General features: G+C 36.0%; 4 protein-coding genes across 8 annotated transcripts; 3 read left to right on the forward strand and 1 right to left on the reverse strand.

Moving 5' to 3' along the window:
* Positions 1–17772: 17772 nt before the first annotated feature.
* LOC127855453 (uncharacterized) lies at positions 17773–23350 on the reverse strand. The gene is made up of 4 exons (XM_052391037.1): positions 23174–23350; positions 22145–22275; positions 21145–21280; positions 17773–18050 (listed from the first exon to the last, which is right to left on the reverse strand). Exons 1-4 carry the CDS (start codon positions 23343–23345, stop codon positions 18046–18048), a joined length of 444 nt encoding a protein of 147 aa, XP_052246997.1. The 5' UTR covers positions 23346–23350; the 3' UTR covers positions 17773–18045.
* On the forward strand, positions 21992–58371 carry LOC127855442 (ankyrin repeat and zinc finger domain-containing protein 1-like). 3 transcript variants are annotated; one of them, XM_052391019.1, is made up of 16 exons: positions 21992–22277; positions 36520–36709; positions 37552–37658; positions 38001–38097; positions 39800–39966; positions 40525–40620; positions 43437–43552; positions 44412–44559; positions 44959–45181; positions 47620–47922; positions 49148–49246; positions 50225–51014; positions 53462–53573; positions 54425–54604; positions 56769–56839; positions 57551–58371. In XM_052391019.1, the coding sequence occupies exons 1-16, from the start codon at positions 22230–22232 to the stop codon at positions 57669–57671; spliced, it is 2868 nt and encodes a 955-aa protein (XP_052246979.1). In that variant the 5' UTR covers positions 21992–22229; the 3' UTR covers positions 57672–58371. The 3 variants fall into 3 exon arrangements, with proteins under 3 accessions (XP_052246979.1, XP_052246980.1, XP_052246981.1); XM_052391020.1 differs by lacking the exon at positions 21992–22277 and adding an exon at positions 32318–32423; XM_052391021.1 differs by lacking the exon at positions 21992–22277 and adding an exon at positions 34368–34388.
* Positions 58372–60593: 2222 nt separating this feature from the next.
* LOC127855449 (phospholipid scramblase 2-like) lies at positions 60594–80128 on the forward strand. 3 transcript variants are annotated; one of them, XM_052391031.1, is made up of 11 exons: positions 60594–60925; positions 62549–62610; positions 66084–66161; positions 67192–67323; positions 67934–68011; positions 69265–69341; positions 75008–75138; positions 76561–76669; positions 77672–77774; positions 78199–78257; positions 79274–80128. In XM_052391031.1, the coding sequence occupies exons 2-11, from the start codon at positions 62601–62603 to the stop codon at positions 79292–79294; spliced, it is 798 nt and encodes a 265-aa protein (XP_052246991.1). In that variant the 5' UTR covers positions 60594–60925; positions 62549–62600; the 3' UTR covers positions 79295–80128. The 3 variants fall into 3 exon arrangements, with proteins under 3 accessions (XP_052246991.1, XP_052246992.1, XP_052246990.1); XM_052391032.1 differs by having other exon boundaries at positions 60904–60972; XM_052391030.1 differs by lacking the exon at positions 60594–60925 and adding an exon at positions 61972–62122.
* A 26186-nt stretch (positions 80129–106314) lies between these two features.
* On the forward strand, positions 106315–121090 carry LOC127855448 (phospholipid scramblase 2-like). Its single transcript, XM_052391029.1, has 11 exons — positions 106315–106489; positions 108903–108974; positions 111167–111220; positions 111460–111594; positions 112919–112996; positions 114285–114361; positions 115900–116030; positions 117085–117193; positions 118201–118303; positions 118588–118646; positions 119174–121090. The coding sequence occupies exons 2-11, from the start codon at positions 108965–108967 to the stop codon at positions 119219–119221; spliced, it is 804 nt and encodes a 267-aa protein (XP_052246989.1). The 5' UTR covers positions 106315–106489; positions 108903–108964; the 3' UTR covers positions 119222–121090.
* Positions 121091–121896: the final 806 nt, after the last annotated feature.

Here is a 121896-nt window from a genome sequence, read left to right on the forward strand (position 1 = left end):
GCGCTTCATTGCAGCTGGGAGTAATATATAGTGGAAGCTTCGTTGAAGGAATCGGTCCCCTGTTCGTCGCGTTGAAAATATCCGTAGCGACTTGATTTTTTTTAGTTTTCTAATCAAAAGGCAGACAGCATGAGGAAAATTATTAACTAGAGCTTTGTCACAGACGTGACGAATACCCCCACATGTCGCATTGACACATAATATTTGCATGTCGTCTTCACAAAAAACAGCGGACACCATGCTCAATTTTCAAAACGCACTTAGTGACCCCTTGACCTAGTTTTTTACCCAGAAAGGCCCATTTTCTAACTTGGCCTTAAGATCATCTCCATAAAACGTCTGACCAAGTTTGGTGAAGATCGGATGTTCTGACCAAGTTTGGTGAAGATCGGATGTAAACTACTTGAATTAGAGAGCGGACGCCATGCTGAATGTTTAAAAACGCACTAAGTGACCCCGTGGCCTAGTTTTAGGCCCGGAATGGACCATGTTCAAACTTGTCCTAGAGATCATTTAGATAAAACTTGTGACCAAGTTTGGTGAGGATTGGATGAAAACTACTTGAATTAGAGAGCGGACAACATGGTGAGGTTTAAAACGAACTAAGATACCCTGTGACCAAGTTTTTGACCCGGCATGACCCATATTCAAACTTGACCTAGACATCATCTAGATACAACTTCTGACCAAGTTTGGTGAAGATTGTATGAAAACTACTTGAATTAGAGAGCGGACAACATTGTGATGTTTAAAACGCACTAAGTGACCCCGTGACCTTGTTTTTAACCCGGCATGACCCATTTTCAAACTTGCCCTAGACATTATCAAGATTCAACTTCTGACCAATTTTGGTGAAGATTGGATAAAAACTACTTGAATTAGAGCGCGGACAACATGGCGAGGTTTAAAAGACACTTAGTGACCACGTGACCTAGTTTTTGACCCGGCATGGCCTATGTTCGAACTTGACCTACACATCATCTAGTTACAACTTCTGACCAAGTGTGGTGAAGATCGGTTTTAATTTACCTGAAATAGAGAGCGGACACCATGCTCAATGTGTAAAACGTACTAAGTGAACCTGTGACCTAGTTTTTGATCTGGCATGGCCCATGTTCGAACTGGGCCTTCAGATCATTAAGATAAAACTTCTGATAAAGTTTGGTGAAGATCGGATGAAAACTACTTGAATAAGAGAGAGGACACTCTGCTGAATGTTTAAAAACGCACTGAGTGACCCCGTGACCTAGTTTTTGATCCGGCAAGGCCCATGTTCGAACTTGGCCTTAAGATCATTTAGATACAACTTCTGACCAAGTTTGGTGAAGATCGGATTAAAACTACTTGAATTAGAGAGCGGACAACATGCTGAATGTTTAAAACGCACTAAGTGACCCCGTGACCTAGTTTTTGACCCGGCAAGGCCCATGTTCGAACTTGGCCTTGAAATCATCTAGATACAACTTCTGACCAAGATTGGTGAAGATCGGATGAAAACTACTTAAATTAGAGAGCGGACAACACGCTGAATGTTTAAAACGCACTAAGTGACCCCGTGACCTAGTTTTTGACCCGGCAAAGCCCATGTTCGAACTTGGCCTTAAGATCATCTAGATACAACTTCTGACCAAGTTTGGTGAAGATCGGATTAAAACTACTTGAATTAGAGAGCGGAAAACATGTTGAGTGTTTAAAACGCACTAAGTGACCCCGTGACCTAGTTTTTGACCCGGCAAGGCCCATATTCGAACTTGGCCTAGACATCATGTAGAAACAACTTCTGACAGAGTTTGGTGAAGATCGGATGAACACTACTTGAATTAGAGAGCGGTTACTTAATACGGACCGACAGACAGACCGACAGACCGACCGACCGACCGACAGACAGATAAGTTCACTCCTATATACCCCCCTAAACTTCGTTTGTGGGGGTATAATTATATTGTACCTAATGAAATAGTTATCCTGCCTCGGGCTTCGAAAGGCACATCGTGTTCTTGAGGTCGTGCACACAGCGCTCGGTGGCGGCCTCAGGAAGTCGGCCTCCCACTACAAAATCAAATAAGTACACTAGCATACATAAAGTATACAATTCAATCGCACCAAGCGCTTTCGAACATAATTATTATTCAATATATGTCTTACAAACTGTATAGTTAAAATGGACTAACAGTAGTTAGATTTCAGTACAACTTATGCTATTTTATGATTCAATTAATTATTTTTAGTGGACAGGTGCTTTAAGGATCCAAACAAATGTCAGTGCCTTTTAATTACTTCAAATCAAAGTTTGAAACTAACTTAAATTATCAGTACCGATACCAAAGGGCACCACAGTGCATTACAATGGTGCATTTTTAACTCGTAAACAATGCTGTTTGCATATCCATCATCTTAATTTGTTCCGACTTTAATAAAAAAAAATTGCAGGCAGCCATACATTGTATATAATAACAAGGGACAAACTTGTCACAAAACCAGGTTTTCATTGTGAAAAAAAAATCTGATAAAGGGAGAAAACTCAAACTGAACTTTTGAAATGAACAAACAAAATTAACCCCCTTTGTAAGTTTGTTTTTAAAAAAAATATATTTTTAGTCGTGGCGACTTTGACATAGTGAATGACATAGTTATGGCCAGAAAAAGCTCATTTATGGCCATTTTTGACCTTTGAACTCAAAGTGTGACCTTGACCTTGGAGATATCGACGTTATTATTTCGCGCGACACACCGTCCAATGATGGTGAACAAAAACGCCAAATGATTTTAAAATCTGACAATGAACGACATAGTTATGGCCCGGACAAGCTTGTTCCGCCCGCCCGCCAGCCCGCCCGCCAGCCAGCCAGCCAGCCAGCCCGCCAGCCCGCCCGCATTCGCCAATCTAATAACCAGTTTTTTCCTTCGGAAAACCTGGTTAAAAAACTGAATCATGCTTCCAATCAATCGGACGGCCTGTCAACTATATGTGTGTAGCCAGGCTAAAACATGTAACACCAATGATCACTGAAGGCATTAATATTCATTAAAAAGGCAACTAGTTTGTAGATTTGTAATTTATGACTTTATTACATAGATCCATACTGACCGGGCAGATATAAGCTGGTTAACATGCCGATAAGTTATTTGGAAATAGTTCCTACCTTCTACTGACTGAACGGTGAAATTATATGTACCGATTTTAAAGCAGGTTGGAAATTAAAGAGTCAATTATTACAAGACTTTCACTAAAAAATATTTCATCCATATATCATTTTATAAGATTATTTATTCCTCTCCTTCAACCACGTGTGAGACACAAAGGCATGGATATTATAATTGAAAAACAACTTTTGACATATTGATACACGTTAAAAACACTGCCCTATCGAATTACAAGAACATTTTAGTAATTCGAGCCCCCTGAAATCACGTTGTTCAGTGTGTGGTTAAATGTGTGTCTGTTGGTATGACACATGTGCTGTGTAAACATATTTTGCAACTTTGAAACAACAAGGCACAATATAATTCATATATAGATATTATTGTTGCTGATACACATGAAGCGAAACTTCAGCGGAAGCATTGGAGGAGCTACGCTAATCACGTTTCTGTCTTGAATCTAACATACCCGGTAAGTCGCCTGGTAATGTGCACTTATTTTGAACGGGTACGACCCCACTATGATTTGATCTGTACTCTGAAGAGGGTTTCTAGATATTGATCAGCGCGGACATTAGTCTGTTTTAATACTGTAGCGCGAGCCGCCGACTACCTGAGACCGCCCCCGATCGCTATGTGCGCGGCCTCACAATGCCGATGTTCCTTCCGAAACCCTTGGAAGGCCAATTACAAAATAACAATGTAATTATAATTTTCCTTAGGCTACCTGCCTTCTGATTATGAACTTAAAATAATCGAGTCGCTTCAAATATATACAATGCGACCAAAGAGGGGACCGATGCCTTCAACGAATCCTCCGGCTTCCGTGAAGCTACTGGTTACCGCCTCCGTGAGGCTACTGGCTTCCGCGAAGACACTGGCTCACGTCACACCAAGGCCTTAGGTGAAGCTTCCGTCACTGCCTTGTACGACGCCCGTAGTATCCAACACTCTGAAAACCTTCTTCAAGAAACAGGAACTCTGCAGCCCGGGCAGCACCGTTAAAAGCTTGCAGCCAACGTTAACACCCAACTACTCCGGAATACTGTTCTTTTAGAGTAACGTCCCTTTTCTTCAGATGTTGATCCGCTCGCATACACCGGGGGACTGACTAACTTGTCCATTTGCGTGTCTTTATATACTGGCGAACAGAGCGCCACCTAGCCGACGGAAAGGCACGCTACCGACGTTTCCGAATTCCCTCCGCACTCTACGGAGATTATCGTTCAGCATTTCTCCTTCACTTACACAGAAACTAGCCGTAGAAGCATTCCTTAAATATCAAATACTCTTTAAATGCTTATTACATGTACATTATTTTTAGCCATACAATTAACTTACTTTATGAAGAACAAGTTACAATTTCATATTGTTCACCTGGCAAATTTAAAACTAAGGGAGGTAATCATACTGTAGCAGTGAAAATACGCAAAGCATCTATTTCGACTACGAATCATTTCGTTATATTACCCACGCTCCGATTTGACATGAGTCCCCTCATGATTCCAATATATTAAACTAGTACAATCAAACATTACAAGTAATCCAAAAACTGCACACAAGCAAACTACAACAAAAGCTAACATACACGATGCAATAGCGAATCTCTTCCTGAGATAATAAATGTATCAAGATCAGTGCCAAAAAAACAACTCACTACTTAACATGGTTCGTACTGTACCGAAAACACAAAGACCCCATTATCATACCCAATGATAATATCACCGAGGCTTGCCGTGCCTCCGCATATCTCTCCAAGACATGCTGACCATTCACCCGCAACTGAGTAACTAGAGGTCTCTCTTGCAAAGACTATATAACCTTCGTCAGTTATCACAATCTTCCTTTTCTGAAAATCGGCTTCAGTTGCAGCCTGCACCTTAACTATGAGGTCCTTTTTCCCGGACACTACCTCTTCAAGTGAAACTTTGAGCCGCAGGTGTAACACCGTCGCTCCATGACGCTTGGCCTTGAACCATATCTAGGTTGTGAGGTTTCCGCGGAGCCCATGAACTGACTTAGCCGTTTGTTGAGCATGTCAACCATCTTTTGAAGCTCATTCAGTTGCTTCATTGGCTTATTGTCATCGGTACCTACCGCAGACACGTGTCTGTCAGGCTTAGTTCTTTCTGCACGATAAAAAGCTTCGAGCTCCACAGCGTGCCTGATGGCATCATTGAGGCTTACTGGTCGGGCCTGTTTGATGCGTAGTCTCATGTCCGCACTTTGAAGAGCATCAAGAAACTGATCTTTGGCCAATGTTTCTTTCAGGTCTGCCGGTGCAGAGGAGTATGCCAGGTTGTTTAATCTTCGAATGTCTTGCCCCAGCTCTCCCAACGTCTCCGATGCTTTTTGTCTGCGATCACGTAACTGCACTCTGTACAGTTCCGTCTGGTTAGGAGGTTCAAAACGTTCTTCCAAGGCTTGCAACAGTGAGTCAAAATCTCTGGAATTGTGTGCAAGGTTTCCCAATACCCCTTGCGCTTGGCCACGCAACGACACTGCCAAATGCAATCCCTTGTCGCTGTATTCCCATTGATTAATCACAGCGCACGTCTCAAAGTGCGCTCTATAATCTCGCCACGATGATTGACCATCATACGTAGCTGCCTTCACAAAACTCAAAGGTTTCAATGGAGTCTTCTTCAAAGTGACGTTTCCTTCAAAATCATTTGGATTTGCTTGAGGCACAGGCGTCTCTCTTTCAGGAACAAGAGTATACAAACCATTCCGGATTTTGCCACGCTCTAATGTATCAAGTTCCTTCTCCAAAGTCAACGTTTTACACTTTGCGACGAGGGCTTCATTTTCCCGCTTCAACCGCTCCATTGCTTCAAATTCTTCAAGGAGAATTACTTCCCTACCGTCAGCCATTTTGAGGCATGGGCTGACAGATTAGAACTGTTGATAGGTTTTTGTAACCTATCCCACCGCTGCCACCAAATATGTAGCGCGAGCCGCCGACTACCTGAGACCGCCACCGAGCGCTATGTGCGCGGCCTCACAATGCCGATGTTCCTTCCGAAACCCTCGGAAGGCCAATTACAAAATAACAATGTCATTATAATTTTCCTTAGGCTACCTGCCTTCTGATTATGAATTTAAAATAATCGAGTCGCTTCAAATATATACAATGCGACCAAAGAGGGGACCGATGCCTTCAACGAATCCTCCGGCTTCCGTGAAGCTACTGGTTACCGCCTCCGTGAGGCTACTGGCTTCCGCGAAGACACTGGCTCACGTCACCCCAAGGCCTTAGGTGAAGCTTCCGTCACTGCCTTGTACGACGTCCGTAGTATCCAACACTCTGAAAACCCTCTCCAAGAAACAGGAACTCTGCAGCCCGGGCAGCACCGTTTAAAGCTTGCAGCCAACGTAAATACCCAACTGCTCCAGAATACTGTTCTTTTAGAGTAACGTCCCTTTTCTTCAGATGTTGATCCGCTCGCATACACCGGAGGACTAACTTACTTGTCTATTTGCAAGCCTTTATATACTGGCGAACAGAGCGCCACCTAGCCAACGGAAAGGAACACTACCGACGTTTCCGAATTCCCTCCGCACTCTACGGAGATTATCGTTCAGCATTTCTCCTTCACTTACACAGAAACTAGCCGTAGAAGCATTCCTTAAATATCAAATACTCTTTAAATGCTTAATACATTATTTTTAGCCATACAATTAACTTACTTTATGAAGAACAAGTTACAATTTCATATTGTTTACTTGGCAAATTTAAAACTAAGGGAGGTAATTATACTGTAGCAGTGAAAATACGCAAAGCATCTATTTCGACTACGAATCCTTTCGTTATAATACAGTTTGTTTTAGATGTGTTTGATCTGGAAGAAGCATTTGTTTTGTCATTTGAAGAACAAGTAACAAGTTATTTGGAGTGTGTGGCATACGTGCATTGTGTAATAAATAATACATTGGATTAATTAGGAATTTCCGCTTCCGGTGCAAAAATTTGCATTTTTTGATTTGGTTAAAAAAATGTGAATTCAACACTAAACCAACTAAAAACCTCAATGAATTTATAAAGCAGACCATTCAGATGGGCAAAGGTATATCTGACACAGGTAACCACTCCGCTTCTAACAACAACGATTGCTCTAAAACACGGAAAAAAAAGGCCAAATTCAAGGAAGAGAAAAGTTATCTCCCCTGAGCAAGAAAAATTTGTTAAAGCAGAGAAAAAAAGTAAACAGACTTCCGAGTCAGACATTGACAGCTCGTGTAGTGATTGGGCTGATTTAGATATACCCACGACAAATTACTTCCCCCCCCCCCATAGTCGAGCCTCTAGTCGAGCCACTGATGTCCAATCCATCAAATTCAAACGCAAACATTACGGTGATCAGAGCCCCTACAGACAACATGAGTTCACCTGAATTAAGCCATAACTACACAGTAGGGTCCTTCTCTCAGACCCCAGTCAGCTTTACCATACCGCCTTCTCTACAGTCAACCCCTTTTCAAGGACACGGCCAACCACCCTCATTCATTACAGACTTTGATATACAGAGAATAGTGCAAACTCTTCGTGTGTCTTTGCGAAATGAGATACAGCCCATGGTCTCTGCTACAGTAGCAAAACCGGTAGCTCCACTGCAGAATGAACTTGCAGAGATGAAGAACACCATCTCAAAACTAAGTTCTAAATTGGCTGATCTTGAAGCAGAAGTGGACAATAATAATCAGTATAGTAGACGGCACTGTGTTTTAATCAGCAACATTGATGAGAAACAGGACGAGTCAACTGATGAGATCATCCTAAAGATTGTGAAAGACAATGGCTGCTCCATCAACAGCAACGACATTGATAGGTCTCACAGGAATGGACCAAAGAGCAACCCTCACGGAAAACCTAGAAACATAATTTGCAAGTTTACCAACTACAAAGCAAAATATAATTTCATGAAATCTAGAAGGGAGCTAAGACTTAACAAAAGCAAAATGTTCATACATGAGCAGCAAAAACCAATCCGGAGACAAATAGCGTACCAATGCCGACAATTGAAAAAGGACCTCCGGTCTCCAGTGTCTGACGCATGGTCATTCGATGGGACTCTATACATCAGAGTATCCAACCAAAAAGAAAGCATAAGGATTAACTGCCTCCAGGACCTATGCAAGTTTGGATACAAACCCAAGTAGATAACATTGACTACATGTTACCAAGTCACACAGAGTGGGTTCATGTTCTATTCAGAATTCGATTATTTCAAGTTGCTGTCTACCAAATCTGTGTCTTCAACTCACTATGTCCATTAGATTTAATAAATCTTAGATATATCACACTTTAACTGAATTCAAACCTGTTGTCACATGTTACATAAAAGAGCTTCTCATATAATTGTAATATCAGTTCATAAATAAAAATTATCCATAAAATAACATCAATGTGTCACATCAAATAATTAAAAATATATATCACTATGGCCATAGACTAGTACAAACTTGTTTACACACTGTTAATACTTATAAGTTCTGTTTTCTCATTAATTTGTGTGACCAATTACTAACATTTTTTCATTTTTTCTCAAATATACCATGAATATACTGTGTAAATGCAATATATGACTTGCAAATTATGTATATGTTATGAACAAATCCATTATAACTGTGTTTTTCCATGTTAAGTAAACTTATACTACCATATCCTCACTAACTATTTACCTGCAATAATGCAAATATTTGCCTATTTACGTGCAATAATGTAAGCACCACAACTTCAATGTATGTAATGAATTCCATGCAAATCATGTAAATACTATGATAACTGTCAAAATTGTGTGTTATTGTAATTGTTTATAACTTAAACTGTATTTAAACTTGCTGTAACATGTTACATTAAGAGTTTCTTATATAATTATAATAAATTTCTGTTTATCATTAAAAAATTATCCATAGATTAACATCGATGTGCCAAAACAAGTAATTAAAAATACACAATACTAAAGCCATACTACAAACTTATTTACACACTGTAAATAATTTATAATTTGCTTTTTTTCTAATTGATTTGAGTGACCAATTACTAAACGTTGTCTCTTTGTATCCTTTTTTCTCAAATATATTATGAATATACTGTGTTAATGCAATACATGACATGCAAATTATGTATATGTTATGAACAATTCCATAATAACTGTGTGTTTTTTCATTAAAATGTCAATATGTGAAACCATGTCAAAGTAATGGAAATTGACAAAATATTCTATTTTATTTTATCCTTTTATACCACCATTAATATATTTCCACCTTGCATGTATATACCTACAAAATGTAAATATGTATTACATGAGGTTCAATTTACAGTAACAATATGAAAGTTATGAAATATCTCAATAATAACACTAACATGTAAATGTATTATACTACAACCATGTTTACTACTTGCCTAGTTAATGTTAATGTCGTTAAACATCCCATTTTCTTAATTAAACTTGTAAAAAATAGTTTAGATCTATATTAACAATTACTCTTCCCTAAAGGGTTATCTACATGTGCATGATTCATATGTTACCGGTATTCCAAAAAAAACTATATTTTTGCAAAATTACTTATGCAACTTCTAAAACCAATAAAAATGATACTATCTTCTCATGTAAAGCAATTATTGTATAATGAGTTATCTATTGTCAACCATTAAACAATACTGCTCTGCATTACACCACATTTAATAACCCTGCTGATTAGCATTATGCATACTGTATTCAAACTTTTTCTAAATCTGCTTAGATAATGAATTGCATCACTGCTAGGTTCATGCACAATAACATCCACTTAATTGTTTCCACAGACACACACAATAAATCAACCTTAAACAAACCATGAAACCATTACACATGGCAGGTCACTTGTTTTTACTTCAGTGTTGACACAGGATAAGTGACAATAGATTGCTAAAATCATTCTATTAATGTGGATATGCACATCTTCTAAAAAATGCAATCACAAACGTTGAATTCATTCCAATAAACGTGTTTACAAATTAGCATCAATACAATAAATAAATAAATTGCTACTTTATAAACATTTCAAATAATCTTGGACATTTTCGCTTTCCAATTCTAAGATTGTTTGATATTACTGTTCTTCTATCTTAAAAAAGCATTGACCCACATCCATTCTCTTGTAACATTACAAGATTATGACAAAAGTGAGTCAGCTAGTTATTTCATATCACACAATGAATAAATCACATTACAAAACTGAAAATAGGTTCTGATACTAAAAGATACATTAAATATGTACATAAATTAAAAATAAATTATTCATCAAATCTATTGAGTTACCATCCCCAAATATAAATCTTGCTTCTATATGCGTCAGGTTATTAGATAATAAATGGTAATGGTGTACTACATAACAGATCATTAAATAAATAATCCTTTGCGATGGTGTATATAAATGGTGCATACCAAAGTTGTGTTCAATAAATGATGGCAATCACAGGTGGAAGTAACGTACCCTAGATAGTATTTTTTAGGAGCCCAATATCTTCAAATTAATTTATAAAATCATGTTTAAAGAGAATTTTTTTTACAAAGAGCCATGAAAAAAAATCCCCACCCTCTTATATTGGAATCATAACAAGGTCATTAACTTAAATTTATCATAGACCTGTCTTCAAAAATGTCAAAAATAGCTTTAATCCAAAGCATCCCTTGATCCTCCTATGGGCAATTGGACAACCTTTCAAAAAAAGTTTACTTAAAAAAAACTGTCCAACCGTTAACTCACAGTCGGTCGATAACCAAGCAATATTTCGAGCCCGATTGTGAACCCGAATAAATCTTCGACAGACTTTCAAACAATATTTTTTAGTTTGTTCCCCTTAATCGATAACTCGCGTCCTATTTCTTTAAAGCAACGAGGCATGTCACATAATGCATGCATATGCAACCACTTACCCCTAAAAAATAATTCCAAAAGTTTATATTTTCCTTGCAACAACTGTTTAACTCTAAATTTGATTTACTTGAAAACGAAAGTAGCCATTTCTCTTGAACCCGGCTTGGCAGTGAATTACACTGACAGAGCCTGGCACAAAAATATCCAATCAACAACAACAACGACGCTTTGACAAATGTAAATAAATGATAAATACTAATCATTCTGATTGTATTGGAATGAGTTTTTAGGGGTAAGTGGTTGCATATGCATGCATTATGTGACCGTCCTCGTTATTGTAAAGGAATAGGACGCGAGCTATCGATTAAGGGGACAAAAATAAACAATATTGTTTGAAAGTTTGTGGAAGATTTATTCGGGTTGACAAACGGGCTCGAAATATTTGTTGGTTATCGGCCGACTGTGAGTAAACGGCTGGAAAGATTTTTTTGAAGTAAACTTTTTTGAAAGGTTGTCCAATTGCCCATACGAGGATCAAGGGATGCTTTGGATTAAAGCTATTTGTGACATTTTTGCGGCCCGCGAAGACAGGTCTATGATAATGTCAATTTAATGACCTTGTTAAGATTCCAATATAAGAGGGTGGGGATTTTTTTCACGACTCTTTGTTAATTTTTTTCTCATTAAACATTATTTTATATATTAATTTGAATATATTGGGCTCCTAAAAAAAATACTTTCCAGGGTACGTTACTTCCACCTGTGATGGCAATCAGGTGTTTATAACAATGATAATTATGTACATAGTATATTTATTAAATGATACATTTTCATGGTGTTTAATATGTTATGCATGTGTGTTTTGATTGTGTACTTCATAGCACCTATATTTAAAGGTATACAGTATACAGTGGTACATGTTTTAGATACTTTTAGTACATATTATTGGAATATGTGTTACTCAGTATATGGTAATGCTGTACAAGTCACTTGATAATTTGTTATGCATGTGTGTATTGATTGTGTATTTTCTTGCACTTATAGTTGAACACAATATAGGTGTTAACTTTGTTAACAAATATTAAAGGTGTATGTATGATAAATGGATATGTTTTATAAGTCATGTTCTATGGTTGATCTATCTTCTTTTGTACATCAACTTAATTATTATTTCTTGTAAAATCTCCAACACTTATATACCTGAACTGCAGTTGCTGGATGATTTACTGTTTTGTTGTAAAGCAACTTAATTTTATACAGCTTGTGTACTCAGTAGCACTGAATTTTGAAGCTCAGCTGCTAGATAGTTTAATATCTTGCGTGTAAACCTTTTTGTTTAGACTTATTGTGTTGTCATATTGACTGACTGTTAAAAAGTCCATAATTTTGTATGCTAAGTCAATTGTTCAAGCATTTATTTTACATACCAGATAGCAAACACGTACTTTTCTACTATGATTTGTAAGATCTTACCAGATTGAATTCTTGTACATATCTGTTTAAATGCTGCTTTCAACAGTGGTGTGCAATAAAGCCCACATCAGCTGGTAATACATCCACGAATTAATTAATCCACAAGCACGAAAAATGAATATCAACACTTTGGTGATTACACACATCCATTTTTATTTTATTTTGTAAGAGCAAATATCTCGATACACACATTTCATTAAAAATTATCCAATAAGATGAACTTTTCAAAATCCATTTCACCCTAAATTTCACCCTAAATTATTTAAAAAAAAACAATTAACACGATCACTCAGTCCTAACTTGTGCCTACCTGTAATCTACAATCCTTTGACACACTCATAGTGCACATGTATTCTTTCAGCTTGCGGAAATCATACTCAGTCTACAAACACAGAATGGCCCGTTAACAAGCCGCATTTGCATATACTACAAGCTTTGTAAAAAGCTTGCCATTTTTTTCGGTTTGACTAAGTACTAAGCCCATGTTGCGTACATTAGTGTACTACTATGTTACCACGCGATCATCGAATATAAGCTTCACTTTTTGTATCATTCAAGACAGCCCAAAATATAAATTTATCAAATGAGGTTTTAACATCTCTCTAAAACATCAACATGACCAAACTTGTTGTTTATTTTTGTTATTTTTCTCTTCTCTATATTCCTCCACTCAATCTTCCACTTCTTGCGGGCCGGGCGCGCGATAGCTTTTCCTCATCCAATTGTTTCTTACACTCGGGAATTACATGATGTACACCGACAAAGGAGTGTACAGGATGAGGATAGGTTTGTTCCACTCTCTTTCTATGAAAATTAAAGGGCTTAAATAAATGAATATGTTCGAGTTAGTTTGCTGGCTGGCAATTCTTCTTCTTAGAGGAGGCGATGTCCATCGAAATCCTGGACCCGACAGCTCCCTTGATATGTCCTCCTCATCTTTGGTTACATCTTTCTCATCTTCAATAAATGATGCATTTGCACATAATCTAAAAATTGTTCATTACAACGTTCAGAGTTTCCTCACCAAGAAAGATATTCTGTATGCTGATCTTAACAATTTTGATATTATAGTATTTACTGAAACTTGGCTTAGCTCAACAGTTGACACCGACGACTTACTTTTCACTTCTTATCATAAGCCGTTCAGACGGGATAGAGGAAACGATCCCCTTGGAGATATTCTAGTATATATAAAATCGGACCTCTTTGCCATTGAGCGACCTGACCTACAAATTGACGATCTAGAATGTCTATGGGTTGAATTACGTTTCAAGGGAAGGCGTCTTTTATCTGGTTCTTTCTACAGACCACCAAACTCTTGTCCTCATCTACTAGAATGCATACACGATCTCAATCTCACTAGCCGTTGACACCGGTATTGAGAACATTGTTAGTACAGGTGATTTTAATCTCGACATAAATAAACCTCAGTGCAGGATCAAAATGGACTCCCTTCTTTTACAGTAAAATCTCACACAGATTATTAAAGAACCTACTAACTTTACTGAATCCTCGAATTCCATTCTTGACCTTTTTATGATAACTTCGTAAGTGACAGTGCTAAAACGTGGTGTTGGAGAACCTTTTCTTTACCAGCAACTTCGATTTCATTGTCCATTCTACTGCGTCATAAACTTCAATAGAACAGCTGGGGCTAATTTTAAACGTAAAATTTGGCGAAATAAAGATGGTGACTACACAAATCTAAGACAACTTGTGCAGAACTTTGATTGGAACAGTTGCTGCGATAATGATATTGACTTATATACCTCAAATTTCACACGTCAACTTATCAGTTTCTGCGAAACTACAATCCCAAACAAAATAGTTACAATAAGAACAGCTGATCCTCCATGGCTACATAATAATATTCGCAAGGAAATCCGACGCCGCAAACGAGCATACAAAAAAGCCAAGGCTACAAATTTAGACCGACACTGGCACATCTTTCGCCAACCACGTAATATTGTTAATAATCTTGTCAAATCAGCGAAAAAAGTTCACTTTGATAATCTAGCTATACTTATACGTGAATATCAACACTCATCATCCGACTTCTGGAAAATAAAAAAAAATCACAAATAAAAACACCTCACATAACGAGTTGCCTCCCTTAATCCATAATGGTACCATATATGAGTCACCCCTTGATAAAGCGAATATTCGTAATTCCTTCTTCCAATCTCAATCTACTTTAACTACACCCAGTTCGCATTTGGACAACCTACATTCCCAAGAGCCAGATTGCCCAGTCCTCGAAGATCTCATCATTTCGCGTCAAGATGTCTTGGATTCCATAAAAGTTATGAAAACGGGAAAGGCATCAGGTCCAAATAAATAGTCAAGTCCAAAAGCAAATTGCATCTGAGATTGCAGGTCCACTTCAAAATCTTTTCAATTTTTATATCAGTAATGGTAGGGTCCCACGTAGCTGGAAAAAAGCAATTGTTTCTGCACTTCACAAAAAGTATGATCCTCAGGATGTTGGAAATTATAGACCGATCTCCCTTTTTTGTGTTTTAAGTTAAAGGCCCGAGAGAATTCTCCACAAATATATTTTTAACCATTTAAGGTCTATTGAATTTATAACCCCACTTCAACCAGGCTTCATTCCAAAGGATTCCACTGTTAAGCAATTAGTCTCTGTATATCACACCTTTTGTAAAGCCCTTGACAAAGGTAAAGAGGTTTGAGCCGTTTTTTGCGACATTTCTATGGACTTTGACAGAGAATGGCATGAAGGACTTATTCGCAAGCTCCGACTAAGTGTTATATCGGGCAATCGTCTATCTTGGTTAAAGGACTACCTACATGAGAGGACCCAGTGTGTTGTAATCTCTGGCTGCCAATCTTACCCATTACCCATTAATGCTGGTGTCCCTCAAGGGTCTATATTAGGGCCCCTCCTCTTTCTTATATATTAATGACATTGTACGAGATATTCACTGTCCAATTCGCCTATTTGCAGACGAAACAACTCTATATATCATCGTCGACAACCCTGTTGATTTGATGCGGCTAATCATCTTAACTCTGATCTTGCAAAAATGCATTCCTGGTCTGATAAGTGGTTGGTTACCTTCAATCCATCCAAAACCGAATCCTTAGTTATATCTAGAAAAATCAACCGCTCAATCCATCCCCCTCTTTTTCTCAACGATTGCCAAATCACTGAGGTTTCGTCTCACAAGCATCTAGGCTTAACTTTTTCTGATACATGTTCCTGGCATGACCATATTGAGTCAATCAAGAAGAAAGCATGGCTTAGAATCAATCTAATGCGAACGTTTAAGTTTACGCTCGATAGAAAGTCCTTTCTATCGATATAAACAACATTTATTAGACCAATTCTTGAATACGCTGATATAGTCTGGGATAACATTAATACACAAGAAGAAATAGAACTTGAAAAGATTCAACAGCAAGCAGCAAGAATAATCAGCGGGTGAACACGTTTGGCATCTTTGCAAAACCTATACACTGAAACTGCTCTTGAACCATTAAAAAATAGAAGAACAAAACATAAACTTACCCTCTTCTATAAAATGTATAATGCACTATCACCCCCATATTTGTGCACACTGATCCACTCTAGCGTGGGTGAAAGATCGGCTTATCCTCTTCGTAACTCTAACAATATTCGCGGCGTTCAATGCAAATAACAACTTTTTACACGATTTTTCCTACCATCAACTATCAACTTATGGAACAATCTACAGGAGTCGGTTAGAACGGCTCCTTCTCTATCTGCTTTTAAAGCAAATCTTAGTAAAGAAAAAAAAATATTCCCGAGCATTACTACGATGAGGAGCGGACGTCTAATGTTCTACACGCGCGCTTACGAATGCATTATAGCAGTCTAAATGAACATTTGTACGCGAAAAGCATTGTACAAAGTCAATATTGTAAATGTGGTGCGATTGAAGATACACATCACTTTTTCTTTATTTGCCCCATTTATACAGAATAAAAAAAAAATTATCCTTTTTGACAATCTGTCCAGTTTCCAACCCATAACTTTGCAACTACTTCTTTTCGGTGTTAAAGACGGAATATACGAAGTAAACTTTTTAATATTCAAACATGTTCAGTCTTTCATACGAGATAGTCATAGATTCTAACCCAACCCTATCTCAGGAACAAACCATATTCTGCTAACGATGCCCCGTTCCGCAACTGCTTCTTTTCTTACGCAACTTCTCTTATTCTGAAACTCTTCTCTTCCACTTCATTCCCTCTCCTTATCAACTTATTAGCATTTATGCTATCTTTATAACTCTGTAATACTATTTGTATTATAAGTTATAATATGTCTCCACTTCTAAAACGGTATACAATTACCTATCACTGTAATATATTGTTCGTTATTTTGACATGTCTTTAAATAGTTGTTATACGATTGGTTGTTTACACCATTACAGCAGCGCTTCTAACTGAAAGAAAAGAGACATTGTTATATTTTCAGCCTTCAGAGGCTGGTGGCGGTATTGTGTTTTCATTATTTTTTACTGTTTGGGCAATCGGTCACTTGCCTTAAATAAAGGACCAACTAATTGTTTTTAATGAAAATTCAATACTGCTCCAGCAGCTGGAGTTTAACTTCTTTATATAGTATAAGCCTCAGGCTTCCTTCTCAATTCTGTCCATTTGTATTTTACAGCCTTTATGTTAAGCAATACTGCAATTCTACCTGCATAGTATGTTGTTCGAAAATAATATGTATGTTTGTATTGTATTGCTTATATGTACTTGCAATGAACTAAATAAATAGTGTTTAAACCTAATAATACATTTCGAAATTTGTTTGCATTGGGACGTAAATAACGAATGATTGCGAATGTAACTAAGTTGGAGCGGTCTGATTTGTTTCATCCTTAAATCCTAGTCAAATAGTCCTGAGTATTACTCTGGAATATTCAGGTCACGATTTGCGTCGTCTGTCAAGCATTCCCGCTAGCTAGGTGGTGAAACTTGCAAGTAACATTTATAGGACTGATGGTTGGGATACTTAAGATAAATATTCGGCTGTGTCTGACCAACTTCTGGACGATGTTGGAATGGTGTCAACAATGTTCTTGTGGTTATTTTTGTATCTGAAGTGTTAATTACCATGCGATTCAATGTTGCTGTAGTTATTGTTTTTGCTTTTGTGTACAAACAAAAAACAAAACATTATTACAAGTGTGTGATAAATAATGACGCCCTGATTTGCAGACGAACATTGTTATTCAGAGAATACGTTAACAAAGAGAATTTGTCTTTAATATCATTATCATACTTCACCGCATATGTATTTTAAAAGTGCCATTAAAGTCAGGCCAATGATTTTGAGATAAAAAAAATCATGTAAAAACATCCTTTACATCTTTGTTGAAACTTCTAAGCAAAACCGAATTTAATCACTTTTCTCTGTAATCAGGCAGTTAGTAAAGTGAAAGTCAATAATGTTGTATAGAAAGAACGGGAAAAAACGTTTTTCAAAAAGCGAAGAGTGTCCTTCGGGCTGTTTGTATCAGCTCATACAGCCTTGATTCCGAACCACGATTTGCTTCCTCCATGAGTCGACATTTATTCTGCAAATGAAACAATACTCAAACTGTAATATGTAGTTCTTTACATCGTTTACATCTATAAATCTTGTTTTGTTGTTAAACATTCATACAGTTACCAACACGAATTAGAATTTTGCATCGCATCAAAATTGCTTTGCTTGCAATGTGTGTCTTCTGCCGATAAAATGTGTACATGGAAATGCAAGTGCGTCAATTTGTTTAAGACACATCTCAAGGATTAGATGTATCAAAAATAAAGGATGTCAAATAAAATTCTAATATTAAGAATATCAAAAATGTATTTTGTTTTGTAATGTCGGCATTCAAATTGTATTTTTTATTAATGGTAAATAACCTGATTACACCAAGTGAAATATACTCATGTGTAAAGAAGGCTGATAATTTTTGTTGATCACTGTAATGCCTTAGTCAATTTACAACTATACGGTTAATGAGTGGAGAATGTAAGTAAACGAAAATCTAATCATTTTAATCTGACTAACTGCCAATTTATTTTTTTAAATAATTATTATGCATTAATAGTATAATTATTTTTAACCACATGCTTATCCATCGTGTTAAATTCGATCTGTTAAACAAAGTAAACCAAAAATTAAAACTCAATACAATAATATGTTACAGCGGAAAGATGCAGAAAAAAAGGTTCTATTTTATCACAAAATCAGTGACCGACATTTTTGTAATCATGAGACGTCATTTTATTATGTAAAAGTACACGAAGTATTATGAAACTCAATCATTGTATAAGTCCTGGACAAGTGGCACAATACCATTAAAATAACTTTTTGTTGATTTCAGTGTAAGATCGTAGCCTATTCTCATTTTGTGTGTGGTCATCATCACTCTTGTTTTATACGACCAACCATGGAATGATAATATTTCTACGATCTTACACTGAAATCTACAAAAGATCCTCTATATCATTTTATAAGGGGTCATATAAAACATATTTTTATGACATGCAAAAAGCTATGACTATTCGATCTTTTTCAAAAGTCGACGATTGTTATGTTGTATTTTTAATTCATCCTTTTTGTAAATAACAAAAAAAGTACCAATTTGATTTAGCGTCATATGATTTCGTGTTCTTTGTGTCATATGATTAACAATTGTCACTGAATGCTGCAACGGGAAAAAAATAAAGCTTCTTATGTTTTGTGCATGGCGGTTAGTTACATATTTTATTAAACTTAAGTGTTTGTCAAGTATTGTTTAACACGAAGGCGTTTTTTTTCAGTGACGATTTTGTTATTTACATACTATTACAAAAAATCAGTCGTTCAATCGCACCAATAGTGAAATGATAACTTTATTATTTCACTTAAGCTAGAATGAAATGATAAGGTTGCCATTCACTTATATTCTCATCTAATCAACTTCATATAATGCAATAAACAAGTGGGTGAAGATGGCCATTGATCGTTCACCTGTGTGAAGGGGCGTGGCCAGTTTATATCCATCAGGTATGTTCTAAACAACATTTGCATGTGTCCACTATCTGATGTCAAACACCAAATATAAAAGCTTTGTTCACTGTGTTTTCAAAGAAGATGATCTTAAGTTATATAGCTACATAAGTCTATACAAATCAGTTGACGCTTGGGCGTGGTCGGTTTAGACCCCTTTTGCATGATTTGAACACACTCTGTGGAGGACCAATATACTGTGTAAAATACTAAATATTTTACCTCTGGCACCTGCAGTTTTATAGGAGAAAATGTGTTAAAGAAATTTACAATTTACGAGTCTTTATAAATCATTTGGCCAATATTGACAACAGCGGCATGGTATGAACAAACTCTGCATAGTACTTCTATCTGATTTAACCCCTATATTAAAGCTCTGGGACTTATTGTTGCAGAGAAGACGGTTTTTGTTAAATATTTCACTATATAAATCAATATAAATCACTTGACTCTTGGAGAGTAGCTAGTTTTGATGCCAGGTTGCATGATTTGATCAAACTTTGTACAGGACATCTATCTTATATTGCATACCAAATATCAAAGCGTTGGGACTTAAATTTTCAGATCAGAAGATATTTAAGTTCTTACAGTATAAATCCATATCAATCGTGTGATCCTTATGGTGAGGCAAGATTTGGCCATAAATGCATGATTGAACAAACGTATTAGAGAACCACAGGTAACAATACTACTAACAAGAAAATTAGTTGAATTGATATCCCCCGCAAAACTAGAGCTTTGTCACAGACGTGACGTATACCCCCACATGCTGCATTGACACATAATATATACAAAGGGCCATAACTCCGTTATTAACAGATTGTGTATAATGCCATTTGGCGTACATCATCCTCTTATCCATGTATATACTCATACCAAGTTTCAATGAAATCCGCCAAAGCACTTCTAAGATATGGCTCCGGACACAAAAGTGCCGGACGAACGGAAGGATGGACGGACGGAAGGACGGAGGGACAACGCCAAAACAATATCCCTCTGCCTTTGGCGGGGGATAACAAATTAGCAAAAAAAATGCGGTTTCAAAAACTTATCCTGTGCGTTGCACAGGTGAGCATAAAAGGATAACATATAACAATCGTTACTTATATTTTTAACTTACTAACTAAATCAAGCTTATTTTAAAATACGCTGTAAGTTTTAGTCAATTTTGCCATATTTTTAATAAAGATGACAAGAAAGTTGTGTATATCTACTGAAACTGTGCAATAGTTCAAATGCATGTATGTGTTTGTATCTCACATTTTTGTTTTAGCATTGTAGTAGTTCGCACCAAAATAACCTATACAAGTCTTCTACTTGAGATGATATATAACAACATTGTGTCCGAGTTTATGAATATACAGAGATATAAAACAAGACATTTATAATCTGGACATGAGACTGGTATTACCATTGCGCAAAGGTTTATCCGAGTTGCTTTACACTCAAAATAAAGTGTTTGCATAAATTTTAACCTAGATTTGGTTTTACAGTTGTACAGTTGTAATGCTATCTTGCTGCTGAACACACTGCGTCGTAGCTTCAAGTTGCAAATTTATTTATTTAAAGCTCAGTTCATGTATAACATGACAATATGAGCTGAGGGTGTATATCCAAAAAAATGTTACCAATGATGCTGTAAACGCTCATCCTAAAAGGTCCTCCGCATGTCTTGCTCAAATCCCCGGGACACACAGAATTACATTCAGAATCCGGCTTTTTATCAGCGTTCAGACTGTCTCCACAACAACACTCGTTCCCGACCTTAACGAAGTAAAATCAGTCTAAATAACATACATATAAATCCAAATCAAAATTTATTTTGTTTTATTGACCCATAACATCAACCTCGCCTCATTCGTAATGAACTTTTTTTCGTATTTATTATACTTATTCTATTCTTTGTGTGGCATTTGTCGTTATTTAATGTTTCATGCATAAAACACATACTAGTTTTAATCTTAAAGTTTATTTGGCCTAAAATGATAAAATGCATGCAAATATAAATATGACTTGAAAAGAATGAAAGCATTGTACAATCTAATAAGCACCAACATATGACATGTAGATACGCGGCAGTGCAAACACCAATGTCATGTATTGTATAATTATAACACATGTTAAAATGTAAACAAATTTTAAATTTAAGATACTGCGATTACAATATAAATCAAGTAACTATATAAGTAAGCATAGTAATATAAATATATATGTGTGTGTGTGTGTGTGAAGTAGTCCCGGTAAGAGAAATGCTCTGTTTTTTTAATTGTATTAAACACGTTGTTCGAAATTATTAATCTCCAGCAATATACACATTATTCACTATTATACGAGTCAAAATAGTTGAATATGTCAACTTAGTATCTAAGTCAAACGGGCGTACTGGAAGATGATAAGAGCTACGCATATCAAACTAAAAAAACTGTCGTGAGAAAGTCTGTCATTTAAGCATTTGGATACAGTTCTACGTGAAAAACAGTGCAACGTTTTGCTTAATGATTCATAATGATATAAATCATAGCCTATTTCAAATAACTAAATTATGTATTAGGGGAACAGTGCTTGTTGTTACTCCGATTGTAGATAACAAAAGTTTTATCACTCTGTCGACACCTCTTGTTTACTGACCTGCGTGCCGCTATAAGGGTAACCTTGGCAGCGACCGGCGCACTCCAACGGCGAGTTTGAATTCGATGGGGGGAGCAGGATAGTCATGAAACGGTACGGACTATCTTCAAAGCATCCGATGTACCGGAAAGCTGTAAGTAAGAGCATTTTGAAGTTGTAAAACAATAACACTTCCCGTTTTGCATGACATTTATTTTGAATACCCTGTTGGTTATTCCCGTGTACCTCTTAGCCGTTTGGACGTCTTTTTATCATTGGTGCAAAAGTATTTTTTTAAATAGTATAATACATATGTGAATATAGTTCATACATGTTATTTGAATTGAATCGAAGTAACATTTGAATTAAGCGTTTTATAATTTGTATACACAATACTGTATATATGATTTATTTCATTACTATTGTATCTTTAAGAATATATAAGAATATGAAACAAAAAACGTTTTAATAATACAACTGTAAATGTCTCGAACGTTTTCGAGTCTCATTTCATGTTCGTGGCTAAAACCAACACTGTTGACACCAAAAATTGTGTGTACATTGCTTGTTTGGAAAAGGTTACTCTACAAATACCTGCCAACACTTAAACCCATTGACAAAAAAACCCATCTAAACCCCAGAGACCGCCTTAAATATTGAGATGCTTAATATTAAAACTGCATTGCTGGACAGAATTTTAACGTATAAATCATATCTGGGTATTAACACTCAAACTGACCGTTGTAGCAGTAAAAAAATGACACGGTTCTATTTTGTTCAGTGAATTTCATGTTACAAGCCCCTGTGACCTTGAATGTTGACCTGTTGACCTCAAGCATTGGTCCCCTTTCATGCCAACTTACCATCATACAAACTTGCATGATATTAATATGTAAAATCTCTCTCCGGATATCCTGCACTGTATTGACCATATAAAAAAAACGTATGTGTATATCACACAACTTTTTTCAAAACTATTCGTCTGTACGAAGAGTCTTCACTTATCAACCGCTTACTTGATATTCATTGAAAATAACACAAATCACTTACGGGTCTGGCAAAAGCGTCCGTCCCAGCCGGATGTACAGATGCAGAAAAATCGTGCACTGTCGTTTGGGAATTGAGGCAGATTGCATGTGCCTCCGTTCTGGCACGGATTGGGATCACAACTGGCAGCCACAATGGCCACGATGCAGGATGAAATGATAACGTAGACAAACATCTGGGAACTGAAACCAAACGTTCAATTAACATCAATTCAAAATTAAAATTACTGGTGCATTTGTTATTTATTATTTTAACTGTAAAGTATATGATGATACATTTCCTTCGAAAAATGTCTGACATTAACTCGAATATGAATTTGATTGTTAAGGAAAGTTTCATTCCGCTAATCATTTTGTTTTACCAACTGACGAACAGAACACCTCACAATGAACAACGTAGTTTTCAGGTGCAATTATACCTAGAATGTAACTCAACGTCCTGAAATTCGGTGTTCACAAATGATCCAGGATACGTAGAAGTAAGGTCGTAAACAAACTACACCTTACATAAAACATAATGTGTTACGACAACATGTTTATCCTGTTTCATCTGATAAACTCGGAAATATTATCAACCATGTTATTATGTTGCAAAACAAGTATCAAACACATAACTGCATCGCGTTGAGTCTTCTAAGTAAAGCCAAGACCTTCTAGTTTACCAAACGTCCACTGAAAAATAAAACGCTTTTTACAAATCGTAACAACATGTTAAAATTCACGCGAGCTCATTAAATCGTAGTAAATCATCCTTCTCTCTGTCTCATCTGTACCAACTGCGTTCACGTCGCTCGATTATAACGTGACGTTAGCGGAGACTTCGCTATTCGATACAGTTTAAAAGAGCGACATAGCGTGCCTCTGAAAAACAAACACGCTTGTGCAGTATGAGTGCATTAGGCAAAACAAACATATTTATCTTTCAATAAATACAATACACTGAAAAAACGAAAAGTATTTATGTACAGAAGTACACATTTTTAGAGTTGTGAATCCGATAAATTCCATGCACATACAAATATGCATAGGGATTTAGTAATTGCAGATTAATTGATCTTATCAGCTAGTTATCAGCGGCTTATTCACCAGTGGAATAAACTGTGCAAAGCAGATACAAATCACGATTGTTAAAATAATGGCTTGTATGTACAACTGGCGACCTGAGACGTTAATTGCTACCGTTGACCACAGTTTAATGATTAAAGGGGCCTTTTCACGTTTTGGTTAATTGACAAAATTAGGAAAAAAAATTCAGATTCGCAAATGTTCGTTGTAGATATGATATTTGTGAAGAAAAAAAAATACTGAACATTTACAATTCTCTAAAATTTCCATTATATGCATCATTTGAAAACCTGAAAATAATATGGCGTTGCAACGCGAAACGATTGAATAATTTGGAACGTTCTGTTGTTGTCGTTACATTTTGTAATACCACGAGGATTGCTTATATTAAGTATAAAATACATCACCCATTGTATAAGCATAGATGGCCGAGTGGTCTGATCGATAGACTTTTACTCCAGATGTTCGAGCCCAGTTGATTGTTAATTTTATTCTTTCTTTAATTTTATAACTGTTTTAACTGGAGCTCTTTAGATCTAATGTTTGCATTTATCAATATAAATCAATTAATGACAAACTTCAATACATGCCAAAATATGTGAAAAGGCCCCTTTAAAGCGAGATGTTACGATTTTTATATGTGTTAAATTGTAATATATTGATACAAATATATTACAATTACACAAAATAGGCAAGACAAATTATACATTGAGGACGAATTTCATAAAATGCAGCAAAGACAAATTAGCAAACCGAGCCAATTGTGACGAAGATATTTCGTACATATTTTCCTACATTAACTAAAGCATTCGTCTTTTTTATAAGGATCGGAGTTAGTGTTAGTGTGTCGTATGAATAGATATCGTTGCACGAATTTAAAATAATCCGTTAAACTAAATTTAGATTCATATCATTGGCGTCGCACTGAAGTGCGGCGACTAGTATGTAATACGTTTTTTTATTGTGTACACACCGGTCTTAGTGACCAGTGTACTTACGCGAAAGGAATTGTGGGTAGCTTCTTGTACGAGTAAAAAGTGAAAGCGAAAGTAGGTCAGGTAATCGTGCTTCTGATAATAGCTATCAGTCTTAAAAAAGATTCAAAATCACATTTAAACATGATTAAATAACATTTCTTTAAACAACATTCCGTTTTAAACACACAATCTAAAACGATTTTTCTTTATTATTAACATTTTCATTCCTACGCAGAACTACTTTGGCGGAAGCATAATTCCCCAAACCAGGGGAATGTGATGCGTCTAAGCATAGAGGTGACAATAACGTAGTGAAGTCACCATCTATGTAAAGAATTTTTTTTTCGCTTATGGGAGAAGTTATTTTACGGATCAATGTATATATTTTTGTTGTCAGAATATCTTGCATAGTGGTGTTTTTGTGTAAATTAGTGTAAATAAGTACTGCATTTGTGCCTATTATATTTACTACATTTATTTCCAATAATGCAAAGCTAATTCTTTTAGTTAATAACTGATCACAGGGAATGGGCAGTAATAAAATATAACAGGGACTGGGCAAATACGCGAACCGATGAAACTTTCTGGTTTTGTATAAAAATAAAACTTCTTTGTTCCACTCTCCTAGCAACCACCTAGTAAATAATAAAGGCGCTATAGAGCGCGAAGCGCGACACGTATTATTAATTGTAATAATGAGTCTTGGTAAAGGAAGCAGCCGTTTATCAATGAGGAGCACCATCACAGTACCCCAGTCTCATTACTATCAAGTCCTCCTACAGGGTGTTTTTGAAGAACCACATATAGCAGGCCTGACCCGTATCTTGCTAGTATTATGGATCGTTTGGTATGGACCTTTAACCCCGCTTACTATCCAGCGTTTAAACTTCCGGGTTTACATTTAAACCGACTATTAATAGCTTATTAATATCTTAGTAAGGTGATTTTTCAAGCGGTTCCGTAGTGTAGTGGTAACACGCTCGCTTCACATGTGTGAGGCCCAAGGTTCGAGCCCCAGTAGAATCAAATTATATTTATTTGTGTTCTATGTTAACTTTTTGTTTTGATGTAGACATTTTAGTTTAAATAAAAATGCGGTTTTATTGTAACCATTTTTTGTTTTTATTATGCCCATGAAATATATGTGTGAGAGGGGGGGGGGGGAACTCAACCCCTATCGTAAATGAGCAACGTAAGAATAAGTTCAGAATCATCTCCCCTTGAAGTTGAGAAAAATATGAAATTACGCTTACAAGATGAAGCAGATTTTTTAAAACCTACACAGTTCTGTTCCATTAATGAAAACTGCACATGGATGCCAGTAAAAAAGGAAACCAATGTAAATAAAATGAACTATGAAATATTTGGGGGTTACAACACAAAATCATAGATAATGGTTATTTGGGGGTTATAACACAACATCATAGATAATGGTTATTTGGGGGTTATCACACAAAATCATAGATAATGGTTATATATACCAGTATCTTTGTCTATTTTGTTTAAAATAAACGGCTAAAATATTAATATTTACTGTAGAAAAAAATCGTTCCATGTAACTTCATTGAGTGCCTTTTACACTGAAATTCCCGACGCCCTTTGATGCTTTGCATCAATACTTATCTTGTATACTCATGATATACATGCTGGCGAATTCAACTGTACGGACATTTTCGATTTCAGAATTAAATATCTGGCTTATTTCGCATTTTTCGACACATGTTCTTCTTAACTTTTATTTTAATTTATATTGAAATAAATTTATAATATTAATAACTAAGTTTTTTTTACACATTTTATATAAATTCATAAATATTTGACAAAATCGTATAATCTCGCTTTAAAACACCTCGTATATGACATCAATGGGACACTACATACCAAACAAGAATGCCTTGTATATTACGGTTTTAGACATAAAAAATAAAGTTTTCCCCTTATAAGTCCATATTAAACGGGTAACCCCACGGCGAGCGAGTTTTAACCTCACGTGCATTATTTGAACAAATAGTATAGTACCTCTAGAGAATGTCACGTGCCAAATATGAAAGCCTTGTTCTCTGCTAGATCAAGCTAGTAGATTTTTCAAGGGTTTTCCTAATGTGATGTAAACTGATGACCAATGGGTCGTGGTCAGGTTTGACCCCAGGGTCATGCTTTGAACAAATGTTGTAGAGGTACTCTAGATGATGCTGGGTCCCAACTATGACAGCCTTGTGTTTTGCGGTTTTAAACAACAACATGTTACATGTAGTTTTGACTTAACAAATTAAAGTTAAACTGGTAACCATCGCGACGTGGCCATTTTTTAAAGCCAAAGAAATCATTCATGAAAAGGTCAGCATATTTTATAAAACATTGTGAGCCTTATTTATAAAAATTTTAAAGTACAAATATCACCGTTAACATTATTGATTGCATGCAGTTTTTATTTACCGAATAATTATAAAAAGTTCCTTCTTTTTTTAAATCTATAATTTAAATTAAGTTTTGTTTTTGTTTTTTGTACTTTATTCAGTTGTCTTCGAATTCAAAATGCGGTCGATATCAAACAAGAAACACGTGTATATCCAGGCGGTGAATACGACGTGTCTTTTAAAATAAGCACTTCCTTCATTAAATCAATTGTTAATTTTCGTACATTTCCTATTAAAATGATTAGTAATGTTCTCTGACTGAGATCTCAGCATTTTTTTTTACTTACAAAGTTACATAAAAATCCTTTTGCTAAATACGTATGACAGACCGGTTTTTCTTTAAAAGCTCGTTTCAGTGAACAATTTAATAAAATATAAAATATATAAAATACTCAATGTAAAACGTTATATTTAATTTCAACCTATTGAACAACTTACGTGTTGCAATGCAACTTCCAATCAGTATTAAGTTAAGCTAGATCCAACTCCGAATTGGAATGGATCAAATGTTTATAGAAACCTTATCTTCTTGGTTTAACTGATAATAGTTTTAATCTATAAAAAGACCTCTAAAGATGATTCCATAAATGCCTTTCCTTTTTATAAACGACACGGAAACAACGTAAACACGGTAAAAGGAAGAATGGCTATATAAATTAACAAGAGTACTTTCATGAGATCACTATAACATATAATTACAAAACGGAGTTAGTGCAAACTGTTTAGTACTTTATGATCCATCTATATATTTTATCTAATTGGTCGTCAATGTAAAAACTATATTTTTGAAGTTATCTAGGTATAATGTGCAATTATTATTATTCAGGCCTTTACAAAATAGTATATTTAGCCATCCATTGAAAGTCGTTAAAAAATGTTTAACATACATTTCTAAAGTTATTGATTTACTTGATCTTCCAATAATATTTAATTGCAAGAATTTCTGAAAATGAACACCTTCTTTTTTGCGTAAAATAATAATACCACTCCATTGGGGTAAACATTCAACCATTTTGGAGTATTGTTTTCAATTTAAATTCAGAAACAACAGGTGACAGGCATTAGAAAATTCTACTTCAACACGAGATTGTGTCAATTACAAAATGCTGTGCAACCTTGGTGGTCTTGTAATAACATGTGGTCTTAATATTATTTCCAAAAAAGAAGTAAAACTTTGTTTGCAAAGGCCGTAAATTTCGACTGATGTATAATAAAATAATCGTGATTTGTGTTATATTTCAATGTTAGCATGCATGAATACTGTTTGTTATACGAGGAAATGATATTCGAACATCCAAAATATTGAAGGTCAAGAATTTAAACACCAAATTTGAGGACGGTTTTGCTTCAATAACTTTTTAATTGCGATGTCTTCGGTGTTGAAACAAAAACAAACAGAGGGAAGCACAAACACCGTAGTGCCGATAGGCGATAGGGCGTATTCATTAAAAAGAAAAATGAGTATAAAATGGCTTACTGGCTTAAAATATCCGCTATTCCTTCTCGAAAAAATGAAAACGACGCAATCTAAGTGTGTGCTTGTGTTTTTAACGATAATATTTACAGCATGAATCTTAATTCAATCCGTATTCTATATGTTCCTGGCTTTATGACCTTCTATCTACATTTGTTTTGGTTCTTACGGCATTATTTTATAAAACAAAGTATACGTTAACCCAATTATATCCGAACATATTAATGAGTGAAGCAAATTAAATATAAAATGAAATAAAACTATACTCCCTTTACTAGATCACTTGAATTCATTTTAAAAAATCCCCAAAAAGTTGTTTAAGAGAAAATTCGGTGTCGTGTACCACAAAACAATTATATATTTTTTTATTCTTGTCTGTTTCTTCTTTTTCTCCTTTTTCTGATACAGCAGTCCTTTAAAATAGAAGATTTTGTGCCGGCGCCTATTGCTTAAGGGGTGGAAACTGTGCACAAGTTGCTTTGTTGGTTGTTAGTTTAAAATTATTTCAATTGTAAGTGTTTACATGTGGATAATGGGGACAATGACGGCCACATGAGTAAGGGTTTTGACAGCTCCTTTTTGGCTGCCTTGTGTCTGAGGGGAGATGGGCAATTATTGTATTACTAATCTTGGTTAGAATGAAAATTCATAAGAGCCTTACAAAGTTTGTATGTGTCTAACGTAATGGTTACTGCTGAGTCTGGATAACAAGAAGATTAGCTGGAGGACTAATGGCAACTATGCGGTGGATAATTTTGTATAACATGATTAGACAAAATTTTGTTTTTCGTGTTTCAAGAGCGGGCCAATTTTTGGGTGTCATATTATTTACTGAGCTTGTGTTGTGGTATCTGTTTGCTACGAATCTGGCCGCACGTCTTTGGACTTCTTCCAGTTGATTTATTTAAGCTTTTGTATGTTTGTCCCATTTTAGGCCTAACTATTGCTTTGTAAGCATGATCTTTAACTTTTGATAAGCTAATTTTAGGTTGCGATGAAGAAATCCTGGTGCCTGGTTTTCACTATTATTATTAGTGATTGAGTCAATATGTTTATCCCATTTGAGGTTTCTTTGGAGTGTGAGACCTAGATATTTGGCATGATTTACTGTTTCAACGATGTCATAATATAAGAATACGAGAAGATTATATGGTTTCTTTTTGAGTGATGCTTTTCAGAATGGAATTTTATCAACCAGTCCTGCTCACATCGACCACCAGCTTCAATATCTAGCTGGAGGTTCTGGGCGTCGAAGAGGTTGGTGATATGTTTGAAGATGATGCTATCATCTGCAAAAAGTCTAAGAGTGCTGGAGCAAAGTCATGTATATATATCAGAAATAAGATGAGCCCCAAGACAGTGCCTTTGGGAATCCGGAGATTACAGGAAACCTCTCTGGCATGATTCCCTCCAGGACAACAGTCTGAGTTCAATTTGTTAGGAATCCATATATCCGGATGAATTCATATGAATTAATTCCATAGTATTTTATTTTGTATAAGAGGTGCGGGTACTTTATCGAATGCTTTATCAAAATCCACAATAATGATGTCAGTTTGTATACCTTGATTATTTGATTCGGAGGAATGAAATCATGCAGTTCTGTTTCACAAAAACGGGAAGGTCTTAACCCGTGTCAAATAAAGAATTGTTTTTATCCACGTGGTCCATGATAGAGGTAGCGATTACAAGTTCAAGTATTTTACAGCAAATGCATATAAGTGGTATTGGTCTGTAATTTATAGCATTATGTTTGTCTCCTTTTTTTAAACTGGGCATACATGTGCGTGCTTCCAATCAGATGAGATTTTCCAAGGGACTGTTAAAAGATTATAGTCAGGGTTGGGGATATTTCTGTACTGAATTCATTTAGTGCTCTGCGTGGTATTTTATGGATCCACACCTGAGGCTTTATGGATTTTAAGGTTTTGTAGTTGTTGAATTATTCCGTTTTCTGTGATTTTGATGTCTGACATGGATGAATGAGGGCTGGAACCTTTGTCAGGAATAGCTTCAGAGCTGATTTGTGTGAAGGCATCTTGTAATTGTCTGTTGAGGATAATAGCTGTTGTATGGAACCGATATAAGGACTCCATTTTCTCTAAGAGGATGCTCTGGTTTTTAGTTTTGATATATGAGAATACGGTGTTTGGAATTTTAGAGTGTGATTGGTTATTTTGTTCTGAGATATGAATGTCAAAGATAAGGTTTTCAATGTTTGTCCAATATGCCTGGCGCTGATCTGTTTGAATTTGGCCTTTTAGTTTCTTTAGGTTATTGCTTTTACGGTTTTGTTGTTAAGATTTAAGATATTTGCATTTATATGTGTTCATTTTTGTTTTTAGTTATTTAGATACCCAAGGAAGTTAATTGTTGTTTTTATATAGTTTAGTTGGAATGTTTTTTGAGATAGTATTTTGAAGGTCTTCTTTAAATGAATTCCAAATAGTGACTATGTCTTTGTCAGCAAATGTTTGATTAGATAATTTTATTTGTGTTTGTTGCAGGTCCGTTTTAATTATAAGACAATCTGCTTTTGTGTATTTTTTTATTTCTCTTGATGTAGGTTTGCATCTTCTAAGAGAGGTGGAAAGTTCTGGACAGAGAATATCATGGTCAGCTTCACCGATAGGCGGTATTGTTTCGAAGTTGTCGATGATAGCAGGATAGGTGTAAGAAAAAAATCAAGAATTTATCACAAGGTGTTGGTTTGTTTTCAATTTGAGGGAGGGAATGGTAAGCTACTAAATTAAGAAGATGTACAAATATTTGTTTTTATATATAAGTCTCCACTTAGTATAATAATGGATTTTGAGTTTGCATTTATTCTGCTTAAGGATATTTTAGTTTTTCAAGTGATGTATCGTCGTTTAGTTGTGGTCTGTTAAATGAGCCAAATAGGATTTTCCTTCAGTTTTGGATTGTGATTTCAGCCAAGACTAGCTCGCAATCTGTCGGCAGTGCCAGTCTTAATGCATGTAGAAATCAAATACTAGTAACTATCTTCTGTAATCGGGTCTACGAAAATATAGGAACATTAATTTATTTTTATGTATAAACATTAATGGGAAATTATTTATAAAATTAAAATACACAACACTATCACACAGTCTTAAAAAAACTTGCATTGCTGATACGTCGATAGAAACCTTTATCGTGAAATGCCAAAGTAAAATACACGCCGATGGCGAAAATTTTATTCGATATATTTAAATGTCAGCGCCCACGTTATACAGATATTGCACAATATGTCACCCATAATGTTGTATTTATTGTAAAACCAACTGCTACTTGACAATAGTCTAACTGATACAGCAAAAGGTATGTTAAGACTTTATTTATATGAAGATGTTCATACGTTTTATAGATTGTATCGCATGCTACACCTTGTTATAAATTAAAGTTGTTTTATGTTGATGGTTGTCAACCATCACTCATATTTTTATCTTCAACTTCAAGAATGGAGATGTTTAGTAAAGCTTTTTAGCGTTTTCTTTTCCTAATTCGTTTGACTTACCAATCGTGTTACGTTGTTTTGGTGAAATGATGTTAAATGTTAGCTTGTGCTGAGGCCGCAATATGTCCCAGCAATCCTATCGTTAAAATACCTCTTCTCGAACCTCACCTCTTTTCGTACCTTTCATAAGTTTACATTTTATGCGCATGCGCGCATGCACACTACATCACCGTTTTTTTAGTATTAGTAATTTGTTAACGTCGACTCACGCACAGCTGCAAATTGAAGCAAATGCGTCAAAAACAGGTAACATAAGTTGATTAATTATAAAACACTAAAAATCATTGTATTTCTTAATGCTTTTTACATCTGTAAGGATTTTCCTAAAAAAAAACTATAAAAACATGGTCTATTTTTTGTTCTCAACTTTGCTTCACAATTTACACATTTCAGCTGCTGCAGTAAGTCACGTGACCATTGTCAAAACATGTGACTAATTTATTTTGAATGTTGTACACTGAATGGTTCGAAAGCAGGTACTCATTGTTTGGGCGGTATTGATAGTTTTACATGATATGGATGTGCTGGTAACTTGCAAAAATCTTTAATCAAAAGAGGATTTACATAACAATTACAGTTGCCAGCCATGAAGAAACAAGTTATTTATCAAATAGAGTACTTGTAAATATGTTTCACTATAATCAACATGTTTGAGTACAATGGACATGTCAAAACTTAAGAGGTTCGAAAGATGGTTCGTCCATGATACCTTCTTTATTTGCTCACTAGACTCACAAAAGTAGGGACAAATTTCAAGTATGCCTTCAATTTCCAACTAATTAAGTGTCTATTGAATGATACTATAAGTATAGGAGTGGTCGTTTGCTGTACATGCCATATAGCCCGACATCCGGATCTTGGTGGGACAGTCCCGTTTATGGGGTGTTTGGTGTTTGTCACGACAATCGTAAAAAACAACATGAACTCTACAGTCAAAATAAAATTCTTTTTTCAAGCTCTGTCTGGCTCAATCTTGCCATTGCTAATCCCTTTATTGGCCCATTTTTACAAATCACCCTGACTGCTACTAATGTTGTTTTTTACATTGGCAAGTAAAACTAATTGATTTTATAAGGCATTCACACCATGGTGTTTTTATATTAAGTTTCCCTTATTGCTCTCGATAGATGTTTTGTACTGAAATAACAGCAAATTATACCTCAATCAAGTCTAAAGATACTGTGTATTATACCACTGGAGGTTAAAAAACCTGTCAAAACATGGATTAAGTATATCAAACGAATTTAATGCTTAGAGTTACACATTGATGTTTTGCATAAATTTAGTTCAGTTTAGACTGTTTTCAGAAATTGGCATACCCCATATTTCACTTTATGATATCATGAACATGCACATAGTATGTTTGTTTACTTCAGGAAAATGGGAAACGTTTATGTTCATGACATTCGTAAACACAATTACTGTCAATATTGACCCGATATATAGAGCTGTTTCCAAGTAATATACTGACTCCTGACTAAGGTAAAGAAGGAATGATCGATCATTTTAAGTGTCCTGGCAGGAAAATCCAACTTTTTGGTCAAATGTCCCGACAATTTTTATGGAATGTCCCGATTTGGACCTGACAAAGTCTTGCATGTATGTCTTGTGGTATGGTGGATAATAGAATACCCGGAGGAAACCTCCACCTTTCTGGTATGGTCACCACCAACCAAACTCACATGTTTCAGGGAACAGGGATTGAATCTGGGTTTTCAAACTGACGAGCACTTGTACCAACAACTGCGCTTTCAGGACAGCCTAATTCAGTAAAATAGTCCCAGCAAGTAACTTGCATGTCAAAAGCCATTTTAAAATTCATGTTTGTTCATTGTGTAATGAAAAAATCATTTTGGATACCAAGACTAAGTTAAATGTTGTTGACATGTGTTCATTTATGCTCATTGTGGCTCTAGGATGTGTTTACAAATTTTGCATCAAAGGTGTGTAGCTTCAAATAATTTAGTTGAACTTATTTAAGTAACGAAGTGTAGAATTAAGCACATAGCGTAGATACAGGTCAGTGGATATATCCTCTTGATTATGCCTACCAACATGTTAACAATTAAGGTTATTTTGAAACAAAAATTATTAAGTGATCAAATGTTCAATGCCACATAGTTATAATGTTTATTTAATAGATTATTTCAAAATTTAAATGTGTGAATGTAAATGAAATAAGAAAATATTAAATATCTAATGAGTCATAATTATAAAACTATCAGAGTACCGGATATTTTGATCGAGACACAGAAATTGGAACATAAAGCACCAAAAGTATTTAAAAAAATAACTTTTCATTCGAATTAAGAATGATGTTAAGTCTGATGAATTTTCAACTTGAAACCTAGGTTAAAAACTTTTGCATAATTAATGTTTTAACATGTTTAATTGGCTTCTTGTAAAAGCCTTGAACATTATTATCCCCCGCCATCGGCAGAGGGATATTGTTTTGCCGATATCCGTCCGTCCTTCCGTCCGTCTTTTTGTCCGTCTTTCTGTCCGTCTCTCCGTCCGTCAGGAGCCATATCTTGGAAGTGCTTTGACGGATTTCATTGAAACTTGGTATGAGTATATATATGGATACTAGGATGATGCACGCCAAATGGCATTGTACACCATCTGATAATAACGGATTTATGGCCCTTTGTATCTTAAAAAAATGCTATTTTGAGTGTCAAATATAACACTTTTGTGTCCAGAAGCATATTGGCGGGGGATATCAATTCAACAAATTTGCTTGTTGTTTTTGGATGAATCTACATGTATCTTTACGTGACCTTGAATAGCGTAATGTTTGAATTACATATTTATACTTACCCAGTAAAAACTACATATCCACTTTTCAATCTCAATTGTTAAAGCTAATTACTCACTTTATCTGAATATATTCATAACATCATCACTTATCAGTCAAAGCATTAAAACATATCCTGATCCTGTTAACAGGAGAAGAATAATAGGTACTTTCTTTTGCAAAGAGAAACAAAATCTCTAATAAATCTTCAGGTGTTTGTATTCAGAATGTGTTTTTAACCAGGTTTTCCGAAGGAAAAAACTGGTTATTAGATTGGCGAATGCGGGCGGGCTGGCTGGCTGGCTGGCTGGCGGGCTGGCGGAACAAGCTTGTCCGGGCCATAACTTTGTCATTCATTGTGAGATTTTAAAATCATTTGGCACATTTGTTAACCATCATTAGACGGTGTGTCGCGCGAAAAAATTACGTCAATATCTCCAAGGTCAAGGTCACACTTTGAGTTCAAAGGTAAAAAATAGCCATAAATGAGCTTGTCTGGGCTATAACTATGTCATTCATTATGACATTTTAAAATCATTTGGCACATTTGTTCACCATCATGGGACGGTGTGTTGCACGAAAGAATCACGTCAATATCTCCAATGTCAAGGTCGCCACGACTAAAAATAGATTTATTTTAAAACAAACTTACAAAGGGCGTTAATTTTGTTTGTTCATTTCAAAAGTTCAGTTTGAGTTGTCTCCCTTTATCAGATTTTTTTTCACAATGAAAACCTGGTTTTGTGACAATTTTGTCCCTTGTCTTCCTTTAATGTTGTTTGTGCATATGTTGTATCTCATGTTTTTTTGTCAGCTGAGCTATCTGTGGGGTGAAACTGAATGGTTTGCACATTTATTAATAAGTACTGTTTATTACAATCAGGGCTCTATTAAGTTTTGGCTCCAGTATCTTTACCTTCTTGTTCAAATTCAGGACCTTTATAGCTTCCATGTGCTACCATTCCACACTTACATTTACAAGAAACTGTTGTGTATGATTAACAAATAATATAACAACAGAACAGAACAAATATTTGAGATTGACTTAAAAACACATGGTGTGATATACTTTGATTATAAAATACAATCATCTTTTTTGTAAGTGTGCAAAGAGAACAATGGCTTCCAATGAGCAAAAAAAGCTTCAGCGAGTGAAGCCCAAGACGTACTTCTTCTGTCAGCTGTACAATACCGAACATGCAAGGAAGAAGCTGGAAGGGCTTGTATTGGCAGGACGGAACCCTGCAACCAAAGTTGTGACTGGGGAGATGGAAGACTCCAGAGACACACAAGGTGAAATAACAGTCATAAGTGTTAGATGTTGATATGGCAAGCAATTTGTTAATATGGCTCAAGTATAATACAGTGTACCCTGGGTACAGAAAATATACTAAAAAGTACCCTGAAGTACGGCTGTGTGCATTAAAGCGCACTTTCTGTACCAGGGATACATAATAGTATACTTAACAGTACCCAGGGTACTTTTAAGTAGTACCTAAGCTGACAATTACCAATAGAGCATTAATTGAGTATCTACATGTAGGTCAGTATTCATCAACCCATTCTAAGACTTTATAATGAAGAGGAGACTTTGAATCAAGAATAAGTCTTCCAGCATTTGAATATATACAGACTATCTTTGGTGAATGATAAATGGCAGACTCAAATCTTCATTATTTTTATAAAATCAGAAATGAAAGAATTTTCATGTGCACAAAAAAGTGATTGTTTTAAAACATGAAATTTCCTGCAGACATATATAAATGATTGTTATGCCCCCCTTCGAAGAAGAGGGGGTTGTTGTTTTGCTGAATGGCAGTCGGTCTGTCAGACTCAGTAGACAAGTTTGTTTCTGATCAATAATTGTTAAAGAATTGACCGATTGGCTTGGTACTTCACATGTGCATTGGCCTTGGACAATAGATCACCCCTATTGAAATTGGGGTTACAAGGTCAAAGGTGAAGGTCATTGTGATGTAAAGTGTTAAATTGGTTTCCATTTTATATGTAATCAAAGAATTAAGTGATGGGTGTCAAGGCCCTGTTTGGGGGTGAGGGGCATCTGTCTCCGACCCCGGAGGTCTTGTTCAGTAATTGTTGCATGAAGGTGATAAATATTGTGTGTTGTTCGACAGGTGAAGACCCCTCTACAGTGACATCCCTTGAGCCAGGACAGCTTTCAGTGTCAGATGTGATGTCCTGTAACTATTGCAATACAGTGTTCTATAACAGGATTGAACAGGTTACACTGGCTATAAGTGTTTATCATTTTATCAGACAAAACATGATTTCAAATTTGTGTATCTTCTTTTAAATCCGTCCCACTTTTATCAGATTCATATTTAAGCCTTGTTCTGGGAAAACTGGGCTCAATGCATTTGCGATATGTATTGTCACATATAAGCTTATAAAGTAAACCCTGGCTAATCAGTTACCACACTTTCTGCCTGCTCTGGTGTTTTATAAAAGATGAAAGTGTTGTCCCTGATAAGCCTGTGAGGACAATACTATTTATGCTTATGCAGAAAAATCTGTTTTTATAATGCATGACTCATTGAATGCGATGCCCATGTATTTGTTTCAGAAGAGACACTATCGGTCAGACTGGCACAGGTACAATCTCAAACAGCGGCTGCTAGGACGGGATGGGGTTTCTGAGCAGAAATTTGATGACATTTCTGGTGAGATTTGCTTGCCTGCATTACCGCAGACTATTGCATACATATGAGTCTTGGTGTGGGAAAACTTGGCAAAAAGCATGTCTGGCTTATCTGGGATGACACTTTCAGTTTAAACTATTGCCTCGCAAAGAAGAGAACTCATTTAAACGAAGAATGCCATAAATGCTAATAGCCTAATAGTGACATCCCTGATAAGCCTGTGTTGCATGCACAATTTAATCTGGGACAACACATTAGACAGGCATGAAGACCAGTTTTACCAGAACAAGCCTAAATTTTTAGACATTTGACATTAAAGCTACAAGTCAATTTGGTACAGCTGTCAAAGCTGGTACAAAGGTGGTAAATGGCCCATTAGTATCTATTAGTGCTGCAACAATACGCCAAAAACCGTATTGCAATATATTGTCAGTTCAAAAACCCGTATTGCAATATATCGCAATATATTGCTAACTTGTACCAAAATTATAACTTGCCAAATACCCAATAATCCCGTATATTCCAGTTTTAAAGCAAATTCTGGTATATATTTACTATAAATGTGCTCAAGAATAACAAGAAACACAAACATTCGCAAATTTTCTTAAGTATCAAATACATTTTGGCATTTGTTACTATTTAAAGGTGTGATGAAATAACGTCCAACCGGGGCGTTTTTTCCACTGAACACGCGTAATTCACCTGACGTGATGTTCCCGTTTTTATACAACACAAAATACACCCATACTTTCCATGCGACGTTCTACATGTCTGTATAATTTTCGCGCGCTTTTTATTGAGACAACGGATAAAGCACTTTTTATTTGACGCTAGAATTTTTTTTTGTTATTCGGATTACAAATTTAATAATGCTAAATTCAGAATCGAACAAAACATTTACAGCTGTGCGCAATTAATTCACCGATAATCTGTTCAAAAGCATCGAACGAATGCTCCGATGTAACAACGCTACTCCGTATAATAAACTTTCAGAATGCTATTTTTACGAAAAAAAAATTTACACTGCTTTGTTTTGTTTACCTTGTTATCATTATATCGGATGGCTTTTCTGGACGAAATGTGAATGAATTTTTGTAAAATTTTCGTACCGGTATGATGAAAATCGTATCGCGATACAATATGCGGATTGCGTATTGCGATATATACCGATATACCGGTATATTGTTGCAGCACTAGTATCTATCTACAAATGTATTTTATAGTTATGGTGTGACAAGTATATTGTGCTTTATTGGTTTGTTGCTTTGAATATTTAATACATTATCATATATGTTGATATAAAATTGAAGAACATGTATTTTAATTTTGTGATTATTAACAGATTTTCATGACCTGGGTCAGTATGTTATATGTAACAATATATACCTTGCTTTGGGAATATGAGGTTTTATGCATGTGCATAAAGTGTCGTCCCAAAATAGCCTGAAAGGTTTGCAAATGGTATTTTTCATTCACAAATGGTCTCTTTTAAGCTCAAAATACTGTTTAGGCAGAAAGTGTCTTTCCTGATTAACCTGTGTGGGCTGCATAGGGGATGCTTGGATGGCTCTTTAAGCACATCAGTTAAACCTGTTTCACATGAGTTAAACCCTTTTACCCAAAGCCTATTCTAAAATATTTTGTTTAAATTTATGCTTTATTTACCTATAATCGTGTTCTGTATTTATGCTCTATTTAACTATAATCAGGTTCTGTATTTCAGGAAATATTTCCAGTCTGTCAGGCTCAGACAGTGAAAATGACGAAAGTTCCGATTCAGAGTCTAAAAATAAAACACTACCGGGAAAGCCACTGCATGGTTCCCCTCGCAGACGGTTCCAGGCTGCTAACAATAGTAGCACTGATAGTGAGAGTGAGGCTTGGAGCCAGGTAGTCTTATAATTTAAAAGACACAAATTACAAACACACACATTCAGGTCTTCTGCTGATATAAAGTCATTTTAGGCTCAATTATTCTTAATTAGTTTGTGCTACACTAGATGGTTGTTCCTACATGTAATAAAGTAATAAAAATTTGTGTTTGTTTAATAACTTAAGTAAAGATGTGTGTCATTTGTTTGAAGGTACTGGTTCCTTAGGTGAAGACATTGCTTTCAAAGATACTTAACTTCAATTAAATAACTGTTATTTTTTTTTTAAAGTTGAAAATCAAGTTTCTTGGCATGGGTGCATTTTGTTATGTTATTTATAAATGTTTATTATTATGTTCACATTTACAACAAAACTTCTACAGATATTTCAGTTCAAATATGACTTTATTGTCATTATATCAGGTGCCTTATAGACAAATGTACATTATAGTATCAAAACTTAAAAAAGTAAATTCTATATTGGGTTTTAATACTGCCCACACATAAAATTGTAGTCAGATGATATTGCCCACATATGTTTTGAAGCCAAATGACATTGCCCATACATGTATTCTAGTCTGATGACATCGCCCGCAGACTGCCCAAGGTGTTCTTCAAGAACAAGGAAGGGGAGCTGTTGTCGTTGTATAGATGTGTCCTGTGTAACAAGAAGGTAACACTACATGATAAGTACCGCGCTGTGGGAAAACTGGGCTTAATGCATGTTCGTAAAGTATCAGCTGGGATTAGCCTTTCAGTCTGCAAGGGCTTATCAGGGACGTCACTTTCAGTCTGCAAGGGCTTATCAGGGACGTCACTTTCAGTCTGTAAGGGCTTATCAGGGACGTCACTTTCAGTCTGTAAGGGCTTATCAGGGACGTCACTTTCAGTCTGTAAGGGCTTATCAGGGACGTCACTTTCAGTCTGCAAGGGCTTATCAGGGACGTCACTTTCAGTCTGTAAGGGCTTATCAGGGACGTCACTTTCAGTCTGTAAGGGCTTATCAGGGACGTCACTTTCAGTCTGCAAGGGCTTATCAGGGACGTCACTTTCAGTCTGTAAGGGCTTATCAGGGACGTCACTTTCAGTCTGTAAGGGCTTATCAGGGACGTCACTTTCAGTCTGTAAGGGCTTATCAGGGACGTCACTTTCAGTCTGTAAGGGCTTATCAGGGACGTCACTTTTAGTCTGTAAGTGCTTATCAGGGACGTCACTTTCAGTCTGTAAGGGCTTATCAGGGACGTCGCTTTCAGTCTGTAAGGGCTTATCAGGGACGTCACTTTCAGTCTGCAAGGGCTTATCAGGGACGTCACTTTCAGTCTGCAAGGGCTTATCAGGGACGTCACTTTCAGCTTGTATGGTCAGTCTGTAAGGGCTTATCAGGGACGTCACTTTCCGCTTGTATGTTCAGTCTGCAAGGGCTTATCAGGGACGTCACTTTCCGCTTGTATGTTCAGTCTGCAAGGGCTTATCAGGGACGTCACTTTCAGTCTGCAAGGGCTTATCAGGGACGTCACTTTCAGTCTGTAAGGGCTTATCAGGGACGTCACTTTCCACTTGTATGGTATTGTTTGTTTAATGGAAGTCTCTTCTGAGTTAAAAATCATGTTGAGGCTGTTATTGGACTGTGCCTTTTAGGGCGAATTTTCTATCAAACCGCAATAAACGGAATTGCTGATTGGACGTATTTATGACCAATGAGTTTGGAGTAAAAAAAGGGTGAATATTTTGTCCTTCATTGATTGTCCCACTCATTTTGACCCATTTGCAGTCCCTGAGAAAATCAAATTTAATAAAAAATGAGCAGCAAACAGCATACAAACCTGAACAGACTGCAAGTTACTAGCAGGCTGTTCTGTTTTAATACTGGTTGCATTTAACCATTTTCACGTTGGTTCTGAGTGGGAAATGATTAAGCATTTCATCAATCATGAAAACAACTTTTGTCAGCACTTTTCATATGGGTAATCATTATAGTACTATGTTCATATGGGTAATCATAATAGTACTATGTTCATATGGGTAATCATAATAGTACTATGTTCATATGGGTAATCATAATAGTACTATGTTCATATGGGTAATCATAATACCACTATGTTCATATGGGTAATCATAATACATGTACTACTATGTTCATATGGGTAATCATAATACTACTATGTTCATATGGGTAATCATAATAGTACTATGTTCATATGGGTAATCATAATACTACTATGTTCATATGGGTTATCATAATACTACTATGTTCATATGGGTTATCATAATACTACTATGTTCATATGGGTAATCATAATACTACTATGTTCATATGGGTAATCATAATACTACTATGTTCATATGGGTTATCATTAGGGCTGTCACGATTCACCGGTATACCGGTATATCGCGGTGCATGTCGTGAAAAAAATCGCACCGCGGTACGGCGTTGCCGCACCGTTTTTTTTTAATATTATTATATTATCACATATATAAATACATTACATAATTATTTTGATAGAGATATCGTTTTGAAAACTGTAGAAGCGATTCAAAAGGGCTAAATAAATAATCCGTTAATATCCAGGTCAAGCAAGCGCTTCCACTGGTAGATGTTTAACTTTCACGTTTAAAATACGGCAATGTATGGGTCCGTACCTTTTTTTTGAATTTGGGTTAGATTTCCTTTGCAAATAAGTTCATAATTATCCAAAAGATGTTTACTCTATTTCTTATTTTCTTTCTTTAGAATATCGATCGTTCAAAGCATGGCACTTCCAAATCATGTTATCTTAAGATTATGAATAAGTCGAGGAAGAATCAGAACGCTACGGATTTTCAATACTGGGCCTGCTGACTCCGCATTTTAAACATGCCCTTGAAGCGTTCGATTTACACAGGTCGTAGTCACAGCTATTGTAAACAACATGGCGGACATTTTAGAAAAAGACGCGAATAACAATAACAATAACAATGACTACTTCTATTAAGTTTATTACAGTTTCTTTTACAGTTTCAAGTCATACTATGATACCCGTGTTTTCTGATTATTGTGTTTAATAAAGTTTGTAAACTGTTTTCTTTACAGATACATATTCTGTAAAATATCGCGGTACGTACCGCGATACAGTGTTGCTGTACCACGATATACCGCGGTAAGCTCACGGCGTATCGTGACAGCCCTAGTTATCATAATACTACTATGTTCATATGGGTTATCATAATACTACTATGTTCATATGGGTTATCATAATACTACTATTTTCATATGGGTAATCATAATACTACTATTTTCGTATGGGTAATCATAATTCTACTATTTTCATATGGGTAATCATATTACTACTATTTTCATATGGGTAATCATAATACCACTATTTTCACATGGGTAATCATTATACTACTATTTTCATACCATAATCACGATACTTCTGATTTGATATTTTCATATGGATAATCAAAATACTACTATTTTCATACGGGTTATAACGATACTTTTATTATCAGAATTACCCAGCTAACTCTGATGACTTGGTTTCCATGGCAACTGAGTTGCCTGGTCAGATGACCTGGGCTGTGTTCATGGCTGGTGGAGGACACTTTGCTGGGGCAATATTCAAGAAGTAAATATCTTATCGTTCTTTTTTGCACATTTTTAAACAGCAGATTTAATGATACTTTATATCGCCCTATCGGTATAAAATGGTAACATTAGCCTGCTAATTTCACTGTACCTTTTTTGCACCAATCGAGCGATAGAATACTGTAAAATCATTAGTATTAGATGTCATGAAATTTTGTCAATGTTTTGTTTTGTTGATCTTTTTTCCGGGATTTCTCATTTTGAAAAAGATGTATATTCTTTTTCAGTTGCTTTCTTTTGTGCAGATCTTTTGAAGAGCTGATATGATGATTTTTGAGGCTATACCTAAAAAAAATTAACTGTGGTCTGAAATCTTTTAAGTTTCAAAGATTATGTTCGCAAAAAAAAGGGGCAAAACAATTTTTGCATGTAAAGTTTATGTGGAATGTTGTACTGAATAAATAATTTTGAAAATATGTTAACATAATTCTGTATAATTCTTCTGTGACAGTTTAAAAAAACTATGGTGCTTAGAATACAAATTGGGCACTTTATATATTTGTTCTCCTATATAAATGTCATTTCCATTCAGTTATTATAAAAATCATGTTCAGAAAATCTTGTAAATGAATTGGTAGAACAAAAAAATATTTAAGGCACATGTTTACAGTTTGGTAAAATAATGCTTTTCAAAATAATAATCATAGATTCCAAAAATAATTGCGTACTAATAAAACTGGCAAAGAAAAGGTATGATAAATTTATGGATAATTATCGTTTAAAAAAGAAATCAAAACAATCTGTTAACAAGTCCCTTTAAGATTTATTTGGACAAACCTGACTTTAGAAGAAGGTCTATTTTCAAGACATTTAACTTATATCACCGTATATACTTGAAGGAATGAGATGGTGTTACACAAGACATTTCACCGATACGTAGTGCGAGCCAAGAGGGGTACAGCACAGAGCAGTAGGGATAGTCAGGGGAATGCACCCAAATCTGCTGGCGCCTCACTTCGCAGGTACAACGAGGCAGCCCTCACACAGGTGTGTACTTGATTGAGATTAAAAGACAAGACAATTTACCTTTGAATGTATGAGAAAATTAACCTTAGAATGCACCCAAGTCTGCAGAGTTTATCTTCACTGGTGAAACAAGGCTGCCCGTTCCAAAAAATTGTATTTTAGAAGATAATCAGAAAATGTTAAGAATATAATTGAGCGTCAGACTGTGAAAAAATTTAAATGCATGTGCGTACAGTGCTGTCACAGATTAGCCTGTGCAGTCGGCACAGGCTTATCAGGGACGACCCTTTCCGTTTTCACTGGAATTTTAGTAAGAAGAGACATCTTTTAAACGTAAAATTACATAAAGGCGGAAAGTTTTGTCCCTGATAAGCCTGTGCGGACTGCTCAATATCTAGGCTCAAATGCTTGTCTTTGCAGGAAATACAAGACCTGATATCATCTTGGGGCGACCAACTACAGCAGTGTAATCGTATCTTTCTGCGTGCCCCGAGTTTCAATCGTAAGATTTTCTTTTCTGGGAAAAACCCGCCCCTGGATAAGGCTGATAAAAGGGTACGCCTGGTCCCGTTCATGACCCGACGTCCTACCCACAACGAGGTGCGACGAGTGTTTGAGCTGTTGGCATCTATTGAATGTTATGGTAAGTTGAAGATTTCAATTCTGCAGATTTATTTTCCAATGCTTTTAAAGATTCTGTCCTTTTTAGCTCATCTATTTTTTGAAAAAAAATTATGAGCTATTGTCATCACCTTGGCGTCGGCGTTGGCGTTGGTGTCGGCGTCCGGTTAAGTTTTGCGTTTAGGTCCACTTTTCTCAGAAAGTATCAATGCTATTGCATTCAAACTTGGTACACTTACTTACTATCATGAGGGGACTGGGCAGGCAAAGTAAGATAACTCTGTCGTGCATTTTGACAGAATTATGTGCCCTTTTTATACTTAGAAAATTGAAAATTTTGGTTAAGTTTTGCGTTTAGGTCCACTTTTCTCAGAAAGTATCAATGCTATTGCATTCAAACTTGGTACACTTACTTACTATCATGAGGGGAGTGGGCAGGCAAAGTTAGATAACTCTGGCGTGCATTTTGACAGAATTTTGTGCCCTTTTTATACTTAGAAAATTGAAAATTTTGGTTAAGTTTTGCGTTTAGGTCCACTTTTCTCAGAAAGTATCAATGCTATTGCATTCAAACTTGGTACACTTACTTACTATCATGGGGGGACTGGGCAGGCAAAGTTAGATAACTCTGGCGTGCATTTTGACAGAATAATGTGCCCTTTTTATACTTAGAAAATTGAAATTTTTGGTTAAGTTTTGTGTTTAGGTCCATTTTATTCCTTAAGTATCAAAGCTATTGCTTTCATACTTGCAACACTTACTAACTATCATAAGGGGACTGTGCAGGCAAAGTAATGTAACTCTGACTGGCATTTTGACAGAATTATGTGCCCTTTTTATACTTAGAAAATTGAAAATTTGGTTAAGTTTTGTGTTTAGGTCCACTTTATTCCTACAGTATCAAAGCTATTGCTTTCATACTTGCAACACTTATTAACTATCATAAGGGGACCGTGCAGGCAAAGTTATGTAACTCTGACTGGCATTTGGACGGAATTTTGGGCCCTTTTTACTTAGAAAATTGAAAATTTGGTTAAGATTTGTGTTTTGGTCCACTTTACCCCTAAAGTATCATAGACATTGCTTTCATACTTGGAACACTCACAAACTATCATAAGGGTACAGTAACAGGACAAGTTGCATAACTCTGGTTGTCATTGTTACGGAATTATGGCCCTTTTTTGACTTAGTAACTTTGAATATATGGTTAAATTTTGTGTTTCGATCCACTTTACTTCTTAAGTATCAAGGCTATTGCTTTCAAACTTCAAATACTTTCATGCTATCATGAGGTTACTGTACCTGGCAAGTTGAATTTTACCTTGACCTTTGAATGACCTTGACTCTCAAGGTCAAAGTATTAAATTTTGCTAAAATTGCCATAACTTCTTTATTTATGATTAGATTTGATTGATACTTTGACAAAACTACTCTTACCTGACATACCACAATAGACTCCACCCAAACTATCCCCCGTGCCCTCCCCCCCTTCCCACCCCCCTCCCCCCCCCCCTAATTTTTTTTTTTTTAAGATCATCTCACAAATGACCACCACACCCTCACACTATACCCCCACCCCACCCCCCCACCCCCCAATTTTTTTTTTTATATATTTTTTTTTATATATTTTTTTTTTTAAAGATCATCTCACAAATTACCACCACACCCTCACACTATACCCCCCCCCCCAATTTTTTTTAAAACGGTTATGTTTGAAATACCGTCCAACCATCGCACCCAAACCCCATCCCCCCCCACCCCCCCCCCCCCCCGATTTTTTTTTTCGCTTTTTGGAAGATAATGTAATAAATGTCCACAACTCCACACTATACACCCCTCTTCACCTTTAAAAAGAAAATAGATGAGGGGTCTGCACCCGCAAGGCGGTGCTCTTGTTTAATTTTAAGAATGAGTCATTTTTTTTTTCAGGAATGTGATTTTTAGCTGGATTAGGTGAAAAACAAATGAGAAAATTACTAAATTTCTTGACAAATAAAATAACTGTCCTACTATACAAAAAGCTTGGTTTATAAAAAAAGTTCAAGAAACAGACAAGAATGAGAAAAGTTGAGCATGCTGTCCACTCACAGCTCTTTTTTCTATATTTCATAACCATATCAGTATAAGTGGAGAAAGGAAGTGGATTTTCTGATATTTATGTTGCATTCTTAAATGAGCCACATTTTGGGAAACAGAACTAAGCATGTGTGTAAAGTGTCGTTCAAAACTAGACTGTGCAGACTGCACAGGCTTATCAGTGATGACACTTTCCGCTTTTATGGAATATTACATTCAAATGAAATCTCTTATAAGAAAACGAACCAGTCTAGGCAGAAAGTGTGGTCCCTGATTAGCCAGTGCAGATTGCGCAGTTATTATAGGTCGACACGTAATGCACATGCATCAACCCCAGTTTTCCCCAAACAAGGCTCAAATGTCAGTTGTTTCCTTGCCCTCAAGGTATTGAGTCAGAGCTACTGGATGGGGTTCCCATCTCTCCCCCAAATACCTTCAACCCTGTGACTGGAGCCTTAGAACCAACAGACGAGGACCAGCTGTCACTACGGCAACGCAAGATCATCAACAAGAAGCTTGGTACCAGTCCCCTAGTGACACCGACAGAAGAAGCGTCAGGTGATACGGATGTGTCTAGAATCACATCTGAACACAAGAAGGGGGAGGTCATGTCCTCTGATTCGTCTTCTGCCAGCGATACAGAGCTCGTGGAAACCATGGCAACAATCAACTTCATGGAGTTGAAAGGTAATAGAAAGTTTACAGGCTGTTTAAATACGGACAGTGGAAAAGTGGGAGAGTTAGATCACTGTTAAATAGATTTTCATGCTCGTTTGTGTCATAGGTCGTGGCATCGTCGGATACCCATGTTCGACCAATTCTGCTACTCTCCATTTATCGACCGTGGGACATTACGAACTCTTTTCACCGTTTTAGGATGTGTCAAATCCAGTTATTTTATTGGATCCCTCACTGTTTCTTTGGATTTTTTTTACCAATGATACAACTCGTACTATAGAGACTTCAGGTTTGTTGTCAAAATGGCGTCTTCTGTAGAAAAGGAATTTTGTTGTGCATGCGAATACTTTAAAATTGAGAATTTAAACGACTTAGAGTAAAAGTATCTCTAGTCTCTTACATGGGCGCAACACATTTATTTTTTTATGGCGGCCGCCATTATCCAGGCGAAACATTGACACCTCCAAAGCAAAGAGTATTCTTTTTGTAAACAACAATTCCATTGGTCTACTGAAAGGTTACAGTTAAAGTCCAAACGGGTCGTATTGCTTATATTGTCCCACGGCTAATGCTGGAGAGTAACGGAATGAATTAGTTGTGGGTATCCGACGATGAGGTGGTGGTAATTTATACTTACAGGGTTTCCAATTGTGGAACAAGTTTGTTTTATCCTGACAAGTTGTTCAGTAAGAATAAATTCAAGCACATATATGAGTGTAAAAAAAATACGTTCACGTGTTATATGCAAAGAAATCATGAAACTTATAAAATACTCCCATGAGAAAAAGTCTTGTTTTCAGTCTTTTTTAAAACAAGGTACTGATGGCCTATACAAGATGCCTCATTCCCTGATTTAAAGTCTGGATGTGACACTTCACTTTATTGTCTGTATGGAAGTCAGTCATAAGTTAAACTGCTTATAGTTTTGGTCGTTTTACAAACAATATTTCATGTTTGGATGAGTTACGGGACTAGCCCTTGTACACATTTGGGAATAGTCTGAATGGTTCTGGGAAAACTAGGCTTAATGCATGTGTGTTAAGTGTCATCCCAGATTAGCCTGTGCAGCCGGCAGAGACACTTTCCGCCTACTTTTTTTATTTTATTTAAGACACCTTAAAACAAAAACATCAATAAAAGCGGAAAATGTGACTGCACAGGCCAATCAGGGACGTCACTTTACACACATCATGCATTAACCCCAGATTTATAGAATGCTGCTTTTTTTATTCAGAATATGCCTTTACAAAGAAGCCAAAGCGGAAGAAGAGGAGAGGGCAGCTGAGGACACAGCCTGTGAAAGGACAAAATGAACCTGAGTCCAACATCATGGGTAAGCAAGGATGTGAATTTCGTGTTTAATACTGTTTTCAATATGCATATTTTAAGAATTCCTTTGCCATATGTTTAATGTGTAAATGAAAGAGCCTCACTTAGATCTAATGGGTGCAGGTAATATATTGTCGCAAATTAGATGCAAATTAGATCCACAAAGGCTAATTTGGGAGCACACTTACTGCTTTTATGAAATTTTTCGTTTAAATGAAGTCTCTTTTTAACCAAAATCCAGTCAAAGTGGAAAGGACTGTACAGGCTTATCTGGGATGTCACTTTGAGCACATGCATTAAGACATGTTTTCCCTGAACGAGAATGTGTTGATAAGAATTATTTTTTCATCTTAGATATCACTGAAATGTTCCACTGTTGGATTTCACACTTACTCAAGTTATATAGACTTGTACATGTTGCCATGTTTTTACATCCGTTGCATTTGTATGCATATGTCCCAGTTACAGCTAAATAATATCTCAGACAACAGACATAACAAATAGGCTTAATAGCAATTAAGATGATTTTCAAAATAAATGTTTATGTCATATAGTTAGTTAGTAACAGTTGTTTAAGTAAAAAATAGTAACCACAGAACATAAGTTTAAGGTCATTAGATTACAAATGTTTGATGTTCATGCTAACTTACAGATTATTCAAGTTTGATTCCTGTACAGACTTAAGACAGTTGGACTTATCTTAAATCAAAGATCATTTACTGGTTTATATATATGTGGTTATGGAATTCAGGTTAAATCATAGTTGCATCTTAGTTGTCTCATAGAAGTATCATATTTGTAAGATTGTTGAAGCATAGGTGTTTCATAGTTGAATCATAGGTGCATCATTGTTGTATCATAGTTGTATACACAAAAGTTGTTGGCAAACTTCTTCTGCTATTCAATGTCTCTTAAAAGTAAGAGTTTAAGTCTTAAAGGCTGATAAAAGCAGGGTTCTTGTAAGTTTTAAAAACTATTTCAGAGGAAGAGAAGTTTCATCTTCGTAACGGTCTGTTCACTGCATGCAAAACGGGGGACAAAGACTCCCTGAAAAGAATCCTTGCTGTAATATTCACCAGCAGAACAGAGGGCTGCAAAAATCCAGTAACAGAAAACGAGATAGAAAATAATGAAAGTGGTGTTACTGCTAAAAAAGACAACGCTGATACAGAGGATCTTACATTTCCAACTGTACTTGCAAATAAAAAAGAAGTATTGTGCAAAGAAAGTGATAACTTGTGTAAAGATAAAAGTGATAAAATTGAAGAAAATGGCCATTTTACTTCTGAGAGGGATTGCTTGTCAAAAGACCAAGGTGATATGACAGAAAGCTTAAATTCAGGAGAAAATGAGTTTGGTTGGGATGTAAATAATGCTTCTTACATTACTGACAACATTAAAAGTGATGATAACAATGAAAATATCCCTGACCTAGTCGACACAGAAAATGGACTTAAAACAAGAAATGATAATATGCACAATTCTGAACATTCCTTGGAAGATATGGGTATGAGCTTGAATGTTCAAAAACCTTCTCAACAATTGGTCTTAACAAGCCAAGAAGTTGCAACCAATAAGCCTTCAAAAGCTGTAAACGAAAGCCACAAAAGCGAGCCGACTGGGTATGATTTGTCATCAGTGTTTGTAGGTCCGGATCTTCTCAATGAGCCCATAGGTGACCAAAGGACCACCCTGTTACAAGTGGCAGCGAGGGAGGGACATCTGACCGTTGTGGGGATGCTGTTGGATGCGGGAGCTGATCCGGCCCTCAGGTGGGCATTCATAGAGTTGCTTTCTGGGAATCTGGGCTTAATGCATGTGCATAAAGTGTCAATCCAGATAAGAAATCTGAGACTTAATATTTCCCTATGAAATATGCAGCCACGTTCTGCAAAAAAATGTGCTTAATGCATGTGTGTAAAGTCTATCCATACTGCATAGGCTTATCATTCAAGGACGACACTTTCTGCTTGCATGTTATTATTGTTTAAAGAAAGTCCCTTCTTAGCAAACTTCTAGTTAAGGTGGAAAGTGTTAATTGATCTGAGCGAACTGCACTGGCTTATCAGGACAGACTTTACGCACATGCATTAAGGCTAAGTTTTTGCAGAACATGACTGCATATTTCATATGGAAAGATCAAGAGGGAAATCACAGCCATATGTTGTTTTATATCTCTTTTTTATTTTAGCACGGCCCCTCCCCTCCCTTTTTGCTGCCTCCTGGACTGAGCAAGAACCAAACAAGTCGCTATTGTATTTTAGTTAAAATGTAATAAGTTTGTGGAGCTAAGTACTTCCTCATTTTTCTAGCAATAAAATATCATTTAAACCACACACACAATGACATTGTATGTTTAATATAGGGGTTTATTATGTAAGAATTATTCACTGGAAATATCTAAATCATTTATATAAATTTGAAATATTCAAAGAATTATACAATTTAAATTAGTCAAAAATAATACATGTATCAATTTCAGCCTCAAATAAGATATTCAAGACTTTTGTTAATCTCCAGTGATCACACATCTCAGAGTTATTTGCTCCAATATTAAAAATGGAAATCAGTAAAAGTGTCTTTATCTTCAAGTCAAAACTGGTCCTTTATCTGGAGAAGGTTATTCTGTAAAATCAATATAATTCGTGGAGCATCAATTTTCGCTAATTGACCTATCCACACATTTAAAATTAAATACATCAGAAAATTATTAATGTAAATAAGATTTTTTTTTATCAAAATCTCACAAATTTAAGAGTCCACAAAAGTAATTTTGGGGAAAAAAAAATAATTGTATGACGACACATATAAATGAATTTACGCGAATTCACGAACAGTACTCGTATTCTTATTTATAAGGATTGCAAAGGTAACTTTCATGATATTATAATTGGCAGGGATGGCAAGGGTAACACTGTTTTGTTCTAATTGGCTGGGAATGATAGGGTCACACTGTTATTATGCCCCCCTTCGAAGAAGAGGGGGTATATTGCTTTGCTCAGGTCGGTCGGTCTGTCGGTCGGTCTGTCCGTCCACCAGGTGGTTGTCATACGATAACTCAAGAAAGCTTGGGCCTAGGATCATGAAACTTCATAGGTACATTGATCATGACTCGCAGATGACCCCTATTGATTTTGAGGTCACTAGGTCAAAGGTCACGGTGACTCTAAATAGTAAAATGGTTTTTTGAATGATAATTTAAGAATGCATACGCGGCCAACAGGGCACTCTCTGAACAATATTACTGAAGCAACTGGTTTGTAATCCTAAATCTATAATTATCAGTCCAATGAAACATCATTCTTTTAGTAAAATACAGTGGATCAGTAAAAATATTATCAGAATATGAGATTTTTTGTATATTTTGTATATTAAATATTGTGTTTATGTTTAATTTTGTTAATTAATATAAATGTAAGCAGGACAGGGGAGGTAATACACTACAGGGGAAACAAATGCAATAAGTTTAAATTTATTTTTACAGATTTGCCTCCCTTGTTATATATTTAAAATTTTACCAAATGTAAGGCTAACTGCATTTTTTTAATGCATACTACTACTACTACTACTACTACTACTACTACTACTACTACTACTACTACTACTACTGCTACTACTGCTGCTGCTGCTTCTGCTGCTGCTGCTGCTGCTCCTACTACTACTACTACTTCTACTACTACTACTACTACTACTACTACTACTACTACTACGACTGCTACTACTGCTGCTGCTGCTGCTGCTGCTACTACTACTACTACTACTACTACTACTACTACTACTACTACTACTACTACTTCTGCTACTTCTACTACTGCTCTACTACTACTACTACTACTACTACTTCTACTTCTACTTCTACTACTACTACTACTACTACTACTACTACTACTACTACTACTACTACTACTACTACTACTACTACTACTACTATTTCTTCTGCTACCACCACCACCACCTACTACTACTACTACTCTATTACTACTACTACTACTACTACTACTACTACTACTACTACTACTACTACTACTACTACTATTTCTTCTGCCACCACCACCGCCACAACCGCCACCACCACCCACAGTGACAAAAAACGTATTCACACAATGGCTGCTACTACAACTTATAGCCCATATAGGGGGGCATGCATGTTTTACAAACAGCCCTTGTATTCTTATTGGCAGGGACTGCAAGGGTCACACTGCTATATTCTTATTGGCAGGGACAGCAAGGGTCACACTGCTTACATGGACTCCAAGGACAAGGCGACCAGGAATGAGTTCCGCCGCTACAGGGCCAGCCATCCAAATCGCTATGACTACACTGCCGCACAGGTTTGTACATGTGGCATAGCCGCATAGTGTCGGTAATTGTGTCTGAGATCTTGTTAATGTGATAAAGTGTTGGCACATGTTTTAATGCTAGGGTATGAGTGTCTAATTGTCAGTGTAAAAGTATTGGCAAATGTGTCATAATGTTGGTACGTATGTCAAAGTCTAAGTGAATGTATGTGGTGTTAAAGTTTAAGATTTCATACATGGAGGAATGTTTTGGTCTATTTTCTTAAACTAATGAACAGCTTCAGTGAATTTTGAATCAAGTATAGCATTTTCAGTGAATAATAATACATGTCATAGGATGCTTGAGTTTTGGTATCTGTTAGAAGTACTGATTATCATTTAACACTTGTGATTTAACCAATTTTCATTTAAACTATTATTCTATATCATCTTATACTTATTTCCCTGTCATTTCAAGGTTAAGCTTATATTCCGATTTGGCTAACATATTCATGTTTTAATCCTGAAACCATTTCACTGTCTGAGGCCCCTTATATATAACTCTGCATTACTGACATATGATCAATAGTGCCATTCTTAGTAAAAACTTCAAAAGGAAATATTGAATCTGTTTGAACATAATGTGTATGAGTCACACTCTCGGAAAAAATGGGCTTAATGCATCTGCAGAAATTGTCCTTCCAGATTTACCTGTGAAGTCGATTCAGGCTAATCAGGGACGACACTTCCTGCTTTCACAAAAAAAAAATTGTCTCGTCTTTGAAAGATCAGATATAGGCAGAATGTGTCGTCACTGATTAGCCTGTGCAACAACACTTTAAGCAAACGCATAATAACGCTTTCTCAGAGCGAGGAACATATTTGTATAGTTGTGTTCTATGTAGATTCCAGAACCTTTGTCCGAAGAAAAAGAGGCGGAAAGGAAGAAGAAAGATCAAGAAAGGAAGAAGGCACAGAAGAAGGCAAAGCAAGAGCAGCAGAAGTTGAAGAAGGAAGAAGAGGAGAAACAGAGGGCAGAGGAAAGAGAGAAGCAGAGATTCCTGAATCTGTCTGACAGAGAAAAGGTAAGCATTGTGAAAGAGAGAAGCAAATATTCCTGAAACTGTCTGACAGAGAGAAGAATGGCATGATAGTGAAAGAGAGAAGCAGAGATTCCCGAATCTGCCTGACAGAGAAAAATGTGAACATGATAGTTAAAGTGAGAAGCAGATATTCCTGAATCTGCCTGAGAGAGAAAAGGTAAGCATAGTGAAAGAGAGAAGCAGAGATTCCTGAATCTGTCTGACAGAGAAAAGTTAAGCATAGTAAACTATTGTTCTGGGCTTGCACTGAGCTAAACACTTTGGAATTCATTTTTCTCCATGTTTCCTAGCGGATTTCATGTCATATCAAGGCACATTGAGAGAAAGTTTGGCTCATGCATGTGCAAATGGCAGCGGAACCAATTTGCCTGTGCAGTCTGCACAGGCTTATCAGGGACAACATATTTAGCTTTATTGTATTGTTCATTTAAAAGAAGTCTCTTCTTAGGGAAAATCCAATTAAGGCAGAAAACGTCCTTCCTGATAAGCCTGTGCGAACTTCCCAGTCTAATCTGTTATGACCCTTTACACATGCATATTAAGCCCAGTTTGCCCAGAAAAAGGCTTTATCAGTTTGGCATTTATTATGCTCCCCCAAATTTTTTTTGGGTCTGTGTGTCCGTCCGTGCACAATTTTTGTCCTGGCTATTTCTCAGCAACTAATGACCGTAATTCAATGAAACTTTATGGTAAGCTTCACTACTAAGAGGAGATGTGCATATTATCAGCGGGTTCTGGTTGGATGAATTTTCACAGAGTTATGGCCCTTTGAAATTTTCCATTAACTGTACATATAGTGCAATTCTTGTCCGGGCTATTTATCAGCAACTAATGACCGGAATTCATTGAAACTTTATGGGAAGCTTCACTACTAAGAGGAGATGTGCATATTATCAGCGAGTTCTGGTTGAATGATTTTTCACAGAGTTATGGCCCTTTGAAATTTTCCATTAACTGTACATATAGTGCAATTCTTGTCCGGGCTATTTATCAGCAACTAATGACTGGAATTCAATGAAACTTTATGGGAAGCTTCACTACCAAGAGGAGATGTGCATATTATCAGCGAGTTTTGGTTGGATGATTTTTCACAGAGTTATGGCCCTTTGAAATTTTCCATTAACTGTACATATAGTGAAATTCTTTTCCGGGTTATTTCTCAGCAACTAATGACCGGAATTCAATGAAACTTTATGTGAAGCTTCACTACCAAGAGGAGATGTGCATAATATCAGCGGGTTCTGGTTGGATGATTTTTCACAGAGTTATGGCCCTTTGAAATTTTATATCAAAAATTCTTGAACCCCCAACTACTGTGACCTCAAGACGTTTCCTTTTATCTGAATATATAGTGCAATATTGTGACAAAAAAAATAATTGGGGAGCATCACCCGTCTCCGACGGTTTCTTGTATGCACCTGTCATGATGATGTTAGAAGTGCATATAGGGTTAACCTTGTCCATAAGTGGGGAGGGGGGATGGAGACATTGAGTAGCTGGCTTATAAGTTTAATTTGAAACTGGCCCCAGTTATCATCAAATGTTTATGGGATGCAGGGGGATGGGTGGCATTTAATTGCTGGCTCATAACTTAAACTTGAAACTGGCCCCAGTTATCATCAAATGTTTATGTGAGTCATGGGGATGGGTGGCACTTAATTTCTGGCTTATAACGTAAGCTTGCAGGATTTTGAAACTGACACAAAGGAACATCATAATTACCAAGGTGTCAAGTGCAAATACAACAGCAACCCTGTCACAAGTGTTCACAGTGCATATTCCTCATAAGCATAGTGGTGTAATAGATATTTGCCTACAGCCAGTATATTTATTGTGCGTTATGTTATTTCAAAATAAAATGACAAATACTCGTCGTACCAAATCCATGTCACTCACTGAAGGGTCAAGGTCACAGTAAACACTTGTTATATCTTAATGTAGATATTAGCCTTGCATGCATGTGCGTAAAGTGTCATCATCCCAGATTAGCCTGTGTAGGTAAAAGTTGGGGGGGGGGGGTCACAAAAGCATGTTTGGTTGACTAATATATTCAGATAACTGCCCACCCCACACTCATTTATGTGTCTAGTGTCATGAAGCAGGAGCATCTATGTAAAATGAAGACTCATGTATTTATGTGTTGTAGCGTGCGTTGTCTGCAGAGAAGCGACTCGTGTCACAGTACACCAACCAAAGGGCAGATAAGCCTGTACTCAGGTATGCCTTAGTTTCGTTCCTTTGTTGTTTATTTCTCCATGTTCAGTGAATGGCATAAAGTAATTTTTCTGCTCCCAAAAATCTGACCCAAATTTCCCCTAAGATGTCAAACTTTTCCAATGAATTCAATAATTGGTTTATTGAATTTATTATACAACAATATAATTACATAGCACTTTATAATACACATAAAAAATGCGTTTAAACATGCACTTATAAACTATTGGAATATTGTTTTTTATTATCTTTTTAATAAGGGTTCAATTTTTCCAATTTCAGGGTTTTTCACGCTATTTTACTCAATCAAAACAGCACAGACTGTAAAATATAAAGGAACAATTAAATAAAAAAAAAACACTGGTTTTTATTATAAAGAAAAAACAATTAATGAGTGTACTAATAATGTTTGGTTATCAAACATACAAGTTGCACTCTAGAAAAACAGGGCTTAGGGAATTTGCGGAAAGTATCGTCCAAGTTTAGCCTGTGCAGTCTGCACAGGCTAATTACTTAGGGACGAACGACACCTTCCGCTTTTATAGAATTAATGTTAAAACGAAGTGTTTAAAATCGAGTCTATGTAGAAAGTATTGTTGCTGATAAGCTTGTGCCAAATGGGCAGGATAATATGAAAGATACTTTTTGCACATCCATTAGACCTGGTTTTTGAAAGCAAAGCTCATATTTAATACAAATTGGCCTTTGTTTCAGCCGGTGTTTCCTGTGCGGTGCGGACATGACGGGCAAGGTTCCTTTCGAGTACAACCAAAACAAGTTCTGTACCTCCAAGTGTCTACAGGCTCATAGGAAGTCTACTCTGAAAAGTACTTGACCTACCAGTGTGTCCACCGTGGAGAAAATCGGTTCCTGCAATGAGAAATAACATGACTCGCATCATGCGAAAATGCATCTTATGACAGATGCGGCCAGCACAGCTCAAGACCAGCCTGGGCAGTCACTTTGTCTGGTCATGCGACAGCGTTGATGTGTTGCCTTATGAGACCACAAATCCTTGCATGACTTAAAAGTGGAATGCATAGTTCCTTCCCAGACTGGTCAGATGAGCAAGCTGGGCTGGAGCTATGCCTGATGAAGCTCATATTTGAAAAAAATAACAGCAAATGCAAGATTGTGTACACTGACCTGTTCACATCAGTGGCATTTGGTATTTAAATTAAAACGTCAACAGTAAAAAGGTAGAAAAAAAAACAGATAAATTAAACAAAGACAGAAATCTACCAAGATGTATTTCATTGAAACAATAGTGGTTTAATCATAGCGATTTTCTATCTGGTGTTAAGTGTGATTTTATGATGCTTTTCATGTATCACTGAAGATAGAAACTAATGTTACCTACAGTATGCAGTTCTAAGCTGTTGCAGATTCATGATTGATCCTATCTTGTAAACATCCAAATGTTTGTCCCGATAATTGTGCATCAGCATTTCTGATTTTCATGATGAAAATGTTGGATCAATTTAAGTTATACTTATGATATTTATGCACCCAAATTAAATGGATTTAAAGCCTTATGTTATTGTTTGTTTGTATACTCTCAAAATTAAGGATATTGTTATTGTCCCCTAACGGTGAAACCGGAAGGGACTTATGGTTTGCGCTCCATGTGTCAGTCAGTCTGTCAGTCCGTCACACTTTTCTGGATCCTGCGATAACTTTAAAAGTTCTTAATATTTTTTCATGAAACTTGAAACATGGATAGATGGCAATATGGGGAATATGCACGCCATTTCATTTCGTTCCTACGTCAAGAATTCTGGTTGCTATGGCAACAACTGTTAAAAAAAATATTTTTTTACTGACAATGGTGGAGTTTCACCGGTAGGGGACAATATTGCTTGGCAATCTCTTGTTGCATAGTCCATCCTTCCTACCGTCCGCCATTCTGCCCCTCTTCGTGTTGAAATTATAACTTCGGAAGTATTTAAAGGTTCAAATAAAAATTCATTTAATGAGAAAATGGCTTTTACGAGAAGGGCTGAGTACAAGGATCAAACCTTTCTTCAGGATTTCCAGAGTTATTGCCCATGGACACAATATAAGAATCACAACTCTCCTTTCAGTATTTCTGGAATAATGGCCATTGTACTATTTTGTATGTAGTCCATTTCTTGAGTGAAGCATAGCGCTTCACGTATTGAATGTATTCAAATAAACATCTATGTGATGATAAATGGCTTTAAGAGAACATGCCAAGTACACGGAGTGCAGCTCTCTTCAGTACTAATATAGTTATTAACAAGTGTCAACCCTTTTCCACTAAGAAGCAAAGTAAAAATGGCTCTGTGCAAACAGCATAAAACCAGAACAGCCTGCGAGTTACTCGCAGTTTATTCAGGTTACATGCTGTTCGCTGCTCATCAGTATCTAAGGGCTGGAAATAAAGCCTTAACATTTTGAATCTATTAAGAATGGTTACTTTCTAAGGGACTACAAATGCGTGAAAATACGTATCTAAGTGGTAAAGGGTTAAATGTTCATGTGCATAGCATGATTGTGTAAATATTTAAGGAATTAAAATAAAACTGCAAAAGACATGAATAAAAAGTGCAGAGTTAAACTAAACCCTTAGGTGCATCGTTCTGGAAAACTGGGCTAAATGCATGTGCGTACAGTGTCAGATAGCCCGCAAAGGCTTAGCAGGGACACCACTTTTCGCTGTAAAAGAGTTTTCATTTAAAGGTAGGCTCTTCGTAGCGCGAAAATCCAATTAAGGCAGAAATTACCTGATGAGCCTTTGAGGGCTTATCTGACATTCACGCACATGCATTAAGCCCAGTTTTCCCAGAGAGCGGCTCACGTGTATTGAAGGACGATCTAGTATAGCACGCGTTCATACATGCAGTTCTAACGCAGCGAGAACCGAACAGTTCAATTACAGATGTCAGCTGTGCCATGGTTGGTTTTCTTTCGTTATGAACACATGTATTGTGAATAATACATCAATAATACATAATAATAATTGCAACAATATCAGTTTTAAATACTTACAATAACTACAGTAAACAACAGGTTCCTTTATGTGCTTTGTAAATACAGAAAATACATGTTATGAACGTTTTCTATATTATCCATTTAGTTTGTGTTGCATTGTAAAATAAGTTGTGTTTTTTATCGCAGGTGAGCGATTTTTTTTAATATCGCGCTCTTGACTTTTATTTAGATAGACGTGTCGGGGAGGTGGTTGTGACAGTTAAGCATTGAATACGCGGATTGAAGATTAACCTACTGCGGCAATGTAATTTACTGTAACGAACGGCATTTGTACAAATAATGGCCAGTGTACAATTACACCATTTTAATCATGGATTTATAATGAATGCCGTCTATGCAAATACTGAAATAGACGTAACCGATACTACTAGACTGTTAGATCTTTTCCGACGGTTTAAAATGGTTTGGTTGGAATATAACAATATCGCATTGTGTAAACTTTGTATAACAAATCTGCAATACCGTATTCGTGTCAAGGTAGAACTTTGATAAAACATGGACATGCTTGACATTTGTCCTTCAACTGCTCATCGATACAATAATACTAGTCTCGTATTTCAATTACAAAACGTCTGTATAGGTTCCAAATGTGCGTTCAGAAGCGTCATCGATCTACATAGATGAATGGCGGTTATGGCGTGATTTTAACACTTATTGTTTTTTTTTATTTCGAAAAAGAGTTTAACGGTTTTAACGTCTTCATCAATACCTGTTAATAAATAAAATAAACAACAGGTTGCTTTAGATGCTTTTTGAATGCAGAAAATACAAGTTATAACCCTTATTTGTATGCTCTAAATCGTGTGAGTTACACTTAAAAATAAGTTGTTTTTATCTTTATTAACACGTAATTCTTTATTTGTGAACATCAGGTCGTGTAGGAAACGGGCATTACGCAAGTGTTAGGACTAAAGACTGAAGGAAGACATTTGTTAAAACAAGGACATACTTGACACTTGTCCTGCATTATCTGAAGGACACAATAATACGATTTTCGTGTTGCAAATACAAAACGTCAGTCTAGTTTACAAATATTTGTTCCCAAACGTCATCGAACTACCTTTAGGAATGGCGGTAAGGACATGATTTCAATACTCGTGAATGAAAATTACGAAAAAGAGGTCAATATAGGTTTTCACTTTTTTACCGATAGATGCTTTGTGAACGCAGAAAATACAAGTTACATCCGTTATTTGTATCATCCAACTTTTGTTAGTTGCACTATAAATGAATTTGTAATCTCTATAAATATATAATTTCTTTATCTGTGATGATGAGCTTGTGTATCTAACGCGGATACTATGTTAGTGTTACGACTCAAGTCGGCGTAAACACAATAGGCCAGAGTCTATACCCCTCATGGAGTATGTCATAGTCTATTAGCGCTCAGGAAGGAGTTATATTTGACTCAGTCTGAGGGTCGGTCGGTCAATCTGCATACGCTGTTTTAAGTTTGTGGAGCGTCTACATTTTCTAAAACGATCAAATGGAAACTGAATATATAATCAGTGTGAAGTGTTTTTGTATAAAACGCTTGCTTAAACCTTAGTGATGCGCACGACTAAGGTATAATCCCTTGAAATAAAGCTGCCAATGCGGTGCGAGGGAATGAGGTACATTCTTGACAAAGTTCAAAAGCAAAACACGAGGAACGAATGTCTTATTGGAAAGCACCGTCTATGTCGCAAAAAAAAAAAAATAATATTTTTTTAGCTCGATTTCAAAGAAAGCCTAAGGCTTATTTGAAACGCTTTCGCGTTCGTTTCCTGGGACAATAACCAGTACTTGTCTATGGAGAAGATTTAAAGAACGCTCTCACGGTGGGGATGGCACCCGTTACCTCCCGATCGCTAGGCGGACACCATATCCACAACGCCACGGCGAAAAAACTAAAATATTTAAGTATTCATTACATGACGTCAAAGACAAAATACATTTATCGGTTAGCCTGTTTATGATCACTACCAGAACATAACTGGACTCAACTAGTTTTTACAATAGGCCTATCGATTATAGGCTGATATTTAAAGTATCGAATGACATATAATTTTTTGTAATCTGGAACAGTCTTGTTGAATTGCATTGATACTAATCACATTGAACAATACGGCTCGATAATGGGTAGGATTTTCAATACTACGTCATTTCTTGTTCTGAAGTCAGTTAAGCAGTGTTTCAATCCGCTTGTGAATTTCGATTAAAATAGTTCGCAAAAAATGTTCTGTCGCTTTAAATAATCGAAAGTTATTTAACTTGGATTATATATAAAAGGTTTGTACCTTAGGAAAATATGAATTAGAGCATTAAATATTGTATTGTTTTTATGAAGTGCCTTGTAGTGTCATGTTGCGAAGTGGTGTGAAAGGCATGGCGCGTGGTATATTACAGTTGAGCTTTCGATAAATTTTAAATACCGAACTTATTGTATCTACGGGTCTTTTTCCTTAGTAATATGTATAACATTAAATGCAAATTGTAAATATATAAGCCTCTTTTTGCGAAAACCGGTCTAAATGTGCATAATGAGTAATTCAAGATAAGCCTGTAACGAGAATCCAGTTTAAGCCGAAAATGTCGTCCCTGATAAGCCTATGCAAATTGCTATATGCTAATGTGGGATGACTTGTTACGCACATGCATTAAGTCCTGTTTTACCATAACGAAGCTCATGCCATCCACTATTTTATCACTTTTTAGGTCGCACCGGTCATTTCATTCAGCGGCTTATTGAAGAACTACTTAACCTTGAATGGCGAGAGGTAGGCACTTTTTACAAACGAGGGGCTGTCAGGGAAAACTGGGCTTAATGCATGTACGTTTAGTGTCGTTCCCGACCAGCCTGTTCAGTCCGCACAGGTTAATCATGCAAAACACTGTTTGCATATACTATATTTTCGTTTAGAAGAGACAACGTTTATACGAAAAATTCCACAAACGGCAGAAAGTGTTGTTCTTGATAAGCCTGTGTGGACATCACAGGCTAATCTGGAAAGACACCACGCAAATGCATTAAGCTCCGTTTCCAAAGAGTGCGACTCAAATATATTGTATATGGGCATATTGTGTTGGAACTATTTCTTCGATTTGAACGATTAAACAAAGCTATACTAAGTTTTCATTTTAACTACATGTACTTCGAGATTGATTGTTTTGCAATGACGTGTTTTGTTAAAATAAGACAAACCGGTAAACTCCCTAGACATACCATAATATTAACTATAACTTATAAGGCATATGGGCGTTACGTTATGACAGGGCAATACTGCAGTGACATGTACCATCAATACTAATGCCAATAACGTAAAACATTCTTAAATATTTCACGAGCTTTCGATCAAGTTTTCGTAAATACAGCTGCGTATGTGCTTAAACGACAGCTGAGTGTGCGCTGTTTGTAATACATCTGGATGTGTGTTGTTTGGAATACAACTGGGTGTGTGCTGTTTGTAAGACAACTGGGTGTGTGCTGTTTGTAATACAACTGAGTGTTTGATGTTTGTAAGACAGCTGCGCGTTTGATGTTTGTTATACAACTGAGTATGTGCTGTTTTTAAGACAACTGAGTATGTGCTGTTTTTAAGACAGCTGAGTAAGTGCTGTTTGTAAGACAACTGTGTGTGTGCTGTTTTTATGACAACTGCGTATGTGTTGCTTTTATGACAGCTGTGTATGCGCTATTTGTAAGACAACTGGGTGTGTGCTGTTTGTAATACAACTGGGTGTTCGCTGTTTGTAAGACAACTGGGTGTGTGCTGTTTGTAAGACAACTGGGTGTGTGCTGTTTGTAATACAACTGGGTGTGTGCTGTTTGTAAGACAACTGAGTATGTGCTGTTTGAAAGACAACTGGGTGTGCGCTATTTGTAAAACAACTGGGTGTGTGCTGTTTGTAAGACAACTGTGTGAGTGCTGTTTGTAAGAAAACTGGGTGTGTGCTGTTTGTAATTTAACTGGGTGTGTGCTGTTTGTAATACAACTGGATATGTGCTGTTTGTAAGACAACTGGGTGAGTGCTGTTTGTAAGACAACTAGGTGTTTGCTGTTTGTAATACAACTGGAGGTGTGCTGTTTGTAAGACAACTGGGTGTGTGCTGCTTGTAAGACAACTGGGTGTGTGCTGTTTGTAAGACAACTGGGTGTGTGCTGTTTGTAATACAACTGCGTATGTGCTGTTTGTAAGACAACTGAGTGCGTGCTGTTTGTAAGACAACTGGGTGTGTGCTGTTTGTAAGACAACTGAGTATGTGCTGTTTTTAAGACAACTGGATGTGTGCTGTTTGTAAGACAACTGAGTATGTGCTGTTTGTAATACAACTGTGTATGTGCTGTTTGTTAGACAGCTGGGTGTGTGCTGTTTGTAAGACAGCTAGATGTGTGCTGTTTATAATTCAACTGAGTGTGCGCTATTTGTAAGACAGCTGAGTTTGTGCTGTTTGTAAGACAACTGAGTGTGTGCTTTATGTAATACAACTGAGTGTGCGCTATTTGTAAGACAGCTGAGTTTGTGCTGTTTGTAAGACAACTTAGTATGTGCTGTTTGTAATACAACTGAGTGTGCGCTATTGGTAAGACAGCTTGGTGTGTGCTATTTGATATACAACTGAGTATGTGCTGTTTGTAAGACAGCTGAGTTTGTGCTGTTTGTAAGACAACTGAGTGTGTGCTGTTTGTAATTCAACTGAGTGTGCGCTATTTGTAAGACAGCTGAGTTTGTGCTGTTTGTAATTCAACTGGGTGTGTGCTGTTTTTAAGACAGCTAGATGTGTGCTGTTTTTAAGACAGCTGAGTGTGTGCTGTTAATAATACAAATGAGTATGTGCTGTTTGTAAGACAGCTGAGATTGTGCTGTTTGTAAGACAACTGGGTGTGTGCTGTTTGTAATTCAACTGGGTGTGTGCTGTTTGTAAGACAACTGAGTATGTGCTGTTTGTAATTCAACTGGGTGTGTGCTGTTTTTACGACAGCTAGATGTGTGCTGTTTTTAAGAAAGCTAGATGTGTGCTGTTTTTAAGACAACTGGGTGTGTGCTGTTTTTAATACAAATGAGTTTGTTCTGTTTGTAAGACAGCTGAGTTTGTGCTGTTTGTAATTCAACTGAGTGTGCGCTGTTTGTAATTAAACTGGGTGTGTGTTGTTTGTAAGACAGCTGAGTATGTGCTGTTTGTAATTCAACTGGGTGTGCTGTTTTTAAGACAGCTAGATGTGTGCTGTTTTAAGACAGCTGAGTGTGTGCTTTTTGTAATACAACTGAGCATGTGCTGTTTTTAAGACAGCTGAATTTGTGCTGTTTGTATGACAATTGGGTGTGTGCTGTTTTTATGACAACTGCGTATGTGTTGCTTTTATGACAGCTGTGTATGCGCTATTTGTAAGACAACTGGGTGTGTGCTGTTTGTAAAACAACTGTGTGTTCGCTGTTTGTAAGACAACTGGGTGTGTGCTGTTTGTAAGACAACTGGGTGTGTGCTGTTTGTTATACAACTGGGTGTGTGCTGTTTGTAATGCAACTGAGTATGTGCTGTTTGTAATTCAACTGAGTATGTCTGTTTTTAAGACAGCTGAGTGTGTGCTGTTTGTAATACAACTGAGTATGTTCTGTTTGTAAGACAGCTGAGTTTATGCTGTTTGTAAGACAACTGAGTGTGTGCTGTTTGTAATACAACTGAGTGTGCGCTATTTGTAAGACATCTGAGTATGTGCTGTTTGTAAGACAACCGAGTATGTGCTGTTTGTAATTCAACTGGGTGTGTGCTGTTTTTGAGACAGCTAGATGTGTGCTGTTTTTAAAACAGCTGAGTGTGTGCTGTTTGTAGCTCAACTCAGTATGTGCTGTTTGTAAGACAGCTGAGTTTGTCCTGTTTGTAAGACAACTGGGTGTGTGCTGTTTGTAATTCAACTGGGTGTGTGCTGTTTGTAATACACCTGGGTGTGTGCTGTTTGTAATACAATTGAGTATGTGCTGTTTGTTATTCAACTGAGTATGTCTGTTTTTAAGACAGCTGAGTGTGTGCTGTTTGTAATACAACTGAGTATGTGCTGTTTGTAAGACAGCTGAGTTTGTGCTGTTTGTAAGACAACTGGGTGTGTGCTGTTTGTAATTCAAGCTGAGTGTTTGCTGTTTTTAAGACAACGGGATGTGTGCTGTTTGTAAGACAACTGAGTGTGTGCTGTTTGTAATACAATTGGGTGTGTGCTGTTTGTAAGGCAGCTGAGTGCATGTTGTTTTATTTCAGTTGGACTAGACCCGTATGGCCAGCCCATCATCCAGCAGAATGTCGGCTTCGTCGTCATGGCGCAGCCGGGGGCTCTTGGTAATCATTTAAGCCGTGTTCTGGAAACAGTTGGTTTAATGTATGCGCGTAAAGTGTCTACCCCGATTAGCATGTGCAGTCCGCTTGCTAATCAGGGACGACACTTTCCGCTTTTATGATTTTTCGTATATTGGAAATCGTATCTTAACGAAAATCCAAATACGGCGGAAAGTACGTCCCTGAGTACCCTTTGCGGACTGCACTGGCTAATCTGGGACGAGACTTACGCACATGCATAAAGGCCCTTTTCCCCAAAATGTGGCCCATTTCTTCAATGTTCATTTACGTTTGAAGCATGGCGTATATAATTATGATTTAAACTCATTTTACATTCCTTTTGAGGTAACACTAACGTTTTAAGTCTAATTTCTATGATATTCATCTACAGTCGAATCTCGTATTAACTCCCCCCCCCCCCCAATTCCTTGACACAATGGCGTGAACGATATTGTCATTATACCTTGAAATAGTTTAGCTTACTTTCACGGTGTTGGTAGAAACATGGTGCCGACGAACTCGTACGGTTATATGAACCGAACAATACGGCATTACGCCCACTTACGTATCATGTTATAATTGCGAACACGTAGATAAAACTAAATTTGTTTAATTGTTGCATTTCCTATCATTGTTAACATATGAGGTTTTTCTATCAAAAGGCATGCGTTCTTTCGTGGGTATACGTTCCACATAAAACGACACGAATGTTCTGTATCTTTCCATTTTAAACTACAAACTGGCTTTCATATAAGCCTGGTTCTGGGAAAGCGGGCTTAATGCATGTGAGCAAAGTGTGGACCCAGATAAGCATGTGCAGTCCACACGGGCTAATACGGGACGACACTTACCGCTTTTATGGACTTGTTTGTTTATTAGAAATCTCTTATAAACAAAAAGCCATTGAATGCGGAAAGTGTCTTCATTGATAAGAATGTGCGTGCTGTACAGGATAATGTTGCTCGACAATTTACGCTCGTACTTAAAGCCTAGTTTTCGCAGAACGTGTCTCATCTATTTCTTTCATCTGCAGTCACGAGACCGCCGCCTCCGCCTGTTGTGTGGATGCCCAAGCCGTCGGGTGGAAGCGGTTGTCCGCCTGGGTTGGAATACCTAACCACCTTAGACAAGATACTCTTGAAAGAAGAAGTAAACTATCTGGAGAGTAGGACTTGTGTATCTATAGAGATCAGAATCTCGTTATGATGAAAACCTGTCTTGATGCATTAGCGTAAAGTTTCGGTCCCAGATTAGTCTGTGCATTTTACCCTGTCCTATAAGGGCGACACTTTCCGTCTTTACTGGATTGTTGCTAAGACGAGACTCCCTTAAATCGGAAAATGCAATAAATTGCGGAAAGTGTCGTGCATGATTACTTGTACGGACTGAACAGAATCATTTGGAACGACCGTTCAAGCACATGCATTATATCCAATTTTCCCACAACGAAACTTGGTTAAGGTATGCTTTACATATTAGTGTTTTTTATTATATTAATGGTTTTGCCATGCTTTTTTCATAAAATAAGGTTGCAAAAAACGTTTGGAAATGTGTATCAGCAAGTAGTTTTTTTATTTTATAACAACACACACAACCACAAGGTACATTTAAGTTTATTTGTTAAAGCAAATACCACATTGCATACAAATGTATGTTTTAAGCTTACAGCTTAAAATACTTTTGTAATTATTATATCATATTCATAATGTATGTTCGCATATTAAAACATTATATGTGTACCATTGATGCGTATTTCTCTGTTGTTTCATCAACAGTGGCGACAAACTTTGTGTTCGAGAACAGATATCGTATCTTGAACGACTCCGGACAGCAGGTCTACACTGCGCAGGAAGGCGAGTATTTGAGCCGCGCTCTGAGAAAACGGAGCTAAATACATTTTCGTTAACCCATTTATGCCTAGTGGACTCTCCCATTCTTCTAAATTGGATTAATTTCCAAAATTAGGGATGTCTAGAATAGCTATTTCTATATGTAGAATATTTCTTACAGCAATTTCTTTTAGCAAACAGCGCAGACCCTGATGAGACGCCGCATCATGCGGCGTCTCATCTGGGTCTACGCTGTTTGCCAATGCCTTTTCTAGACGCTAGGCATAACTGGGTTAAGTGTCGACACAGATCAGCTTTTGCAGTCCGCACAGGCTAATCAGTTTTTCTAGAAGGTCTGGAACAAATTGTGCCTTTCTTAAATTTATAAGAAGTTGTTGATTACATGTGTCAAATTAGTGAACCTGTCTGACTGCATGATTACCATTTGCTTACTAAAGATCCACTTAAAACTATGTAGTAACTAAAGTTCGGAAATACTTCCATTTAATCAAGTGTCTGTACATTGTTAAAAAGATTTTCTCTGGGAACACTTGTGTACCCGTCGAGTTTAATGATAGATACTACACGCGCACATTGCTCGTTTACTTGTGATTTCGCTCGAGTTTAAATTTCGTCGGCTCAATATAATGCAGTTAAATGTGTTCTCAAAATGTAGTTCAGTATCGTTGAAGCAACGTGTATTATATTAAAATTACATATAAGCCTAGCTTTGGGAAAAACCGGGTTTAATTCGTGGGCTTGAAGTGTCGTCACATATGAGCCTGTAACTCCGCACATGCTTATCAGCGACGACACTTTCCGACTAAACTGGATTTATCTTTGAAGAGACTGCCTTTTAACGAAACCTACAATAACAGCTGGGAAGGTGTCGACCCTAATCACTAGTATAATCTGGGACGGCACTTTACGCACTTGTACTGAACACGGTTTCCCCAGAGCAAGGCTCATGTGTATTTATATGAGCCGCGTTCTGAGAAAACTGGGCTTTATGCATGTGCGCAAAGTGTCGTCCCAGATTAGCCTGTGCAATCCGCACAGGCTAATCAGGGACGACACTTTCCGCTTTAATGACATTTTAAATGAAGTCTCTTCTTAGCAAAAATCCAATTTAGGCGGAAAGTGTAATAATCAGTTTTCTCAGAACACGACTCATATTACTAGTTATTGAAATACAGCATAATGCTTTCCATACTTGTTAATATACAACATAATGCATTACAAAGTGTGAGTGTTATGTTTCCCTTTTTCTGCCACAGAGTCTACTGTTTGTCAGCTTGGATGGTGCTCCGGCAACAGGGCCTTTACGATGCACATCTTCGACAACAACAAAATGGTGAGATTGCAATCCTTTCTTCTTTTTGTTAGATAGATCGTTTTTAAATGCAGTCCGCATTAACATATCTTCCTCTGAAAATACTACGTCATACCGAATATGAACGTAACAGGCAAAATACAGAACATGAATACAGTCCTCCAGAACATAACAAACATAATACATGTACCGAACATGATTATAGTCCGTCCTGCTTATCTACAGTACTCACGAACATAACTACATTCCACTAAAATATAAATACAGTCTTCCTGGACATAACTGCTCATAACTAACATGACGCCTGACGGCTTAAACGCTCCTTATATTAGCCTTAACAGGACAGCATTCTTCTTGAATCTACAGCTATTTCCGAACTTAACTACAATCCTAAACATATTGACTGTGTTTTTGAATTTAAGCTAAGTCATCGCGGACATAATTGCATTTAACTGAACATGGCTACATGCCTCTAAAACAGTTTCCCTGAGCATTGCCACAGTCATTCCGAACACAACTACGTTCATAAGTACGAGCATAAGTACAGTACACCTCCACATCACTACAATCCTCCCGAGAATGATAACAGTCCATCCGAACACAGCTTTATTCAAGCTGAACATACCTAACGTCGTGCCGAACATACCTTCTAGGCCGTGAGCCAAGAACACTTTTGCTCCCCGCACTGGGGGAATTTTGTAGACCCTATTTTTGTAATCCTCTATATCCCCTGAGTCTCATGACACATTGTTTGCAACTGGCTAGCGGGGCGTTACGGAGAAATTTTACATATAATATATATAATAGTGTAAAACGTTGTTTTTAAATATCTTTTTTAGATTACCTTTAATACAAAATGCAAACTTTGCAAGAAAACAACTTATTCTAACATTCCTTAATTTAAAAAAAAGATTGTAATCATTCAAAGCCTTGCTCTTATGTTTATATAATAATATTTTCTATTAAAATATATGTGACACATATATATTTTACACATATTTGTATATGGTTCACATACATATTCCTTTAACATACTTATTGTGTGTCAAACATTATTTCAGATCATAATCACATTATTCTATCAAACAATATGCCAACAAGCTTGGTAAAATGATGACAATAATCAATGTAACAATTATTAATCATAATGATAATAATAATAACAATAATAGTGATATTAATAATGATGATAAAGAGATAGCCTAAATAAGAATTCATCTCTCAGGTAAATAATAGACCGATTAATACTCAACTTAGAAGATATTTATAACCTGATTATTGTATCATCTTGAATGTAGTTACTATTATTATTATGATGATTATTATTGTTATTATTTAATACTTTCAAATCAAAGTGTAACTAACGATTTGCCATTTTTTTTCATTTTCATATTTAGGACACAGGAGTTATATCACTGATCCTCAAACACGTCATCAAGCATATTGTCAATTTCAATACTATAATCATTTTCATTCTCATCCTGATTGGTTTTATCCTCTTGCAACTTTGTACAGAGTATGTCCACTAGCTCATTGGGGAAAATGTCGCTATCAGTCCACACATATTTGATTCCGTTTCACCAAGTTTTCAGTCACTATTTTGAACATCAGGCATGCAAGGATATCTTTCATGGGCGTGTAACCAAATATAAGTTTGGTAACTAGCACATCTGTTAAGTGTTGCTTTATATTGAGGTAGCAAACTCAAGTCAATAGTGTCGCATGAGTTCAGAGTATTACCTTTGATCTGACTTCTCTTACAGAATGTTTCAGACCGTACATGTAGCTTATTTACATCTGAGTAATTTTGCTTTCTATGCATAGAACATACACAATACTCTATTTCCACTAACAAGTCATCACTAAACTCCTGTCTTTCACCAAACTTGGCATAGGTACCCATTAAGTCTGTATTTTTCTCGAGAAGCTTTAGTGGACCTACTTTCCCCCTTCTCACAAATGCGCTCACAGGTATCGCAACCAGTAAAGCTGTGAATTGCGTGTAAAACTGAATAAAAGTCACTTCCCTTTGCTTTTACAATCTTTTCTATGCCGACGAGTCTTCGTTTGTTTCCAGTTTCCATGCCAAATACGATTGAACACCCAATTTGTCTCCAATACCTAATAAGAAGCACGTACACATCTGTATCGGATGATCTCACAATTATGGTTTTGGTGTAAGGTTTAAATACTTTTATGTGCATGGAGTGCAAACTATTTTTCTATCTGCTTCCTCTTGAGACGAAAACAGGGATTCGTCTGGAAGTACCTCAGTTATCAGTCCGTCATATCTTGTAAGCAGATAGTATCGTTCACCAAGAACATAAAACATTTGGCGATCCTAATGTTGTTCTGCATATTTGTCAGTGCTCCATTGTTCCAATATTAATTTTAGAAGCTGTGTTTTGTTAAAATCGTGTGAAAGAAAACTTTTCCACTCCTGGGCGTTTTGGTTTTTGCACATGACAATAGAAATGATAGTGATGATTTGACTGCAGTTTCATTATAAGTATCTGTGACAAAATTACGACCTCACTTTGGAAGGTGACCAAAAACCATCTTGGCTACTTCTTCAAAGGTATCAGCCACTGATACTAGGCTGTGTAGTACTGCGTTGCCATCAATGATACTGGTAACATCATCATTTGGTGTTGGTTCAATTTGTATCCAAAACATGTAAAAGCTTTGCTTTATCCGTTTTCACTGGCATTCCATCAGCTATTTCCAAACACCAAGGTACTGGAGAAGTGGATAAGAATGTGTCTGTTCATGATCAATATCATTCTGAATTTAAAGAAGGATCAATTGTGCCAATATGTTGCGTTCAGCTTTAACGTGTGCCGGTTTGTTACCAGAAATTCTTATTGTCTTACTCACTTCGGATGTAGCAAATGTCTTAAGTTTGTTTTGCTTGACAGGATCATGTAATAATACATTCTTTTCAATGAGACAACCAGTGATAAAGGCTTCCATAGCAGCACAACCAATTTCTACTGCCTTAAGAATATTGACAGCTGCTTTAGGTTCAGCAGGAACACCAGATGATAAACAGTACAACTCATCCATTTCATCCTCCACATCAAGTGGGTTTGGAAAAAAATGTTTTGACAGCTTATCTTTGAGTTTATAGGATTTATATTTTTCATTGTTTCAAGAAGGGTGGTGTTTGAGAATGTAGCTAAGGTATATTTCCTTTATGATTGTGAGCCGTTCCACATGATGTCCTTGTACAATATGCGCTTCATCACAATTACATATGTACTTGAAAGCTTCAGTGTGCACTGATTGGTTAATGCATGCTTCTGAGCCTTCATGACTTGCGTGGCGAGTCCAAGATCTCGTATAATTTCTTCTGCAAGCATTATGGTACATTGCTTCACGGGAAATAACGTGTTGATCCTGAACTTCACAAAGCATCCGTTTATCAAACTTTTGAATCACTGATAGCTTAACTGATTCTTCATGACATTTTGTTTACACATTTAGTTAAATTTTGATTGAAGCCCTTAACTTTGATAATACTTTTGTCACAAGGATGTAACCGCTTTGGAATATGACTTCGAGTGGTGAACAACTGGTAACTGCACCTGTGTATTCCATGTTTTTCAGAATCCAATTGTGCGGGCATATTATTAGTTATGTATTCTGGTCTACGTTTCAGGAGTTGTATATCGACCTTGTTTTTGCTACATCTTTAAGTTTTTGAAAACTATAATCTGTTAGTAAATGCACCTCTCCCTTTACTGTACTTTCAAAATGAACAATACATAGTTCCCCTTACGTGTCTTTTTGCTAGATTTCAAGTTCTATGATAGTTTTCGGTTAATAGGCTTTTCAATAATAAATTTCTGAAAAGAGACAATTTAGAGAATTTCTGCCACTTTACAGGCACTAGTACTATTTGAATACTATTACACTTCATTTTTAAAAGGCACCATATACCTAGAAACCTAGATTTATTTCAATGAACAACTTCTTAACTGAAAGCAGTGAAAAGAATTAAATAGTACATGAAGCAAGGATTTCACTTGTTCTAGTAGAAGTACTATTCTGACTGTATATAATTTACTCGCAAGATTAATATAGTAAACAACTTTTAATTATGTTATTGTATATTTTTAAAATAGTATTTTATTTTAATAATTTCGCAAAAGACTCACAGTATTGTCAAAATAAAACGGTGTTAACTTTTGCACATATTATTTTGTTCCTCTCTTATTTACAGTTTAAGTTCAAATGAAAATTGCTATGGAATGCGTTGTCTGTATTATTTCAAGGAGAAACAGCAATGACATTTTCTTGGATATATAATGAACAGAGAGAGCTATATGAATGCGAACATAATAATAACCCTTGGGACAAATATATATAGCCAATTGAGCACATTTATCAACAGAGCCTGAGGTGTGATAAATTTACTTGCATTCCTTGCAGTACAAATACTGCAGTATGAAAACATTACAGTTGATAGGACATCATATTTCGGTTACATTATAACTCTTTTTGAAAAAATATATTGAGATGTATTTCTTATTTACGAAAACGGATCAAATAATTAAGAAATAAATTACATTTACTTTTTCATGACATTTTGAAAGACAAAGCTTTGGTTTCGTATGTAGAAATTCAATCAAATGAACTGATCCAAACAAAGGGACGTTACTTTTTGTAAAATAGTTGATATTTACAATTTGTGTGTATCAAAGATACACTATGTAGGTAGATTTGTCATTCAAAATGTCTAAATTCGATAGAATATGTTTGTGAAGCAGTTATTTAGCAACAATATTGCTTTAAACGAACAAATAGCAGCAGTTTTGCAAATTGAAAAGAGTAAAAAGGCAAAATAAGGGGTAAGCATTTCAAAGTCCCATAACTCTGTAAAGCCCAAAAGACTTTTGCCAACTTTTGCCAGGGAATGCCAACTACCTAGAGGTTTAAGAAAAACATAACCTTGAAAATTCCCCCTGGGGGAGCAGGGACATAATGCAGCTCAAGGTCTATACAGTCAGCCGAACATATCATCGTTCCCCTACGATATACCACAATCATAACGAACGAATAGTCATTCCGCACTATCATATAACTGCAGTCGTGCAGAATTTCACACACGATTCTTTTCCATATCAACAATTTAATAAATAGTCAGTTTCCTTATGCCGTATATATATATGAATTAACCATTAACGACCATCCATTATTTTTCTTATTTCTATGATTTTTAATTTTATTTTACATGTATTTCCGAAATTAATTGTTTTTAAAATACATATATATTTCTCTTTTCTTTTGAGATTGAAGAAGGCATCGTATTCTTTACACATACCAGTTGTAAGAACAAATTAATTTTACGAATGAAATAACACTGTGGGCATTTTTATAAGCGTGTTCAGCTGAATTTGGGTTAGCGAGTGCACTAGCAAACTCATATACATGTAGCATGCTAGCTATAGACGCTATTGTGAGCTTCGTTCTGAGAAAACCTCAGTTAATGTATATGCGTAAAATGTCGTCAAAAAAGCATGTGCAGTTCGCACAGGCTGATCAGAGACAACACTTTCCGCTTTTATGGTATTTTATTTCAAATGCGTATTATCTTAGTCCATAAACAATTTAAGCAGAAATTGATTCCCTTTACGCACATGCATATCCAGTTTTCTTTACACAATTTGTATATGAATTATCAGGAAGTGATACGATTGGAGCGAGAGCTGCGCTGCTGCATTGGAACTTGCTGGTGCTCATGCCTAGAAAGCTGCTCCCATCTGATCAAAGTCGAGGCGCCCCCGGGGAAGAAGGTCGGATACGTGCAGCAAAAGTAATTCTCAATGCAGTGTTGGTCAAGGGGGGGGGGGCGGCAAATGTTAGTGCCATTGGCCAATATGTTTGTCGCCTAAACGTTTGGTTTGGCTTGAGGATGCATCAATGTAAGTGTATATTTATTGGTAGCAAACCATCACTACATTATCCCTCAGAAATCAAGACCCTACTCCATGCTCTTAATTGATTCATCATTGATCATGATCATTAGCCTTTTCCCACTCAAACGAAAAAGTGAAAATGGCTATATGCAACCGACTTAAATTCACAACAGCCGAGTAACTTGCAGGCTATTCAGGCCTTACTGCTGTTTGCCTCTCATCAGTTTCGTTGGGTTGACGTGAAGCCTTTAAAACTGTCATCTATTAAATAAGGTCTTCAATATAATTTTCTACGGTACAACAAATTGGTCAAAATGCGTCTCAGAGTAGAAATGGAATACACGATGCGTAGTTGTATTGAAATTAGTTCGTAAATCCTCCACTGATAGATCCATGGGTTCATAAACTGTGAGAGGTTATGCCAGTCTTGAGCATTTGTAGACGTGGTCACGTACATTATCCTGCCACGTGCCTTTAAATCAGCCCGATAACCAGGTAACCTAATAACCCAAAAGATATTAGGCTAGTTGACCACGTGACCTCGAATATCCGTCAGTTGCTCTCCGCGCATGCGCATGCCTTTACTATTTTCTATTAATAAAATACAAATACATGTAAAGTACTGTCTGTTTAAACATTATTATTTAAACAGCATAATTTCGTCTTTGTGTATTGAATTAATAACGAGTAACTAGATTTCTGTGTTGTTTAACAAGATGGAAGCTAGCCTAAGCGCTTTGCATGACGTGATGTCACAATGTTTTGTTCGCGCGTGATGTTTCTCATATTAAATATTTAAACACAAAATACTCGAAAACTATATATTTTAGAAACATTTCAACAAATGTTGGAAATGTGACAGGATAAATAGAATAATAGGTTGGTGATGTGAATTGAGAATGGTTATCTGGCTCGTCGGAGGATCGTATCGGGTTCGCCTTCGGCTCACCTGATAAATTCCTCCGACTTGCCAGATAACCATTCTCCATTCACGTCACCAACCTATTATTCTTTATACGAACGCACGGTAAAAGAGGTTCTCTCTGTGAAAAATGGGTTAAGGTCATGTGCGTAAAGTGTCGTTCCAGAATAGCCTGTGCAGTCCACACACGCTTATCAGGGACGACATTTTCCACTGTTATGATATTTTTCGTTTGAAGAAAGTATTTTCTTAGCAAACATCCAGTTTATGCGATAAGCGTCGTACCTGCTTAGTATGTGCGGATTGGACAGGTTAATCAGGAACGACACTTTTACGCTCATGCGTTAAACCCCCTTTTCTCAGAGCGAGGCGCATATCTTTTACATTATTCAATTAGATGTAGCCCGCTGCCACCAATGTTTAGCATTTTGGACGAAGACAAACAAGAAGTTATGTATATCGATGGACCATGCTGCGTCGGACCATGTACTGTCGTGGAGTTTAAGGTACAGGGTTGCTTCAGTAGTAACAGCTTTTATAATACAAATACATAGCATTTGTATAGCGCACAGATTATTAACATATTCTATTGCGCTTCACAATTACATGATAGGCTGATACATAATAAATTATGAGTAATATATGTCTGGTTCAGTATTTCCACTGGGTACTAAATCACCCCAGGAAACCCGATACCTTGTGAGCAGTGTAATACCATTGGAGCAGTGCTCGTTATTTTAGCGTGAACTAACATATGGTAAGTAAATTGGAAAAATTTAAATTGCAACAATATGACTGGAAATTAGGTTTTTTGTCACCAATAAGAACTATAAAGTCACTGCTCATATGAGGTTTTCTGGTCTTCTCCAGATGGTATCCATGTTTTCCCAACATGGTCGTTAAAAACGCAAATTTCTCCACAAGAAATAGTTTTCTGGAGAAGCCCTGCTGAGAAGTTATGGCAGACATGTGTTAGTTTGTATCAATCTTTTAATTATTGTAGTGGCTTGCAAATTAAAGCAGTTTTTCTCCTCTAAATGCCTGAAAATGGCCCATTTTGCCAGAACTTCTACTTCAGGGAGCCACATTTCGCTTATTTTTTAAGAAAATTTATTAGGATTTTTTCGACATGTAGGCCAATACCTTTGTTATGAATGTTAATACAGTTGTTTCAAATTGGACTTTGAACATTTTATTTTTATCAATTTACTTAGTTCATGCTAAAATAACGAGCACTGCTCCAATGGTACTACACTGCTCACAAGGTATCGGGTTTTCTGGGGTGTAAATGAAAGTGATTCGCGCGTTTCATTAATTTTAATGAGCATCGGGACGACACTTTCCACCTAAACTCGATGTTTGCTAAGAGATTTCAGTCAAAGGAAAAATGCAATAAAAGCGGAAAGTGCCATCCTTGATTAGCTTGTGCGGACATCAAAGGCTTATCTGGAACGGCACTTTAAAAACATACAGTAACCAGTTATGACATGGGCTTCCATTTGTTGCAGGTGAAATCATCCAAGGACGACTCGAAGGTTGGCAAAATTTCGAAAAAATGGGATGACGTGGTACAGGAGTTGTTAACAAACGCCGATAACTTCGGAATCAAATGTAAGCTATGTAGGCTCTGTGAAAAGATGTTTTAATGCTATACAGGCACGACACTTTCCAAACGTGGATTTTTGCAAAAAAGAGGCTTTCTTTAACGAAACAGATAATAGAAGCAGAACGTGTCGTCCCTGATAAGCCTGTGCGGACTGCACAGGCTAATATGAGACGACACTCTCTGCATAAACTGGATAAACGCTAAGAAGAGACTTTCTTGAAACGATAAATATCATACAAGCGGAACGTGTCGTCCCTGATAAGCCTGTTAACACTTTACGCACATGCATTTAACCCCTCTTTTCACAGCGTCTGGCTCATATAAAATGATTGCTCGAGTTGACTATTTCACTATTGTTCATGACTACATGACAATTTGTATCAAGACTCAAGATTTGTATTAGCTATGACTCTAATTATCTGCTTTCAGTCCCTGTTGATCTAGATGTTAAAATGAAAGCTGTCATGCTCGGTGCCGCTTTTCTGATTGTAAGTAGAATGAACACAACTTAAACGAAGTAGAAGGGGTATATTTGAATCTCCATGGACGTCTGTGTCTGTCTGTCTGTCTGTCTGTCTGTCTGTCTGTCTGTCTGTCTGTCTGTCTGTCTGTCTGTCTGTCTGTCTGTCTGTCTGTCTGTCTGTCTGTCTGTCTGTCTGTCTGTCTGTCTGTCTGTCTGTCTGTCTGTCTGTCTGTCTGTCTGTCTGTCCGTCCGTCCGTCCGTCCGTCCGTCCGTCCGTCCGTCCGTCCGCCGTCCTGTCCGTCCGTCAGTCCATCCGTCAGTCCATCCGTCTGTTCGTCATTCGAACAACACTTTCGGCATCTTTCAGGAAGTGATTACAAAAGTTCATAAAGTTCTCCTTCACTTATGGGTGTATTATTTAATACTGAAAAAAGATCTTGTAAATGTACAGTAATGCGAGTTATATCTGGTACTATTTACGTTGCCGCTGTGTGAAATGAGACAAATAGAAGAACCATAAACAAACCAGTAGGGGTGAAAATTGCGGTCGTGTGCTTAGGCATTATACGAGATTTAAGCATTTTCGCAAATTACCCGGTTGATTCTCAGAAACCACATGTATAATATTTTCTCAAAGTGCTCTAATGGCAAAAGACATCTTACTTGTTAATGTACTGTGCGTTCATTTACGACTTGGATTGTTTTTATCATTCTAATGTGTAAGTGGTATACTATGAACCTCGTCCTTGGAAAACTTCGCTTAATGGCTTGTGCGTAAAACTATACTGTCGTCCCAGATTAGCCTGTGCAGTCCGCGCACGCTAATTAGCCACGCACTTTCCACGTGTATGATATATTTCGTTTAAAGGGAGTCTCTTCTTAGCGGATATCCAGTTTAAAAGTGAAAAGTATCGACCCTGATCAGTCTGTGCGAACTGAATAGGCTAATCTGGGACGACACTTTACGCACAGGTATAAATCAAGTTTTCCAAAAACGACGCTCACACATATTCTATATATGTTTATTTCTGTGTGTTTCAGGACTTCATGTATTTCGAGTAAAACTGCTAACTTAAGTTGGTGAAGACGAGCCATGTCGTCAGAAGTTGAAGAATGCGCGCGTTGTTGTACAACTGTTAATATACAAATTCAGAGACTCGTCGATTGCGAATAAAGTGAATATATATTGGTGAATAAATGACTGATAGCATTTTGTCATTGAAAATTACGTGAAAACGTCTATGTCTCTTGAACGTTGGAAGGATTTGAGCGGCGCTCTGTGAAAAAGGGGTATAATACATGTGCAGTCCGCACAGGCTTATCATGGACAACACTTTTCGCCTAAACTAGATTTTTGCTAAGAAGGGCTTTCTGTAAACGAAAAATACCACACAAGCGGAAAGTGTCGTCCCTGATAAGCTTGCGCGTACTGTACATGCTAATCTGGAACGACGCTTTACGCACGTGCATTAAACCCCCTTTTCACAGAGCACGGCTTAAATTTTGTGTTTATTTTTGTGTAATTACTATGTTGTTAAGGACTAAATCGGTTGTTTGAGTATCATTACTTTGTTTTTAAGGCTATAATATTTTGTTTAAGTGTTATTACTATTTTGTTAAGGCTATTATCTGTCAATACTCCGGCATATTTAAACGTGGAAAAAAACGCACTAAAACTGTTTATGCTGATACATGTGAATACATGTGGTCGGAGACGAATACTGTTTAAAAATACTTATATTGTGTACAGTGGGTAATACACCTTAATAACTCGTATATTTTATATGTTTTCGTGGTCGTCATGACACAGTATTGCGTGAAGGTCCGTCACACTTTCGAGATGATGCGCTTTTGTGGTTTCTGCCGACCAATAAAGCTCTGTTTTTGGAAAACTTTGCTTATTGAAAATGCGTTAAGTATTCCTACTAAATCAGCCCATGCAGTCCGCACAGGCTAATCAGGGACGACACTATCCGCCTTAATGGAATTTTTCGTTTACAAAATCTGTTCTAACCGAAAATCCATTTAAAGAGGAAAATGAAGACGCCGATTTGCCTGTGCGGACTGATGAAGCTAATCTTGCGAAGCTAATCTTACGAAACTAAACGCACATGCATAAGACACAGTTTGTCCTTATCGGGGCCAAACTGCTCGTCGAAAAAGATCATTGTCGCCATACACAATTTTCTCAACTCCCCTTCTTTATAAAGGATCTGACCATTATATACATAGATGGTGACGTCACTGCGTTATTGTCTATACATAGATGGTGACGTCACTGCGTTATTGTCACCTCTATACTAAGACGCATCAGACACCTCAATTTGGAGGCATTTATGACTACGACACAAAAAAGTCCGCGGATGAATGAAGAATTCGATTTAGAAGTAAACATTATTGCTATGATTTAAATTTTAAGTGTTTTTTTATTCAGTCTAATGGTCTTACGTTAGTATCAGTAACAATTTTCGTCAGGTTTCAACAATTTTTCTCTTTATTCATTTTTGTTTAAACTGTACTTTCACTTTCGCTTGTATAACAACATGGATCCTTTATTGACGAAAGTTTGCAATAAATTTGGGTTTTTAAAACCGCTTTAAGAGTTTTAGAAGGAGTGTCTGATGCATGTTTTGAATAGACACAATGTCATGGCTATATTGCCGACTGTGTATGGGAAAAGTTTGATATTTCAAGTGGCTCCATTTGCATTGAAAGAGAAGTTCAAGTTGACTTGTTTAGTTTGTTTAATTTTGACACCATTAAACAGTATCATGATGGACCAAATCAATGCATTGAGCAAACAAGGAATAAGTGCGTGTTTGCTTGACACGCACTGTCAAAGTGGTCTTCCTCTCTAGACGTTTCACTCCCAGTTTTGGAGTGAACTGTCTACATAATATGAAAATTTATATTTAATATAGAAGTTATTTGTAATAATGGGATATGTAAAAAAAATAATTTATTGTACTGACAAATTACAAGTTTAACTTATTTTGAGCAAATTAACACAAATAATATGCAAGTGGGAAAATATGGATACCTGAGTAAAAGCACTAAGCTTTGAAGTTCTTTGATGAGACGCCTCTAACAAATTTTACCAAATATATATATATATATATATATAATTATAATTGTTTTTTATAAGTGCCTGATAAAAATGTTTCTTTCAATAATTGAGATCATTGAAAAATTTAGTCAAAGCACAGCATTGATGTTCTTTTACGGTCATTTTTAGTGGAATAGTATGTTCCAAATATAACAATTATAATTATTGTATTAATGAATTTAAATTAGGTGACTTCTTTAAAGGTGGATATAGTCATTCATTAGATGAAATTAGCACATCTATAGTTGAAAAATATATAACACTTTTATGACTTACCATAGTAAAATAAAGTAGCATAGAATCTGCTGCAGGTCATAACGTGAAAAACTGATGTTGAAGAAGCTATACAAATATTTTCCACTGTCACAGTCAGCACTGATAATTTCAAAATAAAAAAATATAATAAAATTCTCTAGGCTACCTACCTACCTACCCTAGTTTTTTGGGGCAAATTTAAATATTATTAATAGCATTGAGTTAAATTATTAACATATCAATACGTTTTGATTACATTTGCTAATGATATTATTAATAATGAAATAATTTGCAAGGACAGTGCAATTCTGTTTAAATTAGTATAAATTAGCTGTTAGTAAAAATAAAAGTATCAGTGACTTCCAATAATTGGATTATATACATATGAATGCATGTAAAAAATGACAATTACATTATTATTAAGTTGATTTATTTATCATATTTAACTGTTTCATGGAAAACATTTTTGAAATTAATATAAATGTGATTATACCATTTTTCAATTCACCCTATTTATTGGATTTAAAACAACAAATAACTACAGTTCCACAACCCAGTCCAAGTTTACTCAAACTGAAATAATTTATCAATTGATCCTATTTAATTGAATTAAAAACAACAACATGTATAAGATACTCAGTAAGATTTTGAGAATATTCCATTTATTCCACAAGTACACCAACATGCATTTACTAATCATTAACATGCATTCCGTAAACAGTTTAACAAAAAAATAATAATGATTTTTTAATCCAAAGAAAACAACAAACAAGCTGCGTCATAGATAAAGTTAATTAAAGATTTCATAAATGAGTTCTTAATCCAAAGAAAACAACAAACAAGCTGCTTCATAGATACAGTTAAATAAGATTTCATAATCAAAATTATCATTTTGATAATAAATCAAGATTAAACTTCAACCAAACAATTATACATTTATTGGGGGGGGGGGGGGGGGGGCGTCAGCACTAAAACTTAAATGGGGGAGGGGAACGTTTGTGAAGGAAACGTCGTGGGGGGAATGTCTGGGGAGGAAACATCTTGGGGGGGGGGGGGGGGGGGGAAGTCCGGAATTCCTGCTAAGGGCGAAAGTTTTGTTAATGTGCCTTTAGAAATAGAAGAAATAATTGAAAGAAAGTACTCATTGGTGTATTCCCATCCAGAAGCATTTCTGAGCACAACAATTGGAACAGCAATATTGATTACATTTGAAAGAGATATAACTGTTTCATGCGTTGCTGTTGATGAAGCCCACATGATCCTTGAATGGTAACTTTCCCAATTTTATACTTATTATATACTCTATAATCTAGCTCTGTTGTCATAAAATGAGAGGTTTTATTATCCAGCAGGTTTCGTGTTTGAACCTCACAAATTTTCTTATACCTAAGTCCCATCATATAACCATCATCACAATCAGCAGCATTATTATCATATTCATCATCATCATCGTTAGCAGCTGCATCATTGTGTTGCATGACCAGAATTCAATACAAATAAAAACACAACCATTACAACTACTACTACTGCTACTCATACTAATTACCGGTAATTAACTACTACAACAACAAAAACAACAACAACAACTACTACTATTACATATGTTCCCATGTGCAACATAATTTACCTTATTACAAAAAAAACATGGAATATGCAAAATGACTGAATATGCTTAAAAATTAATGCAAATTTGAAATTTTGAAACAAAACAACATAAGCAATACATAATTAGGTACACTACACTATTGAAACACTGATACCTTGTTCTGGCTACCATAACTTTAAATGTCGCTTTTTATGATTTTTGACTCGCGCGACTTTAAAGGCGACTAGTGCAGGTCTGTCAATACTATATAAACTGTACGTTGAAGTTTCTTTAGCTCACTGATACCATGAACATTTTAAAAATCAGTAAACAATTTATAGACTTCATTGTTTTGCATATACGCAAGCAAAGCATATTCATTAAATAGTTAAACATCAGTGTGGCCATACCACGTGATCCGTGACGTCATTTTGGCTAGCACGCCAAGTAGAAAATTGTTAACATTGCCTCCGCTAAAAAACTTCAAATGCCCGTAAGTATCTTATTATTTACTCTATTTTGACGACATAAAGCGCAGGCTATGGGTAAAGTTGAGTGCTATTCCCAGTTAAATAAATATTTGACACCAGATAAATAGTTTGGTCTATCATTCGAGGCAAATTCCTAGTTTTTTCGTTACAATGCACGCAAGCACGACAAGCACATTTTAAATCTTCCAAAATATCCGTTTTATATTCATTTTTGCAGTGTACTAATATGTGCGGACATAAATAATTCCATATCAAATGTGTTTTGTCCGAAAAAAATATCTTAAAACACCATTAATGACATTTATAATGAACACCAACAATTTGGCTAACACGACAAGCAACGAAATTCAAGGCAAGCACCACAAGTCGATATTCGGCTAAAACGACCAGTTGTTATGAACTATGTTTCTAAAGCGATATTATTGTCAAGTTAATAAAAAATATATAATTAGTTTTTCAAAATATTTTATTGATCCGGCACATAAAACACAACAAATATACTAGCTTCGATGCTGTCTTGCACAAGTGCTATAAAAATGTGAAACTTTCACAAAAAACAAGCTTCGGAATCTGATAGAGATACTATCTATGTCTGAAAAAAAGTTCCAACTTAATCTGGCGACTGTCTGACACACCCTTCTGGAGTTTGGTTTCAATTTAATCTTTTGATTTCGATGAACAGTCCACAATAACTACACTATCGTTAAGACGAACTGATTGATATAAAATGGCACATTTGACGCAACATATCAACACATGTTTCTTTGATCGTTGTATACTTTTCTGAAAGATGCTGAAGTATATTTGCACTTGTTTTTTGTTTGGCAGGATTACATAAGTAACATTTTGTTAGTAGCATATTTATTTACGTTTTGATAAAAAAAAAACCAATGCACACATAGATTCATAACAAATAATTTATCGATCGGTGTTGCAGTTAACTTGGCTTTCGATTGATCCTTCTGTTGGTTATGTCCCTGTTGTTTCCAACTGTTAAGGGCATTGCAAGGATTAAACTGTACTATTGTAAACGTTGATTGAAATTGCTTTAACATGTAGATTTAGTAATGCCCGTTGTCTTGTAATTATATATGGTTAAGTGGATGAAATATTTGAAACGGTAACGCACATGACACATACATTACATGTATATGATTATAATACTCTAATGGTGACAACACGGTGAATACAGAATACAAATGCATTATGTATTTGATTTAACATATTTGATGTTTTCAGATACACAGCATGACGGCAGAAGCGCGATATATATGTGCTATATGCGCCAGAGGATATAAGCACAGACGTAATTTGGTATATCATGAAAGATCACACGTTGGAATGTTACCCTTTAACTGTTGCGGGGCTGCATTTCCATCTAGACGACAATTACAGAGACACAGGTCATTGTCATATAGCGCTCTCGAGAGATAGAGTATGAGATATGTGAGCACAAAACAAGTACTTGGGCGCATATGCGAGAACATCTGAAAACACCTAGTGAAGACAAAACACATGTCGGCAGAGTGTGCAAAGCCCCCTACACAAATATCAGCTCACTTTGTAGGCACTACGGGCAAAAACACAAATGACGCGTATAACGTGGTTTCACCTGTCTGTGATTTATTTGTTACTTACCCGTGATGTGGTAATAGCTTTATCATCAAATCTCAGTCATAATTAACATTTGAATCTTATCTGTTTATAACACGATGTTTACTTGTCGCCTTTTTTATTTTTATTGTATTTTATTTTTTGTTAGCGCTACAACTATATTATAGCACTAGTTATTTAGATTGTGATTTACGCGTAATTTAATAATGAAATTTAATATTGTTTCATTTATAATAAAATTATAATACAACATGCACTGCTTTGTGTTCATTTCTGAAACAAAATGAATGAAAACAAAACAAATCGGTTCAAAATGTATGCAAAATCCGTATAATTGGTTCTCACAAAGGTGGAACAAATCTTCGTTGTTCGTTAACTGCATGGAGCAACTCACACGAAAAAAGCAAAGTCAAATGAGTATTTGTGTTATATTAAACATTACTTTTATCCCAAATTTCTCATTTATCTCTGTCACACGATATATAAAATGAAGTATTATCTTTTGTCATTGGCAGTTGATATATTTGATAGTTTTGGAACATTTAAAGAGCTGTACAAACAACGTTTGACTCAATGATGGTCAAAACTTTAATTTATTATTTGTAAGCAATTGTGATCGGATTTACAAATGCGACAAGTAGCACATAACATTAACAATTATTTGACTGAAGTTAATATTCAGCACTTGCATTACATTAAATACTGGACAAATTAAAACACACATTATGCACATTAATATATTTATATTTAAATATATGTTTTATCTCAAGTCAAACTACTTGATTGCAATCCCTCAACAACATGGAATTCTACAGAAAGGAGGTATCTGATTAAATTTCTTTCATGTCGATTCCAAGTCTATAAGTAGGTAACAACTTGCCCTCACTTCTTCTCGCACTTTCCCACCGAACTCCTAATGTTCACCTAGCAACAGCATTTCGACTGGTTCTGTGTGATAAGTAAAAATTATGTGTGTTTTTGTTTTCATATTTCACTTTATTGAATAATTCATCTTTGGTTTGGATCCAAGATTAGATCCACATTGGACATTCGTGTTCCTGACGTCTCGTCTGGGTACGTTTGCTTCGCTTTCCGAGTTTGAGTGTTGGTTTTTGGTCTCATGATTCCTACAAAGGAAAAGTATTGTAAGAAAACAAAATAAAAAAGTTCTTATTATACATGCAGTTCGAATATGGATGTGCTAACAATATTCATTTTTCTTGTGTTCATTTAATGTTTTATCTTTTTTATTTACATCACAACAAATATTGGTCGGCATATTTTAATTTGACACTTTTGCGATTGTTCAAAATATATAGTCAACATAATTTCTGTATATGAAAACAACTTGGGAAAATGCAGTGTCATAAAGTGACTATAAACTATAAAACTATAAAAGGCATTATTTTGACCGCACAAATATGTTCCATATGAATGCATACTTGTTTATACGTTTTAACAAAAACTGTTTTCGGTAACATAAATATTAAATCACCCCTCGTGGGCGAAGAGTCTTAGTTATGGTAACATAATGTCTGAATTTCGATTCAGTGGTCATTTATAAGTGCAGATTGTGTTCATTATCCCCACGCTTTTTGAAAAAAAGGTGGGGATATTGTGGTTATCTCCGCCGTCCGTCCGTCCGTCCGTCCGTCTGTCTGTCTGTCTGTCTGTCTGTCCGTCCGTCCTGGCCACTATCTCCTCCTACACTAAAAGCACTAGAACCTTGAAACTTACACACATGGTAGCTATGAGCATATGTGCGACCCTGCACTATTTGGAATTTTGATCTGACCCCTGGGTCAAAAGTTATAGCGGTTGGGGTGGGGCCGCGTCAGAAATTATCACTCATTTTTTTAGGTTATTTTACATTTACTTCTTTATTTCTACACCGATTCACTTCAAATTGATACTGGACCTCTCTTATGACAATACGGTCAATCTCAACCATGCATGGCCCCATTCCCAACCCTGGGGCGCCCCGCCCACATAGGCCACACCCACCAAAAATTTCCATTTACTATAATTTTTTCATTTCTACACGGATTCACTTCAAATTTTACTGAACTTTTGTTATGACATTAGGGTCAATCTCAACTATGCATGGCCCCAATCCCAACCCTGGGGCGCCCGCCCACATAGGCCACACCCACCAAAAAATTCCATTTACTATAATTTTTTCATTTTTACACGGATTCATTTCAAATTGATACTGAACTTCTCTTATGACATTAGGGTCAATCTCAACTATGCATGGCCCCATAACCAACCCTGGGGCCCCGCCCACATAGACCACACCCACCCAAAATTGCCTTTACTATAATTTCTTCATTTCTACACCGATTCACTTCAAATTGATATTGAACTTCTCTTATGACAATACAGTCAATCTCAACTATGCATGGCCCCATTACCAACCCTGGGGCGCCCCGCCCACATAGACCACACCCGCCCAAAATTGCCTTTTACTATAATTTCTTTAATTCTACACCGATTCACTTCAAATTGATACTGAACCTCTCTAATGACAATACGGTCAATCTCAACTATGCATGGCCCCATTACCAACCCTGGGGCCCCGCCCACATAGACCACACCCGCCCAAAATTGCCTTTTACTATAATTTCTTCATTTCTACACCGATTCACTTCAAATTGATACTGAACTTCTCTTATGACAATACGGTCAATCTCAACTATGCATGGAACAATTACCAACCCTGGGGCGCCCTGCCCACATATGTCACACCCACCCAAAATTGCCTTTTACTATAACTTCTTCATTTCTACACCAATTCACTTCTAATTGATGATGAACTTCTCTTATGACAATACCCTCAATCTCAGCTATGCATGGCCCCATTACCAACCCTGGGGCACACCTAGGTCAAACATTCGGCGTGGGGATACGCGTCGGCCTCTGCCGCGCCATTTCTAGTTTGTTCTGTTTTAAAATCATAAACACATTACTTTATATACATATGTACATTATACATGGCTGAACGCACACAGGACAGGGCACAGAATATCACAAGACAGTAAATACTAAATAGACACAAACTATTCAAGGGACACACATTTAAATTAATTGAGATATATTATTTAACAAAATAGAAGTTACAAATTCTACACTTAAATACTAGTCGTTTTAGCCAAATACCGACATGTCGTGCTTGCCTTTAATTTCGTTGCTTGTTGCGTTAGCCAAATTGTTGGTGTTCATTATAAATGTCATTAGATGGTGTTTTAAGATAATTTTCGGACAAAACACATTTAATATTCACGTCCGCATATATAAGTACACTGCAAAAATGAATACAAAACAGATATTTTGGAAGATTTAAAATGTGCTTGTCGTGCTTGCGTGCATTGTAACGTAAAAAAACCCTAGGAATTTGCCTCAAATGAGAGACCAAACGACTCATTTGGTGTCAAATATTTATATAACCGGGAATAGTGCTCAAGTTTACCCATAGCCTGCGCTTTATTTCGTCAAAAAAGAGTAAATAATATGATACTTACGTGGATTTGAAGTTTCTAAGCGGATGCAATGTTTACAATTTTCTACTTGGCGTGCTAGCCAAAATGACGTCACGGACCACGTGGTATGGCCACACTGATACTGTTAATGTATCTTTTTATTGATACATGCATCAACTATTCTGGTTATGTATACATTTTTAAAATTATATAAAAATGAGCATATAAATTGAATGGAAAACATACAATATTATATCAAGAAAAATAAAGCTGTAAAAAATCTCTCCTGTTTTACTTTGAGTTTGATATTGCAATTAGCACATTCAGCATTTTCAGTTTCTCCTGATAAATAGATATATGAAAGTGCCAAATGTCCAAGATACCATGACGTCCTCCTCCAAATGTTAAATCCGTCGAACTTTATTTCATCCTTAAATAATCCTCTCACACATTACATGTATGTTAGATTCCTTCCGAAGCAGTGCATCATCCTAGTATCCATATATATACTCATACCAAGTTTCAATGAAATCCGTCAAAGCACTTCCAAGATATGGCTCCTGACGGACGGAGAGACGGACAGAAAGACGGACGGAAGGACGGACGGATATCGGCAAAACAATATCCCTCTGCCGATGGCGGGGGATAATAATGTTCAAGGCTTTTACAAGAAGCCAATTAAACATGTTAAAATATTAATTATGCAAAAGTTTTTAACCTAGGTTTCAAGTTGAAAATTCATCAGACTTAACATCATTCTTAATTTGAATGAAAAGTTATTTTTTTAAATACTTTTGGTGCTTTATGTTCCAATTTCTGTGTCTCGATCAAAATATCCGGTACTCTGATAGTTTTATAATTATGACTCATTAGATATTTAATATTTTCTTATTTCATTTACATTCACACATTTAAATTTTGAAATAATCTATTAAATAAACATTATAACTATGTGGCATTGAACATTTGATCACTTAATAGTTTTTGTTTCAAAATAACCTTAATTGTTAACATGTTGGTAGGCATAATCAAGAGGATATATCCACTGACCTGTATCTACGCTATGTGCTTAATTCTACACTTCGTTACTTAAATAAGTTCAACTAAATTATTTGAAGCTACACACCTTTGATGCAAAATTTGTAAACACATCCTAGAGCCACAATGAGCATAAATGAACACATGTCAACAACATTTAACTTAGTCTTGGTATCCAAAATGATTTTTTCATTACACAATGAACAAACATGAATTTTAAAATGGCTTTTGACATGCAATTTACTTGCTGGGACTATTTTACTGAATTAGGCTGTCCTGAAAGCGCAGTTGTTGGTACAAGTGCTCGTCAGTTTGAAAACCCAGATTCAATCCCTGTTCCCTGAAACATGTGAGTTTGGTTGGTGGTGACCATACCAGAAAGGTGGAGGTTTCCTCCGGGTATTCTATTATCCACCATACCACAAGACATACATGCAAGACTTAGTCAGGTCCAAATCGGGACATTCCATAAAAATTGTCGGGACATTTGACCAAAAAGTTGGATTTTCCTGCCAGGACACTTAAAATGATCGATCATTCCTTCTTTACCTTAGTCAGGAGTCAGTATATTACTTGGAAACAGCTCTATATATCGGGTCAATATTGACAGTAATTGTGTTTACGAATGTCATGAACATAAACGTTTCCCATTTTCCTGAAGTAAACAAACATACTATGTGCATGTTCATGATATCATAAAGTGAAATATGGGGTATGCCAATTTCTGAAAACAGTCTAAACTGAACTAAATTTATGCAAAACATCAATGTGTAACTCTAAGCATTAAATTTGTTTGATATACTTAATCCATGTTTTGACAGGTTTTTTAACCTCCAGTGGTATAATACACAGTATCTTTAGACTTGATTGAGGTATAATTTGCTGTTATTTCAGTACAAAACATCTATCGAGAGCAATAAGGGAAACTTAATATAAAAACACCATGGTGTGAATGCCTTATAAAATCAATTAGTTTTACTTGCCAATGTAAAAAACAACATTAGTAGCAGTCAGAGTGATTTGTAAAAAGGGGCCAATAAAGGGATTAGCAATGGCAAGATTGAGCCAGACAGAGCTTGAAAAAAGAATTTTATTTTGACTGTAGAGTTCATGTTGTTTTTTACGATTGTCGTGACAAACACCAAACACCCCATAAACGGGACTGTCCCACCAAGATCCGGATGTCGGGCTATATGGCATGTACAGCAAACGACCACTCCTATACTTATAGTATCATTCAATAGACACTTAATTAGTTGGAAATTAAAGGCATACTTCAAATTTGTCTCTACTTTTGTGAGTCTAGTGAGCAAATAAAGAAGGTATCATGGACGAACCATCTTTCGAACCTCTTAAGTTTTGACATGTCCATTGTACTCAAACATAATGTTGATTATAGTGAAACATATTTACAAGTACTCTATTTGATAAATAACTTGTTTCTTCATGGCTGGCAACTGTAATTGTTATGTAAATCCTCTTTTGATTAAAGATTTTTGCAAGTTTCCAGCACATCCATATCATGTAAAACTATCAATACCGCCCAAACAATGAGTACCTGCTTTCGAACCATTCAGTGTACAACATTCAAAATAAATTAGTCACATGTTTTGACAATGGTCACGTGACTTACTGCAGCAGCTGAAATGTGTAAATTGTGAAGCAGTGTCCGACAAATCCATTGCCCGGAGCCCGGGGGCTACCGAAATTTTTCATCGGGCTACTGAAATTTTCCAGCTGACGCCCGCCGGGCTACTATAAATCTATAAGAGCGATAGCCCGGTTTATTGACAGACACACGTAGAAAAAACACGCTGACCATGTGTTTGTACACTGTGTATTGTTTATAATCCGATAACAAAGTGCAATCTAATCAGTAACCGATCACTTGCGGTAATGTCTTAACAGTACCAGTGTATTTTAATCATCCAATCAGAATCAACATTTGTCGTCTGCTAATAATATAATGAGAGCCGGTTGGATAGTTGGCAACATCATTTCGCAGTTTTGAATTCTTTGTAAACCATAACAATGAGTAATAGCGACAACGTTTTCGATGTTGTTAAATATCCAAGGACGCCAAATATTAAATAAATCGAAACAATAGCGGATTCTTCAAAACGGTAACGAAACCGAAAATGAATATTAATGACAACTTTGTGAACGCGGTTAACACCTGCTAATTAATTTGCATTGTCAATTAATAATTGGATTATTCGACTGTTAATCAATAATCCCATATATGCCCGATTTATATTTTTAAAACCAAATTATGGGTTGGTAATATAGAAGAGTCATAAACACAAATGTTTGAAATTTTCTAAAGTGTCAAATGAATTTCGGCATATGATTCTATTTAAAGATATGATGAACTAAGCTCCCAATTAGGACCGTTGTATTGCAACATGCGCAAATAACCTGCCACGGTTTGCACGCGTTGTGTACAGCTATTTTAGGTTACAAAATTCTACATTTAAGAAATTAATTTCTTTGTCCTGATAAAAAGCGCGCGAAAATTGGCGTGGGTGTATTTATTTGTAAATAAAAATTTCGTAGCGGGAACAACATTGAGATCATTTAATTTCCATTAAAAGTTTCGTTGTGAATTTCAACTAAAGTACCGGGGTATCTCGCGAATTATTTGGCATTGACATTTTCTCTTAATAAAATATCATGTAAACACGCTGTATCGTTACCGTTACGGTGTATCAGTTCCTTCATTATTGAAACAATTATTGTATTGTATACTGACTGCACAAAAGTGTCATAACATACGGATGCAATACGTCAATTCGGACAGTACTTAAAGTCGGACACAAGTAAATAAATGATTTAATACTCGTGATTTCTTGAAACTCTGTATTTGTTGTTAAAAAGGGCAATTGCATTGATTAACACCATACGAGTCAATCGATTGATCATCTAAACGCTTTATTTACGTTTACGACTTAACGTGCTGTCCGAATTTAAGTACACATACATGTGCACATACATGAAATATCTACATGTAGTATATGATTTTCTTTGGTACATTTACATTTAAGTACACGGTGCCTGTACTGTAACATTAATTTACGATATTGACTGCGTCACTGTGTACATCAGACTCAGTGCTCACACTGGCCTTCAGAAAATAATAGCCATAATTTTTTTCCTTAAAAAAATAATAGCCAAAACAGACGTGGACTTTTCCGCAAAATGGTACTGAAGGCAAAAATAATAAAAACAATTAATCTCATTTTATCTTTGTTTTATCAAATGTATATCTCTTGGATTTAATTTATAATATATACTTAAAACAAGCATAATATCAGTGTCATTTTCTTATAAAATATTATCATGGCTTTACAATAAAGAATACAATCAAGGTTGTGGGTGTGACTTAACAAACCAGACATCAGCTACAGTTACAAACATATATACTTTAAAACAAAAAGATAAATAATTTTATTAGTACTATTAATAAAATGAAAACTGCCTTTTCAAATTGTTCAATTTTTAAAGACCGTCTAGGAGCAAGTTCTGGTAAGTACATGTACCATACGAAATAGTGTCAACCAGACCATCCGTAACACCGCATATGTATTCGTCATTCTATACAAAAAATGTTATAAAACACGCCGAAAGTAAATAAAAATCGACAAACCGACCGTATCCGAAAACGCCTGTCCGAAAACATGTCGAGATACCTCTTTTGCACATGCGAATAAACTGACTGCAGAAAATAAAAACCCGTAACCTTGCGAATACGCAACCAATATAGGTTGAAATATTGTTTTAAAATGTGATATTGCAGTGCTTTACTTTACTCATTGATACATAATTTAAAATTCGAGAAGGCGGACATTTAATTTGCAAAATGCGTAGAATGGTACGGTTTTGCAAAACTCAAGTTTACTTAATACCTTTGAGAAGTGTCGAATGTTTTTAACGTTAATTCGTATTTTGAGCGACAAAAACACATCATAGAAAAATAACAAAATCGGCTTCTTTATAATAATTAAAGCAGACGCCAATTAGCGCCCGCTGACTAAAGCAATTACGGTACCATTTGAGCAACGTAAACAAAATATTTACAAAAAAAATTGAAATCATTATCACACATCAAGAAATATTGAAGCAGACGAGAGATAGCTGTATTGACGGGGATAATAAGTTGATGTCGATTAAACAATTACTTAATCAAGAAATGTTTAGCGTAATCTGATTGCAGAAAAAAAAAACGGCGTGAAAAACTAAACCAGCCGACATTATTTGCGGTGATTTTCAATAATGACGCTTAAATAATAATTGGCGAAAAAAATAACGAAAATCTAACAGTTACCGATAATTTGTAAAGAACTGGGAGATTAAAGACGTTTTTTTCCGAAATATATCAATTCTGTCGGACACTGATTCAGAAAAAAGCTCTAGGTGATGTCACGGAAGATATTGACGCGCGTATGACACTACACAGGGTCGAGTGTGTACACAGGTAATCGCGTTATTGATTTTCCTGCTTGATGGCCCGATTTACAGGCGTTTCGTATCGCCGGATAACTTGTAGAGGCAAATTTATTTTTGATGTAGGCGGATTAAATAATCGCCATTTTTTCTAGACAATTTTAAGAAATAATAGCCAGTTGGATTAAATAATCGCCATTGGCGATAATGTCTGGCAGCAGCGTGAGCACTGAGACTACTTGCTGTTTTATGTATATGTATGTATGCATATTATGTATATGTAAATGAAGAAATAAAATAAAGATGAAAACCTGCCTCTTATCATTTTGTAGGAAAATTTGATGGGCTACCAAATATTTTTATTGGTAGCCCAGTGGGCTACCTGAAAAATAAGAAATTTGTCGGACACTGTGAAGCAAAGTTGAGAACAAAAAATAGACCATGTTTTTATAGTTTTTTTAAGGAAAATCCTTACAGATGTAAAAAGCATTAAGAAATACAATGATTTTTAGTGTTTTATAATTAATCAACTTATGTTACCTGTTTTTGACGCATTTGCGTCAATTTGCAGCTGTGCGTGAGTCGACGTTAACAAATTACTAATACTAAAAAAACAGTGATGTAGTGTGCATGCGCGCATGCGCATAAAATGTAAACTTATGAAAGGTACGAAAAGAGGTGAGGTTCGAGAAGAGGTATTTTAACGATAGGATTGCTGGGACATATTGCGGCCTCAGCACAAGCTAACATTTAACATCATTTCACCAAAACAACGTAACATGATTGGTAAGTCAAACGAATTAGGAAAAGAAAACGCTAAAAAGCTTTACTAAACATCTCCATTCTTGAAGTTGAAGATAAAAATATGAGTGATGGTTGACAACCATCAACATAAAACAACTTTAATTTATAACAAGGTGTAGCATGCGATACAATCTATAAAACGTATGAACATCTTCATATAAATAAAGTCTTAACATACCTTATCCTGTATCAGTTAGACTATTGTCAAGTAGCAGTTGGTTTTACAATAAATACAACATTATGGGTGACATATTGTGCAATATCTGTATAACGTGGGCGCTGACATTTAAATATATCGAATAAAATTTTCGCCATCGGCGTGTATTTACTTTGGCATTTCACGATAAAGGTTTCTATCGATGTATCAGCAATGCAAGTTTTTAAAACTGTGTGATAGTGTTGTGTATTTTAATTTTATAAATGATTTCCCATTAATGTTTATACATAAAAATAAATTAATGTTCCTATATTTTCGTAGACCCGATTACAGAAGATAGTTACTAGTATTTGATTTCTACATGCATTAAGACTGGCACTGCCGACAGATTGCGAGCTAGTCTTGGCTGAAATCACAATCCAAAACTGAAGGAAAATCCTATTTGGCTCATTTAACAGACCACAACTAAACGACGATACATTACTTGAAAAACTAAAATATCCTTAAGCAGAATAAATGCAAACTCAAAATCCATTATTATTCTAAGTGGAGACTTATATATAAAAACAAATATTTGTACATCTTCTTAATTTAGTAGCTTACCATTCCCTCCCTCAAATTGAAAACAAACCAACACGTTGTGATAAAGTCTTGATTTTTTTCTTACACCTATCCTGCTATCATCGACAACTTCGAAACAATACCGCCTATCGCTGAAGCTGACCATGATATTCTCTGTCCAGAACTTTCCACCTCTCTTAGAAGATGCAAACCTACATCAAGAGAAATAAAAAAATACGCAAAAGCAGATTGTCTTATAATTAAAACGGACCTGCAACAAACACAAATAAAATTATCTAATCAAACATTTGCTGACAAAGACATAGTCACTATTTGGAATTCATTTAAAGAAGACCTTCAAAATACTATCTCAAAAAACATTCCAACTAAACTAAATAAAAACAACAATTAACTTCCTTGGGTATCTAAATAACTAAAAACAAAAATGAACACATATAAATGCAAATATCTTAAATCTTAACAACAAAACCGTAAAAGCAATAACCTAAAGAAACTAAAAGGCCAAATTCAAACAGATCAGCGCCAGGCATATTGGACAAACATTGAAAACCTTATCTTTGACATTCATATCTCAGAACAAAATAACCAATCACACTCTAAAATTCCAAACACCGTATTCTCATATATCAAAACTAAAAACCAGAGCATCCTCTTAGAGAAAATGGAGTCCTTATATCGGTTCCATACAACAGCTATTATCCTCAACAGACAATTACAAGATGCCTTCACACAAATCAGCTCTGAAGCTATTCCTGACAAAGGTTCCAGCCCTCATTCATCCATGTCAGACATCAAAATCACAGAAAACGGAATAATTCAACAACTACAAAACCTTAAAATCCATAAAGCCTCAGGTGTGGATCCATAAAATACCACGCAGAGCACTAAATGAATTCAGTACAGAAATATCCCCAACCCTGACTATAATCTTTTAACAGTCCCTTGGAAAATCTCATCTGATTGGAAGCACGCACATGTATGCCCAGTTTAAAAAAAGGAGACAAACATAATGCTATAAATTACAGACCAATGCCACTTATATGCATTTGCTGTAAAATACTTGAACTTGTAATCGCTACCTCTATCATGGACCACGTGGATAAAAACAATTCTTTATTTGACACGGGTTAAGACCTTCCCGTTTTTGTGAAACAGAACTGCATGATTTCATTCCTCCGAATCAAATAATCAAGGTATACAAACTGACATCATTATTGTGGATTTTGATAAAGCATTCGATAAAGTACCCGCACCTCTTAAACAAAATAAAATACTATGGAATTAATTCATATGAATTCATCCGGATATATGGATTCCTAACAAATTGAACTCAGACTGTTGTCCTGGAGGGAATCATGCCAGAGAGGTTTCCTGTAATCTCCGGATTCCCAAAGGCACTGTCTTGGGGCTCATCTTATTTCTGATATATATACATGACTTTGCTCCAGCACTCTTAGACTTTTTGCAGATGATAGCATCATCTTCAAACATATCACCAACCTCTTCGACGCCCAGAACCTCCAGCTAGATATTGAAGCTGGTGGTCGATGGGAGCAGGACTGGTTGATAAAATTCCATTCTGAAAAGCATCACTCAAAAAGAAACCATATAATCTTCTCGTATTCTTATATTATGACATCGTTGAAACAGTAAATCATGCCAAATATCTAGGTCTCACACTCCAAAGAAACCTCAAATGGGATAAACATATTGACTCAATCACTAATAATAATAGTGAAAACCAGGCACCAGGATTTCTTCATCGCAACCTAAAATTAGCTTATCAAAAGTTAAAGATCATGCTTACAAAGCAATAGTTAGGCCTAAAATGGGACAAACATACAAAAGCTTCCAATGTTCACAGCGTTTATTTTGAATCAATAACGTACTCAAAATTCAGCAGGTATTAAATTGTAAATATTTATGATTTCGATTTATTTATTATTTCGAAGATAACAGTCATTGCAACGTATTTAGTGAATATAAAAGCAATAGACTGGCATGAAAAGTGGCTCCTTTTGAAGCACAAACTGCATCCAAGAATATATCATAGCTGACCCGGTTTGATGAGGCCTGTTTTTGATAATAATTAATTACCATTTTTCACTTTTGTGTTTATTATGTTTACCAGCGCCATGCTGGAAATAGTCCGTTTCCCACAATGCTTAGCGCGCATTCACACAGATCTGAAAGATCGTTTGTTGACACATTGAGGATCTGACACGAGTTGCCATATCATACCATATTTTATAAAACGAGTTCAGGAATTTTGTTTGTAAGCGAGCCTTTGGACGAATTTCCTGGACGAGTTTGATAAAATATGGTATGAAATGACAATGAGTGTGAGATTTTTTTGATCACATGCTTTTAAATGAGCAAATTAAATAAATATTTACGCAAACATAATAATAAATCCCGGATGTTGTTTACATTTCGTGACGTCATTTCAGCAAAATAACAAAATGCGATTGGTCAATCGAACGAAAACTAAGCCAATGAAAACGCTTAAAAAGTATTACACATGTGTAAGATAAAATATTCCAGAGGCGTCGGAGCTGGGGCGGCAGGGGCCCCAATATTTTCGGCAAAAATGAAATTTCGGCAAAGACCTTTTTTCTTTTTTTTTCATTTCAATACCCGTATATTTGAAAATATCTTTACCACGAAGCAAGGTTATCACGCTTTCGCGGTTATGACACGTGGGCTAGATTGAACTTTACCGGTACGCAGTTGTTTACCACCATCGACAAAGCGGGGGTTTGGGGGCGGTAGCCCCCGATACTTAAGAAATTTATAGGATAAAAGGATTATAAGGTGTTGCGTTAGTTGTTATGTGTTAGGTGTTAAGGGTTAGGGTTAGGGTACGCTGTTTGATGTTAAGTGTTGCGTACCGGTAAAGTTCAATCGTCCCGACACGTGTATTGTTGATTGTCATCACCCGGCCGCGGTAATGTACGTGTCAATTATGTTGTTAATTGATCGGTCTCTTTTATAACGATTATCCCTTTATTCCTGAGTAATTAAACCTGAAAATCTTTTTGTCGGTATGATCTAAGCCTTTGCTTCTTTTTATTAATATAAAGGAAAGTATGACATGACACAAATGTGTTGATATCCAATAGTCCTTAATTATCACAAAATTAAAGATACCTCAAGTTTCCTGAATTAATTGTAATAACTAAAAGTAAATCGATAATTCTAAAAAAAACTTATTTAATGTTTTTTACCACCTTTTTGTGTCATTTCAATATGTCAACTCCAAACCAACCAACGAATTTCAAATTTCCAAAACGGAATTTCGGGAAAGAAAACCCCGAAGAACGTTCTTTCAACCCACATGATCCCTTTTGTTGTGTCGCCTGCTACAAAGTACAAACTGCGACATAAAGAGATCACTTCTCCATCGTCTGTCTGTCTGTCACAACTTTTGTCATTTAGAATATGCCTGCAATAGACGTGAATAAGGTCAGGTATCAGGCATAAAAATGCACCAGAATGCTCCATTTGATGCTAACATTTGAAAAAAATTCCCGGCCCTCACCACCAACGGGAGGGGGATACCCCCTCCCATACTCACCCCATCCGCTGCCCAAATGTCAATTTGCTTCCGACGCCCTTGTATTCGTAATGGTTATATTACATGGGAAACAGGGTATGGCATGTGATAGATATAATTACGATATGCCTACGATGTTTACTACAGTCAAAGATTTTTTTTAATTTGAGAATGTATGATTTGCGACGAATCTCTTTAATTCTTAGAAGAATGAATAACATGTGTTTCATCATTTGAAAAGAAAACAAATCCGGCCAGATATACATGTAGTTCATATTGATCATTTGATATTGCTCACCGAAACATTGATATTGAAAATGACATTGTTTTGATGTAGAAAAGCCCATATGTGTATGTTTAAATATGTGAACATGATGAATAGTTCATGATAATCTCATTTTGTTTAAAACAAATTGTGTGTATGCTATTTACATAGATCAGGATGGAATATTCCATATTAACCTTGGAATTAAAAAGAAGTTGTTTTAATGGAATAAGACAAGGGAAATTTCGACATATGAAATAAATGGACTTGTGCACACGTTTTAAAGTTAAGTGTATTTAAATGTCATTAAATGTTGTTGTGACGACCCTATACTATTTCAAATAGTTTAAAACAGCTATATAAAAACATAAATATGGCTCTACAAACACACATCACATTTACATTAATAGGTAATTGAACTGACTTTTTCATTAAGTAAAGTTTATGACAAGGGATACAGTGCGTTTTGCAACGATGTTAACTCCGTGTTAAGCATCAAACAATTTTTAAATGTAAAGGTTTGAGGGATAGAGCAGTTTCACACTCAACTCTCGACATCAATACAAGTTGCGTATGCCCCTTTATATTTAAAAGATTGTTGGCTCATGAGCGTCTGTACGTTAAGGCTACGTTGCCATATTTAGTAATTACTGTCATATTGCATTCTGTGCACTAGTATATTTTGTACCATATAAGTATTGCTGTTCCCTGTCCTAATGCTCGTTTTGACCTAAATATTTAACATTAGTTTCGACATTGACCGTTCAATATGTAAAAGTATTAAGCTTTTAAAAAGCCGCCGTTCCATCAGTGGATACATGACCTCAATTTAATTCATTGCATTCCATCCAGCAAGGTACCAAGGTCAGTTTGCGGTCAGTAAAAGAATCGCTATCGTGTTAATCAGGTATACTTGAATTGAACTTTGACAATAAATATTTCAATGAAGATATTCGGCGATATTATTATGGTATGTCAATAATATTGTGTATGTGTTTTCAATAATTCAATGATAAGCACTAGTTTTGATTAATTTAATAAGAATTATTCCACCATTCCACCATTCCACGCCGTGTACGTAATTCCGGCCTGTACGTAAAAAATCGGCCACCTGTCTTAAAGCATTTTCACGACCTAAACATACATATTATGATTATTGTTAGAAAAATCAACTTGAAGACCAACCCTACTCTCAATATTTTGCAAATTAAAGTAGCATATCACTGTAAACTTTTGTATTAAAATGTAACAAACTAGAATAATATTTCTCACGTGGGGAAAGTGACGTCATCGTAAGTTGCGAAAATTATATTCATATAAGAAACAAATATATTTGATACAATTATTATTATTTTTATCTAATAAACTTTAATTAAGATTTTTCCATTTAATTGTATAAAAACATATATTAAAAACATAAAAATTAGGACCTAAATATAAACTTTTAATATATAAACTACCACCCTTGATTAGAATATTAATAGGTTACATGTTGTAATAAAATATAAGCGTTGACTAAAAATTGACACTTAAGTCAACTTTAAAAAAAATGTGTTAACTTACTTAGTTATGTTAGAAAAAAGATAAAATCTATTAAAAAGAAATATATTTTTTAGGAATTTGCAGTTCCCCATTGACAGTGCTTGTTTATATTTATTAAAAAAGAAAGGGGTAGTGACTGGTATAATAATGCCGCAAATATTTTAAGTTTCAAGACGAAGATATTTTGTTTGTGTAAACCTTCATTGATACTCTTAAAATGAGGACATTTGTCTCAAGATATTGGCTTGTAATTATACCTGTAGAATAAATTAAAAAGTGGCCGATTTTTTAGGTACAATTGCCCTACGAACAGGATTTTTCAAAAATAGCCCCAAACGTGGCCGCAATTAAGTACAAGACCAGTATTCACCAATGTATTAAGCATTAGCGAAACGATTCACGATACTATTAATAATCGATTCAAATAACATTGTCCGACAAACTACTAAAACAGGTCTGCTCGACGAACGCGCTTAAAAATAGAAATCTGGCGCAACACCGCGTGTGACGAAGCTAAGAACTGCGCAGAAAAAGGAATTCGCACCTTTGCTCTCATTGATATAACTTTTTAATTTTCACCAACACCAACCACAATCAAGGCCGTATATCTTTAGATGAAATAGGTATCTTATATAAGGCAATATTGAGTTAATTGACATGACGCCTTATCAGTGATCGCTCCGCCCACTTAATCACGTGGCTCAGCGGGTAGAAAACCTAGACAAGCTAACACCAAAATGGCTTCTTTGCCTATAGACTGCATAAAGATTTACGCGATATTCCGGATTATTTTATGGACTTGTTTAACACCATATTACACTTGTAAAGGGGTTGATGCCATTTAGTTATTCTGCAAATGCAAAAAATATACGATTAAAGAGAACATCAGTTATTTATAACGGGTAAATCTAGTGTTTTTCCCAGGCCATTTTAGCGTGGCGAAAAGCCACGCCGCCCTCGCGGATCGCCACGCTGCCCTTTTCAAAGGCATATTTTGCCACGCGCCCTTATCGATAACATCTTTATTGCCTTACGATCTAACATGGTGCGCAAAATCAGCGTCCTTGATTGTCTGTGACACTCCGACTGTGCTTGATTTATTCGAGAGACGTCAACGTCTAATCGACTATATTATTTGAGCAGATTTAATCTATTACAGTGCTCGATTTATAGGAAGACTGCTCAGAAGCTGTGAATTAGTCATGCGTGAATAACCCCGTGTCAGTATTAATCGATAATGCCAGAGGCTATGTTATACCAAGCGCACTTACTATGGAGACTTTTGATGAAAAACTCGATGTTAGGCTCGTGGCAATTGTGCATTGCATGCATTATTCAGTTATATCAAAACATATTTTTACGCCTAATTACATTTAAAAACACAAACAAATTTATTCTTTATCGATTTCGTCAAGAAAATTATATCTAATTATTTGAATAATTACTGAGACGTTTACTAATTTAACAAAATGTGAATCGCGTATACGATTTAACATTGCCATGCGCACCTGTCGCTTACATCATTTGACATTTGAACAACATGGCGGACTATACAGAATTAAATTGCGACTCGGCAAAAATGGCAAATAACGTCGTAAACGATCGAATTAACGATGGAGATTATACATTTAGAAGGAATTAATGAAATGTCTGTGATAATCAACGATGCATAAAAATGTTTTAGATAGCAACAACATTATGTATTAATTTGTAATCTACTTGGTGGATGTATGTCAGGGAAACGAGTGTTTGCATATTGTTAGCGATCAATTTACTCGCAATGTTATTTTAAACATCTGGCAAGATTATTGTTAGAAAATGGGATAAGACAAACATGGTTTCATTTATATGTTAGTGGATCTGTGTATAATCAGAATCATATGCATATATTGCTTTATTATGTTTGTGGTGCTGTACAGTTTATTGAAACAGCATGGAACTGTACATTGCAAGGTAAATATATTAATATAAATCATAGTCAGTTAAATACATCAATTACCATTTAATGTGCTTGTTTATATGTTATTTTTTCCACAACTGCTTCAGATGCGATTACATGTTGCCCCGTAATTCAGGTATTCAGGGAACGTTTTTGCCCTTTTTTGCCTAAACTGCGCGCTAAAATGCCCTTTTTGAAAGTAATGCGCCATGCCCCTTTGCCCTCCTGGGAAAAACACTAGTAAATCGGTACATTAAACACGCTCTCAAACACTTGCGCGCTTACCGAAATCGAACCCGTTATTACGTGTAATGGTGGTATTTGCAATAAATTAACACTTCACCGGTATTTACCCCTGTTATTAACAAAATCATTTCTGAAACATTCCCCCCTACCCGTGTATTTGACACGAAATAGCGCTTTATAACTGGGAATTCGGTGAAGTTTTACGCGCTTTCTGACTTCGGGTGGGTACCTCAATCCCACATGTCATTGCGTATAAAAGTGATTTTAATCATATTAAACATTGCTTATGGGACATTTATAAATCACTATAATTTAAAGCTCAAAAACAACACAGTAAGTTTGGACATTGTCTGATATAAAATTAGCGTTGTACGAAATGGAATACGGTCAGGCTATTATAAATTAATAAGGCTACCAATATCAGACGCTTGCGCAGGTTCCGACTTCCCCGAAGTTACCGCATTTATTGGTTAACTAATATCAGTAATAATAACTCTTTTACAATAGCATTAATCGATTGCTTATATGACGTTTCAAGTTTGTGAAATAAATTAATGTTCTATAAAGGGGATCTCGGTGATTCTTGAAGCTTCCACTCGCTCTTGTCAAGACCGCATTGCCGCATTGGAAATGGTATAAATTGGTATCCGGAGAAGTGCCCCCCCGGAGAACTGCCCCCCGGAGAACTGCCCCCTTATTTTAAAGGTGGCGGAGAGGTGCCCCCCCCCCAGCAAATCGGTAGGGGCGGAGAACTGCCCCCTGTCAGAATTTAGTAGGCGGATATCTGCCCCCCCATCAAATCTGTAGGGGCGGAGAACTGCCCCCCGGTGTCATATTAGTTATTAGTTACGTAGTGAAAACAATACTTACGGGTAATTTTACGTTATCGCCGTACACATTTTATCCGGTAACAATTTAATTTAATTCATCTAACTTATCTTTCTGGATACCAAATGTCAGAGTTGCATTAACTCTTTTTACACCGTTTTTTGCCATATTTCATTGCCGTTTTTTAATCCGAACAAAATAAACGAAACTCGTTTAAAAATGAGATATAGGCATTCGAGCTCCTAGTGTGGATTAAAAGCTTTTATTGGTGACACCACATGAGTGCAAATGTGTAGATACTAGATACCGTTAATAAGATAATATATCACATGTCACCTTCAAATAACATGTATGATGTCAATTAAGTGCATTACTATCAGAGTAATAAAACGCAGCATGAATTAGGCTTCATGCTGGGTTTTATATCACTTTAAGTAATGCAGATGAACCTCGCTTCTGACCTAGTAACTGATAAAACTATTTTTTTTAAAGTGAAATATTATGTGATAATCAGATCGATAACATAAACTATTTAAATCTGCTAGTATATCCGATAAAAATATATTATAATTTTCTTTGACAGTGTTGACGTTCAGTTGTTCGTGGTGACGACCGCATGTATTTATACATCTCTTACACTTCTCAGGATCTCTTTTCGGCTTTGGAAACGATATAAATTAAATGTCACCAACTAATCTTTCAGGATATCGATTGTCCGAGTTACATAATCCCCATTGACACCGTTTAACCATTTTTATTTATTTTTTTAAAGAGGAAAACAAAAGAAACTCGTTGGAATAAAAGTGAACCTAAACATGTAGCTTGTCTAGAAAATGGCGGACAGGTCGTTGCTAACGAGTGCGCCCGATTAATCGATCGCTGATTGGTGGATCAATTCTAGTGGTCGGAGCGATCATAGATAAGGCGTCTTGTCAATTAAAACCAATCCGTCCTAACTCGAGATAGACATTCAATTACAGTACACTCTGCCAATACCGGACTCTCTGAATACCGGAACTCTCCCGATTCCGGACGGTCGGGCCAGTCCCGTATTTTCTCCTTCTATTTCTTTGTTAAAAAATGTTGAATAAACCGAACTCTCTGAAAACCGGAAACCGGACGGGTATCTCCGTAAATTTGGTCATTTTCAACGTAAAATACATTGAGTATACCGGACGGTGTCAATTCTCAAGATGCCCTTGGCGTGAAAATAACAATACCTAGTCAGCACAGCGAGTGCGGTGTCACACATTTTGCTCGCGCAATTATCGATAATCGGATTAAACATACCATAAAGGTGTCAAGTCGTTAACGCTCTATGGGAGTCCGATTAAGTAATGTAAAACAAACGGTGAATGTCTATAATAGACGTGCGGTAACACCAAAAATGGATTGACTCGATCGTTTTATTAATTATTTATTATCGCTTATGATAAACAATTTAATTATAAAATTAATGCCTGCCGTTGCGACGATAACTTTCTTGTGATCTTCTCGGGTATTTTAAAAGATCTTATAGCCATGATTTTAACGCTGAAATGGTTGTTTGTTTTTCTTTCAAGCAGAGAGTGATCTTGGACTTTTTCGTGAAATCGTAAACTTCAAGAATAAGTAGGTTTTGAGATTATGAATATCTTAAAAAATAATTATGACGCTGTTTTTTGCTTGTGTGTATGTTTTATGAAATGTGGTACATGTATGCATTGAATAATAAATCGTGTATCTACAACAATCTCATTTGTGTCGTCACTCGCCTATATGACAAATACCACGTACGTACATGTATAAAGCACCACGCTCACTTTGGGATTAATCAAAACAATTCGGTATGGATTTTTTGTGTGCTTTTAATCGATTAAAAACACATTTTTTAAGAATGCAATTAACATCATCAGTACCTGCGTACAGTTATCACATGGTACATGTAAATGTATATGGTTTGTTTTATTTTTATGTGATTCTGTACACAATGCATACCATGTATATTTCGGCAATATGCATACTCTTGGTAAACCGGAACTCTCTGAAAACCGGACGATCAGGCCGGTCCCGAGACCGTCCGGTTTACAGAGAGTCTACTGTATACTGAAACATGATAGAAAATCAATAAAATTATTGAAAGCGTTTTGTATTGATTAACGATTAGTTCATGTGCTAATATTAGACGTCTGGTTCAAAATAAATACGATAGGTGAATCAATGTTTGATATTCAATAAGTGGTTATATTTTGAAATATGAACGTTTTGACGATTTCGAAATAGTTTTATACGAACATTCGGCCATTTACGTTGGGGTTTAGCCATTTGCTTTGAATATTAGATATCAGGTAGGTGTTTTAGATTTTATTTATTTTTATACTATTATATCTTAATCAGTGAATTAATATTGTGTTTATGTGATTAGAATTTAATATTTTATTAAATATGCCTATATGATAATTAAATAGAATTTAACATGAGCGATGAGTTTCATTAAACATGTTTATCGTGGAATACATTTTCACATAACGATGGTCTCCATTCAAAATGCCGAACCTACATTTTTTTACATTTCGTGCTTTTTGCACTGTGTAGGGCAGAACATCAGTGCGCATATGCCCAGAAAACGGCGAACCGCCTAACCAATCAGAACACACCAAACCGGCCATATGATAAAATGCCGAACTGTGATTGTGGAAATAAAAAAAATGCAAAAATGCGAAGATGAACACTCAAAAATGCGAAGCTTAATATTATTGTAAAATGCGAAGCCGAATAATTTTTAACTTCGGTATTTTGCATATAGTTATGAAAATGAAAACATAGCCCTCCTGGAAAGTTGTGTTTTTGTTAGTTCGGTATTTTAAATGGAGACCATCGATAAAACACAAGTGCGATGCAATTCACCTGAACACCACCTTCTAATGACATATATTCCTCACTATCATAACGCACTCATATAAACTGTACACAATAATAACAAAACGACCGCGCATTAATACTCATTTTTTATAATGTCATTAACACAATCTTTAAGTTGTGCTATGAAGAAAATAAGTTCAACGTGTGGTGTCTTTATTTGTAAAACGATAGTCTTAATCTCAGGTTTATTTTTCAACGTCATTTGAAAAAAAATGGGAATTTATTTCAATTAATAGATAGTTCGTTTATTTCATTATTCATTTTTTTCTGGCAAAAAGCAATAACATTTCTCAACATTGAATGCTTGGATTTTAGTTTCACATTGTGAAATACGCTATATCCAAACGCATGCATTTTACTCTTTAAACGATATTATTGTTGAAAGAGCTATAATGGTATATTTATTTATCCCACTTTTACAGCGAATTCGGTTGATTAATATTGATTACTGCTGTACTACTGTTTTTTGTAAACTTCTCATATTGAATATTGAATTAATGTATTTTTAACACACACACTGCGTAACTTTCTGTTTTGTGGCAAAAAAGCATTGGGTTATGCTTATATGCTAATAAAGGTTGTTGTTGTTGTTGTTGTTGTTGATTAAAGCCCCGTTTATTAAATGTCTGAACGGCACGTGCTACGTTGCTAGGCTACGTTGTAAACAAATGTAGTTCCTTGTATATAACAACTAAATGTTATATTGATGTTATAAAACTTTTAGATTTGCAATTCAATATGAATAAAATTTAACTTAATAACGCACGACTCTTTTCACAGAACGATATTCTGATTTAAAAAATGATTATTTGATCAGCGGTTATTTTTGGAACGCGGAGTAAAACACTGACCTTGGTTACACTATGTACAGTCATTATCAAAGTACGACAAGCACTCATGAAAACGCGAAATTATCCAGTTAAACTAATTTTGTTTAAATAAAAAGGTTTACTGATTAAAAAAGTGGGATAAATAGAACAATAGGTTAGTGTTGATTATAGATCAGGTTTATCATGCGAGGCACGAAAACGAAAAAGCACTCGCCAAGGCTCGTGCTTTTTGTTTTCTAAGCCTCGCATGATAAACCTTATCTATAATCAACACTTACCTATTATTCTCTATTTATTCGCACTTGCAAACAAATAAGTGTGTTGCCTAATGTATTTGATAAAATGTTATTTTATAACAACGCTTGCGTTATATCATTATATATGATTCTATATAACTAATTAAACTATCGTAAAAATCAACAGAACACGAGTACATTTAGTACAAACCATTAGTTTATTTGTTCATATGATGACGATTATGGTGATAATAATGGTATTGATGTTGATGTAGTGCTGGTTTAATGTGGATGAAAACAATAATGGCAGTGTTTGTGGTTAAAATGATAATGACAATGATTAAAGTGATGCTGCTGCTGCTGCTGATGATGATGATGATGTTGGTGGTGGTGACAATGATGATGATGATGATGATGATGATGATGATGATGATGATGATGATGATGATGATGATGATGATGATGATGACGACGACGACGATGACGATGACGATGACGACGACGATGACGACGATGATGATGATGATGATGATGATGATGATGATGATGATGATGATGATGATGATGATGATGATGATGATGATGATGATGATGATGATGATGATGATGATGATGATGATGATGATGATGATGATGATGATGATGATGATGATGATAAAGCTTATACAGCTCATCGTCAAATACATACACGCAATAAGGAAAAATTAACCTCGCACACGTAAATGGGACCATAGTTACGGGTTTGTTTATCTCAGTTTGTTTATCTTTTACAGGCCCATTGATCAATCGATTTTGCTTGATACGTGCGTACTGAAGACACCCACTGAATACAGCTATGTCGAAAGGTATGTCGTTTGTTAGGGTTTTATTATTGTATTGATTTTTTAAATGTATCCTTTCATAGAAAACATGAAGTGTCAAGGGCAAACTGAGAATTCAACGAAAGTTTGTGCATAAGAATCGGCAAATATTTTTGCAGAATTTTGACGTTCGTGATTAACAAAATGAAAATGCTAACGGTAAAGATATCGATCATATTGATCTGTTTAAAGCGAAAAGATGTGGACATTATAATTGCAGCAATTTTTATCAATAGGCATAACTGATTGATTACATGAGCTTGAAAGTGATTAACATATATTTGTATTTAACGATATAGCATCTTCGATGCTAACCCTTCAAAATATAGCATTGTTGTTGTGTGACATGTTCATCTTAAGTTTTCGTACATTAATGCGGAAATTATCGCCCGTGATTAGCCTTTACGGACTACTTTTTTCACATGCATTAAGCCCCGTTTTTCCAGAGCGCGACTCATATTTTTATAATGTATCAATTAAAGGGACGTAATCGCTTATGTTCTTGTCGCACAAGAGCAAACATGTGATGATATTTTGCAATTAAATTTATTCACAGTAAAGCTCGGCGAGTAAACGCATTTGCTCTGACAATGTTTTAATACAATAATAACAGTCTATACGAGTACCAGTGGGTTTTTTTCCCAAATGTTGAAGTCTTCAAATGTAACATAACGGCCATATAAATAAGGTTACTACAAGTTAATTGAGTACGGAATTATTTTGTAAAAATATTAAAGCTGCATTTTGAAGTATCTTTAACTACTATTGGTGATATACATTGCTGTTTAACCCATTTATGCACAGCGTCTAGAAAAAAGTCCTTGGCAAACAACGTAGACCCAGATGAGATGCCGCATGATGCGGCGTCTCATCAGGGTCTGCGCTGTTTGCTTAAAGGACTTTCTGTAAGAAATATTATAAATATAGAAATAAAAATACTAGACATCCTTCATTTTGGAAATAAATTGATCCAATTTTGAAGGATGGGAGAGTCATAAATGAGCCTCGTTTTGGGAAAACTGAGCTTAATACATTTGCGTAAAGTGTCGTGTAAAGGAAGTCTATTCTTAACGAAAATCCAATCTATGCGGACAATGTCGTCTCTGATTAGCCTGTGCGGACTGCACATGCTAACATGGGATGACACTTTACGTACATGCATTAAACTTGGAGCGAAGCTCAAATATTAACATTAATGTTTGGATAAAGTCCCAACTGAAAATTGCTCATATTTAAAGTTCGCGAAAATGGATATGTTATGCAAAGGAAGAAATCTTTTTGTGTTTGCGTTATGCACAATTATTGTTTGTACTTGCGTTTAGTGTTTCATTCACTTTATGGGATACGATTTATGAATTTTACAGAAATTAAATTTCAATTGTAATACAACTCTACTTTCTGTAATCATAGTAAGTTGTCTTACTTTCGATAAATTTCATGGTTTTAGTTTGCGATTTTGTTTGGTCTACTTTTTCTAAAAAAAGACTGGAATGATTAATGACACTAGAAGCATTGGTGGGTGTAGGTTTTCATTGTCTTTTTACAATAGTTGCCTGAAGAGAAGATCACAAATTCCATTATTAATTTCAATAAAATGATCTAGTATGTTCATATTATGTTTCATGCAATTGTGTCACAATATGTAAGAGAGTTTTAGTGTTTAACGATGTGGAAATTTGTCTCGACATGTTTGAATACATAATTTAAATGCAATGTTTAAATAGTTTGATATTTTTTCAATCGATCTTTGCAAACAGTCTGGACTTTAACCCCCTAAAAGTTAAGTTATCGATTTTTATTACATGGAAAACAGAAAAGTCAAGTTATTTTGGTACATTTAAACAGCCCGTAAAGCAGTTATGGGCCGCGCTCTGAAAAAAAAATGCGGCTTAATGCATGTGCATAAAGTGTCGTCCCAGATTAGCACGTCCAGTCCGCACGGGATAATCAGGGACGACAAAGTGCTGTGTACTGTTCTGCTTCGTCGCAAATATTTCCGTTTCCCCCGCATGTTCGCTATCGAAATACAATAGTAAAATCAATAATTATGCATTCAATACATTAAGAGCAATACAAAGTAAATGTAAATGTCGAATGAAGAATGTATATGACCTTTTTTAATTTACATCCACCTATTATGCGTTTGATTTGTATAATGCACCTTTTGTTGTTTTCAGTTGGTCAGACACCCACCGGACAACAGGTCATCATTGGTCAACCCGGCGTACATGGTGAGAACTGATCTTAGTATTTAGAGAAAGAGTTGGCGCTGATATGCTTCTTTAATTATAGAGATGGTAGAAAAACACTCAACGAATATTATTATGTACGATGTTTTATTCTAAAAAAGATATGCATGTTTATATCAATGAGTCTCGTTCTGGGATTGCACAGGCTAATCTGGGACAACACTTTACGCACATGTATTAAGCCCAGTTATCAAAGAGCGCGGCACATATGTCTATTTTAGGTATGCCAATGGGCCAGCCCGCGCCAGTTGCGTGGATGCCCAAGCCAGCAAAGATCCCAGGATGCCCCCAGGGCCTCGAGTACCTCACTCAGATTGACCAGATACTCGTGAAGCAAAAGGTCGACCTGTTTGAGAGTAAGTCCCTCCATCATAGAACTGATTTGGCTGTGAATCACTAAACAAATAGTACCCTCGCTCAGGGAAAATCGTGCTTAATGAATGTTCGTAAGGTATCGTCCCAGAAAAACCTTTGCAGTCCCCACAGGCTAACCAGGGACGACATTTTACGATTTTATGAACTTTATTATTTAAAGCAAGTATATGCTAACCGGAAATCTTGCCTTGTCGGCAATTTTCGTCCTTGTGCTGACTCTATAGGCTGATCGAAGACGACACTAGGGCGAACATATACTGAGTCCGGATCGAAGACGACACTAGGGCGAACATATACTGAGTCCGGATCGAAGACGACACTAGGGCGAACATATATTGAGTCCTGATCGAAGACGACACTAGGGCGAACATATACTGAGTCCGGATCGAAGACGACACTAGGGCGAACATATACTGAGTCCGGATTGAAGACGACACTAGGGCGAACATATACTGAGTCCGGATCGAAGACGACACTAGGGCGAACATATACTGATTCCGGTTGTCGAAGAGTGCGGCGGATAAGCATTGTGCAGATTGGAGCATAGCATAAATGAATAAAATTATATATCAGGATATTTAGTTTTAATTTCCAGGTTAACTCGATTAAAATTTAAAATTTAAATGGATTCCGTTTATTTATTTATTGAACAATTAATGCCTTTTAACAAATATCGAACTTTCACCTTTTTTGTTACATGGAGCAAAATGATCCTATCACAACTAAAACACGTAACATGCAATACAACAACGTCTTTCATGCCTTTTCGTGGCGTTTTTTGAACTATTTGGCATGATTGTGTGAGGGAATGGTCGAAATATTCATCAAGATACTCAACAAAACTCTTATGACAATTCATAATTGTGTGAAAATATCACAACTTAATTTATGAACGCGCATATGGCAACTGTCCACTCCCCCAGCCCGGGTATCAAAGCAAGACAGAGCCCAGATTAACATAATCCTTATAGAATTATCGTAGCCCTATTGTTTACACTTCAACATCCATAAAGTCGTACGTTTTATTGGCATTTAATAGCGACCAAAGACTTGAGAAAGGTACTGTCATATCATTTACCGGTATATTCGTGTGCATGAAATTTCGTAGATTTTTAAAAATGACCTAATCGTGGGCACGTAGAGTAATGGACTTCTGATATTGAGCAAGAAGATAAATTTGCGTTGGTAATTTTTCGATGTGTTTGTGATACATTCGCGGATCTTTAAACCAACAAAACAACGAAAACATTAATGTGCCAATAAAATTGATTTTACGGTAACGTGTTTTTGTTCTATTATTTTCAGTGGTTGTTGGATGGGAACAGGAGAACAAGTACAAGCTGTTGAACAGCGTTGGGCAGCAAGTATACTCTGCGAAAGAAGGTCAGTTTTTACTATCTTGATATAGTCGTTCATATAACACATCTTTCATAATATGTGTTTCCTCGTTTTCGAAGCAAATGTTGCTACCATAAATGCGGCATATATTTATCTGTTTAATTATGATCGCATTTCTATAATAGTGAACGAAGATTTTAGCTCACCTGAGCATAACACGCTCATCATGAGCTATTGAGATACCATGATGTCCGTCGTCCGTCTGTCAATCCGATATAAAAAGATTTTTCCTCATTCGCCGCTTGGCATTAGGCACAGATGTTTTATATTTTGTAGTTGCAATTGCATTGTAGTCTTTACAATGTCTGTTAAAATAATTCCACTGGGATCAAAACTATTCTTAGAAAGGGCGTATCAAGTTTTACATAGACCTGTATAGGAAAACTTAAAAGACAACTCTTCTTGTCGGAAACCACAAAGCCCGTGACATTAATGTTTGGTATGATACATCATCTAGAGTACATCTACAAAGTATGCTCTTAGGATCTACACAGGTCCCCATCCCGGGGGTCACATGTTAACTAAATTGATATTCGGACAACCTTTGCAAACATTCTTGTTTGAAACCCCGAAGCACATGTCTGTCATATTTGGATAATGTATCATCTAAAGGTTATGTGCGAAGATTGTTACAAAGTGGCCTCAACCCGTGGGTCACACGTTTTAACATATATATCTTAAATAGGCTTACATAGCGAATAACTTGAAAAATCTTTTTTTTTTTAAATCCCAGTGCTTTTTAAAGTATGCCTCTGGACTAAACAGTGAGCATTCACGTGTTGATCGCCAATGTAACTTTGGCGCCAATAGGGAAAATCTTTAAAAACCTTAATGTATTTAAGCCCAGTTCTTCCATATTTAGTATTTTGCATAATCTATAGGGTGTGTTTTTCTACAAAATTTGAGTAAATCTCAATCCATAGGGATCATATAGACATTTATAACAAAATAAAAAAACAAAAGTCAATAAAATGACAAGGCTTTGATGGGTAAATATTGGTCGATAACATCGTATATTAATCGTCTACTGAGCTTGTGCAATGTATTCACTGTTGTCAAAAGCGGTCCCTAACCATAACCAGGGGTCACGAGATTTGTACATCTGAGCAACATTTTATCGGGTGAGCTTTCAATGGTCATTTTTATTTGAATAGTCATATTTATCTTGTTTGTTTAAATGTCTATCTTACAGTCTCCGATAACAATAGCGAATTTATAAAAGAAACATCGTGGTCATTGTTTTTTTTAATAATTTTGTATATACATGTTTCAGAGTCCGGCGTCTGTGAAAGGCAGTGTTGCCAATCCAACAGGGGTTTTACTATGCACATCACAGACAATGCAGATGTAGTAAGACACACAACAAACTTCATATTTGGGCAGTGTTGTTGAAATCTGACCATAATGCATGTGCGTCAAGTGTCGTCTCAGAATAGCCTGTGAGGTCCACAAAGACTTATATGGGGAAAATACGGTCCGCTCTTACTATTTTCGTTTAGAAAAGACATTCAGGAAACGAAAAATACCATTAAAGCGGAAGTTTCCGTCCCTGCGGACTACACAGGCTAATCTTAGACGACACTTACCGCACATGCATTAAATCCCGTTTTCCCAGGACGGGGCTCATATAATTGCCGAAAACCGTTTCTTAAAGCATTAAGAAAATGACAGTTAACACGACATTATGAGCGAATGTTATTATAAAATATATAAACAGGTATAAACACGAAGGAGCCGTTTCATAAACGATCGTACGACAATTTTAACTTACGAGAGAAATTTGTAATCTTTATAAGTACAGGAACTAGTTCTCCAAGCTCATCAAATATATACGGCGCTTGAGATGCCAATGCAATTAATTAAGTACTGAAAATGTATTAACATATGATATGGACTTTGGCAATTATGCATCTTCGAAAAATGTATCGTATCGTTAATCTGTACTACGATGTTTATTGAAACGGTCCCCAGAACCGATTTGTTTTTCGCAAACTGAATTTGTTACCTCGATACCAGGAGAAAAGAGCAAAGAATGCAATATGGTTAACCCATTTATGCCTAGCGGCTAGAAAAAAGTCCTTGGCAAACAGCATGATGTGGCGTCTCATCAGGGTCTGCGCTGTTTGCTTAAAGGAAATTCTGTAAGAAATATTCTAAATATAGAAATAAATATACTAGGCATCCCTAATTTTGGAAATAAATTGATCCAATTAAGAAGGATGGGAGAGTCCACTAGGCATACATGTGTTAAGAAAATTTACCCTAAAGCTCTTTTAATTTTTTAGTTTTAGGTTATATTTGTAGAGAGCATTTAATCGTCCAGCAGTTTAACTCAAGTACAATATTACATATGCCAAAGGATAAGAATCGCCAAACAATTTATCGGTGCGTATATTGATGATTATAATTTTGAGTATAGTTTTCGTTGTTCCATTTTTTGTTCATATATTTTTTACTGTGTACATTTCTACATTAAGAAGTTCGTGTTGCAAACAGTTTACCTAATATGTTAAATTGTATGACTGATATTCTCAGTTCCAAACCTGCACCAAACCCATAGAACACTGCACATTCTAAAACATTATCATGTCTATAGCTTTTGATTATTGCTATTCTTCATAATTATGAGTTAAGCATCTTTCCGGGACACGAGGCATAATACATATGCGTAAAGTGTCATCTCATTTTAGCCGGTGCAGTCCGCATAGGCTAATCAGGGACGGCACCTTCCGCTTTTATTGAAATTTTCGTTGAACAGAAGTCTCATTAAGATGAAAAAGCACTTAAGGCGGAATGTGTCATCCCTGATTATCCTCTGCGGACTCCACGTGCTAATCTGGGATAACACTTAAAGCACATGCATTAAGTCCAGTTTTCCTATTTTGCAGGAAGTGATCAAGTTAGAGCGGAAGTTCCGTTGCTGGAAGAACTCTTGCTGGTGCGCATGCTGTGAATGCTGCGCCCATCTGATCAAAGTAGAGGCGCCCGTGGGAACGACAGTGGGATATGTGCAACAAAAGTGAGCATCAGATTGTCATGGGAGCATAATTATGTTTGTTATGATTCATATGTGAAATATATGCAATTGACAATGACATTCATAAAATAATATAATATATAAAATATAATATAAATATTATTAAAAATGTATGTTTGAGATGAGTCATAACGGATTAAGCCATACGGATAAGTGAATGAAATTTTGACAATTGTTTGCTAGCCATAACACACGTTTTGTTATACATTTTGGAAACATGGCAGATCAGTCTTTTCAATTCATGAAGACGAAACGCAATGGTGCCCAGGCGAGGAGGTATTATGACGATCTCTCTTTTAGCAATTTCCCCATCAGAAGCAAAGTAAAAATGGTTATGTGCAAACATAATAAAACCAGAATAGATTGTGATTACTCGCAGTTTGTTCAGGCTTTATGCTGTTTGCTGCTCATCAGTATCTAAGGGTTGGAAATGAAGCCTTTAACACTTTAATCTAGAAGAAAGGTTTTTTAATAAATTCATCTTTCTAATGACTACAAATACGTCAACATAGTTTTCTATGTGGTAAAGGGTTAATAGCTATGTTGATAATCTTATACGTGTTTGTGTGTGCGTGTTTATTCTTTTGTATTGTGTGTGTTTTGTTTTGCATTTTGCTCTTGTTTCTTTTTGTTTATTTCTTGTGAAAATATAAGTCGTTTTTTGAGAAAACTGGGCATAATGCATGTGCGTAAAGTGTCGTCCCAGATTAGCATGTGTAGGTCGCACAGGCTAATCAGAGACGACACTTTCCGCTTTTATGATATTTTTGGTTTAAATGAAGTCTCTTCTTAGCAAAAGACCAATTTAAGCGGACTGCACAGGCTAATCTGGGACGACACTTTACGCACATGCATTATGCCCAGTTTAATCAGAACGCGACTCATATGTTGCCCTCATGTGCCCCATATGGCTTGTTAGATGCATATAGCCCAGCTTTCCCAGAACGAGGATCGTTTGTTACGTTTCGTGTAATGTAAGAACGATTTGTGGCATGTCGTAACTCAATGAAAACTCGTTTCCAATTTTTCCGCACAGGTGCAGTCCGTGTCCTCCAAGATTCTCCCTACTGGACGATGACAAAGACGAGGTTCTCTCCATTGAAGGGCCTTGCTGCATCATTCCGTGTGCCAACGTGGAGTTCAAGGTCATTGTTCAATCGATTTTGTAAATCAAGGTCAAAGTCATTTATCTAACGATCTTCTGATTGCCATATCAACATATCAACCTTCAAGGTCACTTCTATATCGCGTTGCGTTTTCAAGGCTTCTTTCTATCGGCCTTGTGAATTTAATTTCATTTTTCTGTCGACCATGTGAATTCAATGTAATTTTCTAAAAACCTTGTGAATTTTCTATGGAATTGTTAATTCAGAGTCATTTTTCTATCTGCCTTGTAAATTTAATGTCATTTTTATATCGATCTTATGAAATGCATGTAGCTTTTTTTGTATCGACCTTGTGAATTCAAGGTCATTTGTTTTTCGACCTTGTGAATGTATGCTCCTTTTTGTATCAACCTTTCGTCTATCAACTCTTCCTTTGCGTTTTTTGAAAATCTGAGTACAACAATAATCTTTACAACAAGATTATTGTTTATTCTTCACTCCAGTGTAATACATTTTAAATAAATATATGAATAAATATTTCCATATACGTACCAGGATAAGCATGTATACATGCGTTATAAGATAAAAACATTTGAGCACACTTTATTTCCTTTAAAACGAAATACTGTTAAACCATTAATAATCGTCGACATGGAACGTCGTGTTATTAAAATGACTTTCATGGACAAGTAAATTTGCGGATTGCTAATTTGTTCTTTGTTGTTTTTTTTTTGCAAACAACAACAGGAATTTGCGCCGGTCATTTCACGATGTGTTTGTAGTAAATTCGTAAATTGGCCAACTTACAAAAATCACGAAACTTAATTTCTCATGAACATTTTTTTTACATAAACTTGTTCAAGTTTATTTGATTGTGGCAAGCCTTTTGTAATTTATTATGATTAAATGCATGAAGCAGTTTTACCATTGGTAATAAAAACGTGTTTTATTTGTGTTTATTATTAACATGCATAACAGCCTAAAACCTGTGCTAGTGTTTGGCATTCGTCTGATTCGGTCTCAGACATTCATTATGACCATTGCAGGTGATCTCGCCCAAGACTGGCGCCGAGGTCGGAAAGGTCACGAAGCAGTGGTCCGGAATGGCCAAGGAATTATTTACTAATGCGGACAACTTCGGCATCTCATGTAACTATTCACTACGTGTCCTTATAAAGCCTTAATATGGAATAAACGGGACTTAATGCATTTGTGCAAAGAGTCGTCCAAGGTTTGCCTGTGCAGTCGGTACGGGCGAATCAGGGACGAAACTTTCCGCTTTTAGTCGGTTTTCGTTTTAATCAGGCCTTTTCTTAGCAAAATCCGATTTTAGACGGAATTGTATTTGATAAATCTAACTCACTACGATATATATTTCATTATTGAAATTTATTATGTAAATCTCTTTTTAATAAGTTAATTTTCTATTACAGTTCCCATGGATTTGGACGTCAAAATGAAGGCAACTATGCTTGGGGCGTGTTTCCTGATTGTAAGTAGAAATGAACCACGCTCTGTGTAAACCAGATCTTCCGAAATGCATAAAGTTTCGTCCCAGATTAGCCTGTGAAGTCCACACAGGCTAATATTTGACAATACTGTCCACCTGAAGCTCAAAGTGTTGTCCCCTATTAGCCTGTGGGAACCGCATAGTCTAATCTGGGACGGTACTTTATACACATTCTTGAAGTCCGGCTTACCAAAGAGCGTTGCTCAAATACAAAAAAAATCTGTACTATGGACACACAATTTAATGAAACAATAACGATGTGTCGGTGAATATGCTAATCTAAATGACTCGCACATTACATGATATTGATTATTTTGTCACTCAGGTCATATTACGGAAGTTAACTTTTATATTTTATTTAATTATAAATCAAATAATTAATATGCGTGTATCGTCAGCTCGAGTTAAACGCGTGATTGATTTGTAAAAAAATACAAATCTGTAATTCAATGATCATTTATTATCAGCTTCGCTGCTTTCATTTTTCTTTCTTGTACTTTGTATTGTAGGATTTCATGTACTTCGAGAAGGACTCCAACGACAACTCCCTCCTTTAGAGCTCCGATCTGGGAAAAAAAATGTTTAATTCATGTGCGTAAAGTATTTCCCAAATTAGCATGTGCAGTCCGCACATGTAAATCAGGGACGACACTTTCCACATTTATGACATTTTTAGTTTGGCGAAAGTATAGTCTTGGCGAAAATCAAATTTAGCTCGAAATCGTCCTCACTGATACGCCTCTGCGAATTTTACAGGCTTATCTAGGACGACCCTTTACGCAAAAACATTAAACCTTATTTTCCTGGGCGTGGCTCATTCGCGAGCAGCGTCACAATTCGCATCATTAATAGGATCCTTAATATAGGCAAAAAACTGATACCGGCATTTAAGACCGAGTCTTCAATTGCCCATTTGCGTTTAAAAAAATCATTGAAAAATACCGGGTTTTCATGAATCCTAGAAATTGAACGGTTCTGTTTCTTTCAGTTTTACATTTTGAAATTTTAAAAACAGTTACATTTAGTGAACGTTTTCATTTCGTTTTTTATAATTGTGGGCTAGGAGGACAATAAATTGCAAACTGTGATAAAATAGTGATCGCTTTACACTTCTATTCCTGTTCTGGTTGATGTTATATTGTAAAATATGACAATTAATGTTTTAAACAGCCCTCGCAACGGGCAACGTATTATAACCTTTTTATTGTTATCATCATAGATATGAAGTATATTAATATAGCAGTTGTTTAAATTTAAATATTTTATCATCAATTACTGTACTTAGCATGTGTATTGTTTGAATGATTTTAATTGTATTTTTATGCTCCCGGTAGGGTGGCATATAGCAATTGAACTGTCCGTCAGTCCATCTGTCAGTCAGTCCGTCCGGTCGTCCGTCCGTCCGAAAACTTTAACATTGCCTATAACTTTTGCAATATTGAAGATAGCAACTTGATATTTGGCATGCATGTGTATCTCATGGAGCTGCACATTTCGAGTGGTAAAGGATCAAGGTCAAGGTCATCCTTAAAGGTCAAAGGTCAAATATATGGCATCAAAGCGGCGCAGTAGGAGGAATTGTGTTTCTGACAAACACATCTCTTGTTATTCTCTACAGTAACAGTACAAAACAACATTTAATTCTGTAATGTATAGTTTTATTTCATAAACGACCGTTCGTGCAGGAATCGACGACCTGTTTTGCATGGTAAATCATTACATCATCTAAAACTACATGTAGATAGGTCAGAGATTTGCAGTAGCGTCTCAGATATTATGTCAACAATAATAATCATACCGACAATATAACGTTGTTATGTTAGTGTGCTTATAAAATCACTTGTACTTGTATAATACACCGTTTCTGTTTTCTAATATTGAAATACTATGTTTGAGTTTCTTCGTGTTTGACCAGATTTATATGCGACATAAACATATTTTATACATATTTTATATAAACAGAGTAAATATATTCAGCATAATTAATGTATTACTCGTTGTATTTTCAAATTCTGCTTTTGTTTCATGGTTAGAGTGTTTAAACATATCACGTCAGCAGGCTACCAGGCTTCCATGCGTACTGACCAACAGCAACTTAAATCTCATTCTTATCAACAACTTTTATAATAACGAATAGACGGACCAGCCTCAGCCACTTTTACTTTTTATTTTGATGTTGCATTTTGTTCCATTTCTAACAATAAGCATAGGTCTATCATATTCTCGATTCATTTTTTATAATTCTTCTTATATTTGCAATAGGAAAGTATTAAAAGGAACAGTTTAATTTTAAACTATTTTTTACGTGACACAATCGGTAGTTTTTCGGTCGTCAGGAATGTTGTGTACATATTGAAGGACCGACTTGAATAATACTTTTGTTATGTCACAAATCGTTTGTCTTTGATAAAATGTGTTAAAGACTCGCTTATGCTCGTCCTATTTTCTTTTTCAAAGCCTCACCGGATAAACTGTCTCAATCTCGACACCAACCATGTATTCTCTATATAGTTATATTATAACACAAATTCACCAGCACTGCCTTGCAATTTTGGTAATAAATTGTCAAGTTTTTCTTCTTCATTCCAAGTGAGTCTTTCAGCAATAATTTCAAACCTGTTAATCCATACTTTCCACTCATCTTTGCCAGTAAAAGGAGAACTTTTAATGCTCGAACTGCATTTATGCGAGTTCACAGTAATTGTTTGCCTGTCAAAAGACCTCATTTTGCATTTACACCATATTGCTGACTGCATCTTTCATCCAGTCGGTTGTATTGCCATTTTGGTATTGCTATGTTGGAAACATTTTTATTTAATCTAGGGGTACTGGACTTAGATAATGTTGGTGCTGTTTTATTTTCTTGATACAAATGTTGGTAAGCTGCGGTTCTGAATAATACTTCATACTCTTGTTCTGATTCGGAGCCTGACAGTTTGCTTTCAAAGTCTGGATTTAATCACTGAATCTATGTAGAAATCAAAGATCCCACCGCTGCCACAATAAATTTTGTCACGAGCCTAGCGGTAGCTATGATTTTTGTCTAATTGTATTATGTCAGATTTTTTTACCACACTTTTTGATGCATATTTTTACTTTGACATGGAACAAAAATGTACACTTGGAGACTTTTCTAACGCATCACTTAATCACATCAACATAGCTCCTTTATTTTGCACGGCTTGTGTTGAAATTTGGACCAAGAATAATTGAACACATATCTAATAATTCC

This window comes from Dreissena polymorpha, chromosome 13 (genome assembly GCF_020536995.1).
Source record: "Dreissena polymorpha isolate Duluth1 chromosome 13, UMN_Dpol_1.0, whole genome shotgun sequence".
NCBI classification, from domain to species: domain Eukaryota; kingdom Metazoa; phylum Mollusca; class Bivalvia; order Myida; family Dreissenidae; genus Dreissena; species Dreissena polymorpha.

Bases quoted from the DNA above. Each gene is read 5' to 3' on its own strand.
- LOC127855442 (XM_052391019.1), top strand. From the start codon at position 22,230: ATGAAACGGTACGGACTATCTTCAAAGCATCCGATGTACCGGAAAGCT. The intron at 51,015-53,461 runs GTGGGCATTCAT...TCTTATTGGCAG, and splicing joins GGAGCTGATCCGGCCCTCAG to GGACAGCAAGGGTCACACTG. The intron at 53,574-54,424 runs GTTTGTACATGT...TGTTCTATGTAG, and splicing joins ATGACTACACTGCCGCACAG to ATTCCAGAACCTTTGTCCGA.
- LOC127855453 (XM_052391037.1), bottom strand. From the start codon at position 23,345: ATGTTTGTCTACGTTATCATTTCATCCTGCATCGTGGCCATTGTGGCT. The intron at 22,276-23,173 runs GTAAGTGATTTG...TCTTACTTACAG, and splicing joins CGGACGCTTTTGCCAGACCC to CTTTCCGGTACATCGGATGC. The intron at 21,281-22,144 runs GTCAGTAAACAA...TACTTCGTTAAG, and splicing joins ACCCTTATAGCGGCACGCAG to GTCGGGAACGAGTGTTGTTG.
- LOC127855448 (XM_052391029.1), top strand. The intron at 116,031-117,084 runs GTGAGCATCAGA...TTTTCCGCACAG, and splicing joins GTGGGATATGTGCAACAAAA to GTGCAGTCCGTGTCCTCCAA. The intron at 117,194-118,200 runs GTCATTGTTCAA...TGACCATTGCAG, and splicing joins GTGCCAACGTGGAGTTCAAG to GTGATCTCGCCCAAGACTGG.
- LOC127855449 (XM_052391031.1), top strand. The intron at 66,162-67,191 runs GTAATCATTTAA...TTTCATCTGCAG, and splicing joins GGCGCAGCCGGGGGCTCTTG to TCACGAGACCGCCGCCTCCG. The intron at 76,670-77,671 runs GTACAGGGTTGC...CATTTGTTGCAG, and splicing joins GTACTGTCGTGGAGTTTAAG to GTGAAATCATCCAAGGACGA.